The sequence below is a fragment of the Malus sylvestris genome, chromosome 15, assembly GCF_916048215.2.
Source record: "Malus sylvestris chromosome 15, drMalSylv7.2, whole genome shotgun sequence".
Taxonomy (NCBI): Eukaryota; Viridiplantae; Streptophyta; class Magnoliopsida; order Rosales; family Rosaceae; genus Malus; species Malus sylvestris.
Window position 1 is genome coordinate 5,516,738 of NC_062274.1, and position 136,255 is coordinate 5,652,992.

Genomic DNA, 136,255 nt, shown 5'->3' on the forward strand with positions numbered 1-136,255 from the left:
ATCCAATTCCCAGGAGCCATAAATTTTCTTAGAGAATAATAACAACATACTACAATCTAAAGCTCTATCAATTTTGTAATAAGGATCCCTCACAGGCAATTAACAAGATACAAAGAAATTCAAACAATTTTTTTCAATGCGTCACAAAGCACATTGTCTGGCACATAAACACACATGAACATCTGGTGTACTCTATTATGTCTGATTTTATTATTTTAAAATGTTATATTGATTATAAATAAATAAATAAAAACATGTTAAATATTTTTTTTTTTTGCAATTTTTTACACATGCTATCTCGGAGTATATACAAACATATTTGACAGTTGGATCATTGAAATTAGTTTGGTAGAATGCATATCCTATCCAATTGATAAATTTAACAAACACTTAAGAGTTAATGTTATACTTCCATTAAGTATAAAATAAGATTTATCCTCTAGTGTAAATATTTTAAATTGAAAATCAAATTCATTCATTGCATTCTTATAGGATCGAGAAGTGTAACTGCAAAAAATCATCAAAACCAAGACTAAATAACTATTAAATTGTGATTTTTCGTTTATAATCATCGAAAACTTTTGTTCCATTACCTAATATTTGAATGTTTGTTTTTTGCGATTTTTTACGTATGTGATCTTGGAGTGTGTACAAACAAGTTTGACAGTTGAATCGTTGAAAAACATTTCGTAGAATGCGTATCACATCAAAATGGTAGATTAAACCAACACTTAAGAGTTAATGTTATACTTCCCCATCAAGTATAAAATAAGATTTTGCGGTATCCACTAGTGTAAATATTTTAAATTGAAGATAGAATTTGTTCAATGCATTCTTATAGGGTCGAGGAGTGTAGCTGCAAAAAATCATCAAAATCAGAGCTAAAGTAACCGTTAAATTGTGATTTTTCGTTTATAACCGTTGAAAACTTTTGTTTTGTTACCTAATCTCTTAATGTTTGTTTTTTGTGATTTTTTACGTATGCGATCTCAAAGTGTGTACAAACAAGTTTGACGGTTGGATCGTTGAAAAACGCTTCGTAGAATGCGTATCGCATTAAAACGGTAGATTAAACAAACACTTAGAATTAACGTTGTACTTCCATCAAGTATAAAATAAGATTTTGTGGGATCCACTAGTGCAAATATTTTAAATTGAAGATCAAATTTATTCATTACATTCTTATAGGGTCGAGGAGTGTAGCTCTAAAAAATCATTAAAATCGAAGCTAAAATAACCGTTAAATTGTGAATTTTCGTTTATAACCGTCGAAAACTTTTGTTCTGTTACGTAATCTCTTAATGTTTTTTTTTACAATTTTTTACATATGTGATATTGTAGTATCTACAAACAAGTTTAACGGTTAGATCATGGAAACTAGTTTCGTAGAATGCATATCCTATCAAATTGATAGATTTAACAAACACTTAAGAGTTACTTCCCCATCAAGTATAAAATAAGATTTTATGGTATCCACTAGTGTAAATATTTTAAATTGAAGATTGAATTTGTTCAATGCATTCTTATAAGATCAAAATGAGGGAATGGATGGGATTGGTGGAGTGCACGAGATGGGCTAAAAGGGTAGGTAGGGATAGGTTTTCAGATTTTCTACTGTAAGGGAAATCAAAATCTATCCGAAGTAGATATTTCTACACTAGTAGAAATTCTCGTCCACGTCACTTGCCAATAAGGGCATAATAGTCAATACACATACTCGGGGAGAAATTACATAGGAAAATTAGGGACGGGTCGTCACAAAACAATTATTATTTTATTTTTTAAAATCGTAACAAAATTTTGGGGGGCATTTAAAAATTTCAGAGAGAATTTTGGGGGGATTTTCGCTGCCATTTTGTTTCTGTTGGTTATAACTGACAGTAATGAAAATTTTATATCGGTTTTTATTTTAATAAAATGTTTCTGTCAGTTTAACTGACAGTAATGAATATTTTCCAAAATATAACCCCTCCATCTCTTCCTTGCGCCGGTGCTTCTCCCTTCCCCATTTTCTCATCTCCTCATTTCTTTCTCATTCTCTTATCTCTTAATTTACTTCCAGTTCGAACACTTGCAACCAAAGTTCATAAACCCTAGCTTTAGCTATCTCGAATATGGCGAGGCGCTTCGATGAATCCAATTCTTACCGTTGTTGGACCAGAAGAAAGTAACACTCTCACTCTCGCGCTCTCTCTCTCTCTCTCTCTCTCTCTCCCCCTCTGTCTCTCTCTCTCTCTTTGTCTCTCATATGGGGAATTGTGGGTACGAAGTTAAACTTGCTAAAATTTGTTAGTAGTTAGTAGTTACCCGGCCGAGATGTGATTGAAAAACTTGAATAATTTTGTGTTGTTTGTTTCAGTAGGTTGGATGTTGTTGGTGGTGGTGCTATGAGCGAATGTCACAACATTATGGTGCTGATGCTGCTCGAGACACCTAAAATACAGGGCAGTAAGGGACAGCCCATCCCATGTTGGACTCGAACGACCCCATGATGAAGGGTAGAAATGGGTGAGGGTTAGGGCTGGATAGTTTGGTCAGGACCTGGATTTCCCAATGGGCATGGCGCTCGGCGTCTAGCTTGGAGCGGAGGGTGGACTTGTCAACGACTTTGAGAGCGAACGGGAGACAGGTGGAGGGGTTAGACGACGGGTCGTGGACTAAGAAAACGGTGCCCATTGCTATATTGCCTAAGACTTTAAGGGCCCTGAGGTTTTCGAGATCAAGCTTCGGCAAGGTTTCGGATGGTGAATGCTATGGAAAATGCAAAAAGTTATTTATATATATTTTTATTATTAATATATTTTCTGTCGGTTTTATCTGACAAGAATGCTTTTATTTATTCTTATTAATAAAGTATATGTCAGTTATATTTGACAGAGGTTCTTGCGGTTTTAGTATTTTCTGTCGGTTTTATCCGACATGAATTCTCTTATTTATTATAAATATATATCCTGTCGGTTATATCCGAGACAATTTCTGTTTGTTTTAAAGTATTTTCTGTCGGAAAATTCATTTCCTAATGCTGGCAAATCTGTCACTTATTATATCTGCCACTGCATCCATTTTCTGTTAGATTTTGCTTAAAATCCGACAATAATATACGTTTCTTGTCGGTTTTTGGACCGCCAGTTATAGATAATTTTGTAGTAGTGAAATATTTTATTATTGAAATAATTAATGATGTTATTAATATCCAATGACCTTGATCAAAAATTGAAAAAGAATAAGGTTTTAATCAATGAAGTAGCAAAAAGAAGGATGAGAACCTAATTTCTCCTTCTCCTTTTTTCCTTTTACGTACCATGAGTTCATGTAGTTTAACAATTAACAACGACTAATGTATAGAAATATTAAATTTGATGATTTCATTCATAAGGCTTTTATGTATGAATCTTAAAGTTTGAGCTTTAAGGATTAAGATTCATGAATTGGAAGTTAGAAAAGTTAATCAACATTTAATTAATTATTATACTTGTATAATCAAAATCATAATTGGGGTTATGTTGTACCATGTTCCCTCAAACTTATGGTTGTTAAACACGCGCTCATTTATTTTTATTAATAACGAAAACAATCTAAATATAATGAAAATAGAAAGAAAAAAAAAAACTGTGTAGTTTTGTCTACTTTAAGAAGACAAGTTTCACCCATATAGTAACATATAGCCCAATATATTTGGTGCGAGCCTGAAAAACTGAATTAGCAGTCGTACAAACTGTTTTTGGTTAAATTTTAGGTAGATGAGCCAACTTCAATAACATCAATACTATCCCCACTTGGCTAACTACTCAATCCGTCATGTGTGGGTTTTAATATAAAAGGCATCAGTGTTAGTTAGAGTGGAGTACTTATATTTAAAGGGCATGTTCTCAAGCCTTCTGGCCAATGTGGGATAGAGGAATTCTAACACTTCTCCGTACGTGAGACCCCATTTTATGGGTCACACGTGAAGTTCCACACATCGGCAACCACGTGGAACCAAGCCGGGGCTCACTCGTTCACGCGGGGCCTATGGGGACCCACCCATTCACGTGGATGTACGGGCTCGTCCCTTGGCTCTGATACCATCTTAAATTTCAGGTAGACGGGCCATGGGCCCACTCCAACAACATCGATACTGTCCCCACTTGCCCACCTGCTCAATCCATCAGGTGTGAGTTTTAATCCAAAAGGTCTCGGTGTAAGTTAGAGTTGGGTAATTCTATTTAAACTGATTTTCTTCTCTCCCTCTGTCTAATGTGGGACATTGGATTCCAACATAAAACACCAAACGTACCACTTTCCTATAAATTGCCGCTTAATTTGCATTGGAACTCCCGGAGGCCTGCAAGAGTTATATAAATTCAACACTTTCTATTTCTGGGGGACTTCCACACCTTTCTAAATTTCTATTTTTAGGGTTCTTATCCATTTTTGTATGAGACGTGCTATAAGTAGCAACCTCGCGACTCCATGGGGGTTCTCTTTTAGCATAAGATAAGATTGGGCACCTCTCATTCAAACCCTAATAAAAAATAAACAAAAATACAAGTTTAAAGATGGTAGTGATGACAAAGTTAAGAGCTGAAGAAGGTGCAAGAAACCAGAGGCATTCAATATATCGATCACTTTTATTTAATATTTATTTGTATGCTTTTAGAAAAGAAGTTAATATTTGACAATTCTTTCAGGCTACATAAATAACGTACTATCAACTTTTATGAATATTGTATGACCTAGATTAGTTTGAATTATAATTTTTATTATGATCTCATAAATCTATATATCTAATGTTTGTATCATTTAATGCTACATAGCAAGAAAATATAGCTCAAATAATTTTGCAATATAGTAAAGAGAAATGAAGGGTAGGTTGCTTCCCAATGGAGGATCTAATGAGAGAAGTGCCAATGTCTCCAGGTTCATGCATGCCTCAAACACTCCCCGAAAGAAAGCCATTTATTCCTTACATCCACAACATCCCAACCAAATCTAGTAGACTAATACAATATCTAGTAGAAATACAAAATAAGGGAAAGGTAGACATGATAATATATACTATTTTTTAATAAATAAGAATGGTCAAACAAAAACAATCAGAAGACCCATGTGAGACATATGGCTAAGGTCCCAACATCCTCATCCTCAAGGTCGTCGATCAATGGAGTAAGAGGTGTCCCTTGTCTTGTGAATATAAAGCACACACCCTTCCAAAACCGCACAAGTGCTTTGTATCTCTTTCATACATCGACTTCATGCATCAAATTAATGAAATCTTTCGTTCAATTTCTAAACTCTACAACCAAAAACATGAATATGGTTTTAATTTCATTCATACTAAGTGACTGATCATGTTGTGGCATTGATGTTGTCTAACTACTCCGAGCTTTGATTATTCAGGTCACGTTGCAGAATAAGTGACATGTATTATCAAATAAAACTGAAAACAACATTTATTGCAATTTTTCCTACTATTCAGATTTATAATACGATATTATGTATTAATAGAACAATATACAAGTAGATTCAAACCAAATACTTGTAATATTTTGAGTGCTAGATTGAATTTTGTTGTTAAATTTGTGTGGGGGTTAATAAATTTGTTATGGAGTCAATTTCAAAGACGGTAGGATACGCAAGATAAGGGCAAACCAAATGAATAATGGCTAGAGTCCAAAAAATGAGACTAAGACATGTTGGTTGGTCGGATTAGATTTGGCAAGGGTCCACTGGGAGAGTGACGGAGGGTGACACAATCTTAATCTCTTGGCCCAATATTCCTCCTCCGTCTGTCCTTTCTCAGAGGTGGGATGTATTTCAACAAAAAACTCCACATCGAGTTTAAGCAACTTTTATATAATTTTGTCCAAATCCTACTTCTAGAAGCATGGACAGACCCACCTCTCATTTTCTACTTTGCAATAATACAAAATCTTCGGAGTGGAATACAAACTTAGATGCATAGAACGCGTATGTTAGTTTTAGCCAAAGTGGCTATGTCATGTATCTTCAATTAGCACAACCTTAAGTGATTTAATTGTTGATTATAGAGTATTGAATCGTTCGGCAATTTAATTGTCGATTCTGAAGTATTGAACTGTAAAACAATTCAATGGTCGATTCTAAAGAATTAAGCGAAAGATTATACCTATGAGTTAGTCTCCATGTATGCACGAATAAATACTATTTAGACGCACAACACTAATTACATGCATTACTGTAACACTTTCTAACATACACGTATATTTCACCTAAAGTGGTCATGTCCAGTTTTGTTGGCAAGTGTACTAATTATGTTGTTTGGTTTGCGTAAATAGGATTATTGTCGTGGCCCGTGGGCTAAACCAAAATTAATAGAAACGTCGAAAAGCAGGTGAATGCTTCACAATGTAAATTGTTGAGGTAGACCTGTAACTAAATTGCTATAAAAATAAATGTCATGCTCAACTACTTTAAAATGTTTCTTTTTTTTCAAATTATTCTTTTCCAAGTCTTTTTGGGCGTTGCCAATTCAATGTTTGGGTGTATTTAGAAGCTGCCATCTTCTACTGCCTTTGCGTGCGGCCTGGTCAGGGATTGCAGACCCCGTGAAGGCCCAATGTTTACTTGTGGTCATAGGACTACCCGTTAATTTCAGCAACATTGAGAGGGAAATAAAAACTAATTTGCCACAATAAGCATATTTCGACATTCCGTTGCGCAAATGATCTGTTGTTATTATATCATTGATATATGATTAATATGTCGTCGTTACTGAAAAATAATTATTTCTGCTGACATGAAAATATATTCATAGTAGCTATTTTTTTTTTATAAATATTATCACAAAAATCCCAATGTTTTCAATACTCACATAAAGTGTTTTTTCCAGTTCATAAGTGCTTTTTTATAAAATTTTATGATAAGTATAGTCAGAAGCACTTTTGAGTATCTTTTAGCACTTTTTCATTCTATTCTAGCTTCAAATCTCAAACAAGCTCAAAATGCTGAAAAAAACCATGAAACATGCTTATCTGAAAAACAGAAACCATGCAATTGCCAAGGAAATCCAAATCTAAAGAATTAAGTACTGCCAGTTGAGTAGAGGGGGTCATGCCAGAGCAAATTTGAGGAAGATAAAACTCATGTTAGCAAAACTATCAGCAACCACATAACCTTCCCAATAAATGCGAGAGTAACAAAAAGTTAGTTCTCATATTTGAGCCAAACAAGTGAACCATTGTATATAAAGAGGCCAAGGAGGAACATAACCATCCAAATGGAAACAAGTAAGAACACTAGAATAATCACTTTTAAACCAAAGCGTGTGCCAATCCCGCACATAAGCAAACAAGACACTAATTAGTAATTATAATTGTTGATAACTCCGCATAAATAGAATTATGATGACCAATTCATTGACAAAAAACATAAAGAAAAAACTAGTTGGTATACGACGAAGCCAAGACCATCTCAAACCGAAGGGTCCAGAGGGCCAGATGGCCGAAAATAGCCTGAAAACCGTCTCCAACCGAGGGCTAGGCCAGAGGGCTTTGGAATTTGGGAGGGCCCTACGGAATCAAAGAGGGCTTGAGGGGTGGCTGCTGGCTATTTTGTTTTTAATGTTTTGTTATTTCTGTCGGTTTTAATCGATAGTAATACATTTATATTAAATAATAGCATGTATTTATGTCGGTTATAACCAACAGGATTTCTTAAGAAAAAATTTAAATGCAACTGGTAGTAGCCGTTGCATTTGATTTTTTTTTTTTACAGTTTTATTATTATTTTTTATTTACAAAATTTTTCATATAACTTCTATTTTTTCCTATAACTTCTATTTCACAAAATTTATTTCATATTTTTTTAAATTCCATTTTTTTCCTATAACTTCTATTTCACAAATTTGTTTCATATTTTTTTTAAATTCTATTTTTTTTCCTATAACTTCCTAAGCCATTATACAACATTAAATTAAATTAACCAACATTAAATAACATTAACCAACATAAAAATTATACAACATGAAACTTGAACAATAATAAATTATGTTTGGCCCTTTGGCTCTCGGTTGGAGACAGTTTTTTGTGACAGGGCTAAAACGAGTCATCTCGCCCTCTGGCCCTCGGTTGGAGACAGAGGCAAATATGACAATGTACTGTTCATTAAAATATTAATATCTTGAAGAATCTTGGAGGGCAGGAGGGCTAAAACAAGCCCTCTGGCCCTCCAAGTTTCTCCAAGATATTAATATTTTAATGAACAGTACATTGCCATATTTGCCTCCGTCTCCAACCGAGGGTCAGAGGGCTCGTTTTAGCCCTGTCACAAAAAACTGTCTCCAACCGAGGGCCAAAGGGCTAAACATAATTTATTATTTAAATTTTAAAACTACAACTTAAATTTAAAAACAACAATAACTTAAATTTAAAAACTACAACTTATATTTAAAAACTACAACTAAAATTTAAAGAAGGAAATATTGCAAATGAAAAATATTGAAGAAGGAAATATTGCAAATGAAGTGAAGAATTGAAAGAACTTCACCATATTTATAGAAGAAAAGAAATGTTTAAATTAAAAAAAGAAAAAGAAAACCCCAACGGCTAGCTGACTCAACTAGCTGTTATATTAAAAAAAAATTTCAAACTATTAGTGTCGGTTATAACCGACACTAATAGTAAATAAATTTTTTTTTTGCCTATGAATACCTATTACTGTCGGTTATAACCGACAACAATAGAAAAACTATAAAAAAAAAAAAATAGCCAGCCAGCAACCAGCCCTTTGGCCCTTTGAAATTCCATGGGGCCCTTCCAGATTCCCGAGCCCTCTGGCCCAGCCCTTGGTTGGAGATGGTTTTAAGGCTATTTTCGGCCATCTGGCTCTCTGGACCATTCGGTTCGAGATGGCCTAAGATCTTACCAACATGTACTGTGGATTATCTATCGGAGCCTAGATAACTCATAGCTTGTAAGAGTCATATGACCTTGTCAAAGAAATGATATTTGACCAGAAAAAAAAATAGATTTAAGAACAGCTGAGAATTACCTATATATCCTGATTAATATATTTAACTTAACATTGTTGCATCTTGCACGAAATTGGAAGATTAAACCGTCTTATATAGTGTGCTTAGAATGCACACTGTTTGTGTCTTCGCGAATCTTGCACGAAATTGGAAGATTAAAACGTCTTATACAGGTTGCTTAGAATGCCCACTGTTTGTCTTCGTGACTATATGATTCTTTTGATTTTTATTTTACACAGGGTCAATGGTTTAGTTTTTTTTTTATAAATGAGGGTCAATGGTTAAGTGCATTAAGTAAGATATATGCACGAAATTAGAAGATTAAAACGTCTTATATAGTGTGCTTAGAATTCCCACTGTTTGTGCCTTCGCGAATCTTGCACGAAATTTGGAAGATTAAAACGTCTTATACAGGCTGGTTTGGTATTGCTGTGCTTTGAAAAAAAACTGTTTCTGTTGTGCTGTGAAAATAAGCGGCGATGAAATAAAGCTGTAGAGTGTTTGGTAAACTTTTTTGTAAAAATGCTTTTGAAAAAAAAAAGCAGTATTATAGTGTTTGATAAACTTTTATGTAAAACAGATGTGAAAAAATGCGGTTTTTCAAAGCTGGGTTTTGCAGCTTCTTGTTTTTGGCTTTTTTTCATCCAAAACTGTGAAAAAAAACTGAAGCTGAATGCTTACCAAACACAAAAAAGCTCCCAGATTTTTTTTATACCAGTTTTTTTTCAGAAAGACTTTAGTACCAAACTAGGTCTTAGAATGCCCACTTTTGTCTTCGTGACTATATGATTCTTTTGATTTTTATTTTACACAATGTCAATGGTTTAGTCTTTTTTATTTTTATTTTTTTTTATAAATGAGGGTCAATGGTTAAGTACATTAAGTAAGATATATTGATAAACACATCAGTGTTGAAAGTTTGAAATTTCATCCATAAGTCAATTGGTAATATGACCATTAAACACATGTAAGGTCATTTCTTTTTCTGATGTGGGATTAACACTCTTATCACGCCCCTTCACATGTGACAAATTTTCAAACCTAGCACATGAACTACATAGATTGGGTGACGTGAAACACATGTGACCGATTGGCTTTACATGCACATAGTGGGACAGTTGTTCTGATACGTACCATGAAAAAAAATTGAGGTTCCACTATAAAAGTAATTAGCAATACATGGAGTAGTCCAATTACTAATAAGCACATGTAATGTCTCTTCTTTCTCTGATGTGGGATAACCACTCTCAATAGTTACGCTACTACGTTGGAATTAAAAATGAAGTAGGAGGGGTATGACTTAATCAGCAAAGAATATTCATGCTTCACTAGTTAAACCAATTAAATCTATTGACTTGCTCTTGATCGTTCTACCATGATAACTTATTTAAATATTAGTCACCAAAAAAATTTGCAATCCATGTCTTGTATTTCTTAGTCATTGGTCAGCTAATAACTTTTCTAATTACGTAATCACGGGTGCTTAATTTGAATGAAGAACTTGATATATGGTAAGGGCATAATCCCAGATTACTTCGTGCATTCAAAATCTATAGATTTTACTTCAAGTTTAAGGCACATGTGTGCGTCTCATGTGTTCAATCTTTTGTTGTTGTTACTTGTTATTTGGATATGGGAGGATTCAAGCTTTGAACATTTTTCAGATATTGGGAAGAGAAGTGTTACCAAACTAATTAATTATGAGCTAGTTGTTTTCAAATTGGTTCATAACATCAGAAGCTTGAGACTAAAATACCCATGAAACTTGAAATACACCTTGCAAATGTATGATAACTAACAAGAATTGAAAAAACTTAAACCATTACAAACCTTTGACCACATTAGTAATCCCGTGCATGACGATGATCAAGCTATATGAGAATTCTTTTTCCCGTTTCAATAACACACTATATATATATATCAATTATCCGAGTTGCCAAATCAGCCCAGCTAAGATGTTTTTTTTTAACCTTCTTTCCAATATAAAACATTAATTATATATCAAATCTAACAAAACCAAACTAGTTATGAAAATAACAACTAGCTAGCATCTTAAATATTCGTAATTTCCTATGGAGGGCACCGACACATTGTTGTATATGTAGTATATAGTTGTTGTGTATGTAGTATACAGGCATTACTGTATACAAACGTTATATGTATAAATATATAAACTCTTTCCTGCATTTGTATATATGGTTTGAATTGAGACATCGACATAACGCGGCTCATTTCCTCGCTTCCAAGCCAATTATTGTCATGGCTTCTAAGGAAAATGTCTGTCACAATTATGTTTTCCTCAAGCCAGAAGAAGCAAGCTTCATCGAGCTCATTCGCCTCCTGTTTTCCTCCGACGTAGAAAAAAGAAGCTTCATCAACTGCTCGGGAGACGAAGGACGTGAACGACGAAAATTTGAACGCCGATGGGTAATCTTCGTCTCTATTGTGGTGCAATGGATGTTCCTTTTCTTCAGAACGCCCATGGCTCGAACTGGGGGTACTGTGAACAAGTTGCTAAATCTTGTAGCAACCAATGGCGGATTGTTCGCGCTCTTCAAAATGTGGCTTACAGGTTTGGTCTGATATAATTTATTGTAATAGTATAAGAACATATTCTTTTGTTCTCTTTGATTCAACAATTTAAAATTTTGAAAATTCGTGACTGATTCATTTAGTTCAAGCATGTATGCATCCGTGATTAATTACTTTTGTTTGTACCATACTTGACCAATCCCGAAACTACCGAGCACCGGCCAACGCTATACTGTCAAGGACCCAGAAGAGTTCCCCTCCGACCAGGAGGCCAATCACTACTCGACACGTGTCAAGATTAGAAGCCAATCAGAGCGCAGCACGTGTCAACATCAAGAACCAATCATAACATGACACATGTCAATGTGACAAAGCTACAAGTTTTTCTATAAATAGGGGTCATTCCCCCACAATATTGCCTAATGCCATTTTGTGTTAAATCATTCACAAGAACTCACTAAATTGAGAGCTTGATCCTTTGTACTTGTGTAAGCCCTTCACTACTAATAAGAATTCCTCTACTCCGTGGACGTAGCCAATCTGGGTGAACCACGTACATCCTGTGTTTGCTTCTCTGTCTCTATTCATTTACGTACTTATCCTCACTAGTGACTGAAGCAACCAAGCAACCAAGCGAAGGTCACAAAACCTGACACTTTCTGTTGTACCAAAGTCTTCGCTGATTTTGTGCATCAACATTTGGCGCCGTCTGTGGGAAGCGACACTTATTCCTACTCTCTTCAGCTGTGTCAAGCTGGTTTCTATCATTCGTACACTTTCTTTTGACCAGGCATCCCTCTCCAACATGGGAAGCGAAGGAAGCCACAGCACACAGAATGACACCCCCCTTGCACATAGTGCGAAACAACGAAAGAAGGAAGGAAAACGAGTTCTTCTTCAAGCTAAAGTCGATGAGTTGGAAGCTCAGAACAACAAGATAGCAATAAGGAATGAGGTCCTCCAGGAGCAATATGAGAAGCTCTTCGAGACACTCCACGAAGCTAGGCAAGCTCAGACACGCGAGCTTGTTGCCCCCGTGGAAGTCAACCATCAACTGGGTGCCCTCCAACATGGAGGGTCACATGCATTCGACATAGATATCCCTGATAGGGAACAGATTACCCCTCGACTTGATAATCAACATGAGGCTTCTCTTAACCCAGTTGCTTCGACCCGAACCATGAGAAGTGGAGGGAGACACCTCTTTACTGAAGGGGCAGAAGGATCGAAAGCCGTCTTTCGCGATTGTCGGGATTTCCTGAAGCAACGTCGAGAGAATTCCATCCATATAAGCTCAAAGATTAATGACCCAAGGATTTCTGAGAGACTCGGTCCCCTGCCACGGCCCAAGCCGGCCACCAATTTGGGGAAGGGGCAACAAGTCCCAGAGAGACATGAGGGTACAGGGGACTCAGAGGTGTTCCGACAGACATACCCTGGAAGCCAGTACAGCGAGTCCAGGGAAAAATCACATGCCCTCGATCAAACCTTCCTAATTCCAAGAGGAGATGGAGATTTACGAAAGAAAGCTCCAGTGACACATAACTCCGCTCAGGACCCCCTTGTCCTACAACTTCTTGAGGAAGTAAACAAGTTGAAGGCTGAACGTCAGGCTGAAATACCTGACTGGAACCAACCCAGGCCTGGCCCTCTTACAAGGAGGATCCTCAACACCCCCCTTCAAGCAAAGACAAAGCAAAAGCTTGGCTTGCAACTTTATACTGGAAAAGAGGACCCGATTGAGCACCTTAACCTCTTTGAGTCCACCATGGCATACCGGATGCACACCGACGAAGAGCGATGTCTTCTCTTCCCCTCCACCCTCTCTGGTGGAGCTCTAAATTGGTATTGTCGTCTTACACCTGAGACGGTAGACTCATTTGAGGAATTGAGGAAACTATTTGTTTCCCAACACATTTTCCAAACCGATCGCTTGCACTCTGCAGATGACTTGTACACTATCCGCCAGAAGCCAGACGAGTCATTACGTATGTATGCTGGCCGCTTCAGCCATGAATACTCCCGGTGTGCCGAGGCAGATGACAAGACTGCCCTCAAAGCCTTCACGGCAGGCCTACGTGATTGTTTCTTTAAATACATGATCAATGCCAATACTTGGAAGACTTACTCTGAGGTGATGGCGCAGGCTTATAACCATGCCTCCGCCGAGGCAAAGACATATCAGGGGAAACCCCCTACAACCATCCTTTATCAACAAGTGGGAGGTGGAAGCCAGACTCACCTAAATGAGAAGACCTCGACTTCCCAAACAGCAGTGGCACCTCCCCATGCCTTGCATAATGCTTCACCGAATCAACAGACATATCAATTTCAAGGCAAGAGGAAGGATTTCCATCCTCACCACTCTCCTTTCAGTAAAAAGAGTAAGGGACACTATCCCGATAACCAAGGGTATCGCCACAATAACGCTCGCCCCCAGGCAGTCAATGCAGTGGGTCAAACCCGCGTCAAGATACCCCCTACCCCAAGGTATGAGACATACACGCCCTTGAATGCCACATGCGCGGCCATTTACCCCAGCATAGCTCACCTGATACCAAAACCAAAGCCGAGGCACCCAGATTACACGCCCCCGAATAACGCGGGCACGTTTTGTTGCTACCATGAGCATAACGGCCATGATAGCGAGAAATGTATCATCCTCCGTGATCGTATTGAAGCTTTGGCACGAGAAGGAAAAATTGATCAATTCCTTCTTCACCCTCAAAGGGATAACCGTAACCAACGCCAGGTGAATGTCATATATTCCATAAGCGGCGGCACACCCATATCTGAATCTTCCAATAGGGCCATGAAAAACAGTGAACGAAGTCTGAGGACTGGTCACCAAGTGTTTCACGTGGAAGACATCAGGGGAGGGAAGTATCAAAAACCTAACTGGGATCTGATATGTTTCTACCCTGAGGAAGAAAGAGGCATCATCTACCCTCATAACGACCCATTGATCGTGGAGGCTCACATAGCCAACTTTGATGTTCGACGAATCCTCGTAGACACAGGGGCTTCGGTCAATATCATGTTTGCCGAAGCTTTCAGGGCGCTCAGTGTAGCTGAACACTTACTCGATCGCTCGATTTCTCCTCTGATAAGCTTCTCCGGTGATATCGTGCAACCCTTAGGGAGCATACATTTACCCTTTACTATTGGTACAGGCCCTTACACGGCTACCATTACCACTAACTTCCTAGTGGTTGACTGCCCAACGGCATACAATGTCATCTTTGGGCGCACAGGCATCAATGATCTCAAGGCTATGGTATCCACGCATATGCTGTTGATGAAATTTCCAACCCCCCATGGCAACGGCTACATCAGAGGAGATCAGCTTAGTGCACGATCATGTTACAACACTTCAGTTAAGCAACAACACTTGCCCGGACCCAAGGAAACCCTGTCTGTACATGACCAAGTCACAAAGACCAGCCTAGATGAAGCGAACTTGGATCTTCCTGATAGCAACAATCAACCCGATGATCCTCGAGATGACTCTTTCACCCAGCAAGCCCAACCTGCTGAAGAGTTGGAGAAGGTACCTATCTCAAGAGATTATCCAGATCGCATGGTGAAGATTGGCACCACATTGTCACCACCCCTTCGGTTAGCATTGATATCTTTTTTGAAAGAGAACACTGAAGTCTTCGCCTGGTCATACGAGGACATGCCAGGCATCTCTCCCGATGTCATCTGTCATCGTTTGAGTATTGACCCCAAGATCAAGCCGGTGAGACAGAAGCGAAGATCTTATGACGCTGAACGATACGAGGCAATGAAAGCAGAAGTTGAAAAACTCAAAGGCATAGGCTTTGTCCGCGAAGTCAATTACCCGACATGGGTAGCAAATGTGGTCCTTGTTAAGAAAAATCCAACCAAAGAAAGTCTTTTGCTTCAAAAGGTCTTGTGGAGAATGTGTGTTGACTACACCGACCTAAACAAAGGGTGTCCGAAAGATAGCTTCCCTCTTCCTCTTATTGACAGACTTATAGACTCTACGGCCGGGTGTGAACTCCTGAGCTTCATGGATGCTTACTCAGGATACAACCAAATCCTCATGAACCCTTCGGATCAAGAACACACAGCCTTCACTACCGACAGAGGACTATACTGCTATAAAGTCATGCCTTTCGGCCTAAAGAATGCAGGAGCGACTTATCAGAGACTAGTCAACTCAATGTTCGCCGAGCAGATTGGGAAGAACATGGAAGTTTACGTTGATGATATGTTAGTCAAGAGCAAACATGCTGACCAACACATCACCAACCTATCTGAAACTTTCACTATTTTGAAGAGGTATCGAATGAGGTTAAACCCCAACAAATGTGCCTTCGGCGTAGGCTCTGGCAAATTCTTAGGTTTCATGATTAGCCAACGAGGCATTGAAGCTAATCCCGAGAAGATCAAAGCAATCCTCGACATGAAGGAACCGGTAACTTCAAAGGACATCCAGAGCCTTACTGGCAAGGTGGCAGCCTTAACCAGGTTCATTTCTAAGGCCACAGACAAATGTGCTCCCTTTTTTAAAGCACTTAAGGGAAGTAGGAAGTACATTACATGGACTGATGAATGTGCCGAGGCATTCAAAAACCTCAAGGAGTACATGAGTAAAGCCCCTCTACTCTCCAAGCCCGAGGTAGGAGACATTCTCATTATCTACCTATCGGTATCAGCTTCAGCCGTAAGTTCCGTTCTCATTCGAAAGGATGGGAATATTGAGCGACCTGTCTACTACGCTAGCAAAGCCCTACAAGATGCGGAGACACGATACTCCAACATTGAGAAATTAGCTCTAGCATTGGTCATGTCTGCTCGGAAACTTCGCCCTTATTTCCAAGCACACGCCATCATCGTGCTTACCAATCACCCTCTTCGACAGATACTCCAGAGTCCTGACACGTCTGGGCGAATGATCAAATGGGCGATAGCATTGGGTGAGTTTGACATCTCCTACCAACCAAAACCAGCCGAAAAAGGTCAAGCAGTAGCAGATTTCATTGCCGACTTCACATATCCGGTTGACATTGCTTCTACACCTGAAGCAGTGGCTTCATTACCCCCGGAAGCTCAGAAGGTAGAATCAACGACCTCAGCTTGGAGTCTGTATGTTGATGGCTCATCCAACCAACAGGGCTGTGGAGCGGGATTAGTCTTGACTACGCCCGACAAGGTAGCAATGGAGTATGCTCTTCGTTTCAAATTCAAGGCATCAAACAATGAGGCCGAGTATGAAGCCCTTCTGGCAGGATTACGTTTGGCCAAACACCTCGGGGTTAAACAAATTGATATTTTCAGTGACTCCCAATTAGTGGTCAACCAGGTTACCAACAACTTTGATGCTAAGGACAGCTCCATGGCAGCATATCTTGCGCAAACACAACTTTTGCTCAAGCACTTCCACTACCAGATCACCCAAGTTCCTCGAGCGGCAAACAGTCATGCAGACGCCCTGGCTCGCCTCGCCTCAGCTGTGGAAGACAAGATTGGAAGAAAAATTCATGTCGAACTGTTGGCAACACCAAGCACCATGGCCGCAGAAGTATGCAACTTACAACGGGGGGATAATTGGATCACCCCGATCTATAATTTCCTTGCTCATGGCACCCTCCCAAATGATAAAGTCCAGGCTAAGCAAATTCGATACAAGTCTACCCGCTACCTGATCATCAATGATCAACTCTATAAGCGAGGTTTTAGCCTGCCATACTTAAGGTGTCTTACGCATGCCGAGGCGGAAATCGTCATTCGGGAAATACATGAGGGAGTCTGTGGAGATCATGCTGGATCTCGGTCCCTAGCACACAAGACTTTTCGCCAAGGATATTACTGGCCAACACTCCACCAGGATGCCATCAAAGTATCCCGCTCATGTGACAAATGTCAACGATATGCGGCTATTCCTCATTCCCCTCCAGAGCCTCTTACTCCTATGATCAGCCCTTGGCCCTTCGCCCAGTGGGGACTTGATTTGATCGGCCCAATGCCGGCAGGGAAGGGCAAAGTCTGTTACGCAGTCGTTGCAGTGGACTACTTCACAAAGTGGGCCGAAGTAGAACCCTTGGCAACCATTACTGAGGCAAAGATAGAAGACTTCGTGTGGAAGAACATCCTTTGTAGATTCGGCATTCCCAATGCGATAGTCACTGACAATGGGCGACAGTTTGACAACAAGAAGTTCATGTTGTTATGCTCTAAGTTCAACATCAACTTATGCTTTGCCTCTCCAGCTCATCCCCAGTCTAATGGACAAGTTGAGGCCATCAACAAAATAATCAAGCGCACTTTGAAAACCAGCTTGGACAAAGCTAAAGGCTGTTGGCCAGAATTTGTACCCCAAGTTCTTTGGTCATATCGCACTTCATATCGGACTTCAACAGGAGAAACTCCATTCTCACTTGCCTTTGGCACAGAGGCGGTTGTCCCTGTTGAGCTCGAGCAAGCAACATTCCGAGTCCAGAACTACATTCAAAGTGAAAATGACAAACAACTCACCCTCAACTTGGATTTAGTCGAGGAACACAGAAACCAAGCTCACTTGAGGAATGTCGCCTACAAGCAGCGCATCTCCAACTATTATGACTCTAGGGTCAAGCCTCGTTCTTTCAAAATAGGAGACTGGGTCTTAAAGAAAAGATTACTCTGCGACAGAGTCCCGAGTGAAGGCACACTTAGTCCAAACTGGGATGGACCGTATGAAGTCATTGGCATCAGTCGCCCTGGCTCTTACACACTTAGAAGCTCCGATGGCAAGACCCTTGGCCATCCATGGAACGCTGATCACTTGAAGTACTACTACAAATAGACTCACGATGTACAAGTGTTGAGCTATAGCCGTTTGGCATCCTATGTAATGAAGGCCATTTGGCAATGAATTCAATAAAGAGGTAATTTAGCCAACTCAGCCCTCACTCTTTTACATTCATAGCAAGCGATGCCGGAACCCTTCTCAATCAGAAAGCAATCCGTCTTCCACAGTCACTACAAAACAAGCAAATGAAGACCGTGTCAAGCGCCAAAAAAAAAAAAAAAAAAAAAAAAAAAAAAAAAAAAAACAGCTTCATCCAAAAAGCTTCACCCGAAAAGCTTCACCTCCAAAGCTTCACCTAAAAAGCTTCACCCGAAAAGCTTCACCTCCAAAGCTTCACCCACAAAGCTTCACCTAAAAAGCTTCACCTAAAAAGCTTCACCTAAAAAGCTTCACCCGAAAAGCTTCACTTAAAAAAGCTTCACCTACAAAGCTTCACCTAAAAAATCTTCACCTAGAAAGCTCCCTCTACATACTTTCACCATCAAAGCTTCACCCACAAAGCTTCACCCACAAAGCTTCACCTAAAAAGCTTCACCCAAAAAGCTTCACCATCAAAGCTTCACCTAAAAAGCTTCACCCAAAAAGCTTCACTTAAAAAGCTTCACCCAAAAAGCTTCACCATCAAAGCTTCACCTAAAAAGCTTCACCCAACAAGCTTCACCCGAAAAGCTTCACCTCCAAAGCTTCACCCACAAAGCTTCAACACCAAAGCTTCACCTACAAAGCTTCAACACAAAACCTTGCTCCAAATAAACAAATTTTGTTCACAAAACCCAAGATGCCCTTGAACTTGTACAAAAACACTTGGGTAAACATAAACATTTTTTGTTTTACACCCACAAGGGCCCAAAATTTTCCTTCTTATTTATTCACTTATATATGTTCTCAAACATATTATAATAGATCCAACAACAAGCCAAAGTCCCAAATTTCATAATGGACAAAAGTACAAGCAATTCATCAATAATGAAGGTGCTACAAAAATTGGAATCTGCCCCAAAATAGAAATCCAACCCAAGAGACTTTTTCTCTCTCTCCCTCTTCCGCCTCCTTTCATCTATCAAATTTCTGCAACCTCTGCTCTTCTCCAATGGAGCTGAATTTTGGACACCGTATAGTTCTTGAGCATATGAACAACTTTCAAGAAGGAACCATTTCTGTTTGAGCGACGGAAATTAAAGTGTTGAAGCTCCAAACATGATAGTCGGCTTCTTGCAGATTTCGAAGCTGTTGTGATGTTTCGAAGATCTGGAAATATTTAACCGTTAGTTCATCCTGAATTTTTGATATGTTATGAAAGAGTCGATGAGGAACAACTTCAATGAAGAAAGCATACCGATCTGAACAAGAGAAAATGGAGTTTCGAAGCTCACAACAAATCTGACGGGTTGACAGACAAATAATAACCAGTCATTCATCATACCTGAATTTCTTGAGTTATACAGCTCCGAGGGATCTCAAATTTGGATATGTTGTAGTTCACAAGCTGAGGAACAACTTCAATGAAGAAAGCATACCGATCTGAACAAGAGAAAATGGAGTTTCGAAGCTCACAACAAATCTGACGGGTTGACAGAAAAATAATAACCAGTCATTCATCATACCTGAGTTTCTTGAGTTATACAGCTCCGAGGGATCTCAAATTTGGATATGTTGTAGTTCACAAGCTGAGGAACAACTTCAATGAAGAAAGCATGCTGATATGAGCAAGAGAAAATAGAGTTTCAAAGCTCACAACAAATCTGACGGGTTGACAGACAAATGATAAACAGTCACTCATCATACCTGGATTTCTGGAGTTGTACTGCTCCGATGGCTCTCCAATTTGGATATGTTGTAGTTAAGGAATTAACGAACAACTTTCATGAAGACAACTTTGTGATTCGACCTACAGATGATGGTGTTATGTTGAAAAACAATTCCGGTGTTATGTTGAAAAACAATTCCGGTTGTTAGGGGAAAGGAAAAACAATTCCACCAAAGAAACATCATTATGATGTTTCATCATTATGGTGTTTTCATCATTATGATGCTTTCATCATTGTGATGCTTCCATCATTGTGATGCTTCCATTATGATGTTAATGCACCAACGGTTACACCTTCTGCAATTCCACTTATTCGGGCCTAGCAACCTTCATAAACAAAATCTATGAAGAAAAAGTCCGGGGCTACCACTTAGAAAACAAAAGAATGAAGTTTTGGTACTTACGACATGGACTATTAGCAAGACACCTCATTCGTCAACTCCCTCGACTAGAGACTTGGGGGACTCCCACCATATGCTACTACGCCTTGGTACTCAAAAGTTCGTGACTACTCAGTGACTTGGATTTTTCAAGTCTCCAACCGAGAAGTTTTCCTCACTCGGGAAATTAAGGGAACACTACCTCAAACTACATGCTTCACTCACAAAGCTTCAACAATACAGGTTTCAACAAAAGCAAAAATTCAAAGAACTTTATGAAGAAGGCTTTGGTGTATTTAACACAATATGTTGAAATGAAGCAAAGCTTATTTATTAATATTTTCGATAAGCCACAAATATGTACATATACATGAGTCAAAATAAACAAACAAAAGGGAGCATTCACAAAGGTTGCTTAGGGGAAGTCTCAGCAGTCGGTAGAGCCCCAGAAAGAGAAAGCACCGGAGGGTGGTTATCCGGAGCCTCAGTACTTGACAAAACCCCAGAAGGAGGAGGCATTGGAGGTTCATCATTTGAAGCTTCATTACCAGGTACAGCCCCAGAGGACGAAGGCAATAAATGCCTTTGGAACAAACCCACAAACCGCTGATGATCAAGTAAAACCTTACCATCAGATTCCTTCATCTGGTCAAGCTTCCTCTTCATGTTTGTAGCATAGTCATGGGCGAGCCGGTGCAACTGCTTATTCTCATGCTTGAGCCCTCTAATCTCCTGTTTGAGACTCATCACTTCAGCAGCCAATGATTCAACTTGGCGGGTTCTAGCAAATAGGCGTTGGGCCATATTAGACACAGAACCTGCACACTGAACACTAAGAGCCAGAGAGTCCTTAACAGCCAACTCATCAGACCGTTTGGAAAGTAGTCTATTATCTTTGGGAGTGAGAAGGTTCCTGGCCACCACTGCAGCGGTCATATCATTCTTCATCACAGAATCCCCAACGGTAAGAGGACCAGTAGGGGATATGAAGGATGGGCGCCATATGTTGTCTGGAGAAGGCGTGGCTGTCTCTTCTCCAAGGTTCAAGTCAAAACGACGGTCGGAGGGTCCAGACATTTTCAAATGTGTTGAAGAAGGAAGAGGTCAGACAAATCAAGATCTTAGAAGTGCAAGAAATGAGCTTCTACTGGTAGAGATTCAAGTGTGCTGTGGAACTTAATGCCAGCCTCTATAAAAATCTGCACTCGACGGAGCTTCAGAAATCGAAGAGGCGTTTGCTTTCTCAAAAGCTGGGCTGCTCAGAGACCACGAGGGCCGATCTCAGAAATCGAAGAGGCGTTTGCTTTCTCAAAAGCTGGGCTGCTCAGAGACCACGAGGGCCGATCTCAGAAATCGAAGAAGCACCTGCTTTTTCAGCCTCGTCAGCACCTGTCACATGCACACTCAGCTTTGCGGAAATTACGGGCAATCTGTCGAAGATTTCTGGTGAAGTAGAAAGCACGTGAATCTTACTGTTCAATCACCGCTCTCCATATGCACCATCAACTCCTCGGGTACCACATATAACTTTGTCAAAGATCTCTGACAAAGTTTAGGCACGAGAATTTCGAAGTTCCAGCTACCCTACTATTACCCATAAGGGTAAAGGAACAGCACCACTGCTTGACAACTGGAAAGTCCCTATGTGTGTCGACCTCCGGGTTTTGCGGCAAGACAGGTTGGCAAGAACGTCCAACCTTTACTCACATTCGAGAAAAGACTCCCAACATAATTACTTTCTAAAAAACCGGAGTAGCACCGCTTTCCGAATCTCGAGAGTCAGATCCTCGACGGGATTGCTTGTTCGAAAACCGAAGAGGCACAACTCTCAGAACTTCGAGAGCCAGATTTCCTTAGATAAAGCTTGTCTGTAATCTTCACACGTAACATCAGCTTTCCAGATACCACATACCACTTTTTCAAAGTGCTCTGACAAAATTAAAACACGTGAAGCTGGTAGCTCCCACTACATTGCTGTGACCAAGAAGGGTAAAGGAATAGCATTACTACTTGTTATTGGGAAATCCCTATATACATTGACCTCCCTCCTCAACGGACAGGCAAACCTGCAAAAATGCTCAACCCTTTCTCACATTCGAAAAGGCACCCTCAACATAACCTCTCGAAATACTCAGCTTTATTTCCCCCCGATAATACCTCAGCAAATAAGCCACACCAAGAACAAGAGTATCTCATATCATCAGGGTCGAAAGCAAGAGTATCCCATATCATGCTTTCTCCCTGTCTTTGTCTTTGTCCTTGTCCACACCTGCAGGACAATGAGAAAGAGAGCAGTCAGTCGGAACCTGAAATCAAACCTCCAATTTGGAACTGACTGCCTGGAGCCTTTGCCTGGTTGCTTACTTAGCATTGCTCTCGAGTACTCATCCTCAACTGTTGTCAAGGTCACGAATTCCACCGGCAAATACCTCATGACAGTTGATCAGATATTGGCTCTTTACACTGAAGCTGCCAAGCGTGGATGAGTCACTATGAAGGAATGTTCTGAAGGACCATTTAAATGCAAAGGTTGCACACCACTTCTGCCATGCAAAAGATTGAAGCAGAAGGTTCAACGGTGAGCTGAAACAGATCACTACAGCACGACACCTTTCCATACCACATTCATTATTCCGTCAACAGCAAAAGTATCCCATATCATCAAGGTCGAACGTACTCTAGATTTGATGGACTTGTTTTGACCCTCAAATTTTTGATTCGGCCTTATACTCTGAAGGGCACCAGAAAACCCTCCAGCACAGTTCAAGAATAAGCCTGTGGAAAGTTACTTCTTCAAAAGCAAAAGTATCTCATATCATCTCTTATCCATTTGCTTCTCCTTATCCTGGCAGTTGAATGAGAGACAAGGAGAATGAGAACAATCAACCGGAAGCCGACGTCAAACCTCTGATCCTGGGTTGCTTACTTGGAAGTTTGACTGCTTACCTTGTCTGTCACCTCTTTCGGCAGATCTCCTAGCTCGGCGACTTGGGGGACTCCTACTATAGGGTTTGTATCACACTTGACTAAGCCCGAAACTACAACTAAGCTTCAAGTGAAATTGATACATTACCTTGTGCGTCAACATCAGCTAAGTACACCATTCCCGGATGGAGGAAAGGTACTTCCAGAGAAGGGCAGATGAAGATCAGACCACACTTCGGTACTTAGAAGTTTCGTGATTACTCAAGGGATTGGATCTTGCAAGTCCCCAACCGAGGAGTTTCCCTCACTCGGGAACTTAGGGGAGCACTGTTTGTACCATACTTGACCAATCCCGAAACTACCGAGCACCGGCCAACGCTATACTGTCAAGGACCCAGAAGAGTTCCCCTCCGACCAGGAGGCCAATCACTACTCGACACGTGTCAAGATTAGAAGCCAATCAGAGCGCAGCACGTGTCAACATCAAGAACCAATCATAACATGACACATGTCAATGTGACAAAGCTACAAGTTTTTCTATAAATAGGGGTCATTCCCCCACAATATTGCCTAATGCCATTTTGTGTTAAATCATTCACAAGAACTCACTAAATTGAGAGCTTGATCCTTTGTACTTGTGTAAGCCCTTCACTACTAATAAGAATTCCTCTACTCCGTGGACGTAGCCAATCTGGGTGAACCACGTACATCCTGTGTTTGCTTCTCTGTCTCTATTCATTTACGTACTTATCCTCACTAGTGACTGAAGCAACCAAGCAACCAAGCGAAGGTCACAAAACCTGACACTTTCTGTTGTTCCAAGACCTCCGGTTTTGTGCATCAACAACTTTAATTAAAGAAAAAGGAACGGAACTCATTAATACCCTTTTCATTTTTTCTCCAAGGGTTTTGATAGTGAACCTGAAATTATTTTTTTATTTGTCTTGGTGTGGATTTGCGTATCGAACTAAAGTTTCACTTGATTGACTCGAAAATTTCTATCTTTACTTTGGTGGGAATCAGATCAAATTATTGATATACAATCTAAATCTAACTCATTAGTGTATACATCATCCTTCAGGGCTTAGACAAACCTCAAAAACTCTGACCTGAACGAATTTTGATATTAAAACGAAGAGGAAAATATATAAAAAAAATTACATGTTTGGTAAAAAGAAATAAAAAGACATAAAAGAGAGGTTTTTCATATTATTACACAAAATAATTCATCTAATTTTTTTTTTTTTAAATTATCATTCTCTTGAGTTCATGCATGAACTTTTTTTTTTTTAACAGAAAAAACTAACTTTAACTAGTGGCAACCAATTATAGGAACATAATTATGTTGATACTTAGGTCATATTTTCTGTTTAAGTAATTGAATGAGTAAAAGGGCCGGTGGGCAGGAAAGGTGGCAGAGGCAGATTCGTTATCAATCAGATCAGTGCTGGGAAATCTTGATAGGCGAGTTGAATTGGACGACAACATCAAACCAGGCAATACAAGATACGAAGGAGCTCTGTCCATGATGGCGGCTAAAATGTCATACGAAAACCAAGTCCTCATTAAAACAATCGTCACGGGTCACTGGAAGGTAAGCATATTTTATTATCTTAAGCACCAAGGTTTTAAATTGTACTAGTGATTATGATGATCATGAATTAACTGACTTCTTTATCTTTTAATTCTTTTGAATGTGCAGATGAAATTCATAGAGTTTTACAACTTTTGGAATGGTATGGTATACCTAGGAATGTTGTTTTGAAATGACTTCCGCTTACTTTTTTTCTTCCCCTGCACACCTAATGTTATTAGCGACATTTGAATTGAATAAATCAAAGAAAATCATTTCGCATAAAAAATAAAGTAATAACAAAAGTATGATTTTGGTCTTTGTAATTTATACCATGGTTTAATTTTTGCAGTTTTAGACATATAATTCACACTTTTGTCACTCATCACCATCTGTTAATAACACTGACAAAATTAAGCAACTGTCTGTAATTTGCAACAACTAGTAACCACAAGGCTAAACTACAAGAAAATAAAATATAGGGATTAGAGTTGAACTTCGGTCAAACTACAGAAATGAAGCTTTTTAAAAAAATAAAAAAATAAATAAAATCTTGGATTCTTTTTTAATATCAAATAATTTTCAGGTTATCAGAGACGAGATTCAACGCAAGCCTTCCTGTTCCAAGACAAAACATCTGACCCCAACTTGATTGTGGTTGCATTTAGAGGCACCGACCCCTTTGATGCCGACGCATGGAGGACGGATTTCGACATCTCATGGTGCGAGTTTGCAGGACTCGGCAAGACCCACAGCGGCTTCATGAAAGCTCTTGGCATGCAACCAAACAGAAGCTGGCCCCTTGAACAAGAAACACAACAAGTCAACGCCGCTGAACAACATCCTCATCAGTTTGCTTACTACAAAATCAGACAAATTCTGATGGATTTAATGCAAGAAAACAAGAATGCCAAGTTCATACTGACAGGCCACAGCTTGGGCGGGGCATTGGCCGTGCTGTTTGCCGCGGTGCTTGCAATGCACGACTACGAGGAGAAATATGCATGGTTGATGGGGAGGTTGGAAGGGGTGTACACTTTTGGACAGCCAAGGGTGGGGGATGAGAACTTTGGGGGGTTTATGAGGGAGAAGCTGAAAAATTATGGTGTGAAGTATATGAGGTATGTTTATTCCAATGATATGGTTCCCAGGATACCTTATGATGATAAAACTCTCTTGTTTAAGCACTTTGGTCCAAGCCTATATTTCAGCAGCTGCTATAAGGGGAAGGTTAGTGTCTCTCTATCTCGATTGAACGTTTCTATTACAATAACCAGTAACATAATCAACAAACGACAGGTTCTGTTGTCGCAATAAGTGGTCACTTGAACATAACATGATTGATTAGGGTTTTGTTGTGAAACGATGAAAGTTATATACATATGTTGTGTACATTTATGCATAAATGCAGTATAGAAGAATTTCTTTCGAACTATGACTAACATTCATTGTTTGATTGGGAACCAGGTTTTGGAGGAGGAACCCAACAAGAACTACTTCAATGTGTTCTGGTTCATACCAAAGTGCTTAAATGCATTGTGGGAGCTGATTAGGAGCTTCATACTGCCGTTAATAAGGGGTGCGGAATACAAGGAAAGCTGGTTTATGAGGATGCTTAGGGTAGTTGGTTTAGTAATTCCTGGATTGGCAGCTCATGCTCCTCAAGATTATGTCAATATTACTCGATTGGGATCCCTTCCTTCACTTGCTCACGTCCAAGAACGTATTCCTCTAGTAAATAATTCTAAAGTCGATTAATGATACAGTTGTTTTGGGCCGATGTGGCCCAAAAGCTTTTGTTTGTGTTTGGTTTTCTGGGACATGATCAGGAAGATTCTGTTTATACCCATTTTAATTTGAAATAAAATTACACTTATACACTTATGAAAATTTATCAAGAATATAGTGCTTAAGTTGATATTTAAAAAAAATTAATAATAAGAACAGCAACTCCTTTTTGAGGCATTTTATCAAGTCGTTGGAGGGCATGTATAAAGGACAACTTCAACCTTCAAATGGGCAATACTGAAGTTATATATAGAGATTCACCAGAGTTTGAAAGCCCAACTGACCCCCCTTGCCCCTTAATGGATCGGCTAGTGCATGCGTGAGTATATTGAGTGTTGAGTAGAGTTTACGTATAACCAAGGGTATAAAAGACAGATCAAATGAGGCAGTTTAAGAGAGTGCTTAACTAAAGCAGGTTGTGTTAAAAAAAAAAAAAAAAAAAACTTAAAGCAGGTAATTTGGTCAAATCCTAATTAAGTAATTAATTAAATCAAATGCATTGCATTTGTTTGACCGAACTTACGTGCGTTGCTTTTGCCAAAATGTGTCGCTGGGTGTGGCTTCAGAATTAACAGACCTACCCCATTGCCCGCTTGAACTTCTCTTTATAAAATATCACACCATTTTTCGCTTTCAAACACCACCGAGACCCTCAGTATAAGAGTCAAGACCTCGAATATATACAATTATCCTTTTTAATGGTAATCTTTGGAGTTTTTGACTAACACAACATGGTTCAGGTGACCAAAAACCCTTGCTGGAAAACCTTATCCGTAGTAAAAAATGGGTACTACTAGTTATATCACAAGGAAAGTAATTTTCACACAGTTTTTCTTTAAATATACATTGAATTTATTTCTGGCATTTGAATTAAAGTGAATATTATTAAACAGAAATAAGCAATATTATGCATAATGAGAAGAAAGTTGTTAGGAAATCATTTCTTTTAATTCAGGAGGCTATTGCATAATGCAAATGTCTACCTGATTATGCTTTTTATTCATAGATTGTTATGGAGCTTGGTAGAGATGCAAAATTGTTAAGTAGAGGAGGGGTTGAGAGTGTACAAAAGGTACAGTGGCACATGACCCCACATTACTGAGGGTTCTAACATAGTATACAATCTGAAGTCTTTGATTTATATACACACAAGCATCATTAGTCACTGAATCACCAACAATTTGCTCACTAGTAGGGTTTTGGAGGAGGAACCCAACAAGACTACTTCAATGTGTTCTGGTTCATACCGAAGTGCCTAAATGCATTGTGGGAGCTGATGATTAGGAGCTTCATACTGCCGTTAAAGAGGGGGTTGCGGAATACAAGGAAAGCTGATTATGAGGATGCTTAGGGTAGTTGGTTTAGTAATTCCTGGATTGGCAGCTCATGCTTCTCAAGATTCTGTCAATATTACTCGATTGGGATCCCTTCCTTCACTTGCTCACGCCCAAAAACGTATTACTCTAGTAAATAATTCTAGAGTCGATTAATGGCACAGTTGTGTTGGGCCGGTGTGGCTCTAAAGCTTTTCTTTGTATTTGGTTTTATGAGACATGATTGGGGAGATTCTGTTTATACCCATTTTATACTCGTATGTAAATTTATCACAAAGAGCTTAGTATCTTCTTAAAACAGAATATATATATATATACACACACACACACACACACACACATATAATTTATTGAGCACCCAAATTATGGTTTTGTTTTAAAAATTTAAAAAGAGACCAGTTGGGGGTTCACCATTGCTGTTCATTTTTTTGGGGATCGGAAAGACTCACAAATGCATTTCAGCCTCTCTCTGGCCACCGTCGTGTGATTCACCTACACCAAGAATTAAACTCAAGATGTGCTTTGTGGAATACAGGCCTGAAGCTCGCCCCAACCATTGAGCCACCCCATGGTGATTCCCAAATTATGGTTTTGAAGCAACAAAAGAACAAACAAATGGAAAATGATTGATACTGCATTGAATTTGTATTAATAGGCAGAAATTTGATTGGAATAGATAAAACACTATTTTATTTCAAGGTATAGCAAAAAAAGAAATAAAAAAAAACTGTGACCATCTTGGAAGTTCTACCTTTACAGATCCCCAATACCTTGGATATATACAATTATTCCATGTCCAAGATGATGTTGAAGGTTTTAATCACTCGAGTTCTTGCTTCTCTTCTCATTCTCCAACTTGCTTATTCTGATAAAACGGAACTATTTAATCCTTTAATGGTATTACTTGCGGTTTTTTACTAACCCATAATTACAACATGTTGATGCACAAAATCGGAGGGGTCTTGGAACAACGTAAATCCGACTGTGAATCCGCAAGAAAGTAAAGAACACAAGATGTATCGTGGTTCACCTCAATGTTTGGGCTACGTCCACCCTGATGTTGATATTGTTTCACTCTGAATGGTGAATATACAAAAAGGCTAGAGGCAGTGTGCTCTCTAGCCTATTTTCTCTCTAGCCTATTTTCTGTAGCCTAAGCCCTGACCTCAACTTTCCTCCCCTAATGAGGAGAGTGATGAGTCCTTTTATAGAATAAGGGCTTCTCACTTGTTACATATTTTCCCCTTCATTTATTACATAATTACACTTGAGTCCCTCGAGTATTTATACGAGGTCTAAATACGGAGGCCCTAAGTATGGTACAGACAGTAGTCCTCCAAGTCTTCAATTAAGAGAATCTTTTGGTTGGAGACTTGAAATTCAATCCATGTGTGGGCCGAAGTAACTAGATGTCGTCTAGAACTGAATACTCGATATGAGGCGGTGCTCAATGTGAAATGATACTCAACTAGAAGTAGCACATGTTGCGAGGCTACTCGGCTTGTGACTTGTGTTGCCTTGGTTGGCTCGGCTTGTGGCGTTGAAGGTGAGAGAGTCCCTTTTATAGAATAAGGGCTCGCTCATCAATACATAAATGATGAGCTAGAGTTGATGCTCGCAGCGAGGCGGTTGCTCAGCATGCGGCGATGCTCTCTAATGATGGTGAGGGAGTCCTTTTTATAGAATAAGGGCTCGTTTCTCAATACATAAATGATGGGCTAGAGTTGATGCTCGCGGCGAGGCGATTGCTCAGCAGGCGGCGATGCTCTCTAATGATGGTGAGAGAGTCCATTTTATAGAATAAGGGCTCGCTCCTCAATACATAAGTGATGGGTTAAGAGTGATGCTCACGGTGAGGCGGTTGCTCAACAGGCAGTGATGCTCTCTAATGATGGTGAGGGAGTTCCTTTTATAGAATAAGGGCTCGTTCCTCAATACATAAGTGATGGGCTAAGAGTCTCTCTCTAATGAAGGTGAGTGAGTTCCTTTTATAAAATAAGGGTTGGCTCCTCAATACATAAGTGATGGGTGCTCTCTAATGAAAGTGAGAGAGTCATTTTTATAGAATAAATGTTCGCTCCTCAGTACATAAATAATGGGCTAAGTCCTCCAAGTATTTTTCATGAGGCTCTTGTGAAAGCCCAATATATGGTACATAGTGTAGTCCCCCAAGTCTTCAGTTAATAGAGTCTGTTGGCTAGAGACTTCAAATTGAATCCATGTATAGGCTGAAGTGGCGATTGTTCGGAGGCGGTATTTGTATACCCTGCACTGAAGCTTTGTAGGTGAAGCTTTGTAGGTGAAGCTTTGAAGCTGAAGCTTTTGTAAATGAAGCTTTTGAAGCTGAAGCTTTGTAAATGAAGCTTTCGAAGCTGATTGACATGAGTGATGCTCATGAATGTTTATGTTGATTGACATGAGTGATGCTCATGGATGTTGACATGAGTGATGCTCATGAATGTTGACATGAGTGATGCTCATGAATGTTGACATGAATGATGGTTATAAATGTTTATGTATGATTGTTATGAGTGATGCTCATGAATGTTTATGTATGATTGACATGAGTGATGCTCATGTATAATTTTGGAGTACTGGACGTACTTTTGATCACCTAGTTGGTGATAATAGCGGCAGGCTGCCGAATAATTTTGGAGTACTGGACGTACTTTTGATCACCTGGTTAGTGATAATAGCGGCAGGCTGCCGAATAATTTTTTTGTAGTACTGGACGTACTTTTGATCACCTGGTTGGTGATAATAGCGGTAGGTTGCCGAATGATTTTTGTAGTACTGGACGTACTTTTAATCACCTGGTTGGTGATAATAGAGGGCCTGACTCTTTTGGGCATATGGGCATTCGCCCCACATAACATTCTAGCCCATTATTTTGGGCTTGCCTTTTTTTTTTATTACCCTCTGATGGAGTTATACAGATGTCTCCGAAAGATAAGAAAAAATAAATCACATCATTCAAAAATAAATCTGACCTTCTGCTCAATGGGTCACGCCCATAATTCCCTTTTCTACATGTCATCACCACCGCAATTATGTTTGCTTTTTTTATCTTCTTTTGCTTTCTGCTTTTACTTTCTGTTTTTCTTTCTGCTTTCTGCTTTTGTTTCCCACTCCATTTCCAGACATCCTTTTGAAACTCTATCTTTGGGGATGGGAAGACAAAAAATGTTAACAACATTCTGGTCTACTCTCTTTATTCATTGCTTTTGCAGTGTCACCCATGTGCTCTCGCAGAGGAAAGCTTGTGGTGTAGGATATCGAGCCTGGACTTGCCAACGATTTGTCAGGCGCTGGCCATGACGATGCAGACGTCTGCGGATTTCTCTTAAACAGCTTTGGAATCTGCCTCCAGAAATGGAAATCGCCTCGCCATTGAGCCACATCCAATCTTGGTCAAAGGTGGGACTGACAGAGACAGTGGTGGTGGTGCAAAGGTGCGCAGGATTAAGAGTCAGGCTAATTCTGTCATTGACCGGCAAGATGAGTTTCTCGTCCCTCTTCCCCCAATACTTGATCACTGCGATGTTGGTGGGCGTCTGAGCCATCACCATCAGCACCCATTTCTGCGACTCGTCGGCCATTGAATGCTGCAAAAACCAAGATTTTCTGGGAAAGAGGTAGAGATTTTCCAGGAAAAAGAAGAACGAGAGAAGAGATCTAATTAACGAGGAGTGTGAATCTGAGAGCCTTGAGCTGGATGTCGGAGTCGGGTGACGTCAGCAGGGTCAGGAGGTCCGAATGGGTCTCACTGGTTGAAGAGGCAGAGGTGAAGACTAAGTTTAACTTCGGGCGAATCGGTATTAAGGTGGGTCTGTAGCTCGTGTGAGGCTTATTTTAGAGCTTCTAAGACCTTGAGGACTCGTGGGCCGTCTTCTTTTTTATGGAGCTTGACCTTCATGGCCATGGAGATCTACTGGGCACTTCAAGTTCAAACTCCACGGGCAAACCCAAGAACCCATTGAACCTATCGAAGGTGACATGCGCAACGTGCCGCACATTGGTTGGCCATCCAATCTCCATAGCGTAAAGCTCCATCCTGTCATGCACGGAATTAAAGATTTCCTGAAAAAGGTGACCAGTAACGCCAACAGACAAAGATGTTCCCTTCTGCGCTTGTCACGGTCTTTCGCCTTACAGTCGGTCACCGCAGACTCACAATCGTCGTCCTCTTTGCTGCGCGAGGGTGCGCCGGACAAAGAAGACGGGGATGCGCAGGACAAGGAAACGGATGAAGAATTAGAAGGAGGAAGAGGGGAAGAGGAGTTGGGTCTTGGGGAGGAACAAAAAATGGGAAGGGGAATGGAGAACCTTTGTCATGGCTGGCAACGAAAGTAACCCCTTTTCTTTTTCTTGATTAAAAAACAAAAGAAAGCATTTTCAAGATTGTTTCTTTGGTTTGGTCTTGCTCAAGGTTTTACAGAGGAGAGAGAGAGAGAAAGAAAAAGAAGGTTTTCTGGAAAATCCCAAGGAGTGAGATTTTGGGTTCTTGGGCTGTGCAGATTCACGGTGGAGGGATGAAAAAAATGAAAGAGAGCCGACACAGCTTGTCGTGTCGTTTCCCACAGACGACGCCAAATGTTGATGCACAAAATCGAAGGGGTCTTGGAACAACGTTAATCCGACCGTAAATCTGCAAGAAAGTAAAGAACACAAGATGTATCATGGTTCACCTCAATGTTTGGGCTACGTCCACCCTGATGTTGATATTGTTTCACTCTGAATGGTGAATATACAAGAAGGCTAGAGGTAATGTGCTATCTAGCCTATTTTCTCTCTAGCCCATTTTCTGTAGCCTAAGCCCTGACCTCAACTTTCCTCCCCTAATGAGGAGAGTGAGGAGTCATTTTATAGAATAAGGGCTCCTCACTTATTACATATTTTCCCCTTCATTTATTACATAATTATACTTGAGTATCCCGAGTATTTATACGAGGTCTAAATACGGAGGCCCTAAGTATGGTACAAACACAACACATCGTGTTTCAGGTGATCACAACCTTTGCTGAAAACCCTTATCCCCAGTCAAAAACAGGTATTACTAGTTATATCATGAGTAATATTCACACAATTTTTCTTTAAATGTGCATTCGGTTTATATATATGTAATGGGAGGTAATATGCAAAGTGTATGGACTAAGCTTGAATATAAAGTTATTTTTTGTTGCATGTGTTTTTGCAATGGCATTGATAAACACTTAAAAATATTTGCAAGAGAACAAGGTTGTCATAGTATAACAGCTCAAATAAAGTCATTTTCCACAGGGATTGAATGAATAATTTGTATTTAAACTAATTCTTAGCTAATTATTTAGAACAAAGTTTGGAAAATGTTGATTTTAGAATTTAATATAATAAAAACGAATTTAAATAAAAATAATTAAATATTTGACAAAGTAAAGAAAGCAAAGGAAAAACGTTTTGAAAACCAAATTGTAAAAGCGTAGGGTTCCGTCGTCCCCTTAGCAATCATATGCAATTTTACCAATTACTTATGAATTTCTACGTACATGCTTTGAAGGTTAGGTTTTCCTAATGCATATTTTCCTCGTGATGTTTAAGCGAAAACTTATATCTATCATGCAACCCGTTTGTGATGTTCAGATCAAATATAAACATGCAAGACTCATTAAATTTTGTGAAAACCCTTTGAAAAACCATGCAACCCTTAAGAGTGTGATGTTCGCCTTAAGTGAAGTTACAATTACTAATCACAAGAAGCACTCCTCAATTTTAGGGTGATGTTCCAACAGAAATTGCACCAAATTACTTGTCTAAAAATCCTAATGGTCGTGAATCACTAAGACAATTAGATAGTTTTAATCGCGGTGATTAATAATTCAAAGCAAACATGCATCCATTCATAAGCAAATTAATAAAATCACATATTCATGCTAAGGCTCAAGGCATCACCCTAGCAAAAGAACTAGTTACGAACAATCATAATAAAATATTACTAAGAACAAGAATATAAAACACCTAGAAAATAAACTTGAATTATCAAAGGCTTGTGCATGCGTTTCCTCCTCTCCTTATTTCTTCCTAACCCTAACGGCTAAAAAGTCTTATTTATACTACTACAAAATAAAACCCTCATAGAAAAAGGTTTTCTAAAAACTAGGAAATAAAATAATAAAATGATAACTAGGAATTACATTCTTATTATGACTAGGAAATCTGTCCAACATAGACATAGCCACGTTTCTGGACCTTCAGGGCTCCAAAATAGGCCCAAAATGTCTCAAATTAAAGATTACGACCTCCTCTTCAAGTTCCAAGAAGAGCCCAAATCCAAAATTCATCATCTTCTAGCAAAAAAATCGAAAATAAGCTTTGCAGCTCAATCCGCCAGCACTACACGCTTGATAGGATTGATAAAGATATATAATTTTTTTGTTTTGAACAAACGATATCATCTACATTAAATAGAGAGTGGGTTTAGCCTCACAATGAATTAGTAATAATGTGGTTCAAATTTGTCTTTGACGAGAATCGAATCTAAGACCTCTTATTTATAAATAAAAAGAAATATCATTAGACCGTAATACTAAGTGATGAGAAAGATATAAAATTGAGTTGGTTTGATCGAAGAGAAAGATAAAGGAGGAAAGTTAAGTGATATATATATATATATATGTGTGTGCGCGTATGAGTTTGATTGACTTATTTTAGTGAAACGGGGTCACAGGAGTTATTTGGAGGCCAAAGAAAGTTGAAATGTGACTAGAATGGTGTGGCAGTGGTCATCAATTACCAAGGAAAGAGATAGATAAATGAGTTGTTTTTATAAGAGGAATTTACTTTTTCATTCCGTTTCAATTTATTTTGTTTCTATTTAATTTTTGTTTTGGATTTGGGGATTTTTCTATCATGCTCTAGACCAGTGATCGGTGAAAAAATTAACCCAACGCCCAGTACTCACCATTATAGTCACATTTCAACTTTCTTTGATGTCCAAATAATTCCTTTCTAAACCCATTTCACTACAAGAAGTCAATCGAACTCATTTTTTATATGCATATATTACTTAACCGTCCTTATCTTTGTCTTCGATCAAACCAACTCAAGTATATATCTTTCTCAGTAGGACCCTAATATGCCATTGCAAAAACACATGCAAAAATCAGCTTTATATTCAAGCCTATTCCATACACTTTTCATACTACTAGAATCGTATCAGAGCATAGGAATTAGATACCCTTTCAAATTTCAAACATATATATCTAGCTCATGCAAATTCTCTCCAACACTTTTTTCTCAAGAGTATTTAATTCCTATGCTCTGATACCATTCTAGCAATATGCAAAGTGTATGGAATAGGCTTGAATATAAAGCTGGTTTTTGCATGTGTTTCTGCACAAGGATAAAGAGTGTTGTAACTCATCTAAAAGGACTTTCTATTGTCTAAAATGAGGAAAAGTACATGGAAATTAATGTAGCTATTGCCAAACCCATGGTCTCCAAATTATTAAGTAAATTATATGCATCCAATGTGCCGTAGCACTTTCCCATTTTCCATCGTTATAACGAGCCCAATGCATCACTCCTACAATCTGTCACTCGTCACTTACAGTAAGTAGCCCATGTTAAATCCAGAAAAGTTTGCTCTCTCTCTCGGCCAAACCCAAAAGTGAGGAAAAGTACATCGAGATGTAGGTGTTGTTGAACCCACGTAATTAGTTCACTCTCTCAGCTAAAACAACTTGTCTCTCTTAATTAGCTAAAAGCGACACGCCGAAACCTTTCTTCCCTAGATAATTACCCAGAGTGAGGAAAAGCAAGTCGTCTTTATTAATTAAGCCGGGTATGTGTGTAGGTTCTGCAAATGAACAACGAAGAAGAAGACTGTTCTATTTTATAAAATGACTTGACTAAAATAATGTCATTTTAAACTAACTTATTAAAAAAAAAATTAAAAGCAAGTCTTCTTTACAAAGCCATGTGAGGGAGCACTACACCATGGTAGATTGCAATCCATCACAAATATTGTCCGGTTAAGATTCAAAACATGGTAAAATATCTCAGTTTCTGCCATGAACAATTTATGTTATCCAATGTAATGTAACCATAAATTGTTTCTGCGATACATTGAGATTTAATATCATACGTTATAATCACCAAATTTACACATTTACTACAATATAATAATTACAAATAAACAAACTGAAAAAGAAATCAATATGATAATTGGGAAAAACTCATAGAAGACTCTTTGTTAATCAAAATTTTATGAAATTACAATAAGATCCTTCACACTTCACTTTAATTTAAGTAGATTACGATTATAAGTAAATATGCAAAACATAAAATATGAAAAAAAAAAGGGAAATTTTATTTAAACCCATACAACCTTTTTTTACACCCAACTTAAAATTTTGAAGGTTAATTGTCTATTTTATCCTATTGCATAATTACTATTAAGTACAAAATAAAATTAATAATAAAACTCAATTTATCAATAAACCCAAACAATATAATTAAACCCTACATTAACTTTAGCTTAGACTTACAGTTTGAGGCCACTGGGGTTTTTCCAGCAAAAATAGTATCTCTTCTATATGCTCTCGATTCTTCCACATGTTTTCGTCGACTGTAGCAGAGTCAATTGCCCTATTTCTTTGGGCAACTCTTTAACCTTGGAGTGTATCAGGCTAAGAATTTTCAAGTTTGTTAGTTGTCCAACAAGAGTTATATCAACCAACTCGCACTGATCTAAACACAATGTGTGGAGATGCATTAGGGATTGAAGAGATGGAGGTAGTGACTGAATACGGAATCTGGTTACATCCAACACTTTGAGTTCTTTCATTCCTTCAAAAAATTTGCTTGGAATTTCCTGGGAGTCGCCAACATTCTTATTCTCCAAGATCAACAATTTTAATTCTGGGCATTCCCAAGGTACTTCAGGAAGTATGGGCATTTTGCAAGATCTTAAGGAGATCATAGTGTACTTTTTAAATAAATCCTCAGCGGGCCATTCTTTCACCTCATCTCCATATCCTTTTGAAAAGGCCTTTTTATCATCAGATGCAATCCAGATAGCAACATCTCGAACAAGCTCGTGCATTCTAACAGTACGATCGTCATAACTATCCAGCAATAGGAAGAAGGAAGTTACAGTGGAATAACGGATTCAATCTTATATCTGTTGAAGAATCAATGACACAGCCGATAGCTTTTGAGTTAAAAATTTAATGGGTGTAAAAATAAATCCACATATTGAATTGGGTTTATGAGGGTATATTAGGTATTAAATTTGGGTTTAAAGAGATACTAATAGTTTAGTTAAAAATCAAATGGGTGAAAAAAGTAAATTGGGTGTATAAATAGGTTAGATGGGTTTAAATAAAATTTTCCAAAAAAAAATGTAAAATGAGGGAAACTGCACGTCTCTGCCACTATCATCAAATAATATGTTATTAATATAAAATAAGTACATTAATAATAATTACTCTATTATACTATATCTTATGATTTATCAAATTTAATTTAAATTTTTTATCTCTCTAACAATTATCCTATCATCAAATACATAACTACACGTGGAACTCACGTATTTTGCAATCCACACTAAAAAGCTGCTTCCATAGTTTTATAATATTTAATGTCTTTTCAAACTCAATTTGCAATTGGCCTGTGTTACCAACCCCGTACGTCTGTGTATACTATTATTTCAAAAACACGTGTTATCGTCTGGGTGGATTAATTAACGCCATTTGTCAAAATTTAATTAGATTAGGATGTAGACCTAACCTTAACCTAACCTTGTACTTTTTCCTTGTTTGTACTTGAAGTTAATCCGCAAGTTTCAGTTTGTGAAGGAGGATCCTCGCTTGGATTTTCTTTTCCGGACCTCGCTTTTCTTTCCTCCTAGTTGTCATACACATGGAAGAAAATATCGATAATATCGGCGAAATATCGCCGATATTATCGGTTTTTCAGGTAATGGATATTTAAATAGGTATCCAAATAGTTTTCGGAAAAATATCGCGATATTTTTTTAACCGTGCTACTCGGAGAAGAACGCCGGAGCTTCTACAGCTCCGGCCGACCACAAACAAGGGTTCTAGACCCCGATCTAGGTATCAAACAAAAGCACGAGACGAGAGGAGTGCGTTTATACCTTCCATTTGCCGTGAAACGACCCGTGGTGGTCGGAAAACCTCTCGACACCCACGGTCTCGCCGAAGATGGGTGCGCCTATTCCCGGGCTGATTCCGTGCTAAATCCTTGGTAAAAATGACAGAATAACCTCAATAATCACATCCAAGCAACAAACCAACACGGAAAGAGAGGTTCGAGGCTTACCTAACCATAACCCATGAAGAACTCGTCGGAGGTTCTTGGGGTTTCGTCGAGTTGCGCAGCGACGGGAGAGAGAGAAAGAGAGAGAGAGAGACGACGGCGTGTAGAAGGTGATGACGATGCCGTCGACGGAGTACCACGAAGGGTGTGCGTGGGTGCTCTCGGGTGTGGGTCAAAGGGTGAAAGAGAGAGGGTCTTCGAGAGAGGGAGAGTGAGTGCAAAGAAGAAAGAAGGAGAAAGAGGTCACGGGGTGGGGAGAGAGAGAGATACGTGAGGGTGCTAGGGTGCTGCCATGTGGTAGCTTGAGAGAATTTGGAAATCAAGATGAATAGTCCATATTTGGTTAAGATAGGGGACTAAAACGATAATTTCATAATTATTTGGGGAACCACGAAAATATATAAAAATTTGGGGTTGGGTTGTTACAATGTGTCTGTGCGTGTGTGTGTGTGTTATCCGAGAGAAGAAAAAAAAAATCCAAACCTGCTTTCAAAATATCCAGGCTATGTGTCAGTCTGTGTGTGTTATCTGAGAGAAAAAAAAATGCAATATATAAAGTGTAAAATATTGTACTAATTCATTATATATAATGATTGTGATGTCTTTAAACTTTTTTCATTAATTACTACATATTTTTTACACTCATAATGTTTGCCAGCTCGCTATATAATCAATTTAAATCAGTTAAATCCATCATGCAATGCATTTCCTTCCAATTTTTTGTGATAAACGAATAGATAATTGACTAAATAAACATCTTGCAAAGTTTCAATTAAAATTTCCAAGTTTTTCTTACAATTTCCGTGGTTTCCATGTAATTTTTATCGATATCGATATTTTACCGATATTTCCATCGATATTTCCGTGTTTTCGGACTACCGATATTTCCGATATTATCGATATTTTCTTCCATGGTCATACATTATCATTTCTTCTTATTTATGTAGTTACAGTTAAGTTACGTTAATATTTTATATCATTATTATTTTTTATTTTATTATCTCTATAAAAAATCAATATAAAATATTGATATGACTTAACCGTGATCGTACAAAATAAAAGGGGATAAGAGTGTATGGAAACTGGGAGGGCAGAGAAGCTAGGTCCTTTTCTACCCCATAATGTTGTAAAAAATTAATGAGATTAGGACCTAGACCTAACCTTGTATTTTGTGAGGATTCCGATAATTTTCAAATCACATTCGTTTATGTATATTATGCAGTCGGAAATTATTTTAAATTTTTTATTTAAAATTGAATATAAACAATAACTAACATAAACTAACTACACAATACACGATGAACGAATAACAAAAGTAGAATTATCTAAATGTTACATGAAATTGTAGCCACTTGAGTACATCAATGGGTGAGCTTCTTTTTATACGTCTTACAAAATACAAACTGAGAGAGAAGATTCTCGTCGGATTATTTTTATGAGTATTTTGAAAATGCTCAATTCACAACTCTTTATCGTACACAGAAATTATAAATTTTTTATTTAAAATTAGTTTTATGCTTTGTTAGATCTATGCATGCCGCCATTGCGATCTCTGATTGCAGCACAAAGGAGACACATACCCAGCACAAAAGGAGGGGCCAAGCGTTTCAAAAAAAAATAATAATAATAAAAAGGAGGGGCCAAGCAAGCTGCCACGGCGACCTCTGATTGGAGATCGGCTTCTCCAGTCAACATAGCCTTCCCAACTGGTGCTGAGCTACTGACAACTGTTCTTGCTCCAACCGGAACCATTACCAAAACTCATGAGGCATAGGAAAAAAGCAGGCATGAAAAGAACTAAAGCGAAGAGATGAAAGGAAAAAAGAGAGGAGAATATAAAGAAAGAGGAACCCACGATTTTCTCTCCTGTGCCTCTCTTTTTCTCTCACTTGAGGGTTCCATTTAATTTGGATCGGTTCCCTGATGCCAGAGGATTTTGATTAGGAATAAAGAGTGGTGAGTGGTGGGAAATTAAAGAGGTGAAAATTTCAAATTTTAAAGATATTTGAAATTTTGCAAAATTTTGGTGTTCCGCTTTCTTAATTTTTTTAATTATTTATAATTATACTATATATTTATGTAAGCGGTAGATAAAAAAAAAAAATTTAATGAAACATTTCCGGTACTGTTCATTTTTAATGAAAAATCATATTTTTACCTTTTTTGGTACTATTCACTACACCTTTATTTGTCATTTTTCATTAAAAGTAAAGTTTTTATTTAACTTTTCGTTAGTTTTCCTTAAAAAAAATGACATTGTTGATACTAAGTACTAGCCTTTCTGCATGTGCCTTGAAATTCCTCGAAACTGATGATATCATCCACGCGTCTCCTACCATCATCAATGAATAAGATCATCGTCCATCTTGGTTGTACCTTCTTCTCTCCAACAACATTAGAAGTTTTTAATTTCTTATGCAGTTATTTGAGTGTTATGCAGCAATTATATGGGTTGCAGCAATCAACTGAACCAAAACCTCTAAGTCTGCAACGTAGGTTCCTTCACGTTCGTGTTTTCTTTTTAGTTTATCTTTTATTTACTTTGCTTTCTGCTTTTGTTCTTTTATTTGGACATTTCTATCCTTTATCAATATTCCTAATAGTAAATCACGTGAGTTAAATTTTTTTGTTTTAGTGGCTTTATAGTCTAATTGTTTTTAGTGAAGTTTTGAGACACCAAACTTGACCTCTGACATTCTAATATTAGAGATATCTACAACGTGCAGCTATGCGTGTTGTCATTCACTATCATGTACAACAGGCTAAGATTTGTCCGTGATAAAAAATTCTCATTTTCAATTTCTTTTTTCTCTATCTACAACAAATCCTCACCAGACCATAACCAGCTACTCCACTTTTCTCATCTCTACCACCACTTAACCTCCTAAATTTCAAATTCAAGTAAGTTTTCTATGTTCATCTAAATTTATAATATAGGGTATTAAAATTGATGTGTATTGGATAAAAAAAAAATCATTATAGATTACAATTATTTCAAACCTATTATTATTGAGAAGAAATTCCCATCTTCACCACCACTTAATATCCTAATTTTCAACTTTAAGTAAATTCTTTATCTTAGTCAAAATTAATAATATAGGATATTAAAATTGATATGCATTGGATAAAATCATTACAGATTATAATTATTGCTAAGTTGTTATGATTATTGAGGCGAAATTTCTGAACTTTAATAATAATAAGTTGATCTTTTGTTTGACAAAGTATCGTCATTATTTATGTCCAACTTCATATTGATGTTAACAGATGAGACAAATGTAGCTCATGGGAGGTCACGACGTAATGCCCACAAAAATGACCATTTCAATAAGATAAGTAACGAATTGCTCATTCAATAGGCTAGTTTTAGTCCAAATGATTCTTTTGTAGTTTATGACAAAAACAGCTACTTTGTCTTATTTAATTGTATCCTAGAGATTTTACAGAGCAAAACCTATCAGCACTTGAAGATCAACTTAATACTAATCATTCTATGTGTCTTTTTTTGTTTTCTTAACAAAATCATTCTATGCGTTTAAGAAGTGATTTTTTTTTCTCAAATGCAAGGGATTAATGGTCTTGCTAAAAAAATAGTGGAAAAATGGTTGCATCGAGTTTTTCAATATGTGTATTTACTTATTGAATTAACTTTGGTTTTACCAGTTGCAATTGCTTAAGTGGAAAGAGTATTTTTGCCTTGAATCTTATTAAGTGTCTACTCTGTAACAAAATAATCAATGATTAAATGAAAGCTTAGTTTTTTACATTAAGAAAGACGTTTTGTCTTGTATTGACAAAGAAACTATCATGCCACGTTTTCAGAATTTGAAACCTTTTCATGGACAAATTTAGTCTTTGGAGTTTGTAATGTTGTTGGTTCAAAGATTATGAATGAAAAGTTAATAGTTTATCGATTAATTTTTCAATGTTATTTTCATCTAATCTTTTTTAGAGTTTTTATATTGGAATCACCCGATGTTAGAATCCTAGATTCGTCTGTGCAGAGAAAATAATAGACACACGAGAAACGGATAAAACACAAAAAACCCTTGCCGCTTAGAGAACAATATTCAATAATAATATTTCCAGAAGCCCTTCTTTAACAAGAAATTATGGAAAATAAAATAAGCAACCTAATTCATTTCAAATTAAGAAATAATCCCTTGATTTGCCATGCATCACCATGTATAAATATAGAGTCCCTTCCCTACTATCATGGACATAATCCAATTGCCAATTACTATCATGGCTTCCAAGGGACCTGTCTGTCTCAGTTATGTATTTCTCAAGCCCGAAGAAGCAACTTTCATCGAGCTCATTCGCCTCCTCTTTTCCTCTGACATAGAAAAGAGAAAATTCATCACCTCCTCGGCAGTAAAAAAACTTGACTTCAAACGGAGGTTGATAATCTTCCTCTCTGCGGTGATTCAATGCATCCTCCTTCTCTTAAGAAAACCCATGGCTTGGCTTGGGGGTGTTCTGGAGAAGTGGCTAAATCTTGTATCAAGCAACGGTGGATTGCTCTTGCTCATCCTAAACTGGCTAAAAGGTTTGTCTCATAAATGTCGTTTATAATATTTGCAAACTCCCGATTAATTCCTTTGTTGTACGGCCCTTCGCCTTCGGGTGATGACAGACAATTCAGGTCCTGCAGCAAATGGAACATTCTTTGATCTTTATTAAGCTAATTCTAGCTCGTTACCTCGTATGCTTCACGACGTAAGCTAACACCAACGTCTTTAACTCGAAATTTTAAACAAGGAAAATATACGTAACAAACTAATTAATGCGTTTGTAAAAGAAGACCGGATGAGCTAATATTTAAATATTTATCAGTTTATTGAACCAACCAATGCAGCCAAACTGGTGATCAGAACACCAAAATTAACCTAGTGGCAACACAATAATTACAGTAAATCATTATTCATTTTTTGGTCATTAATATAATTCTGCTGCTTAATTAGTTAAATGAGTAATTAAGGGGGCTGTGTGCAGGAAAGGTGGTGATACCAGAATCATCATCAACCAGATCCGTGCTTGGATTTCTTGACACACGAATTGAATTAGACGACAACATCAAACCTGACGACACAAGATATAACGGGTCGCTGTCCATGATGGCAGCCAAATTGTCGTACGAGAATGAAGAATTCATTGAAAAAGTTGTCAGTGAATACTGGAAGGTAAATTAATTAATTAGCACTATTATTAATTTGAAGTGTTAGCAACAACAACTACTAATCGTTTTGGAATGCGCAGATGAAACTCGTGGCGTTCCACAAATTTTGGAATGGTACGGAACTACTTGAAATGTTGTTTTATGATTTTATTTCTTATAATTTGAGCGATTCTAATTTCGGTTCTTGTGATTCAAATAATAGGTTTTATAGTGTTTCTACGGCTAGGATCCCTATATCTACTAAAATTTTAATTTCTGATGATGGAAAGAAATCAAGGGAAAATTTGAAATAGATCAATCATGCATAAGTCTTTTTCCGGACAACAAATACGAAAAGAACTGCCACTAAATTAATAGTTAAATAACTAGTGAACCTAGCTATGAGCGATGTTTAGACCATAGTAAGCTACAAACCTATAATTTGGAAAATTGAAGGATGAGGACCCTAAACTACATGGCTAAAATCGACAAAATACGAGAACAAAATCATATATAGTTTAGCATTTTTTATCTTATTCTTATTGCATCTCATAAAAAACTTCCCGCAGGTTACGAGAAACAAGAATCAACCCAAGCCTTCGTGTTCCAAGACACAACATCTGACCCCAACTTGGTTTGGGTCGCATTTAGAGGCACTGAACCATTCAGCGCCGACGATTGGAGGACAGATTTTGACATCTCATGGTGCGAGTTTGCCGGAATCGGCAAGACCCACGGAGGCTTTATGAAAGCTCTCGGCATGCAAACAGAGAAAAGCTGGCCCCTCGAACCCGAAACACAAGATCATGAGTTTGCTTACTACAAAATCAGACAAATTCTGATGGATTTATTGCAAGAAAACAAGAATGCCAAATTTATATTGACAGGTCACAGCTTAGGAGGGGCACTGGCGGTGCTGTTTGCATCGGTGCTGGCAATGCATGACTTCGAGGATAAATATGCCTGGTTGATGGAGAGGTTGGAGGGGGTGTACACTTTTGGACAGCCGAGGGTGGGGGATGAGAAATTTGCGGGCTATGTAACGAAGAAGATGAAAAATTATGGTGTGAGGTATATGAGGTATGTTTATTCCAGTGACTTGGTGCCTAGGGTACCATTTGATGATACAACTCTATTGTTTAAGCACGTTGCTCCATGCCTTTATTTCAACAGCTTCTATAAAGGGAAGGTTAGTCTCTCTCTCTCTCTCTCTCTCTCTCTCTCTCTCTCTCTCTCTCTCTCTCTCTCGTACTATTAGTAATTTAGTACACACAAAGCAAATACGCTGGTTAACAATACGTAGATTTCATATCATTATTTGTAGGACAAACTTGTATTAAAGAATATAAATTTTATGTGTTTAAATAACATTTACCTAACTTGTTAAGCGATCATAATGTGAATGTAAGTATCAAACGTTTTTCTTATAATACTAGTGACGTAATCATTGAAACTATGAGATTTTCTCTTCTCGCAATACTATATATAGGCACACGATATAAAATGTGAATGATCAAAGGTTGTTGAACGTTGTGTACATATCTATTGTATACTAAAGTTAGTAAACGAACACATGCATATATTAAAAAGTGCGTACGTACGTTTCTTTCAAGTTTCATGCTATGACGACTAACAATGGTTACACATTGTGATTGGAACCAGGAGTTGGAGGAGGCACCCAACAAGAACTACTTCAATTTGCTATTCTTCATACCGATGCGGTTAAATGCATCGTGGGAGCTGATTAGGAGTTTCATGCTCCCATTAATAAAGGGTTCAGAATACAAGGAAAGCTGCCTTATGATAATGGCTAGGGTTTTTGGTTTAATATTTCCTGGATTGGTAGCTCATGCTCCTCAAGATTATGTCAATGTTACTCGATTGGGATCGATCCCGTCCTACATGCCACTCTGAAAAGCTTACCTCCAGAAAATAAATCTAAAGTAGATTCAAGTTATGTCGATCTAGCTACTAATAATCCAACTGGACAAACGATACACTACTAAAAAAAAGTTGCTTTCGCAGCAAAACTTCTCCTGGCAAACATGGTGTTTACTGGGAAAGGTTGACAAACCAAATAAATTCGTTATGTTATATGCTATAGCCTATATACAACGTTATCTATTCTATGTATGATCTACGTTATGGAATAAATCATTCAAGAGTGATTTTATTTACCGATGACAGATATGAGTTTGAATTCATGGATCGTATGTTGGCCTAACAAAATCTTTCGATTTTCAAATTCTTCATACTCCAAACACAACATTGAATTGTATCGGAAACTTCAAATGCATGAAGTTGTAGATTTTTTCCCTTGAGTTACCAAGACCAATCTTTTTTTGCCTTCCCAAATCGAGAGTATGAAAATTTTAGCCGTGAACCAAACTGCAAAAGGATTAGTTTTCCTCTCCCCCTCCATCGATCGATCCATCTGTGAACCAAACTAGGGTTATATTTTAAGGAGATGAAACTTAAGATGCAAGGCACGTAATTTTCAGTCATACAAATTCAATGCTTTTTGCATTTACTTAATCAGGATTTGAGCACCCAAATTACCTGCTTTTAATAAGTTAAGCATGCTCGAGACGAATCACTTACTAGTAGCGGAGCTCTCTAAACACCACTATTAAGTAACCCTCATGAACTTCTCTATGAACTTCTCAGTTCTGCTCGGTTACCAAGATCAAGAATTTTTCCTTACCAGAGATTATGAAGAACACGAGTGTTCGAAAATTAATTACTCGTTCACTTGATCGCAAAGGAAGCTGATTGCTCTTTGTTTTGAGAAAACTATAGTGTAGAATATTGTTCCATTTGCACAACAAGGAGAAGCTTCATTGTTTGGAAACATAATCGAACATAATATACAATATGAAGCCTTTGATTTTCACACACAAGCATTATTAGTCCCTGAATCACCAAGGATCTTGCTCACTAGGTAGGGGGTACGGTCCTATTCATCTAATACTCAACTTCAGGTATTGGTGCCTCATGCCACTATAAAACTGTGTTGACGCTGATCCAGTGTCAAAATAGTAGCTGCGAACTGCTATACTCCATTCGTTTGTGTCCTGAGTTTACTTAGCCTGAAAGATATGGAAATTGCAAATTGGCATCAGAACGTAGTTTATGAATCACGGAAGGTTTCATGGCATTCGTTAAACGGATTTATTGAAACGATGCACATGCATGTAAACTAAATCGGAGAGGTTGTAGTTTTCAGTTAAACTGCATCACTTCAGTATCTAGTTTGTCATTTCTAAAAGTTTTTAAACTACAATGGTTCGTGTTATGTTAAAGCACAATCACCATTCATGATTCATCATAAGAAACAACGCAGATTGAGGAGCTAATATTTGGAAGAAAAAAAGGTATACAATTTCGCAGAGACCAATTACCTTGCTTTATAGCTTGAGCGGAGCAACACGTGGCTGGATTAGGCATCAGAAAGTATGGCATGTAAAACAACCACTGAAAGAACCCATATGACGAGTTATTCGGATTGATAAAGCTTTACGTGAGGTCCTTGCAACTTGTGCTTGGTCAACTGAGCTTCTCATGTCTTGAGCTTTCTTCTGAGCCGATCTCAACTTGTTCATGATTTTATCCATTGATGACGATCGCTTTTTTTCAAGCTTCATCTGAACCAGATTGAAGTAAGGGCCAATAGTTGCAGAGCATATATACAAAAATGCATGTCTAATATGTGTGTGCGTGAGAGAGAGAGAGAGAGAGAGAGAGAGAGAGAGAGAGAGAGAGAGAGAGAGAGAGAGAGAGGGAGAGATAGTTGCAGAGCATATATACAAAAATGCATGTCTAATATGTGTGCGCGTGAGAGAGAGAGAGAGAGAGAGAGAGAGAGAGAGAGATGAGAAACCTCCAGTTTCCGTATTGCTGCCTCAGCTTTTGCCCTCTGCAGGTTCTCCCAAGCAGTGATTTTTGCTTCCTCTCTATTAACTCTGAAGAATAGACATGTATCAGCACACATTTTAGAATATTAGCTCATATAACAATATTCATTTCCTTAGAAATAAATAATGCACAATGAACAAATTGGGTGGCAAACGTACTTTGAAATGCTCTTTGACGTGTCAGAGAGATCCCAAGCAGCAGATTGAACGTCTGCATCTTTCTTTTTCCAACCATCACCAATATGAGAACCCTTCCCAGGCCTCCGAGCTTTATGCTTCTTGGACCACCTTGTCATAGTGACCCGTTCATCTACCTGCACATCCCTGACTTCCGACTTTGAAGAAGCCGCACTCTGCACTTCCAAAATAGGCAGACCAGAGGAAGTGGAGGCAGAGTAAGAAGCCCGTGCCCTGGGAGATGAGTGAGCGCTATCTGGGCTCATCTGGGTTGCCATGTCCCTTCTTGAAACTGCCCGAGATACATTCGTAGCCGCATCCTTGACCCCATTAGGGCCATCAAACTTTTCATCTGGTGTAAATAAATCAATGTAAACAGACCATCCATGCATAAGTACACTAGTTCTAACAATTCTGAATCGATGCCATCCGTCGTTCAGAAAGTATATCTAAAAGCTTATCAATTAACACAATCCAAACATGGTAATTAAACCACCTTCATTAATTGCTCATTTATTCGACAATCTAGCGATTGTTATAAAATCACTCAGCCCAATTAAGAAACTGACGTCCAATTAGCAAATTAAACACTAACCTTGAGAGTCAGGCAATGAAGACTGCTGCTCCAGCACCTCAGAGCAACCATGAACGCTAACCGAACGAGCAATGCATGGCTCTGCTCGCGTCGTAAAGCTGCCATTTTCGGCACCGGACTGGAACCCCAACCCATCAGCTGATATAACAGCAGCCGAAAACGGAGAAGCAGCCATGAAATTACTCACATTGGTCCCATCAAACATTGGCATTGCCGGCGAGTACAATGAGTAATACGCAACCCCAGGAGGCCCGAGCGGACCACTCTTCGACTTGGGCCGCCTCTGGGTTTGCTGATAAGCTGGCCTCACCACGCCATCCCCCTGAACCGGACTCAAAATCCATCTCTCAGCATCTTCCCACTTAGACGGCAATGTCCTCCCGTTATTAAAGGGCAACATCGCAGCCGTCGTATTCTTCCGACCCACATTGGTATGCGACGGGACTCGCTCCGAGCTCCAACCCTTCTGAACTCCGAGACTCGCGTGCCGGTAACTCGGTGTGCCGGGACTGGGGAAGTTACCCGATTTCCGAGACGCCATTGAACCCTTCTTTATCGCGCCTAATCTCGGCGAGGACACAGAGGCATTGTTGTTCAAGTCCAACGAGGCGGGTCTCGGCCGGTCTAACTTCTTCGATAAAGCTTCAGATCTGGACCGCCGGTCCTGGCATTCTATACAAACAAACAAAAAACCCAAAAGCTTAAAGCTGAGAACTTTGATTGGTTAGGACCGGATTGGACTGGATTGGACATGACTGGACTAATTTGGACCGGGATTTTACCTTTGAGGGCGAGAGAGAAGGAGCTTCTGGCGGAATCGAGGACGAAATCCGAGTCGGAGTCCTCCTTTTGAACTGCGAGAGCTCGAAGCAGCCAAAAGCAACAGTGAGAGTTTGAAAATTGAAAAGGTGAGGGAAAAAAGCGACGTCGTTTCTGAGCTGTAAATACCTTTGGCTTTTTCTCCCTTTCCGGAGAGACGACGAGTGTGCTGAAAAGCGTGGATTCTGTTCGGATCCGGATCGCGATCTGGACCACTCGAGCTTTCCTCGTGGCGGCGATCGCGTGGGGCCGAGTTCTGCTGCATCCAAATCAACACATCAACAATTCGACCGTCAATTAATCAAGCATGCAATCGGAAAATGCAGATTCATTTCGGTACCGGAGAGATCTCGGAGGCGGTGGAGTCGTCGTGGTCGAAGGAGCAGAGGTCGACGCTGGCGGAGGCGGAGGAGAAGAGGCTGAAGTTCGACTCTAAGGCGAAGATTACGGAGTCAGGGCTCGGGTCGCGGACTCGGAAACCCGGTCTCTGATCCTGCATTTTTCAGAATACCAAATTTGCAGAGTTCGTTGAAGATCCCGCTGAGAGTAACGGAGGGAGTGTGAAATGGCGGGTATTATACGATTAAGTCACTCTCATTAAGCAAACCTAATCACGCTTAAGATTTTGTTTAACGAATCCAAAAGACAGCAGTGTTTAATTAAAGGGGATTAATTATAATTTTTGCTCCTTTTAATGCTGGGTCGTGATTAGCTTTGACTAAGATAAAATAACAGTGGTCTTTTTTCTTTACGAACAATAAGTTATTTAAATTGTTAAATTTTAAAACGAAGAATAATCGGTAGGATTAAACTTGTATTAGAGTGCATAAGTAATATTATTTTCTTTTACGGTAAAGCACTCTATGCAAATGACAAAAATGACAGTGGGGCCCATGTATCATGTGGCAGGAGCTGGGTCCCGATTTGGAGTTTGGACTTTTGGTGACAAGGATTTGAATTTTTGATGATAATATTGACAAATCAATGAGTTTTCGACGAATTTTTTTACAATGAATTATGATTTATAAGTTTTTGTCGCGTGTGATAATGTTCTATGATTTAAGAGTGGATCTTGCGCTATAAATTAACGCGACTAATTGATTTTATGTTAGATGTTCATATTTTTTCATAATATTAGAATTAGCAACATATCAGCATTGTAAGTTTCGTTAAAACATGTATTTAATATCATCTCAGTTAAGTTACTTTCCTACCCATGTTAAAAGTGTGAACATAATATTATTTAGCTTGCTTGACTCATCTTCACACACATGTTAATATGATAAGTCAATTTATTGGCCAGATTTTAAATAGATAGTGATATTTGCACATCCATTTTTACTTCTTATATATTTACTCTCAATTTTTTATTGTAAAATTAAATGAATTTAAAAAGATCAATAATAATAAATTAACGAAAATGCCTAAAATGTAAAAATTGGTGTGTGAATGATACTTTTTGTCCTCGACAGATATCGAAAGATCCTTCGTCTAAATTTTTAGATTGATATTTTTCAGATGCTAACGATATAGAATGAGTTTTTGATATTTAATTTTTTAGTCGTTAATTGTAATTTTTAGTCAAATCAATCACTAGTTGTTTGAAAGATAGATAAGTGATGACTTGCCATATTACATCACTCTCGTTCAAGGATGAAGCCACCTTGGGGGCGCGGGGGTTGAGGGCACAGTCTTGTTTTTTGAAAAATGTACATATTGCAAATAAAGTAAACGTGATGCATATTCAGCCATATATTTTATAAATACTCGATTGATAGATCGGATAGAAGATAAATGCATGAATGATAATGTGATTATTTTTATAGACAGAGAGATATTTGATGGTATTAGTAATGAAGTTGTCATGCAACGCTTTCAAAATATGCCAAGGGTTATTGTAATATGTTTTATGAAAAATCTTATGGAATACGTAAGTGTTTTGTCTGGTAAATTCTTGAGCTTTTTAATTTATAACTTTGTTTGTTTGAGGATGCTCCCATTTACACAGATCTATTGCTTCGTCCCTGTCGTTGATTCTCAACTTGAGTGCGCTCATGTTAAAGCATACATGTGCTACTAATCATCTTTTTGTTTTTCTTCTTTTGTTGGAAGGAACTACCAGTCATCTTTGGTGGTTTTTTTATGTAGAATCATCTTTTGGTGGTTAGAATATGGTGGGAGGGAAGTGTTTTAACTTAAAGGTAACTTTGAAATTGAAAAGTTAAAGAAAGGATCGAGAGTTTTTAAGGTAAAAATATAACTACTCAAAAGTAAATCGTAAATGTGTTTTGCATAAAATGCAATGAGAAATTCAGTCAAACAGAGAAAAAATCGGGAGAAATAAGATTTTGGATTGTAGAGGAGTTTACTCGGTAGCAATAGGTATGCTAATGCCACTATTCTAAACTTATAACGCCATGTTCTGTTTTTTAACTTTTTTACAGAATAATGTTTTATCGAAACATTTTGTACTAACGTATTCGGTGTAGATAAATGATTTTGTTCATGGAACCGGATCTCTTCCGGATCCCAATAATATGAGCTTAAAGATCCATGCCGTTGAAATTTGATCTAACAGTTACAAACAGGGGTCCCTTTAAAAGTTATAATAATTGTAACCATTAGATCAAATTTCAACGGCTCAGATTATTGGGATCCGGAGAGGTTACTGTTCCTTTGTTCATACACTAGATCCACGTTACTTGTGATAGTCCTATTCAAAATCTGACATGTGTTCGTATTTTGTATAATTGGAAATGAACTAGTATTACTTTTTAAATTTGAAGTTAAAATTGTGAAAATTGAAGAAACTGTAACAGAGAAGAAGAACAATATTTGGCTATTAAAAAAATGAGTAGGAATTCCTACTCAAAACTCTTAGTGTTTTAATCATAGAGTTTCGTGCTTATGATTAGAACCGTTCATACTATGAATCACACTGTAAAGATCATCTCTGCAAAAAAAATAAATTAAAACTAAGGTCGTTTAGTCAATCTATTGTAATAAATACATATACGGTTTGTAATGCTTTTACCAATATCATTCATTTGTTTTTAAACAGTTTGATGACTAAATAACCTTAGTTTTAATTGATATTTTGCAAAGACTGACTTTATAAGATGATTTATAATATGAACGATTCTGATTATAATCACAAAGTTTTATAAATTGAAAACGTACAATTTTGAGTAGGAGTTCCTACTCATCTTTAAGTAGCCAAGTATTATTCAGAGAAAAAATTCATATTTCAATTCCAAAAACCACCAGATCCCCTCCAACCTCAATTCCAGAAACCACCTATGCCACGAACTCAAGTAAATCCATGAGAAAATTGAGCCATAAAAGAGGGAAAGATTGGGAATATTAGTTTACAAAAAAAAAAAATTAGGAATATTTTGACTATCGATAAGTTCGTCGGGCCATCATTATGTCCGGCTCATGGCAATGGCAACAACATAAACGGCTAAACTCGTGCCGCTTAAACCGGTTTTATGCAGCTCAAATCGCATTATAATAAATTCCCTATATTCTCCACTACCACTAGTGTTTTAATTGGAAACTTTTAAATCTGACTCGAGAATTAAGTATTCTGATCTCTGTATTTAATTCACTCAAATTTAATTAGTTCTTGATTTGTTTACGAAGTAACGGAGATAACACTTTACATCAATAATAAAAAACAATTATACCTACTCACTCTAATGCTGGTTTGATCCTCACCGATACCCCTCGTTCTTACACTAACACTTATCTTTTGTCACCCAAAAAAAAAAAAAAATTATCAACCTTGATTTGTCAAGAATTGCTATACTTCCATTACATTGGTCAACACGACCGACCTAGAGTTTACAGGACGGCCACTATATACTGCCGGTAATCCCGGTTTTGTAACCGGGTCGTAAAAACAAAGTTTTCTTGCTGTAAAAGTAAATATTTCAATCAGAACCCAATTCATTGATACATGCCTATTGCTTACCACGACTTTTAATTGCACAAGACCAGCTTACAGGACTCTACAATATTACAAAGCTGAGACTTTGTCTTCAGAGCCAACACATGGTTTTGGGGAGGGTAAGATGTATGCAACCGCACCTGTTTCCGGACAAACTGTTTCTACTACTCGAAACCGCAACTGTTGAATCGTGTTTCACAAGTCATTACGTTACGTTAAGGTGCTGCTCAAAACCTCACCACCTGATGAATAGAGCTACATTATCTTCATCTACTGGCCATGTCACTGAAGTAAGCAGTTATCCCCTTCAACTTGCCATTTAAGAAGTTTTTCTCAACCTGAGATCAAATAATACCCCAACAGTCAGAGATAAAGAGTACAATACTCCGTTTGGTGATGCATAAAAACTGATGCAATGTACTTTCAGAAAAGAAGTTAACAATGTTCTAAACAGCAATACTGGTGGGATTCTAGGTCGATGATTCCCTCAAGGCAGTGCTATCCTTTGGTGGGAAGTGGGGAGGACAAGAAACTTGATGGCGTTATAGACTGAAAAGGGAAATGATAAACACACCCCTTCTCCCCTCCTACACACCCCTATTTAATTATGTCCGTTATCTCCATTTAATTTGTTTAATTAATCCAAAGGCCAGGAATAAAGAGGCACGTGTGAGAGGCTAAAATGAGTGCGAAAATCAGCTCCCCATTGAAAAAAACAAATATAAGAAAGTACCTCTAGTGACCATGGCCGAGACCCCGATAGAGCGATCTCTGCTAATTGGTTGATATCAACATTTCTCGGGAGAAACATGACAATCCTAGAAGCAACTTCCTTTGCGATGTTAAAGAGAAAATATCTGCACAATTAATCGACCGAGTTACATTGAGCCAGAGAGAATGAGATAAACTAATATGATTACCAACTCCAAAAGTTAAAGAAAAAACATAGGAAAAGAGGAGGAAAACACACCCATCATGTGGCTTAAGCATTGTCTTCATGTCGTATGTCTCTACTTTTGCATAACCAGGTCCTCCCCACGGGGGTGACAAAAAGACCGTGTCTGCCTGAAGTCAAGGAAAATTTGAGAACTGAAGAAATTTGGAAAAGCATGGGAAATAAACCATAGGTCCAAAGCACAAGGTTTAGTAAAGCATAACTGAAAGCATTTTGCAGTGCCAAACCATACAAACTACGAAATTGAAAACTGTGAACACATAGGAAGTCAGTTTTAGTACCTTCAGCTTTGGTGCCAAGCGGAAAAAGTCCCCCGTTATGAAATCTATCCTGTCATCAACCCCATAGATGGCAGCATTACGCTGTGCATAATCAATCTTCGTTGGATCAATATCAATTGCAATTACATGTTTGCTTCTGCAACATCGCATGTATAAGAAAATGATGAAATTAGGATTTCATCCCTAACTAGCCTATAACTTTGACTGAAACCTTATAAATCTGAAAATCTTGATTGAAGGACATTAAACGTTGTCCATATCACCATGCATTTGGAAATGAAATTGCATGTCATATTTCCAGCTTTTTTTAATAGTTTCTGTTTTCCTATTTTATCTTTGTTGTTTTAAAGGAAAAATAGTAAAAATTGTATGAGAGGTTACTCACATCTGTGCAAATTGGATGGAATTCCCACCAACTCCAGAAAAACAGTCAATGATGACATCACTACCACATCGTTCTGCATGATGCCTAGCTAGAAGCTCTGGAGTGACAGAGAACCATCCTTCCTCATCCATTTTTATACCATCATCGTATTTGGAGAATAATAAGTACCGTTGACACCAATATTTTCCCATATCAGCAGAAAACTCTTTGAACAACTCTTCAAATAGAAGCTCTGCTGTATGAGGATTGGTCATCAGAAAGGATGTAACTAGATAAAGAAATTAAAAATGCACTACTATCAGCAATAAAATTAAGCCTTTAACCTTTGTTCTCATTAGATAACTTTCTCTGAATTTTCTTTCTTCTCACTTTCTTCTTCCGTTTTTGTACAGCAGGGTCAAGCTGTATTTCCAACTGGTTTGTTGCCAAAACTTCATTTCCTGAATACATATTACTATCCTCAGACACTTCATCAGTGTATGTATGGGACAAGCTGCGAACAAAAAATTAGTAGACAAAAGCTCATATCAGTTTTAGAAAAACAAAGCTGAAACAGACCAATCAAGACCGTTATTCTGAATTTTACCTGCTTGTATTTAATATTTGAAATGCGTCAAAATCTTCGCAATCTTTGAGAGTTTCCTCACAAAAATTAGGTTCAATAGGCTCATTCTTGAGTTCAATAGTACTTTGTTCATCAATCTGTTCAGCAAGAATTGGTTGCAAACCACTGTTAGAAAGACAATAAATATACCTAGATATATGATCCTGGACATCTGATGAGAAGCATGATGCGTTCCCATCATTGCAGGTGTTATTGTTCTCGTCGATTTCATCTGAATGTACCGGACATCTGCTTACAGTGACAGTTGACAAAGTGGTTTCAGGCATAGAAGTGTCAACAGTGAGTTCAATCCCCCCGGAGATCTCATGATATGGCTGACCCTGTGAAACATCTTGAGTAATTGATTCTTGAAATGAATCAGTTTTACTCACACCACATAAATCTGTTGTCTTTGAATCAGTACTAACATCAATCTCCATTACTTCAGAAATCACATCATTTGGTTTACATATGGCGTCAATAGATGCTAAATATTCCATGCCCGGGGGTGGATACCATGTGGAAGTATGTGTTTTGATATTATAGAAGTAATTTCTCATGTAGTAAGAATCCCAATATACCATCCAGTCTCCGGAATCACCGTTGTCTTGGCAGTCAGTTCCATCAGGGTCAAGCACTTCTGAACACATGGAATATGAAATTGACTCAGAAACACCTCGCGGTTCAGGGATATAGTCCTCGCATGTTTTGGTAAGTTCTGCTTCGTGGGAAGCCACTAATGAACACTCTAAGTGGTCATGCTCCGTTAATATTTCACCTGATTCTGTCTCATCATTGCCAACAGCAGCATCTGCTGAGCAGCTTTCAGGGCAACGTCCAGCATCTAAATCAGTTGAGCTCACCGCAATTCTCATTATGTCATTGAGCAAATGGCAGCTGTGTAAAGGGTCACAACCCTGGGCATCATTACAAACGACGGCCAATATTCCATCACGATCTTGTTCTTGGACAGCATCACCAGTAATCTCAGTTGAATTTTCTGGATTATCACCTTCAACAGAAGGGCACTGAAATTCAACAGCACCCGCTGCAACATCAGAGGAAGATGATTCACTTTGGCCCATCATTGGCAAACAACACAAAGAACTGCTTGTGCTACCATTGAATATCATAGGAGAAACAGTCTCTCCCTCACTCACTTTGGAAGGCTCCATTGCTCCACGTACAACGTCCAGAGAACTGTCTGTTTGCTTCAGGCGCATTCCCTTTCTTCTACCTTCCGTCTTTCTGTTCCTCTTCTGCAAATTGGTATCAGCATCAAGTTATCAACACACCACAAAAATAAATAAATAAATAACTTTATGCTTCTGAATATGATGGTAAATGTGAATGTCAAAGAATGAAAGGAGCAGTATTCTATCTCCAACTGAAATGCCATCATTCTACATATACCGACGCACACGGAAATGTATAAGACGGATGTTAACTTACCTCCTTATTTGTGTTGAATGAGACTGGAAGCCCCAAGGCATTCATCTGGTCAGTAAGCTCCATATCCTCCGGCGAAGCCCCACATTCTTAAACCCCGAAATTCCCCACTAAAATCGTTAATACCACCAAATACAAATAACTTAACTATAGCTAAACACATAACAAATGAATAATGAAATCGAATTACCAACCATCGCCGCCGTCGCCTGCTGGTTTCTGAAATTACACGGCGAAATCCAAAGCATTCAGTATAAAGTCTCAAATTTTCGAAAGAAAAGTGCGATTGAGCTAAAAAATCAAAAGACTTACAGGCCGGCTCATGGAAAAGGACCTGTCCTTCGTCTCCTTTGAGCCGTCGTCGCTGTCCAAGCACACACAGAGAGTAAAGTCAGTGCCCTAATATTTGATAGGGGAGAGAGAGAGGGAGAGACGAACCAGAGAAAGACTTCGGTGAGCTTGAAGAGAGAGCCGAGAGCTCTCATGGCAGGACCTTGGTCTTCCAGTTCGGCCATAGTCACCATGGCCGCTCAACTGCTTCAAATTATTCGCCCACCTCGTTTTGTAGCACCGCCGAAATACGGCAAGCGACGCCGTTTCCGTCAGGACGGAAAAAGGTCAAAGCAATTAAGAAAATAAGGATTAATTACATACTTGCCTCCTAATCTTCTGAGATTGTTTCATTGTAGTCCAATAACGCTGTTCGTTACTTTTTGGTCTTGGAACTTTTGAGATTGTGTTTAATGAGAAAACTTTCGTCTTAAAAAATAGGGTAAATCTTAATTTACTACCTTCAAATTTCGTAGTTTTCAACATTTAGTATATGAAGTTTTTTTCATCTCAGAATCATACATAAAGTGTTAATTTTTGGATAGTCTCATACATTCGTTAGTCTGGTTGTTCAGTCTCCCGTTAACTAATGAATTGGCGCGATAATGATTGGGCGCAACGTGTCATTAAGGGGTCCACGTGGAAATTAAAAATTTTAAAAAAACCAAATTTTCAAATTTCAAAAAAACCAAAAGATTTAAAAAAATTTAAAAAGTTAAAAACCTGAACTCTTGGCAGATGAATCTCAATTTACCAAACCTAAATCTGAACCCTTCCCTATCGCCCAGACCCTTTCTTCCTCCTCCGTCCTTGTTGACTCACTTTCGCTAATTTTGTATCTCATCAAGCTTTCGAGAGTCCTTATTGCAATAGGAATGCCTTGACACTTGTCTGCAATTCTTCTTCCAATTGGCACCAACATCAGGTTTTCATCCTCCCTTCCTTTTCTGAATGCCATTTTCTTGAACGATGTCTAACACTCTTCCTCTCGTAAACGTTGTCACACATACGGTGAATCTACATCCATAACAGAGGTATCCTTGGTGCTACGAGTTGTTACCACGATCTTGCCTCCCTTGGCACCACCACTTAACAAATCATTTGACTGAAGCCAATTATTACGATTTTCATTCCATACATCGTCAAGAACAAGTAGGTAACGTTTCCCATCCAATTTCTTTTGAAGCAAAACCTGCAATTCCTCCAATTCCATAACCATTTTTTTTCTGCGGACCATTTCACAGATGAGAAAATTTTGATTCTTGTAAGTCATCTGCATTGACAGTACTCAAAATCTTCGAAGCAATTGACCGCACATCGAAGTTTCCATAAGCCCACACCTACATCTTAAGCTGAAAATAGCTCACTACCCTCTCGTCATTGTACAACATTTTTGCAAAAGTAGTTTTCCCTATCGCCTAAGCCACTTCTTCATCCCTCATGTTCTTCGTTGAGCATCATCTTTAACCCAGCACATCACAACAACACATCACACCAATGAAGCTCTCTGCCATTGGAATATCATACCAAATCCAATGACCATGCACTGCAAGAAGCAGAGTTGGGCTTGGGCATCATCTCTAGTCTACGTGATCTTTCTCAGCAAGGTCAGAGCCTTCTAGATTTCAAACACAGGGAGACCGATATAAGTTGGGTTGGGTATGGAAGGATTAGGGGATGGATGGGTCGGGTTGGGTATGGAGGAACTAGGGGAGGGATGGATCAGGTTGGGAGAACGACAAGTGCAAGTGGGGATAGGGACGGAGGAGGGAGACCGAGTCAGTGAGGACGAAAGAGGAATAAGGGGTTTAGGCGATGGGGAAGAGGAAAGGTTCAGACTTAGGTTTAGTAAATTGAGATTCATCTGCTGAGGTTCAGCTGCTAAAGGTTCAGATTTTTAACTTTTTAAATTTTTTTTAAATCTTTTGGTTCTTTTGAAATTTGAAATTTTTTTTTTTGAATTTTTAATTTCCACATGGACCCTTAATGACATGTGGCGCCCAGTCATTGTCCACATGGGCGCCACGTCATCAGTTAACGGGAGACTTAACAGTCAGACTAATGGATGTATGAAACTGTTCCAAAATTAACACTTTAGGTATGACTCTGGGACGAAAAAAACTTCATGTACTAAATGTTGAAAACCACAAAACTTGAGGATAATAAACTTAGATTTACCCCAAAAAATAGATAGAAAAGTTATTTGTAAAAGCAGCTTGGGATATTAGAGAAATTTAGGGCCAGATAAAAATATTTCGTAAAGTTAAAGGGGCACATTTGCAATAAACTCATAAATTAATTATAAAGCGATTCCTGTTTTTCCTAGGCTTTTCTTTCCCCTTTTAATAAACCATAACGAATACAATCACAGGAAAATCAACTTGAGAGGAAACATGGAAGACGACGAGATAGATGAGGCGATGCTGGTGGAGGAAGACCCATCTCCACCGCCGCCGAAAAAGCCGGGAAAATCCCGTACGAAATGCTTCAGGAAAGCAAGTCCTCAGTGGAGGACATAGTGACGAAGATGTTCACCATAAAAAAAAGAAGCCAAACCTAAATTGGAGCTCCATGAGCTCGTCACTCAGATGTTTCTCAACTTCGTCACCCTCCGCCAAGTTTTCAAATCTTTCTAGGGTTTCACATTTTTCAAAAATTAGGGCTTTAGGATTTTAGGGTTATATTGAATTTGTAGGTGAATCGTTCAATCTTGGTCGAGGAAGACCGGGTGAAAACAGAGACAAAGAGTGCGAAGGCACCGTCGATCAAAAAAATTTCAACATGATATTAGAGCCCACAATTTATATGCCCATGCAAGTCAAAGGCTTGTCACCAAGAAATGTGAGCTTGAAAACAAGCTTGGATTCTTAACATAGAGTCGGTCTCATCATTAGGCCATTTCCAATCGAAGGCTGATTAGATGGCTCGTTTTAACCCTCTGACCCTCTAAGAAATTAATATTTTAATGAACAGTACATGGCCATATTTGCTTCCATCTCCAACCGAATGCCAAATGGCTCGTTTCAGCCTTGTCACAAAAAACCATCTTTAATCGAAGGTCAAATGACCATAGGGTCAAACATAATTTATTATTTAAAAACTACAACTTAAATTCAAATCCAACAACTAAGTGACGTCAGCTAGTCATTGGTAGCTGACGTCATGCTAGCCGTTGGATTTGAATTATTTTTTTGCTATAAATGGGGTGGATATTGGGCTATAATTCACACAACTTTGAATTCAATCTATTTCAATTCAAGTTTGCAATGAATTCCAACTTTGGATCATTTTCGGATTCCAACTAGGGGTCCTCATCCAATTCCAAATTGGAAGAAAAATGGGTGCAGATGAGGAGTTTGATGAAGAAGCTGAAGTTAGGCGCAACAAACAAAATAGAGCAGTAACTATAATTGTGGCCATGGTGTGTCAGCCAACTGAAGAACAACCTCAATGGGGTGACTCTGTTGCTGATTGCTCTTACAAACCACGAAACAGAGCTGAAGACTGTGGGTTTCCGGGTATGATAGGGTCATTAGACTACATCCATTAGGATTGGAAGAATTGTCCCACCGGATGGCAATGAGGCTTTTGCAGAAGGTCGAGGAAGTCAACTGTTGTGTTAAAGGCGGTTACCATGTATGACACATGGATCTGACATGCTTTCTTTTGAGTCCCTGGATCCCAAAATGACATTACAGTTCTTAGGCATTCACCCATCTTCAATAGCCTGACGGAAGGTAAAACACCTTAACTTGACTACTACATCAACAGTCGTCAATACAATATGGGGTATTACTTGGCAGATGGCATCTACCGAAAATGGGCGACACTTGTCCAAGCAATTCCAAACCCTAGGAAGGACGCCAAAAGTTGTTTACCTTAAACCAAGAGGCAAACTGGAAATATGTTGAGAAAGCTTTCGGTATTCTACAAGCACGGTGGAAGATCATCAACGAACCGGCAAGAGGGTGGAGTAGAGAAAATTGGGACTCCATCATGATGTATTGCATCATATTAATCAATATGATAGTGGATGATGAACGAGATTGGTATATTGATGGAGAATCCAATGACGACCATAACGATCCAAATAGGTCAAGAATGGCTCATGCAAAAATATATGATAAGCCTAATTTGTTTTTCAATCCAAGAACTGGTAGTATCTCTATAAATGAGTACATGAAGCGTTATAGAATGATACGTTCCCGTGCCACAAACAAGTACCTACAACAGGATCTTGTTGCACATCTTTGGGCCAAAAATAGTATGGAGTAGGCATTTAAGTTTTATGTTGTTAAATGTTTTTTAAAATGTTGTTAAATGTTTTTTTTATGTTGTTTGATGTTTTTTAATATTATTTAATATTGTTTAATGTTCTTTCATGTTACATAATGTTATGTAATGTTTAATGGTTTAGAAGTTATAGGGAAAAAAAAGAATTTTTACAATTTTTAAAACAAATTTTGTAATAAAAAAACTGTAAAAAAATAAAAATAACAGCTAGCTAACGTTAGCTAGCCGTTATATTTGAAAATTTGGCATACCATTCATGTCGGATATAACTGACAGAAATAAGTACAATGTTGTCGGATATAACCGACAAGAATAATGAAAATTCTAGCTCGGCCCGAGGCTGGCTGGTTAAGTTGGGCTAGCCGATTGACCCTTTGGCTATTTTTTGTCCAATGAAGCCCACGAGCCATTTGACTTAACCCTCAGTTAGAGACAATTTTCGGATTATTTTTAGCCATCTAACCCTCTAGACCCAACTTTAATGCAAAATCTTTGGCCCTTCGTGTGTTAAGCCCTAGCACGGCTCCACTGCAAAAGCAGAGTGTTAAGCTGGGCCCTTCCTTCCCTTCATTTCGTAACCCTGGCTGCCACAGTTCTCAGTTCCACCCTTATCTCTCTTCCATTTCCTCTCTGCCAAAATCAATACCACATCCCAAGCGTCCATCATCAAACCCAGCTGCCATCGCCTCCTTCCATCCGTTTCTCGTATCTCCAAGAAAATTGTGCTCACTCAAACCCATTGGGCAAACCCGAGCCACAAATCCCTGCCTCTCTGCAATCCATGCCCAAGCTTTCTGTAGATCAAACACATTCTTTCATTTCTTCTGCCAGCTCTCAGACTCTATTAATCCTGCAGCCGCTCTGCCTTCAATCCTCAAAACCATTTTCAAAATCCATGTCTCTTGAAAGTCATTGGACATAGGTAGGTGTCAGAACAAGGCACAAAAAAGTCCTTATTTTGTGGACATCTTTGAGCATAAAACAGCATATTATGCCCTTAGACCAAGGGGCATGCACATAATCTAGTTGCTGCATTGTTGCTATTGCTCTATGGGCACATTTTTTGTGCCATTTGGCCTCATAGCACACAAATAACTTTGTATGTGCACGTAAGTCCGGAAATAAACAAACTTTAGCTAATACAACTTATATTATTACATTTACTGTATGTTTGATGAAACTCTCATAAAGTTTCTTACATTCAACAACTCTTTGTAAATTATTGACAACAGAAGCAAACTTAATTAATTAGCAGCTAGGGCTTAAGCGATAAGAAAGAGCATACGGTTTGCATGATAGTGAGTATGAGGAGGATAACAGCGGCAATTGTAGAAGCAGTTTTCCAAGGAGTGTCCAAATAATCGCGCTTGAGAGTCGCTGCCCACTTGTGCCAAGGGCTACTCGTGCGGTAGTCATTCAGTTGCTTACAGAGAGAGAAATAGGCGTGTGGCCAGCCCATCTTGCTGATGCGGTCGAATAAAGCCACCAGATCTCTGTTGCTGCCCAGCGTGTTAGATATAATTCCACTCTCGATGAGTATGTTCACGTCCTTTGAAGTCCTGATCATGCACCCCATGAAGAACATGTATTGGGAGACGTAATTTCCACCAGGAGGGAAATCGCTGTTTTCCTCAAACACCATCAGATTTAGGAGATGAGTTCCCGTCCGATAATCCAAGTACGGAATTTTCAGACTGCCTCTGTCGAATTTTATCTCGAGTCCACAGCTTGTCGGAATTAATTTCTCGAACCTAACCCCGGCCTCGTGCAATGCCGTCACACTCGGCGGGATTAATTCGACAGTAATATTAAGATCTCCATCTGATATTGGTGATGATATAATCTCCCTGGGAGAGTAAAACGACCATCGTACAAGGGCAGCCAAATGATCCTTCATATCTTTGTCCAAAAAAAGGTAACCGTCTGTTGTAGTTGCCGGAATACGATTACCAATATTATTATTGTCAACCAAATAAGCCTTGAAGAAGTCGTGTGCAAGCCGTTCAAGGTTCACTTCTTTTTCATCCGGTGGAGGGTGAGGGAGGACGAGTTTTCTGTATAGCTTGTCTAGAACGAACCAGGGAAGTTGATTTTCGATCAACAAGATGTCTCGACAAACGTCTACCAGTATCCTCGTCCGATGGAATATAGGATCAGCAACCTTGGTACTTCTGAATTTCGGAAAGCGAGACCGAAGCATCAGCTCCAACAGAAAAGCTCCATCTACCACCATCATTAATGCAAAATCGTCGTTACTTAGTTCGACGGACTCGGAATAATAAGTCCTGGCTTTTTCCACCCATTTGCCTGCCCATTTGCCCGCTAGTTCTTCGAGGACTTCTACGAACATGAATCCGGTCGGGGACGTGGACGTCGACATGTACCGTTCAGTAAAGGATAATGCATAATACAACTTTATGCTTGCAGACCTTAAGGATTTGTAATGATACGGTCCGATTGATACTACTCGAGGTCTGTAGGATTCCTCGTTGCCTCTGCAAAATCTCTCCGGGACTCTGTAAATTAAACGATGGTCTCTCTCTGGGAACATATGACTTCTGCCCAGGTCTTTATTAAAGTTTTTGTATAAGACGTCACGATAACTTGCACTCTAAAATCACATATATACAACAAACTTCATTAATATTAAGTCTTTATCAACAGAATTTTGATGTGTTTAATGAAATATAACAGAAATCTGATGTGTTAATTATGCGTGTGTAATGTGTATATACATGCATTGATTGAGTACGTACGTGTGAGACTCCTAGACCTAGATAAGATCATAGTAGGCCTACCTCATCTTGTGGTTCTGGCTGACTAGATGATGGCCTGCCCTCCAGCTCCGAAGATGTATCTGTATCCATGCTGCAGCCAGTTGGGCAATAAGTGGAGTATGTTAAGGCCTATATATACACACACAAAAACCGCAAGGATCCGTGTTCTTCAAATCAAGTATATATGCTTACTTCAAAGAAAAGTTTTCCTGCTGTATTCCTTTTATCATTTCACGGCAACCAGATCCCGCCTTCATGTATTGGAACCACTTCCACGAGTAACAGAAACAGTTGACCCCAACTCTCGCTCTAAAACTTCATTCGGCATCGACTCATTAGACTCAGGCCTCAATTAGCATACAACCTCTGTAAACACCAAGAAAAGTGGCTGCATTGCCCGAGTATCTTTGTTCATCCTTTAATTTAGTAGATCTATCGTTTAAATGTACTTTTCAACATATATTCAAGTTATTTCCAACTGTTTTCTAAGAGTCCAATTTGTGCTCGAATCCGGCTAACTTAACAAACCTGTTTACATTAAGAACAAACTGGAATTGAGAAGGGCTCTAGACTCCCCCCTTTTTAGACCTACAAGACTATGAACTAAAAGTCCTTATTAGGCAAGAAAAAGAACTTAATGCAGACTTAACCCATCTGCGACAATCTTTTGATAACAAAGGTTTAAGTAACTTGGGGCGCAAGTAATCGACTTCAATCATATCTATTCCACATATGTTATATTGAGATAACAGTAGCACGCCTAGCACTTCGTTACTCTTGATTGTGAGCCTCAAGGCCTACACCTAAAGCCTTACAAAGGCACCTTTCAAACTAGCTTCCCTGCCCTCCCACTTCTCATACACTCTCATCTCCTTCTATTTGTGCGGTCACGGTTAAGCCACGACAACATTTTATATTACTATTACCTTTTGTCTTATTATCTTTATAAAAAATCAATATAAAATGTTGACGTGGCTTAATCGTGACCGCACAAAATAGAAGGGGATAAGAGTGTATGAAAAGTGAGAGGGCAGAGAAGCCGGGTCCCTCTTCTTGTAGCACAACAAGCAGCAAGAATTCAACCAACAACACATCAAGTGCCAAGCCGTGCGAAGGGCTAGATCCATATTTGCCCTGAACACTTCTGTGCGTTTTTCCCATTCTCAAATAGGCCTCCTGTCACATAAACTAAACCACATCCACGTTAATGCTGGAGCAAAAAACAAGAAAAAAAAAAGAATTTGTCATATGAATTGAGATTTTAATTGATTTTTCATATTAAATTTTTGAAATCATCAATTGTCATTTCACTTTAACTCCATTAAGTTTTCCATCCAAAATAAGTCTTGTGTTCAGAGTTATTTCGAACATTTAAATATCTCATTCTCATTCTATTACGTTGCCTTCGGCCAAAGTTTTTTTAGGGGTTCTCAAAAAAAGAAAAGAAAAAAGAGGTTGATCTGGTATACCGTATACAAGTATTTGAGGATTTGTCATTCGAAAAAAAAGGAACAATCTATACTTGCTTAACTGTGTTTCGAAGTGAAGATGACTAAAAGAATATAGTCATTGTAGACCCTTCAATCTATGGTAAAGTTAGATGATATTCTTCATATTGAAAATGTCTAAAATAACCCTAAACACAAGTTATGTGCAACGCACGTGAATTATTTTGAATGAAAAACTTAACGAAGTTAGGGTAAGATGACAAATAATGATTTCAAAAAGTTAGCATGACAAATCGCTTAAAATTTTAATTCATATGACAAATTGAAAAAGAGTATATATTTATATGACAATTCAAATAAATTTCCAAAAGAAAATTATCAACCTTGATTTGTCAAGCATTGCTCATCATATTGGTCAACCGGACTACACAACAGGCCTAGAGTTAACCGGACGGTGACTATATACTGCCTGTAATCCCGGTTTTGTAACCACGTCGAAAATCAAAGTTTTCTTGCTGTAAAAGTTTTACATTTCAATCCGAACCCAACTCATTGATACATGCCTATTGCTTACCACACGACTTTCAATTGCATAAGACTAGTTTACAGTATTACAAAGCTGAAACTTTGTCTTGAGAGCCAACACAGGATTTTGGAGAGGGTAACATGTATGCAACCGCACCTGTTTCCGGACAAACTTTTTCTACTATTCGAAACTGCAACCATTTAATCGCTTTTCACAAGTCATTACCGTTACGTTAAGTGCTGCCAAAACGTCACCACCTAATGAATACAGCTACATTATCTCATCTCCTGGCCATGTCACTAAAGTAAGCAGTTATCCCCTTCAACTTGCCATTAACGAAGTTTTTCTCGACCTGAGAGCAAATAATACCCCAACAGTCAGAGATAAGAGTACAATACTATGCTTGGTGATGGATAAAAAATGATGCAACATTCTTAGAGAAAAGAAGTTTGTAAACTATAATAGTGGTGGGATTCTAGGTCGATTATTCCCTCAAGGCGGTGCTATTCTTTGGTGGGGGATTGGGGAAGACGAAACTTGAAGACGTTATAAACTGAGGAGGGAAATGATAAACACAGCCTTTCACCCTCCTCTTACGCATTCCTATTTAATTATGTCTGTTATTTCCATTTGATTTATTCAATATGATGGCCAGTAATCAAGAGGGATGCGTGAAAGGCGAAAATCAGCTCCCAATTGAAAAAAAAAAAAAAAAAATATATATATATATATAAGAAAGTACCTCTAGTGACCATGGCTGAGACCCAGATAGAGCGATCTCTGCTAATTGGTTGATATCAACATTTCTCGGGAGAAACATGACAATCCTAGAAGCAACTTCCTTTGCAATGTTAAAGAGAAAATATCTGCACGAATAAACGACCGAGTTACGTTCAGCCAGAAAGAATGAAACTGATATGATAACCAACTCCAAAAGTCAAAAGAAAAAAAAAAAGGAAAAGAGGAGGAAAACACACCCATCATGTGGCTTAAGCATTGTCTTCATGTCGTATGTCTTTACTTTTGCATAATCAGGTCCTCCCCACGGGGGTGACAAAAAGACCGTGTCTGCCTGAAGTAAAGGAAAAATTGAGAACTGAAGAAATTTGAAAAAGCATGGGAAATAAACCATACGTCCATAGCACAAGGTTTAGTAAAGCATAACTGAAAGCATTTTGTAGTCCCAAACCGTACAAACTACTCAATTAAAAACTGTGAACACATAGGAAGTCAGTTTTATTACCTTTAGCTTTGGTGCCAAGCGGAAAAAGTCCCCCGTTATGAAATCTATCCTGTCATCAACCCCATAGATGGCAGCATTATGCTGTGCGTAATCAATCTTCGTTGGATCAATATCAATTGCAATTACATGTTTGCTTCTGCATCATCACATGTATAAGAAAATGAGGAAATTAAATGTTGTCCATATCACCATGTATTTAGAAATGAAATGACATGTCATATTTTCAGATTTTTTAAATACTTTCTGTTTTCCCATTTTATCTTCGTTGTTGTTTTAAAGGAAAAATAGTAAAGATTGTAAGAGAGATTACTCACATCTGTGCAAATTGGATGGAATTCCCACCAACTCCAGTAAAACAATCAATGATGACATCACTACCACATCGTTCTGCATGATGCCTAGCTAGAAGCTCTGGAGTGACAGAGAACCATCCTTCCTCATCCATTTTTATACCATCATCGTATCTGGAGAATAATAGGTACCGTTGATACCAATATTTTCCCATATCAGCAGAAAACCCTTTGAACAACCCTTGAAATAGAAGCTCTGCTATATGAGGATTGGTCATCAGAAAGGATGTAACTGGATAAAGAAATTATAAATGCACTAATAGCTGCAATAAAATTAAGTCTTTAACCTTTGTTTTCATTAGATAACTTTCTCTGAATTTTCTTTCTTCTCACTTTCTTCTTCCGTTTATGTACAGCAGGGTCAAGCTGCATTTTCAAATCGTTTGTTGCCAAAACTTCATTTCCTGAATGCATATTACTATCCTCATATACTTCGTCAGTGTATGTATAGGACAAGCTGCAAACACAAAATTAGTAGACAAAAGCTCATATCAGTTTTAGAAAATCAAAGCTGAAACAGACCAATCAAGGCCGTTATTCTAGATTTTACCTGCTTGTATTTAATATTTGAAACGCGTCAAAATCTTCGCAATCTTTGAGAGTTTCCTCACAAAAATTAGGTTCATTAGGCTCATTATTGAGTTCAATAGTATTTTGTTCATCAATCTGTTCAGCAAGAATTGATTGCAAACCACTGTTGCAGACATCATCAGAAATCAACTGCTTGATTTTGTTTCTGATACTGTGGGCAACATGCAATGAAAACTGCTTGATTTTGTTTCTGATACTGTGGGCAACATGCAATGAAAGCAAAGTCTCAGGATAATCATAAAGTAATATCATACGCATAAATTAGATTCGTGAATCTCAACAGCAAAATGAAAAAAAATAGAAAGAAGATAAATATACCTAGCGATATGATCCTGGACATCTGAGAAGAAGCATGATGGGTTCCCATCGTTGCAGGTGTTATTGTTCTCATTGATTTCATCTGACTGTACCGGACATCTGCTTACAGTGACAGTTGACAAAGTGGTATCAGACATAGAAGTGTCAACAGAAAGTTCAATCCCCCCGGAGATCTCATGATTTGGCTGACACTGTGAAACACCATGAGTAATTGATTCTTGAAATGAATCAGTTTTACTCGCACCACAAAAATTTGTTGCCTTTGAATCAGTGCTAACATCAATCTCCATTACTTCAGAAATCACATCATTTGGCTTACATATGGCATCAATAGATGCTAAATATTCCATGCCTGGGGGTGGATACCATGTGGAAGTACGTGTATTGATATTATAGAAGTGATTTCTCATGCAATAAGAATCCCAATATACCATCCAGTCTCCGGAATCACCGTTGTCTTGGCAGTCAGTTGCATCAGGGTCAAGCACTTCTGAACACATGGAATATGAAATCGACTCAGAAACACATCGTGGTTCAGGGATATAGTTCTCGCATGTTTTGGTAAGTTCTGCTTCTTGGGAAGCCACTGATGAACACTCTAAGCGGTCATGCTCCATCAAATTTTCACCGGATTCTGTCTCATCATTGCCAACAGCAGCATCTGCTGAGCAGCTTTCAGGGCAACGTCCAGCATCTAAATCAGTTGAGCTCACTGCAATTCTCATTATGTCATTGAGCACATGGCCCCTGTGTAAAGGGTCACAACCCTGAGCATCATTACAAACGACGGCCAATATTCCATCACGATCTTGTTCTTCGACAGCATCACCAGTAATCTCAGTTGAATTTTCTGGATTATCTCCTTCAACAGAAGGGCACTGAAATTCAACGGCACCCGCTGCAACATCAGAGGAAGATGATTCACTTTGGCCCATCATTGGCATACAACACAAAGAACTGCTTGTGCTACCATCAAATATCGTAGGAGAAACAACATCTCCCTCACTCACTTTGGAAGGCTCCATTGCTCCACCTACAACGTCCAGAGAACTGTCTGTTTGCTTCAGGCGCATTCCCTCTCTTCTACCTTCCTTCGTTCTGTTCCTCTTCTGCAAATTGGTATCAGCATCAAGTTATCAACACACCACAAAAAAAAAAAAGTAACTTTATGCTTCTGAATGTGATGGTAAATGTGAATGTCAAAGAACGAAAGGAGCAGTAATCTATCTCCAACTGAAATGCCATCACTGATGTTAACTTACCTCATTAGCGTTGAATGAGACTGGAAGCCCCAGCGCATTCATCTGGTTAGTAAGCTCCATATCCTCCGGCAAAGTCCCACATTCTAAAACCCCGAAATTCGCCACTAAAATCGTTAATATCACGAAATACAAATAACTTAACTATAGATATAAACACATAACAAAAAAAATCATGAAATCGAATTACTAACCATCGCCGCCGTCGCCAGCTGGTTTCTGAAATTACACGGCGAAATCCAAAGCATTCAGTATTAAGTCTCAAATTTTCAAAAGAAAAGTACGATTGAGCGAAAAGAATCAAAAGACTCACAGGCCGGCCCATGGAAAAGGACCCGTCTTTCGTCTCCTTCGAGCCGTCGTCCCTGTCCAAGCAAACACAGAGAGTAAAGTCAGTGCCCTAATATTTGATAGGGGAGAGCGAGATGGAGAGACGAACTGGAGAAAGACTTCGGTGAGCTTGAAGATAGAGCCGAGAGCTCTCATGGCTGGACCTTGCTCTTCCAGTTCGGCCATAGTCACCATGGCCGCTCAACTGCTTCAAATTAATCGCCACCTCGATTTTTAGCAACGCCGAAATGTCAACAATGCAAAAGCTTAGGAACTAAGCAAACTAGGGAGAGAAAGAAGAGAAGGAAAGGTTGCGAAGATACCATAGGAACTAAGCAAACGAGAGAGAGAAAGAAGAGAGGGAAAGGTCGTTCGAACTGAATATTCTCTTTCTATTCAACTTGTATAAAATAATTACAACTATTGATATTTATACATTAGTCAGACACCTCTTTACTAATGCACTACCAATAACACATAGACACTTGTCATAATCCTATGCACTCATAATCTTATCAACTCTATCATCCCCTCGCAAGCTCATGCGACAAACTGCCAAGCATGAGGTTGGAGCAATTCCGAGTAAACCGACGTGAACACAAGCTTTTAGTAAACATGTCTGCATACTGATATGTAGAGGTAACAAATTGCAATCACAATGAAGAACTGGGACATTCGAACACTTCGCATGCAAATCGTGAAGAAGTTGTTGTATCCAGATAACCTCAGCAGTGGTTGTAGCCATTGCCCGATATTCAGCATCAATGGAAGACCTACTATGTGTGTGTTGTTTTTTAGAACTCCAAGAGATGGGACTATCACCCAGAAAAATGACAAACCCTATAGTTGAACGGCCATCATTGGGATCCTCTGCCCAATCAACATCTGTGTATGCTTTTAATTGAGAAGAACCTGATGTAAAACATAATCCCAAATGCATAGTACCTTGGAGATATCGCACAATACGTTTTGCAGCAGCAAAATGAGTTTCTAAGGGTGAATGCATAAATTGACACACTTGATTAACTAAGAAAAAAATTTCTGGTCTCGTAAATGTAAGATACTGTAAGGCCCCAACAATACTTTTGTAAGTGCTGGGATCAGAAACAAGGTCACTACCATGATTCAGAAGCTTTTGATTAGGATTACAAGGTGTAAGACAAGGTTTACAGTCAAACATGTGCATCTTTTGGAGCAATTCTTTAACATACTTGGCTTGGTGAACAATGAGACCTTGATCTTGATACTCAATTTGTAAACCAAGAAAAAAAAATGCAAGAGACTCAAGTCTTTCATTTCAAACTCTTTGGTTAATTGAGAAATAATACTTTGAACCTTCACATCATCACTGCCAGTTAGGATTATATCGTCAACATATAGTAGCAGTTCAATGACTAAAGAACCATCACACTAGACAAAAAGATAAGGATCTGCATATGAGGACTTGAACCTTAACTTCAGTAAAAAAACCTGAAAACCTTTCATTCCAAGCTCTGGGAACCTGTTTAAGACCATACAAAGATCACTCCAATTTGCACACATAATCTAAACAACTCGAATCCATAAACCTTTGAGGTTGAGACATATACATTTCTTCCTCAAGAAAATGATGCAAGAAAACATTCTTGACATCTAGTTGTTTAAGCTTCCAGTTATGAGATACACCTAAGGCCATAACCAATCTAAATGTGGTTGGTTTAACCACATGACTAAAAGTTTCATAGTAATCGAGACTAGCCTCTTATGAGTACCTCTTGGCTATAAGCCGAGCTTTGTACCTAGCCACTGAACTATCCGGAATTTTCTTAATCTTGTAAATCCATTTGCAACCAACAAGGTTTTTGTCAGGTGGTAAAGGAACAAGCTTCCAAGTTTGTTAGTGAACTAGAGCATCCATTTCTTCTTTCATGAGCCACTGAGTAAACTTGACTGCAGTAGAAAAAGATTGAGGTTCCATGAGTGCAGACTCCTTATATATTTAAACAGAGAACACCTTCTTTTTAACAATTCCAGACTTAGACCTGGTTTGCATTAGATGTGTTCTGTGAAGTAATACACACTGGTTGCAGATCATTAACTTTAGACACTATAGTATTTGGATGAACTTCGAAATATACAGTAGGTAAGATCTCTGAAGAAGAACCAACACTTGTGGATGAAGGAACAAGATCACTAGAATGATTGTGTGGAAAAGATGTAGATTGAGTAACATGCTGAGTTTGAGATGTAAAAGTAGTGGAATGTGGTGAACCAAGAAAAGGAAAAGTTTTTGGAACACTAGTGGTATGAATGAATGTATTAGGATGCACATGTAGAGAAACAGAATGACCAGACATATTTCTGGAAATGTAAGACAAGTCATCAAATAATGTATGAAATCGGGATTCATAAAAAACTACATGTCTATACACCAACAGCTTATGATTTTTGAGAGAAAAACGTATATATACCTTGTATTGTGCATCATACCCCAGAAAGATACATTCAGTAGTCTTCGGGTCAAGTTTATTGGTTATGTAGAGTTTTAGAGAAAGATAACACAAACAACCAAATGTTCTCAAGTGTGCAAAGCTAAGGTGGGGAATGATGTAACATTTCAAAGGGAGACTTCATATGTAGGACATGTGTATGCATCTTGTTTATTAAAAAAATAGTAGTAGCACATGCATGAAACCAGAACTTTGAAGGTAAAGAGGCTTTGTTGTAAAAGGGTGATAGCGGTTTCTACAACATGTCTATTTTTTCTCTCAGCCAACCCGTTTTGTTATGGGGTATAAAGACATGATTTTTTATGAACAATGCCTTTGGTAAGGAGAAATTGTTTAAACCGAGTACTAATATATTCCCCACCACCATCACTTTGCAGTATTTTCACATGAGCAGCAAAGGAATTTGAGACAAAAGCAAGAAAGTTGACAAAAACATCGAACACTGCAGCTTTATTATTTAATGGAAAAATCCAAGTATACCTTGTACATTCATCTATAAATAAGACATAGTACATGTAACCTTCTATAGACATACTAGGTGAGGTACCCCAAACATTAGTGTGAATCACTTCAAAAGAAGTACTAGACTTTGAAGCAATTATAGGAAAATGTAATTTTGTAAACTTGCCTTGCAAACAAGCTTTACATGTACAAGGAGGATAATTACAAGGAAAAGAGATATGAGATTTACTAAGTGATGCAGTAACTATTGACTGTGCAGGATGTCCTAACTTGCAATGCCACAATGCAGAAGTAACCTTTTGACCTACATATGCAACTGGAGAAGATAATGGGAAATAGACCTCGGTTGATTAAGTATGGGAAAAGGATAGACAACATTCTTACTCAGTCTTTGGAATAGCATTCTCCTGTATAAAGAGAGAAACATCATTAATTACACACTGACACTTATTATCTTTGCACAACTGATTAATGGGTAGCAAGTGTTGAGACAATTTTGGAACATGCAACACATAATTCAACTTAAACTCATGTGACTTAGTGGAAAGAGAAGAGGAACCAATGTGTTTGATAGCTAAACCTTAACCACTAGCACTGGTCATTGATCATTTGACGGATAAGCAGTTGTCATGTGTAAATTTGATAAGTCTGAAGTCATATGATTGGTTGCCCCAGAATCAAGCAGCCATAAATCTTGCTGAAGTACTGAGACAGTTTGTGCTTGTATAGTAAGAAGAGTATATGACTTATTCATATAAGATTGATGCATCTGAGACATGGCAAAATGTTGAAATTGTGAATTTTAATACCACTGAACCATGCCTTGCGTAGATCCAAATTGATTCCACACAGGAGCTTGACCATATTGTCCATGAGGCATGAGACCAGACATAGGTGTAGAAAAAACTGGAGAAGAATGTCCTGGAAATCCTAAAGAATTCTTGTTCCTGTCAAAGCACGTAGCAGCAACATGACCAATTTTGTGACATATTTTGACACCCGTGTTGAAAATAGTTCAATGCAGAATGGCCTTTGCGATCACAAATTTAACATATATAATTTGGATTATAAGGTTGAGATAATGACTTGTGTACCATTATGCTGAGAAGTATTGAATACATCATAAACCGGAGACTGAGAAAGACCTCATTGAGGATAAAACTGAGTATTAAACCCATTATGTTGGCCTCCAGAATTATTGCCACAAAACTTCTTCCCTTTTCCTTTGCCTTTGTAATTGCTACCCATAAAGTTGTTGTATGAACCAGAACCAAGTTGAGTGGCAAAAGCCATGAGGACATTAGTCATATATAATATAGGTAATTGGTGAAAACCTTGAGGCACCTGTTGAAAACCTGGGAGTGACATAGATGATAATGGCATAAACAACAATGAAGTATTAGGAGGACCAATAAAGCCTTGAGGCATTGGTGAAACATAATTTGTTCATGAGGAACCACCATGATCAAAACTAGATCCAGAAGCTTGAGTGAACATGGTAGACATTAAAGGAATTTGTTTAGTAGTTTCATCCAGAGTAGTTTCTTCTGCCTTTAATTGAGATCGCAATTCTTTGAGTGAAACAAGATTCTCCCTTCCACATATGACTGCTTTAATTGTATAATACTCACTTGGTAAGCCTCGCAAAGCAACAATTACAATATCCTCATCAGCAATAGTTACACCAGCAACAACTAATTGATCTTTGGACTCCTTAATCTTCTGAAGATATGGATCAACAGATTCAGGGTCTTTCTTAATATTCTGTAGATCAATCTTGAGTTGAACAATACTTGTTCGAGTAACACTAGAAAACTGTTATCTAAGATTCATCCACATTTCTTTGGAACTCTTACAGCCAATAATGCACGACAAAGCAGAAGGAGCAAATGTAGCAGAAATCAGAGTCATTAAAGCCTTGTCATGAATCTTCCATACTTTGTACACATCCGAGATAGGGTGATTGTTATCAACTGTTTCTTCTCAGAATCAGAGTGCTCAAACTTATCAAGACATGGAACATAACCATTCACAAAACCAACAATTCCATTTCCTTCCAATAACAAATCCATTTGAAAATTCCATGTTACATAGTTGGAGTAATCAAGTTTCACCGTGACAGTATTCCTAACACTCGGAGTTAATGACGAAATAGGAAACTGTGTAAAAGCTAATTGAACAGAAGTCACCATAGTGTGCAACAATTTGTATGTAATACTTCAACAACCTTAAGACAATTTTAATAAGCAAGAACAACACACAAACTCAATGGAATACACCACCACCAACAACAACAAGCCAGGAATTGTAGAAATCAACAATCTTGTGAATACGAAACAAGAAACCCTAAAATCCTAGGGTTACAGATTACCAGGAAATCGGAAAAATCCAGCAATTCAACACGCAGATCTAAAAGAATCGAAAGAATCAACAGAACCTGATGGACAACGACGACCAAGAATCCAACAAATCAACCGACTGAAAAACCGATCAACAAAGCACCGACGATGCAGTGCGATCACCTGATACCAAAACGCAAACGAAGAAGATGAAAACGGATGATCGGAGATGATACCGCACACCAACCACTACCGGAGAAAAGTAAAGGAAGCACAAAGGATCGTCAACCGGAGGTGTGAGCCACTTCCGGCGAAGATACCATGTCAACCATGTAAAAGCTTAAGAACTAAGCAAACTAGAGAGAGAAAGAAAATAGGGAAAAGTTGTTAGAACTGAATATTCTCTTTCAATTCAACTTGTATAAAATAATTACAACTATTGATATTTTGACAAAAAAAAATTACAACTACTGATATTTATACATTTGTGAGACACCTCTTTACTAATGCATTACCAATAACACAGGGCGTGTTTGGCATGCTGGATAACACATCGGATAGTACTATTTAATACTATCCGGTGTTTGGTGCCATTCCGTATTAAATTTGCACTGGATTATTTATGATGTCCGGCCTATTTTATACAACATATGCCGGATAACGTATACACTCCAAATCGTCGGTATTAATTAGTCATGTCGCTGAAAACAAAATCAAGCTGACTCTTTTTCCATCTCTCTTGCTAGTTTTAAATTGTGAAACGCAGTGCCATAAATGTTTTTCAATCTCCTTTTGAGGAAGTAAATGAACATGATAATCTTTGATGAAATGAGTTTTAATCCGGTATTGCGGCAAACGCCCAATTAAATAGTCAGTATTATCCGATAACAAATTATATTATCTGACTAAAATAGTCAGTACAGTCCAAACTGCCAAACGAGACCGACACTTGTTATAATCCTATGCACTCATAATCTCTATCACGAAATACCCGAGCGTCGCCGTTTCCGTCAGGAGGGAAAAAGGCCAAAGCAATTAAGAAAATAAGGGTTAATTAATTACATACTTGCCTCCTAATCTTCTGAGATTGTTTCATTGTAGTCCAACGACGCTGTTCGTTACTTTTTGGTCTTGGAACTTTTGGGATTGTGTTTACTGAGGAAACTTTCATATTAAAAAATAGATAGAAGGGTTAGTTGTTGTAGGAGCAACTTGGGATATTAGAGAAATTTAGGACCAGATAAAAATATTCCGTAAAGTTAAAGAGGCGCATTTGCAATAAACTCATAAATTAGTTATAAAGCAATTCCTGTTTTTACTAGGTTTTTCTTTCCCGTTTCAATAAACCATAACGAAGACAGTCACACAGGAAAATCAACTTGAGAGGAAACATGGAAGACGATGAGATAGAGGAGGGGATGCTGGTGGAGGAAGACGCCGCTCCGCCGCCGCCGAAGAAGCCGGGAAAATCCCCGTACGAAATGCTTCAGGAGAGCAAGTCCTCAGTGGAGGACATAGTGACGAAGATGCTCACCATCAAAAAAGAAGCCAAACCTAAATCGGAGCTCCGCGAGCTCGTAACTCAGATGTTCCTCAACTTCGTCACCCTCCGCCAGGTTCTCTAATCTTTCTAGGGTTTCACATTTTTCAAAAATTAGGGCTTTAGGGTTTTAGGGTTGTTGAATTTCGTGTTTTGTATGATTGAATATTGAATTTGCAGGCGAATCGTTCGATCTTGCTCGAGGAGGACCGCGTGAAGGCGGAGACGGAGAGTGCGAAGGCGCCGGTGGACTTGACGACGCTGCAGCTCCACAATCTGATGTACGAGAAGAGCCACTACGTGAAGGCCATTAAAGCTTGCAAGGACTTCAAGTCTAAGTACCCGGACATCGAGCTGGTCCCGGAAGAAGAGTTCTTTCGCGACGCCCCGGCCGATATCAAGGAGCCGACGCTGTCGAATGATGCAGGGCATGACATTATGCTCAAGAGGCTCAATTTTGAGCTCCACCAGCGCAAGGAGCTCTGCAAGCATCATGAGAAGCTTGAGATTCATAAGAAGGGTCTGTTGGAGATGATTGCCAATCGGAAGAAGTTCTTGTCCAGTCTTCCTTCGCACTTAAAGTCGCTAAAGAAGGCTTCTTTGCCGGTGCAGAACCAATTGGGGCTTCAGCATACCAAGAAGCTCAAGCAGCATCACGCTGCAGAGTTGCTTCCACCGCCTCTGTATGTAGTTTACTCGCAGTTCATGGCACAGAAGGAGGCATTTGATGAACAGATTGAGTTGGATATAGTGGGGAGTGTGAAGGACGCTCAAGCTTTTGCCCATAAGCAAGCAAATAAGGAGACTGGTAAGTACTGCTTGACTCTTACTGCCTAGAATCGTAGATTCGGATATAAATTTTGATGCTTTATGGTGGTTTGCAGTTGCCCGGTTGAAACTAATTGATTTTCGACTGATTTGGTTTTCGTTTTGGATTTGGTTTAGGCCCGCTTATCATTAATGTTGTGTAATGGAACAGGAGTTTCTACCAGTGTAGAGACTAGTAGGGATGATGATGCACTGGATGAGGAAGATGATGGGCAGAGAAGGAGAAAGCGGCCAAAGAGGGCTCCGGTCAAGCAAAACCTTGAACAGTCAGGACTGTATCAAGTTCATCCGCTGAAAATCATCCTTCATATTTATGATGATGAGGTTTCTGATCCCAAGTCGGCAAAACTTATCACCCTCAAGTTTGAGTTTTTGTTGAAGTTGAATGTTGTATGTGTTGGAATTGAAGGATCCAATGATGCAGCGGAAAATAGCACCTTATGCAACCTATTCCCAGATGACACTGGCCTTGAGCTTCCCCATCAGGTTATTTCTCCTCTGTTTGTTTTTTTTTGGTGGTCTTTGGTTATCTTTATGCCTCTTCTATTGATGTCTATTATATTAAGTATTCATAATCCTCGGTACTTTTTTTGTTTTTGTTGATACAGTCAGCCAAGCTCGTTATGGGTGATACTCTTGCATTTGATGAAAAGAGAACTTCCCGTCCATATAAGTGGGCCCAGCATTTGGCGGGAATTGATTTCTTGCCTGAGGTGGCACCTTTGCTTGCTGCCCCTGAAACTCCAAGTTGTGATACTGCTAAAAATGATGCTGTTATATCTGGTCTGTCACTTTACCGCCACCAGAACCGAATACAGACAGTTGTGCGAAGAATTCGCTCTCGGAGAAAAGCTCAGACGGCTCTTGTGTGAGTCACCAGTATATTTAGAGTCTTGAATCGTCAAGAACATTCTAGAAACTCTATAGGATAAGGATAAATGTGATCAAATCCTAATGCTAGCAATTGTGTTTTGTTTTACCTGGTTGCAACTGCTTTGGTATTTTTCCTGATATAAAGTATGAGTATATGTTATGCTTCTTTCTTTGGTGCTTGCTCCTTTCTTTGGATCTTAGCTCCGCTCTATCTGTCTACCACTTGTATGCCTATTAGAGAAATTTTATTTCTTTTGCAAATCCCTTAGTGTTTTGTTTGCGAGTGTGGTTAGGTATGCCTATGTTGAGAAGTTTGGCATTCTTTGATTGGCTTACAGGGAACAGATTGAATCACTTATGAAGCTTAAATGGCCGTCTGTGTCTTGTGAAAGTGTTCCATGGGCTTTGCATACCCCTTTGTGCAAATTGCATGGTTTTTCACCTGTTGGGCCTCCACCTAATGTGGCATCATCTTTGTCTGTCCTAGATAAGGAGCAGGGTCAGGAGCCTATGGATGTTGATTTGGTTGGACGATCTGGTTCTTCAAAGGAAGAGCTGGAGAGTATCAGAGAAGATGGGGAACTTCCATCTTTAGTTCCAGCTGCATCCATTGCCAATGATAGTAAACTTGCTCACCATAAAGGAGCTAGTCTTGACCACCCCAGACGGCCGTCCTTAGTTCCAAAAAGACCTCCAATCAGCAAGGCCAAATCGCTAAGTTATAAGAAACTTGATGAAGATTTAGATCTTCTTCTGGATACAGAGAGTGATCAGGACGAACCTGCACATGTGCTAGAGGAAGAAAATTTAGCGTCTGTTGAATGCCTTGGGGTGGCTGGAACGTCATGGGTGGATTTTGGGGTCAGAGAATATTGTCTTGTTTTAACCAGGAGAGTTGACAAGGATAAGGGGAATGTGAAGTTAGAAGCCAAGGTAGCTAGTAATTCATAGAGTCGTACTTGGTCATGCTTTTGCTTCAAATATAAACCTTTTCACATTGCTTATCATTCTATTCTGGCAGATTAAGATCAGCATGGAGTATCCATTAAGGCCTCCCTATTTTGCACTCAGTCTTGGCACTATATCTGGAGAAAACCATAAAGAGAGCGATGACTCTGAGTGCTTCAATGAACTTCGTGCAATGGAAGCAGAGGTAAGCAGTTGATAATATAGGAATTACTATCATGATTAAATCAGTAGGGGGTGGCTTTTGCTCTGCACTTTCACAAGCAAACTGTCTAGACTGCATTTATTATCTGATCACCTTACCCTTTTTTTTGTGGTGACTACATTATTCATTCCTCTGCGGAACTGGAATTCACAATTTCCTTTTCGTTCTTCTAGGTCAATCTGCACATGGTGAAGATGTTACCTCAAACTCAAAGTGAAGAAAATAATATCTTAGCTCATCAGGTTTGTTGTCTGTCAATGTTATTCGACTATTACATGGACGAAGCATCCCCATCTTCTGAAAAGAGACGGAGCACTTCTGTTGTTGATGTTGGTTTGTGCAAGCCCATCAGCGGTCAGATTGTTGCCAGATCATTTAGAGGAAGGGATCGCAGGAAGATGATATCCTGGAAGGACATGGAATGCACTTCAGGCTATCCTTACTAGACCTGTAGTTTTGGAATCTGAATGCGTCACTTAAACCATTTTGAGTCTGGAGTTTGTGAAGGGAGCATCAATGACCTTTGTGACCATTGGCACAGTATCTTAACGGAAATAGAGCGAGCAACATTCTGGTGGTATCGAGGTCAGCTGGTAACTTCTCGTTTGATGAGTCTTACGTTCGGTTTGCAGTAGAAGAAACACGCGGTAGTTGGGAGTAGGATTTGTGTTGATCTCAAGGGCCACAGCATATTTGTTTAAACTTGTAAAACGCTCATGATCACTGTACGAATGAGATTTATCGATTGAGGATTCGTTCATTAACGGTTTCCTTATTGTTTTAATTGTCTCACTTCTTTCGTGTACATAAATATTTGAAATATTAACATAGGAAAAAGGTAACAGAAACCAAGGATCCCACAAATGTTATGATGCTCAAATCTACAGCACACGCTAAACTCTCAAAAAATCTACACCACAAGACGAATGTCCCCTTGGAATATTTACAGCACCCCTTCTAATCACATTCCTCTTCCCTCCCGGCCCTTCACCACGGACCCGTCATCGTTCTTCTCAAGCATCGCTTCTTCCCGCGTTGAAGGTTTAAAATCTCCATGTCCTGCAAAGTGATCACATTCCAAACGATTCATCAAACTATAAAACGTCAATGTATCCAGAGTCGTAAAAGATTGTTAAGCAGCAATTTTAATGCAGTTTTGAGCCTTTTTCGGTGTGATGGCCTGTATATAAACATTCTTCAACCCCAAGTAATAATATTAGGGCAACTGGTTACACCAGATTGCAGAAATGTCTTAAATTTATTCAGATTAGGAACGGTGCAGCAACTGATATAGTCTTAATTTTGACAAAAAATAAAATAAAATTGTTCATGTACTGATTCGAAAAAGAAGTAAGAACAATCGAAGTACCTGATTCTTCTGCACTTCCGCCATTTGAGCCTGTTTTTTCTGCAGCTCTTGGTTCTCCTCCTTCAGTTTTGCAACTTCTGCTTCCAATTCCATTGTGTAAGCCTGGCAGAAGCACAAAGGCAATATATTAGAAACACGGAAAAATGATGAGATGCCATAAAATGCAATTATATAGTCTTCTTCTTTTCTTCCCATGCGGTTCAATCTTAAAGCAGAACTAACCTCGGCTAATCCTTACTAATTCAATGTTTTAACGATTCGACGCCATACACACGACTACTTAACGTTACTTTTCCTTAAAACAAGCGTTTCCATTACCTTGTAATAAACTGGATCCTTAAAACTTGTCATGACTGTAACTTCTCAAAATCTTTCATCTCTTTGACACGTCGAATCGCTATCAACATTTACCATTCTCCCGCATGAATCTTTCATGAAGTTTCGGGATACAAAAAATCATTAGATGATAAATGCAGAAAGGTAAATGTCTAGCAAAATTGATATAATTCGACAACAAGATGAAACTAGTTTAATTTTGATGTCACTCTCCAGAACTACTTTTAAATACTAAACACACAAAACTTAATTGCATCTGCATCCACAAGCATTAAACCTATTAAGATGTTAAACTAAAACCTGATCTTAGCCAAAGAGACGAGAAATGTATAACTGTTAGTGTTAAGAATCAGCCATGACTTTCGATTTAAGTTCAGGATCTCCAAATCGTATCAAAGATAGTGGCTTAACGCAGATCTATAAGCTTAAACTTTTAAGATGGCATCCACAATCTCTTTAGTTCAAATACTAACTCTTACAAACATACCATTTTCAAACACAATTAGTGAGCTAATAAAATTTCATACTTCCATTCAATGTTTGTTTATTTACATTTTACATTTCAGAGCTTGAACTTCTGTATTCTCGTAATTAATATCTCAAATTTACCATAAACTGAAACTACAATATATGTATGCATGACAAAGCAGCAAAGAATGGAAGAGATATTCACCTGCTTGCGAGCTCTGGACCTGGCAGCTGATTCTCTGTTCTTAATCATTCTCCTCTGCCTTCTCTCAACAACCTTCTCCACAGGCCCGCCGCCTTTCCTACCCCTAAAACCGCCATTAAACACATAAGGCACGGGTGACACGGATGACGTATCAGTACCATTACTCTTCCCAACCCCATCAGATGACAACTGGTTCGCAGGTGAAGGCGTCGCCACACGAATAGCTCCTGCAGCTCCTAATCCAACCATTCCCATCCCTGAACTCGGAGCCAAAGTGCCATTCATACCCTGATCACCGATTCCCATCATCCCACCCCTCATTCCAGGACTACCCAACTGAGTATTTGGCCCAATAGGCAACTGAGAAGTGTTGAAAGTCACAGGCTGCTGCTTGGGAAATATTTGGTGCTGCTGCTGCTGCTGTGGCATCTGTTGCTGTTGCTGATGCTGATTTGATCTAACCCCATTAGCATTCAATGGCAAATTTGAACCCTGATTCGGAACCAGATTATTATTGTTCTCGGGAACTCGATTCCCCATCACGCCAATCCCGCGATTCAGTTGCTGAAACTCGAATCCCAAACTACCAGAATTACCAAAACGAGACAAATCACCATAAAAACTAGCACCATTAGGCTTTGGAGCCATTTGTGCATCTTCTCTCACAACCCCAGCTCTTACCAAAAACTCCTCCAAAGTCATCTCCCCCAAAGTCTGCTGCCTCTGAGGCATATTAGACCCGCCGGCACCCGTTCCTTCTTTTGAAAGGTTCTTCCACACTTCATCCACAGTTTTCTGGCTTAGGGTCCGGGGCAGGGTCAGAGAGCCCTGCCTCTGCAGTGACCCACCACCGCCGTGGCCAAGCCCCTCTTGGCCACCAGCGGCTCCGCCAGCCGGCGCCATAATCTGAGTCTCTTCAGCAGTCCATATGCTCTTCAGAAGCTCATCCATGTTCATAGACCCAAAATCCTTCCCTGGGCCTCCAATGGTGTTCTGCAACTCCTCAAACGTCAGCGAATAGATCGACGACTGCCTCGCTAACGGCGGCTCGTTCCCAAATCCCTTGAAGTTCATGTTGGTCCCCATTTTTCTGTGAAACCTGATCCAACAAACAGAGAGCCAAAAAAAAAAAAAAAAATTCAGATTTTTACTTGTCTTTCCCTATGACTCAGAGCTTCCCTTCAGCTCACGGAACTCAACATTGTCAACTTTCACCCATAAAAAACCAGAGTTTGAAAAACACAGACCAAAATCTCAGCTACCCCTCATCAATTCACACTCCAAAGCTCAGATTTTTTTAATTAAATTACAAAAATCCTGAAAACCCCACCTAAAAAAAAGTCACAAAATCAAAGTTTTGTGAAAAATAAAAAATACCCAGATCAAAAAGCACAACACTTAAACACATATCAGCAAGAACTAAGAAGTAAGGACTGAAACTTTGAAGAACCATACTGTCCAAAAACACTAAAAATAATTATAAATTATAAATTAAGATGAACAACAAAAAGGAGGGGGAGAGAGAGAGAGAGAGGGAGAATCGGGGGTTTTTTTTTTTTTTTTTTTTTTTTTTTTAATAATTTACCTTTGTTACTACTTTGGGAATTTTTGGGAAAATGTTGGTGGCTCCTGGTGGCTGCGGCTCCTCCTGCTTGTTAGGGATCTGGTGGAAGCGCCAAGTGTCTGCTGCCCCTTTGCCCTTTCGCCTTTGCCTTTTAAGACACCCGGCACTGCGGAAGGTGCGGGATTATCATTATTTAATTTCTTAAATTATTAAAGTAATGGGCTGCGTGGACCAATCGGATGAGAGTGGGGAGGATTTGATGCGACTGCTGGCCAATGAGATTGCGCGATGTGGGGATATCTGGGCCGTCCACGTTTTCTTGAATGGAGGGTCGGATTTGGTGGTTTGAATTTTAATGGTGGTGGCGACGGGATAAGAATAAGAACTGGTGGATTGTAATACCCTCACAGAAAAAGCGTTTGGTCCACTAACGTTAGGTCCGGGGCAATTTCGTCCATAAAAAATGTTTTTTTATTTTTTTTTGTTTGGTGCATGTGAAGGCTGTGAGCCGACAACGGTCGGCCTTGAGGACAAAATTCTAGATATTTCTTTTTATGAACTGGGGGTAAAATTAGGGGTGCAATTCGAGTGGGTTGAGCGGGTTATGGTCAATCCAATCTGAATTAGACATTTTTAATTTGAGTTTGTGTTGAGTTCAGATTTATGCGAGTTTTTTTTTCAGATTTAGATTTGAATTGGGTTCGGATTTACTCGGGTTGGGTTTAAGTTTGTCCAACTTTAATAAGTTCAATCTTGTTACGTATTATTTTATACGGTAAATCTCAAGTTTTGAACCATATAATGTGAAAACCATTTAGAAATCAATTTTACACATCACAAATTGTAGAAAAATCAAATAGTGTGGGACGTATTTCTAAAGTTTCAGCCATGCAAATTGAAATTATATTATAGGATAATACAAAAGAAACGTAAAACATCACTATCATTTATTGTTCAAATGAAATTCAGACAATAAATTTAAGTATAGCGCATCCAAACTTGTACTTATAGCTTATACGAAATGAAGTGGACAAATAACATGCATGAGCAATTCGGGCTAAAATCGGATTGAGTTTTGGTTAACATGAGTGGCCAAATCACCAACCCAACTCAATCCAATAAATAAACGGATTAAAGTTAGGTTGAATTTGAGCAAGTTTTTACTTTATTCTAACTCGTCCGATTGAATTTGAAATCAAAATAGACATGGACCTATTCAAAATAGAGAACTTTAATAAAAATCACCCGGTACTGTTCACTTTAACGAAAAACCACATTTTTACATTAAAAAGTCAATTCTGATACTATTCATTTTACCATTTATTTTGTCCTTATCATTAAAACTCAAAGTTTTCAAACAATTTTCATTAGTTTTCTTTCAAAATAACTCAATCCAAATTACACCCTAAGTGAAACACCCCAAAAAAGAACCAACAAACACTCAACTAGTAAGACAAATCAAACGGGTCTTCGCAGCCGCTGCGATATGATCCATCACCAGCGACCCAATCCAAGCAGGCCGGTCCAAGATTTCAGATATTTTCTATCAGATAAAACCTGCAATTTAAGTTTAACTGGTTGTACGATAATACCCTTGTTATTGTTCGTAATTTTCGTTAATGGACCATGGGCTTCGACCAAATGGAGGAGCGGGATGCGAACGGCTCGCGGCGGGCCTTGTACTGTGGGGGAAACGCCGTCAGTCAAGCTAGTTGTGCACTATTATTTTTTGGTAAAACAGAAATAAGTAGATCAAATCAGAATAAATGAACGTAAATAACCAAGTATTGAACGAAAAATGAGGAACTAAGGACTCGTCTGAAAATATCTTTAAAATATATGAAAATATTTTTGATGAAATTAATTTTAAGTTCCAAAAATACTTTAAATGTTTTTTTTTTTTTTTTTTTAAGAAACACAAGATATGTAATTCCTGCATTAAGTACTTAAAGAACTTTTTCGGAATCTACTTGGATTTTACCAAGTATCGGTTTCAAAAATATTTTTACGAAAAGCGTTTTCGGTCATTTTAAAATCACTTTCAAATGAGCACTAAAACAAAAATGAGGGGAATAAATTTTATAAACTCTTTTTTTTCGCACATTAACATTTTTGTTAATTCTTCCAATGTTAATAATTTTTTTAATTTGTTAAAAGGCCAAAAAAAGAAGTTAATCGAAAGAAAATTAAGAATTTTTGAAGTAAGAAAAGTAGATCTAGATGTAGTTTAGTAGTTGGCTAGAGTATTGTGCTATTATTTGTACGCCAAGTCAACATTCTCAAGTAATTTAGTTTGTATTAGTATACTACAACAAGTATTTTGATCTCGGAGCATCCAGTTTTATTTGTATCAATGAAGATTCTTAGATTTTATTTTACGTCATTAACCATACTTTAATCAAAACTTAAATTTTACAGAATCGTGAATTAAGTACAAGAGTCTCGTAATTAGTGAGTCATGTTAATATGATGATTGATACTGAAAGTCAGCTAAAGTATGTCATGTAATTATATTTTGTAATGTGATTAGAAAAATAAATTTTCATATAGTTTAATTGATCGTTACATTGTAGCACACGCAATTATAGAAAGTTGTATGGCTGTAATTGGCTAGCCGAATCTTTATCCATTATAATTTGAGCAAATGAAGAAAGTTAGAAGGTCATGGAAGCTCTTGATTTTGACAATCTAGTCCCATTGTCTCACCCTATAAAATAATCAATGGACGGTGTGGGTTCTTTAGACCTTGATTGTGTAATCATACCACCTCACTCACTTTTTTTTTTTAATATTAGATAGTTTTGGTTGGTAAACTTAATGTTCTGGCCGTTGTGATGAATTTCTAAATGCAGAAATTAAGCTGGCTACATCGAATAAGTTTAACAAATTTTGTCTTACATTTCTAGTCCAGAAGGGATGAGACTCTATAAGAATTGTTTTTACTCGATTCTAATTTTATGTTATCATACATCAGTTTTTTTTACCTAAGAAAGTGTTGGTTACCAAGGTTCAAAATAAACTACTATTTCGAGTGCCCGGTGAGCTTTTGAATGTATGCAACCGGTTTATTAAATTGAACAATAGTTTGACATAATATGTCTTACAAGTCATATGTAGAGAGGCGAGACTTTATAAGATTGATTTCGACTCAATTCCGATCTTATCCAGTTCTGAACAGCTGCCTAAAGGAAATCCATCAAGAGGAATGGTCTTTTCAACTAAATGTCCAAAGAGCCATAAAAATGGAAATACTTCAGTGTATTTGTCATATATAGTGGACTTTTCAAGTGAAGACGTGGACGTTGGAAGTGAAGTTTTTGCTTAAGGACTAAGGCCATTTATGTAAAGGACAATTAGTACTTTGCTATCTCCACATCCAAGGCATGCACTTTGATTCTTTTAGGGTAAGAAAGGAAGGCAAGAAAGGGAGGCAGATGAATTGACGATGGAAAAGAGAGGCACATGGTGCTGGCACTATGCAAATTCACACAAAAATTCAATCGATAAACATCATATGTTGCTGCTGGCAGTCTAAGATTGGAAGCAAAGACAATGGACAAAAGTTGTCAAGCATGTGCCCCTCCTCCTAAAATATTGCCTTAACAGAACACTTTGTTGCAATGCTTTGTTTTCTAGTTTTCCTCTTTTTGGTTAGTCTTTATCCTTTGCGAAAGATTAGTTTTAAAACATGATGAACTTAGTGCATGTGAATTCTCGAAACACAACTCAACAAGTTATGATTAAGATAAATGATTTCTGGCACGACGCAGAAATTACTTATGATGATAATGTAGAAATCACTCCTAATGATAATATATATGTTATTATAAAAACAAAACTAGAACAATGGTAACAGCCCTGCCTACCATTTAGGTTAACGAAACAAGTGTTACAGATGACATACTGATTCATTACTTCATTTTACTTATAAGCTTTTTCTGTTAATATAGAAAATTAAACTCTAAGCTTTTTCTGTTAATATAGAAAATTAAACTCATCTATCAAATAATTATAAACGCGTTTTCAAACGGTATGACTATGAATTACATAGCAGACTAGTTGTCATTCATCTGTCATATATGCGTCTATCGCAGTCAAAAGACTCAAAAGGAATTCTCCAGGTGCTACTTATTTGAATTAACATCCTCTAATTGGTAGTAGTAGTTGTACTTTAAATTTAGCTACTTTTTAGGAGTGGTTGGAGTCTTTGCTTAAAAAAGGTATGGTTTTTAATAGCTAGTTATCTCTGTTCATGGTATGGTGCCACGTTCCCTACAAAAAACCACCAATTCTGGAGGATAAAAAACACCAGAAAACGAAACATTCTAGAGAAGTATTGGTAATGCTTTCGCAGATGTGAGTGCATAACTGCACAATGCATACGTGTTGTTCAATCGGATGCCTGCGCAGCACTTGTGGTTATTACTATAGTGACTGGTAAGAGCACAACAGTTCTTCAAAGTTGAAAACCTCATCCCATTCAATTATTTCTTGGCCGAAAATGGCATCGAATTTAGTTGTGGGAACACAAAACAGCAGTTGGTTTTTTTGGTGTGATAAGATTCAGAATTTGATTGATGCGCCACAACTCGAAAGGAATAGAGAGAAGATGACATTTGCATTTGGGAATGCTACGTAATGCTTATCTTACGATTGTATAATGAATCAATGATCGCAATGAAGAGGTTTCTGGTTTACCCTCTAAGTATATCTAATATGTTTGGATGTTAAGAGGAAAAATTATACGGTAGTGCAATAGCACCGTTGGCGTTGAGTGGTGTTCCACTAGAACTTTGCCATTTAAACAACTTAATACATGTCAACAATAACTTAAACTCTGACGTTAATTAATACAAAAAACGTTACCGGATTCAATTTTGAGCCAAAGATATCAATTTGCCTAGACCATAAGGCTTTGATTGGATTATCGTTTAGTTATCTAAGGTTATCAAATAAAAAAACGTATTGTTGGATGATTAAACATAATGAATAAGAAAATATATTGTTGTGTGTAACATTGCAAGATATGAATCGACTGCTTGAAGATAGAACAATAAAGTTCAAATAAGTAGATTGTAAACATTCATATTTGCTCGGAGAAAATCAATCTTGTAATTGTTTTTGTATTTTCTCATGTCGTAACAAGAGAGACGCAATCCAATCGGATATAGCCAAAGTTGACACATTTAGCTACAACCGAGAGGTGATGTGATAGCTGTTGTTATAGCACTCGTCCACGCGACGTCTCGTTTGCTTGGCACTTGGCAGATATCAGTTGGGGATCACCCCGGCAGTGACACGAAACTGAAAGTGTAGGTTAAAGATTGAATGCCTTTTGGGTGCTCTCTAACTAATCGCATAATGCTTGATATCATTGTCGCTGAATTTGGAGCAGTCGATAACGATAATGATACGGGACAGCTGTTGGTTATTGACGGCGATACGACCAATCTGTTTTCTTCTGCTAAAAAATCTCGTTAAAATGCCGTTATATATGCTTTTCATTCACATTTCTTTTCCTTTTTCTTGTAAAAGAAAAAAAAATAATAATAATAATCTCAATGTTTCCAATTTCGAGCAAGATTAATTTTAATACTGCCTCCCATTTATTGTCTTCTGTGTAAAAAGCGACAGCATTTCAGAGTACGGGTGGGCACAATCCGGTTCACTTCACCTTTAAAATCGAGAATCAAAGTGAATAATATAATTGACTTAATTCAGTATTAGTTTGGTCTGATCGGTTCTATTCGATTCAGAAAAGAGAGGAGGGGAAGAGAATGGGGAGAGAGAGAGAGAGAGACGTGGGAACTGGGAAGGACGTGGTGAAAGCAAAGTGGGAAGAGAGTGAAGAGAGGGGAAAATGGACCTAAGTGCAACGGAACTATGATTTGTGTGACAAAACCAGGGCCAAAACTGACTCCATTTTTTCAGCTCGATTCAACCTATTTCATCATGTGAGTCACTCCCATTGCAACTCCAAATCACTCTGGAAACTATGAAACATAGTTTGAAGTTACGAAATGTGTTAGGATGGTCGGGCATGTGCATGAGTGACTCTCCATCATTGATGCAAGTGTTAGTTCTGTTGCATCACAACATCAATGACTAGAAGCCACTCACGTGCATAAACGACTGTCCTAGGCAACTCCTCTTTAAGTTACTAACCGGAAGAACATAATCATAACCACAAGCTTTTTAAGATTTCTTGGTCCATTTTAACCAAGATTATTTCATAGCCTACGCACACCGTAGGAATTCGCACAGAAACAAGAGACTAAAAAGAGTTGGGACTGGATGATTTTATGAATAATTTTGTAAATTCAAATTACTGGAGTGAATAATAGCAAGAATTTACCATATCTACTAATACTTTCCAACATCTTGCTCTTAATAATTTAAAATTGACATATAACAAGCAATATTTCCTTGACATACAAGTTATACAAAGTTGGATGATTCGACAAATCTAGCTTCATAAACTGCGTCCGCGCTTTCGAAAATGTCTGAGAACGAATCTAACTTATGCTTAAGAAAGATAATTTCGAATTATTTCATAACTGAATGGGAGTGCGTCTTCAGTGTGAATCCTCATTTGATTGGAATACATGAAAACACATACAAACCAAGCGAACTTAACAGGAGATAACATTGAAATAAATACAAACAGAGACTTGTAATCAACACTGCATGAGCATGACATTAATGGGGAAAAAGCAATTGCAAACTGGAAGCCGGTCTACTGCTGCGGCTTGTAGTATGACGCAACGGAATACGTTGTTTGTATCAATGTCAAAAGTGTAACAATGAAGACAGCATTAGTAAAATTCATCAATTCAAAGGGATTTCTGAAATAAATTCGAAACGCAGCACGCACGTAAGCATGCCACCTGTCCCAGCGTGTCCCACAAAATGTATTCAGATTCTCGTAGATTCTTCGGTAAGTAAAATTGTAAACGATGATACCATTGGAAAGATTATTCAAGAGCCAGGCCATGTCATCGCCAAAATTTTCTATAACTCCCCTCTTGACAAGAAGCTCTACATCTTCCTTGGACTTAATGAGGTGATCCAACAACACAGCATAAGAGGCATATTTACTCACACCGGTTGTTGTTTCACACTGTTCATAAGCGACGAGATTTCTAAACAGCGATTCTCCGTTCTTACAAACCCTTATTGGTGGAATTCGCAACACTCCGTCTTCGAAGGTTTTGTTGAGCATGCCATCATATTTTCGACCCGTAGTAAGAATGATTCCTGATCCTGCAAGCTCCGTCGCAGAGGGAATCTTGAACAGACTTAAGGGCATATGTGCATCATCTGATTGATACCATCCGATCAAAGAGTTTCTTATGAAGTCGAGTAAATGTTTGCTTCCCGATGCTCGATAGGTCCGTGAAAGCATCCCCAAGCTATACACCTCAAAATATCGTAGAGTAATCTCAGGAAGTGAAATATGGTTATTGTTACCTGCACTGGTTTCCAGCGTGAGATCAAATAAACGGTCAAGAACTCTCCAAGGAAGCTGGTTTTCAAGAAGAAGCAAGTCATTTATAAGTGGCGTGTGTATCCATGACTTGTGGAACACAGGATCTTCCTCCTTTGTTGGCACCTCTCCTGAAGACTTCCTGAAGAGTTCGATAATGAAGCATCCATCAACCACCAGCATTTCTACAAAATCATCACTGCTCATATCAATTTGTTCTTCATAGCTATCCCGACAATCTTGTTCTATATCTCTAATAGCTTCGACAAAGTGCTCTAAACCAGTTTTTCGAGTCTGATCTCGCTGAAGCAGGCAATGCAAATACCACAATTTAATTCCTTCCATGGTTTGCAATTTCGATCCATGGTGCAATGGTCCAATTGAGATCAAACGTGGAACATAAACTCTTTCGTTATCATTACGCAGCACATTAGGGACTCTAAATATGGAATGATGACTGCGTAACGGGGACTGCTGCTGAAGTTTTCCTTGAATCGAGGACGCTAAATTTTTATTTCTCACATTATTTGCTTCCATTTCATGCGCGTTCGCGTCGATTAATTGAAAATCTGCTTTAAACAAGGAGAAAACAGAAATATAACTGCTACTACTGCCTGCAACTCTAATATGCTTCATGTAAGACTTCTTCCCTCAAATTTACAGTGACTTTTCAAGTTCTTGAGTGCTATAGCTTAACATATTTCTGATTCACCGATACACACACGCACACACACACACACACACACAACAGACCTACTATTTAACTGGTAATTGACAGAATAAGAGACAAGAACATGTTTGAGACATAATTATATAAGTTTTTGTAGAAGAAACTTACAAAGATGATCGGTTTTGATGTAATTAATTCTCCTCGGCCTGCAGGTTCTTGCTCGGATATATGTTCTGAAAATATCTCAGTATTTTATACAAAATGAGATTTTTATATATTAGTATATAAAAAGACTTGGAATTGGGCAAGTAAAGGGGCATGTGATTCTTGACTTGGAAATAGCCAAGACGTGATTCTTGCAAAAACCTATTTGGTGATTCGTTTCTTCATTTGCTTGGTTTCCTTCAAACTTTTAATGTCTTTTATGTCTCTCAAGTGTCGGATATTAAAGTAGTAATCCATATGTCAAATACAAGTGGAGGAAATTTTACCAGTTGAACACGTTTGGAATCCCAAAAGACCCACTGCATCAAGGGATGGAACCCAATATTGTATGTGGAGTGAATGGACTCCCAACCAACCGTTGGTACAAGTGTTTGCCCCCTCAGCATCAAGCATCAATGGCTGGAAGCCACTCGCCCCACAGGCGCGAGAATGTTCTGTACTTGAAGGATTCATGGTTCTAAGATTGACATAACTTTTCATTTTGGTTAAAATCAAGGGGTGTGATATCCACACACTCCTTTTTACTTTTCCCACATCTTTTTGGTTTTCAACCGTCATATCAGATGAGTTGAAGAAGATCAACGAACAGAAATTAACAAGAGGTGTATGAAAAGTAAAAAAATGTGTGTGGATATCACACCCAAAATCAATAGAACTTGAGTTTGTACACCGTCAATCATTTTGATACTTTCATGAAAAATATGTTACATAAGAATAAAATAACAAAAATACTCTCAAAATTTGTCAAACTCATTTTAGCTCAACCATTTATCGAATTGAAGAGTATTTTTGTCCTTACTTAACAAAGATTCACATAAGGACCAAAACGATTGACCGTAAAAAAACTCAGGAACCATTTTATCAATTTCAAATTTCCGGATTATAGTGAGGAGTTATCAATATCAGAGACTATTTTGGCTAAAATGCCGAAAGAATAATAGCTAGCCAATACAATTTTATTCACCACAGCATTTACTCCCGCATTTTTACTGAAGTCGCATCATGTACCTTGAAAGAATCTACCATATCTATTACTACTACTTTCCAACATCTTACTATGTAACAATTTAAAATTGACATATAACAAGCAATGCGGAACGAACAAAAAATTTTCTTTGACATACAGTTATACAAAGTCAGACGATTCGACAAATCTAGCTTCATAAACCGCGTCTGCGCTTTCGGAAATGTCTGAGAATGAAGCTGTCTGCGTATAAAGGATAATTCTTCCTTATCAGCCCCTTTATGCATTTCCAATATGAAAAGTCGACTAGTGTTCCGTCCTTTTGAACAATGAACAAACATCTTGAGCTTTCAAAATCCGGGTGATAACCAACCTGCCAACCCAAAACGAGAAAAACGCATCATTTAACAAGCATATTTACTTTTAATACAAATATAGCATGCTTGAGAAAAAACCCCAAATCACTCATCTTTGATAAAGTGTTGGATGCAGAAAAAGTTTTTAGTATTTGGTTTTAAATTGCAAAAGCAACTATCTGAAGCCAAGTTCCATCATTTTGGAAGCATGTACGCTTCTACATGCACTGCGATCCTTTCGGGATACTAGGGGTGGATTAGCATTTCTTTGGTCAGTTCATTATATTCCTTCTAAACACCGTATATTAACAAGTAAGAATTGTTACTTATCGTTCACCGGTAAAAGCCATATCAGAAACAATACAGATAACTAGATATCTAAGGGGAACTAGAAAGATTGAGCTCCAACCCCCTTCCACAAAGGAGTGTAAAACACTCCCACATTGGAGTGCGGGTGTTTGGAGGGGAAGCGATACTAAAATATGACGAAGGAAGAAGATCACAGTTGTGGCTGCCATCCCCAAGTTCTCCTAGCTCAGTTTGGAGGATAAAAGATTGATGATGCTTTATGAGTCAGACTTGAATCAAAATTAAATTTAAAAAGTAGTCAAAACCCGAAAGCAATCAAGTCTGATCAATGCCAAAACAGAAATGACAATCAGCTAGCAGAAGCTATCCAGCAACAGGCATATCCAAACAGATACTATCATGTTTCTCTAGATGCTCAGTTGCCAAAATCCTCTCACTCAAAAAAGCACTTCTATAGTAAACGAAAGTTATAGAGATCGTACAAAAAAAAGGGCAATCGGGTAATCGATCCACAGAATTGTAAAGCAGCTTAATTCAAAAGCTCCAAAACACTAAAACACTAAAATGGGCAATCAAGATTCAAGACCAACATCCAATAACCAAATTTGGCACCAAAACACTAAACCCCAGAATTGCAAACCAGCTTAATTCAAAAGCAGCTTAATCTGCGACAATTGAACAAAGAAACAGAATTTACCGTGATATAATCGATCCCAGAACCGATCTTCTTCTTAGCATCAGGATGAAACGGAAGCAGCCTTTGGAGAACAGTCTTCTGATGTTCAGGACTCAATCTATCTCCACTCTCATACTTCCCCGAATGAAGAATCATCCTCACAAACCCTACCAGCGGAACCGTGTCCTCCAAAATCTTATCCTCCCAATCGACCCACTTCCCGTCTTCTCCCTCATCTTCCCCCGAATTCCCATCCATGTCCTTCCCAGACGACACCACCGGCTTCCGGAGCAGTTCCGGGTCGGGCCCCGGCGTCTCGGGCCTCCCAATTCTGCTTCCCCCGTCGGCTCCGGTCTTCAGGGCGCAGAGGCGGGGGTGGGGCGACTTCGCTTTGAGGAAAGGGAAGGATAGAGTTAGGGGGCAGGGGTGGAGGATGAGGGAGTTTATGTGGTGGTGGAGGAGCGGCGGTGATCTGGAGAGAGATGCCATGGCTGCGCGCCCTGAGGTACTAGTTGCTAGTCGCTGTGACTAAAAGGTGCTTTTCTGGTAATCACTTTTTCTCATAGTTGTTCTTCAAAGTTGAAGGCTTGCAGACCCATCATCAGTTACAGTCAGCGTCTGTAGAGCTTAGCAGATAAACAAGGAAATGCCTGCGAGGTTCTCCACTCTCCACCTCCGCTTCTGGTTTTTGGGCCAAAAGCCCAAGCCCAATATAAAAATAACTTTTTGAGCTTGGATTTTGCTTCGGTAAGGTGCTTGTGCTGGCGCCTGTTGAGTTCTGACCGTTGATGTATTGTCCACCTAAACCAATAGGTCAGAATACAACCTAGATGATATGCAATTGTTAATACGTTACCATGCATATATCTACTCATCTTGTATTTCTATTTCTCTTACACTATGTTTGGATAAGGGAAATAAATTTTGAATTTGAATAAAAGTTAAAATTTGTAAATTAACATGCACCAATTCTCTTGTTTGGATTCATAAACATAGAAATTTAGAATTTCGACGTGAAAAAAAACTTGGAATTTGGGACCTCTAATTCCCAAGTTTAAATTCTATGTAAATAGGTGTCATTTCCCAATTTCTATGATTGAGAGCTTAAATATAACAAATTCTGTATTTAATTCCATTATTTGTTTAGGTTAACCAAACAAGAAAATTCACAAATTTTATAATATAAAATCCCGTCAATTCAATTTCCGTCATTTAAAAATTCCTTAGTAATCTTGAATTTTTTTATCCAAACATAGTGTTAAGGTAATCGCGTTGACTAAAACGAATGTGCTCTTTTTATGGGAGTTCAAATCATCCTATGCTCACTTTATATTTGTTTAGATTAAAGATATTACTCGTATCGAGATTAAAAAGTAAAGCAGGAAGGCCTAGAGTTGAAATTTGGAGACCTCAAACATGTGTGGAGCTCTTTGCATTATATATATAAGTAGCATATTGAGCAGTATCTTTCAGTCTATGCAAAGCAACAATTTCAGCTGTCCAATACCACCGGTTTTCGATTCTGCTGCCACCGACCAGCCCAGTCTTCAGCCCACAAAGACGAGCACGGTTCGTAGTACAGGGAATGAGAGCGAGGGAGGAGAGAGACCATTGCACTGCCGTAGCTACTAAGCTACTGCTGTAATTAAAGCATGATTTTTAACTTCTCAGCTCTAGCACCATAGCTAGATTAAGTTAAATTTTAAGGACTTTTGCGTGGTCAGTTGTCAATTTCTTTCGTAGCATGGACCTTGGTGGTATGAATTTCTCAGAATCTGCATATATACATATACATTATATATGTATATATGTATTATTCTGGGAGGTTAGCAAGTAGCAGTCTGGTACAAACGCAGCCCGAATTCTTCAAATGAAATTCGTGTGATGAAAATGTAGGGTAGTTAAGGCACCTATACTCACGGATTTTTAGTTCAAAGACCAAAGCTCTAATCAAGATAAAGTCCAACGACCTACGCTGTAGTTTCTTAGTTGAGGACTTGAAACAAGTGGGGAATTCTTTGCATTATATAATACATATTATTCCCAGTTCTCCAGTATTATTCCTTGTTTCTTGCTATGACTTTAGGGTATGTGCCACCTACTTGCGGAGGCTATTACTCTATTGGTTGAGTGCTGACTTCCATAAAATACTACACCCAGAAAACCAAGATGTTATGTAAACAAATACGGTCAAATAAAAATTTCAGAAAAATTCCAAATTTGAATTTTTCCTGATTCCACGCTGTGCCTAAGTCAAGTCATCAAGCTCTCAATAAAATTCATGATTCTGTATATTCTCGGAGGCCAAACCATCTGTATTAAGTGTAATCTAAGAAAATTAAGGAGACCAAAGCTTGTGTGCTCAATTTAGATTGGAAGACCTCAAACAGTCAAACATATGCGGAGCTCTTTGGATTATGTATAAGTGCCATATTGGGCAGTATCTATCAGTCTATGCAAATCAACAATTTCAGCTGTCCAAGACCACCGGTTTTCGATTCTACTGCCACCATCCGGCCCAGTCTTCAGCCCACGAAGATGGGCGCGGTTCGTAGTAAAGGGAAGGAGAGCGAGGGAGAGAGGCCATTGCATTCCTTAGCTACTAAGCTACTGCTGTAATTAAAGTACGATTTTTAACTTCTAAGCTCTAGCACCACAGGTAAATTAAGTTAAATTTTAATAACTATTGCCTGGTAAGTTGTCAATACAATTTATTTGACTTCGATATCAAACCAATTTTTACCTGAGAATTAATATTTCCTCTCCCATTTAACAACTCATCATGTCGCTATCATATACAACATCAAGTTTATCTTCAAATCTGTTTCCGAGAATCTACATATATTCTTCCGAGTCAAATGCAATTTGTATGATGTAAATGTAGGTAGTTAAGACACTTATTCTCATAGATTTTTAGTTCAAGGATCAAAGCTTCGATCGGGTCAAAGTCTGAAGAAAGTTGAGGTTACACCATAAACCAATTGGCAGTATGAGGAGTAGCCCAACCTCTTGTAAGCCCTTGCATGGTTTGGTCTCTCAATGACGTGAGACTTTGTCTTCACATTCTCACAAGGTCCAAGACGTATGGTGTACTTTTTTAGTTGAGGACTTGAAACAAGTGGGGAATTCTTTGCATTGTATAATACATGTTATTCTCATTTCTCCAGTAATATTCTTTGTATCTTGCTATGACTTTAGGGTATGTGCCTCCTACTTGGGGAGGCTTATTGGTCCCATGGATCTGTTGAGTGTTGACTTTCACAAAATATTGCACCCAGAAAACCATAAAAACAAGTTAGGAGAAAATCGTCGTTGAAATGTTATGTAAAACAAATACGGTAAAATATAAATTTCAGAAAAATCCCCCAACTTTGAATTTTTCATGATTCCTCCTGTGCCTAAAGTCAAGTCATCAAGCTCTAAATACCATGAATGCTGTATATTTCGGAAGGACTAACAACGAAAAGCAAGAATGCTTCGTGGTCTTTCCTTCTTTCTGGTATTGCTATCGTTTGTGAGTTCAGCCAAGGCTAATGGAAGAGAGGAAAAATGTCAAGTAACTCAACAGATAACTGCAAGAATCGGTTGTGTCATCGATCTCAGCTCTCGCGTGGGTAAAGAACAAAAAATAGCCATGGAAATGGCTGTCCAAGATCTTTTTAAGTCGACCTGCGCTAAAGTGGACTTGCACCTGAAAGATTCTCAAGGGAACTCAGCTCGAGCAACAGCTGCAGGTAAATTTATATTTGCAGTACCAATTTGTAACCTTATATTTGAATGCCGATATCAGGGGTTTGTTTTTGTTTTGCAGCAATCAATCTCCTCAGCAGCAAACAGGTTGTGGCCATTGTCGGAGAACTGACCGTGCAGGAAGCAGCTCTTATAACTGAGATTGATAATATCACCGAGAGTATTGTTCCCATCATATCCCTTACTTCCACTGCAACGATCCCGCGATCAGCGTCACTTCAAAGGCCAATTTTCATCCAAATAGCTAACGATATCGTCTTTCACATGCAATGCGTTGCAGCCTTAGTTGGTCATTTCCAATGGCGAAAGGTGACTGCTGTTTACGAGCGCAACAATGAATTTTCTTCCACTTCAGGGATCATAGCTCTCCTCTCTCATTCACTTGGCTTGGTCAACTCAGAGATTGAACACCACCGAGATTTCCCATCCTTGTCTTCTCTCTCTAACCCGGATGCCTTCGTTGAAGAAGAGCTAAAGAAGTTGAGAAGCAAGAACAATAGGGTCTTCATAGTCATGCAATTCTCTTTGCAGTCAGCTGTCGTTTTCTTCGAAAAAGTGAAGCAGATGGGCATGATGGACAAAGGCTATGCGTGGATTGTCACAGATGAGATTGCAAGCCTTCTCGATTCTGTTAACACTTCTGTCAAGTATAATATGCAAGGTGTTATTGGTATTAAAACCAATTTTTTCGAGACAACTGCGTCATTCAGACAGTTCAAAACCAGATTTCGCAGGATATACGGACTACAGTACCCTGACGAAGAAGAAACTTCTAGTCCTAGTATCTTCGCTCTCCGAGCTTATGATGCAACTGGGGCCATTACTCGAGCAGTGACAACATTGCAACAGGGAAATGCTACCTCAGAAGAATTGTCTCAAAAAATTTTGTCTACTGCTTCCCTAGGTCTCAGTGGCATGCTAGAATTCAAGAACCATATGCTAGCACAACCACCGACGTTTCAAATCATTAACGTGGTTGGGAGAAGCTACAGAGAAATGGCATTTTGGTCGCCAAGATACGGTTTCTCAAAGAGCTTGATGGAAAAGGGGATGGATAATGGTTTTTCTGAAGTTTTGGGTTCAACCTATTGGCCTGGTGGCTTACAAACAACCCCAAATTGGTGGACTCCGGTCAATGTGGATCGACCCTTAAAGATAGGGGTTCCTGCCAGGGGTGCATTCAAGCAGTTTGTGGACGTAAAACATGATCCTGGCACGAATGAAACACGCATCTCGGGATTTTCAATCGATGTGTTTAAAGCAGCTGTCGAATATCTTCCTTATCAGTTGCCTTACGAGCTAGTTCCCTTCAATGGCTCGTATGATGAAATGGTGAAACTGGTCTACAATAAGGTAGAGATTCTTTTCTTCTGGCTTTTCGTATTGACACTGTTTTCCTAGGGCTCTATTCTACAGACACTGATGACCATTTTAATCTATTTAAAGCAGAGCCTTGATGCAGCTGTTGGTGATTTCGAAGTCATATCTGATCGGTATCATTATGTTGAATTCACACAGCCATACATAAGCTCGGGGCTTGAGATGGTTGTTCCAGTGAAGCCAGATAAGCTGAAGGAAAAATGGATGTTCATGCGTGCCTTCACCACGGAAATGTGGTTCATGTTGTTTGTTACACACCTTGCTTTATGCTTCGTTGTCTGGTTAATTGAAAATGAACATGGAGACAACCCCGAAATAAAGGGAATTGGGGCAATGCTTTGGTTCTCTGTCACCATCCTCTTCTTTGCAAACAGTAAGTACTCTCATAAAAAACGAAAACAACCATACTGCTTTGTTGCAGTCCCTCCATCGCGTACAGCCTAACATGTTTTTGTATATATGCAGGAGAACAAGTTCATAACAATTGGGCTCGGTTGGTTCTGGCTCCATGGTTAGTTGTGATTCTAGCTGTAACGGCCACTTTCACTGCAAGCCTCACCTCCATGATGACTCTCTCTCAAGTCCACCCGTCCATGCTTGATATTGGCACACTTCATAAACTGAATGCAACCGTTGGTTGTAATGGCAACTCATTTATTGTTAGATATTTGACCGATGTTTTAGATTTTAGACCCGAAAACATCAAAAGTATTGCCTCCATAGGTGACTACCCAAATGCCTTTGAGAAGCAAGATATTGCTGCGGCTTTCTTTGTTGTGCCTCATGCTAAAGTCTTCCTCGCAAAATACTGCAAGGGCTACGTGACAACAGGGCCTGTTTACAAGCCTAGCGGTTTTGGATTTGTGTGTTTCTCCCCTCCCTTCTTTAAACATTGTGTAGTCGTGTTTAATTTGTTTCTGCATAGCTTACATGTACCATACTTACGGATCATGCTGTGCACATAAAATCCTTTTGAAAGGATAGTAATGCTAGAGGTAACTGAGTGAGTCATGTTTTTCTCGTTGTCTGCTGCAGGTTTTTCCAAAGGGTTCTCCTCTGGCTATTGACATCTCGGAGGCAATGCTAGAGGCAACTGAGAATGGACAAATCGAAAAATTGGAAAAGCAAATGCTGGCCGGGCTGTCCTCTCCCAACTGTACTTCTTCAAACAACTTGAATGGTGGTCCAGTAGGAATAGGTCCTGGTCCTTTCTCTGGCCTATTTCAAATTTCTGGTCTTGCTTGTTCATTGGCATATTTGGTTATAGTTGCACGTATAGTGCGTAAGCATCTGTGGGACTTGAGCTACACGCGACTACAAGCAATGTTAACCGACACAAAAATGTGGAGACACTTAGCCTAGAGCTATCGGAATTCTAAGCATCATTGTTCCAGAAACACATACCTGAATTTAGCTGATTAACAAAATTGTAAGCTCAGTCAGTGGCACAAGACTTGTTGCCGGTGAATGTGAATTTACCTGTTTCTGCATTCTTTCCTTTCAATGATTTTCATATCCGGCCAAAGTCAGTTCCGTTGTTTGGTTTCAGTTTATTTCAGGCAGGATTGTTTGTAAACCCTGCAACTGCTAGCTGCTAAATAAGAGCACCGGGCGACCTTAATGAATCCAGCCACTTGAATTTTGAGGTCTGCCAGCCTCCTTCCGAAAGCGTGCTCGCGAAACTTGGTTACATCCTCGGTCTTTTTTGATATTTCGCTCGCACTTTGGACGCGGCTGTGTGTTTTCAGTAATCCAATCTATATTATCAATGCATTCTATATTTTCCAACTCATCTTTGTTCTTCAACATCATCCACTTTGCCACAATATCGCAGTTCATGGGACTGAGACCTTCCTCGTTATAATTTGAACAAAATCTGTAAGAGCAGAGGCAAGAAACATCACAAGTTCCGTAGCCACCAATAAAGTCTACAGCACAGTTGCAACCGGGAGCAGGGCACCACTTTCTCTTCCCGTTACTATCTTCCACATAAGACCTCAGAAGGTACCGCGAATACTTAGCCTTATCGGCATCACCATTGCCTTTGGTTACCGACACTGAGAGGACCAAATCTTCGCCAACAGCAGCGCCACAGCGCAGATGAGGACATTTTAGAGACAAACATCCAACACCATCTTTGCCAATCGATTCGCTTACATAAGCTGCCCAACATGCCATGTTATGCCACTCAAATTTTAGTTAATTTTAACGTACAATAGTGGGCAAATGTAGGTTAAGTTTGTTGACCAATTAATAAGTATGTTGTCTTTGCGTTTAAACTTCTTTCAACATAAATTTGAGTCGTGTTTATCGCATTATTATTGATTTGTTTTGTCATTAACTATAAAGAAAATATACGGTGGAATGTAATTAGAGAACAACTTATAAAATACAAGTTCACTGTTTATCATCGTAACATCCTATACTAACAATACAACCTCATACACAAAAAAACTCGTCATTGTATTACTAATGTAAAGCGAGCATGAAAGTTTTGTACCTGTGCTAAGCAAGTCATTTTTACATAGTTGGCCCACCACCATCACATCATTCCAAGTACAAAATGGTTTTCCTCTCCAAGTCCAGCCAAAACCCGATCAAAACCCGTACGGTCCAGCAATATTCAGATTCAGCCTTTGCTTGTCAAATATGCAATGTATAGATCTTCGCCGACACACCCAGTCGTTTGTACACTCGCCTTTTCCTCTCGGAGGCAGATTGTTCTGCCCTCCTGTTATTATCCTTTCTTATTTTGTTCAATCACGATTAAATCACGTCAATATTTTATATTAATTTTTTTATAAAAATAATAAGACAAAAAATAATAAGAATATAAATTACTGATATGATTCAACCGTGTGATCGTATAAATAAAAAAAGATGAAAATAATATCCAAACAGAAGGACAGACAAACTGCTACTCTCCTCTCTCTCTCTCTCCTCTTTTTCTCTCTCTAAAAAGTCAGAAACGAAATTAATAAAATAAAAATTAAAAATCCTGCCTCTAAGATTCCAGTTCATGCGAGGAAGACGGTGGCGTCGATTGCACTCCATTCCCATTAAATCCATCGAAAACCAGAATATTAATTAAGTAATTAATTAATTTATCCAGCTAAGCATATATAAATAGTGAATATTATTTATAAATTTTGTACTCTCACCGTCTCACGCATATGCCAGTGCAGACTCCCTAGTATCCCTTCTGAACTCTTACTCTGTCATTTTCGCAAGCACTTGGTGCGCTAGATCTCTCCTCGAATTCCTGCCACCGGAAGCTTCTCTTCTCCGCCGCTGAAATGTTGAGCTTTTGAACCGTTTTGATCGGGTTCGAGCTTGATTTGATAGGGTTCGTCGGTGGAGATGGACGGCGGCGATGGGACGATGAGGCTCGGTGCTCTTAACTTGAAGCCGGATCGGGTTGGCGGCTTCGAGTCGGGTTCCGACGTGTCGGTTTCGTCGCCGGTCACGCGGCAGAAGGCGGTGGCGGCAAAGCAGTTTATTGAGAATCACTACAAGAACTACCTTCAAGGTCTGCAGGATCGCAAAGAGAGGTACTTCGCGCATTTTTTTAGCTTTTAATTCGTCAAAAGTTTCAAAATTTGTATTGATTGTGATTCCAATTAGAAATCTCGAACTTTCGTCTTCGATTTTCGTGTACGCAGTTCTGCTAATGCTGCATTTGTGTGTTTAAGCTCGATTTGAAATGCTTAATTTTTCCCTTTTGTTTCAATCAATCTTTTCCATATTAATGATAGTTTTGGTTTTTCTTTTGCTATTTATGTTTTCTGTTTGGCATTTTTTAAAACTCGAGCAACTGGAAGAACTAATTCTCATGCGATTACTCGATTTAGCTGTGAACTTTAGTTTACTTATTGTTCGCATTTATGGATCGGTATGAGTAAGTGCTGAACATGAAGGAATTGAAAATGTGTTGTTACTGAGATTAGACATTTTTTTGTTATAGACGTCGAGCGCTTCAAAGGAAAGTACAAGAAGATCAGATACCGAGTGAGGAACAAGAGGAGATGATGAGGAATTTGGAACGCCGAGAAACAGAATATATGAGGATGCAAAGACGTAAGATTGGCATTGATGATTTTGAGCAATTAACTGTGATTGGCAAAGGTGCATTTGGTGAGGTATGTAAAAAAGTCGAATTATAATATTTCACAGAACTATTTCGGTTTTCCCTTATTGTATTAGCTTTGTGGGTACTTACATAGCTTTGATAACATTGGGTATATGCTGAAGAAAATATTATTGGTCATATGTTTTGACCTACCTATAAAGAATGAAATATACTGCGTGTCGTTAAAATATAGTACCATTCTTTTGTGTTTAACAATTGCAGGTAAGGTTATGTCGTGCTAAAGGTACAGGAGAGATTTATGCCATGAAGAAACTGAAGAAATCAGAGATGCTTAGTCGCGGACAGGTGACTGTTTAAAATTTAAAGAACTGTATCTCTAAAATCTTATTCCTTGCGGTATAGGAGAAGACTATCTTTGCTGCTGTACCCATTAGCTCCTTGCATACTAAGCAGTTCCATAAGGGTGCGTTTGGTACGCGGGACGGGACGGGACGGAACGGGACGAGGCGTTCCGTCCCGCGTTTGGTGCGCCAAAAATGGGTGGAACGGGCTGTTCCACGGGACAGATTTTGGGTGTTTTTGCGTTCCACCTCCCCCCCTGGAACGGGTTTGTTCCACCTATGTGGAACACAATGTTTTACCATTTTAAGACAAATATACCCCATGTCTTTTTCAAAAATTACACCTTCGTTCCGTCCCGTCCCGTCCCGTCTGCGTACCAAACGCACCCTAAAGTATTGGTTTTAATAAGAAAACTGAGTACCCTAAGAATTGATCTATATTTATTTTAATACAATCATGTTACGCTAACATGATACTTGTCTTGATATTGTATGATATTACCATATCATTGTGCGTCATGATATATTGTCTTTTTGCATTTAGGTTGAGCATGTGCGTTCTGAGAGGAACTTGCTTGCGGAGGTTGATAGTCGGTGCATTGTAAAACTTCATTATTCGTTTCAAGATTCTGATTTCTTGTACCTTATCATGGAGTACTTACCTGGTGGTGATATTATGACATTACTGATGAGAGAAGATACTCTTTCTGAAGATGTTGCTCGTTTCTACATGGCAGAGAGTATTCTGGCTATTCACTCAATCCATCAACACAACTACATTCATAGGTGTGACAACTGTGTACCGTTTCAAATTTTAGTCAATAGCAACAAATTTTTTCTCCTTTCCACTGGGTTTTTGGTTCTATAGTATTTTAGTTCAATATGAAGGTGATTTGGATGTGGACACATTTTGGTTCTCTAGCTGGTTCTTACCGTTAATATACAGACACAAAAGGAACACATAAAAACACACGAAACCCCATGTTATTTTAAAAAGTGTACTTGTTTCGGAGTAAAAACAGGTAAACTTACATCTACATGACCTTGTTCTTCATATAGGGACATAAAACCAGATAACCTGATACTGGATAAAAATGGCCATTTGAAGCTTTCAGATTTTGGCTTGTGTAAACCTCTGGATGATAAGCATTCGACATTGTTGCTGGAAAATGATGATTTGACCTCCCAGGAATCCATATCTGAAACTGAAGGACAATCTGGTTGTGATAAGGTTCCTTGGCTGATGCCAAAAGAACAGTTACAACAATGGAAACGAAATCGCCGTGCCTTGGTAATTTAATCCCATTTTCTTTTCAATTCTTCTTGAATAACTCATCCAAAATATTAAATTAAGTATGCTGACATATCAACCAGTGATGCACTTTTTTACCCAGATTATTTGAAATTTATAACTTATTCACTTCCTAGTTATTGAGTGATTAATTTGTAATTGTTCTGAGTTACTAAAAACATCCATCTTGTTTAGGCTTATTCAACCGTTGGAACTCTTGACTATATGGCACCTGAGGTGTTGCTCAAAAAAGGATATGGAATAGAGTGTGATTGGTGGTCCCTAGGGGCAATCATGTATGAGATGCTTGTAGGCTATCCTCCCTTCTACTCTGATGACCCAAGGATCACATGCCGCAAGGTAATATCATGATTGTATTTCTTAGATATTTGGAACAATCCTATATAATTGCAGAGTTAGACAACATTACTGTTTTCTGTAGATAATCAATTGGAGGACATACCTGAAATTCCCAGACGAACCCAAAATCTCAGAAGAAGCAAAGGATCTGATCTGTCACTTGTTATGTGATGTTGAGTCAAGGCTTGGGACTCATGGAGCAGAAGAAATTAAGGTAAGTTACCAGGTTTCAAAGAACTAATGATGTTCTGTATGAGTATCACATGAAATTTGAAGGAACTACTGTTTTTGAAATAGCTGCTATAATGTAGAAATTAAACCTGAAAGTAATCACCTGGTGGGGTGTGCTGAAATAGTTATGGTACTATACATAAGTATAGAAAGGCAATGGATTGTTCTTAAATTATTTTACTCATGAATTTTAATGTTGTAATATATTCTTGTTTGATATTTGTTCACTTATAAAGCTAATGTTTCTCAGGCCCATCCATGGTTCAGATCTATTCAGTGGGACAGGCTGTATGAAGGCGAAGCTGCATATAAACCCAGAGTCATTGGAGACTTGGACACTCAGAATTTTGAGAAGTTTCCTGAAGTGAGTTCACTGATATTGATTTGGAATCTTAACCTTTAGTGGGACAAAATTTAAACTTTTTTAGGATGAACGGATGAAGATATAGATATGCCTGATATTCTTTGCACATTTGCATTTCCTTAATAGGCCTGGCACTATCTTTTGGGTCCATGTCTTTAAGCATATTTTTGTTGAATCAAAACCAAATATTGTTGATAGTAGTTGCCACCCTATTGTTAACTTCCATCCCTCTTTTTGGCCCCATTATAGGTAGAGGGACCGCCATCTACAATGCCAACAGTGGGACCTTGGCGGAAGGTAAACTTCATATTCCCTATTCATACTCTATTTTTGGAACCAAGATGCTGAAATCTCTGTTATGCTCTTTCAATTTTGTTTTCCCTTTAAGCAAAGCATTTTCTTCACATGTCCAATAGCATCCCCCGTTACCCCTGCCAGCACGCTACAAAGCATTTTGTGAAAGGGAATTGTTTTAGTTCCCTATGCTAATCAGTGCTGTATCAGTGAAGCCTTACCTGATTTAGCTTGTTTGGCATTGCAGATGTTAACATCAAAAGATACCAATTTCATTGGATACACCTTTAAGAAATCCGATGTCCTTAAATCGCTTGAAAGTTCAGGTCTGCTTCTGACATGAGAAAATGAATCATATTTTATGGAGATGTCACATTATTCTCTGTACCTCTTTCAAAATTTATGCCTAGTCTTATAATTGGGCCATACATTGTAGGTACAGATATGAGATCAAATGGATCTTCAAAGTCCCCTTCTCTGATTTCCTTGTTAGGTACGGTTTTCTTGCAGTTACATCTTTTATCTCAACTCTCAGTGTATAGGCATAGAGTTATAGCATCATTATGTATAGACAGTTTCATCTGTTATCCAATAATTCAAGACTCCGGCATCCGAAAATTATAATTTTTAAGTTCCTGGAACACAACCGCTGGCTTAATTGTAAGCTTCGTGCAATTGCAGGTAGAATTGACCTGCAAGACACTGTGATACCGGAGGGCGATCCAAAGCAGGAAATCTAAATTTTGTACTGCACCGCGTGTACTTATTTTTCTTCATGCACGTAATCTGCAACAGAAGGCGTCGTTACTATTCAAGATTAGATTCGGCAACGTGCTTACACGAAGACATGAATAACAAGGTCAGCTCAAAGTTGATATGATCTTGGGTGCTATTTCTTTTATGACACCACCCCAAATACGCCTTTGATGTGTAACTGTTGTAAAATCCATCATTCTTAAGCTAAAACATTTATTCCCGCTCCCCCTATTTTTCGGAGATCTGTTGTTTTAACATATAGAGATCCCCCTTTGGTACAAACTATCATTGTACATTAACAGGTTAATTCAGTTTTGTCTATCAGAATGGATACATGTTTGAAATTTGTATCACATTAGCAAGTTGTACGGATGCTGTGGCAAATTGAATTTGATACCAACGATGCATTATTTTGATCGGTGCGATGTTCTAACTGAGGGAGGAGGATTTGAACTTAGAATGTAAGGTGGGCAGGCACATTGTTCTGTTCAATTGGCCTTTGCTCACATTACGCCTCCATTTGTTGTTGACAAAGTGGATAAGAGGACAAAAAATGAACTTATTTTGGGGTAATGAGGATCCTCTCCGGATCCTCAAATTGTGTTCGTTCATCGTACATGGTGCGGTCATAAATCATTTAAAATATTTTTATTTAAAATTAAATATGAATAATACTTAACGAAAACTGACCGCATAATGTACGATAAACGAACATGATTTGATTATCCTTAGATCCTCATACAGAGGATCCGGAGAGGATCCTCATTCATTTTGGGGGGCTTCACCTGTCCATTTGTTGTAGCAAAGAAAATCACTTATTCATTTGTACACTCATTATTTTTGTGACAAGTGGCACCGCCAAACTTTGATGAATGCATATCTGTTGGCTTGCAATTATCAATGGTAGCTACATGCTCTTGGTGCCTTTCCCTTCTTTCTTTCTATGTTAGCTACTCATTTAATTAACTATGTAGTAACATAATATTTAGCCAAAACAATGTTTATAACTTTATGTGGTTAAGAACAATTAGATGATTACACGATTTTTGATAGATTCATTTTTCTAAAGATATTTTACAAGATATGATCAATTTTTATAAAGACGTTTTACATGGTAGATGGTTCCTAACTTCCTATTTTAAAGTTACATTGCATAATGTGAAAAAACGAGAAAAAATAAAAGAAATGCGTGCAAAGGTAATGTGGCTAGCTTTCTCAACCAATACAAAGGATCTTGTAGATCTGAGTTTAACCAAGTTGACTATTGCAGTGTGCTACACCATTTACATTCAAGTTTGAATCTCCTCCTTATAGATTAGATGAATTTAGTATAATAATCTTATCCTTTGTCAAAAAAGAATATTGAAGTGGTGAGTTCAAATTTTCTGCACTCAATTTGTGTATGTGGCTTCTCTGTTGTCTCTATCATTGATTGACACGAGTTATAAACTTAGCCCTCCTTATTTTTATTATTATAAACTTAACACGTGTCATTAATAATAATAATCAACGTCACAAATAAGCCACACGCAAAATGCGTGCATAGATTTGATCTCTGAATGGCTTTTTAGCTAAAATGGTCCATGAGATTTACATAACTCCTCACTTTAATCCTTGAAATTTGAAATCAATAGAATTGGTTATTGGGTTTGTCTATCATCAATTATTTTGGCCATTCCTTGAAAAATTTCCATTAAATAAGAATATAATGACCAAAATACCCTTAATTTTTGTCAAATCATTTTGGCCCATTGTTTATTAAGTTGAGGGTATATTTGTCATTTTGATCCTTATTTAACATAATTTTGCACGGAATGACCAAAATGTTTGATGGTGAACAATCTCAGGAACCACTTCTATTGATTTCAAATCTCAAGAATCAAATTTATGTATTATGTAAATCTCAGAAATCATTTTGGCTAAAAAACCTATCTCAATTGGTTTTACAACCACCTATTTTCTTGTTGATGAGATGAAGTTGCTTTTAGTTGTAATGATGCCATCCATGAATTCTCATCGAGTAAGTACTAGGAAGCAGAGCTGTAAATATGTTCAATGTACCTCATCTAATAAGTGGTCCGATTCTGACTTGCCCAATTATCCCCTTGCAATTTTCTATGATCCAGATACCAACTCATTTTTGGGGCCCTACTCACAGATATTTTTTATCCCGGATCTACACTTTTTATTTTTGTCTATTTTGAACTCATATTTTAAAAGGAATTTTAACGAAAAACGTATGGTACTGTTTATTTTAATGAAAAATCATATTTTTACACTAAAAAGTTAATTCTGGTACTATTTATTTTACCCTTTATTTTATCATTATTGTTAAAACTCAAAGTTTTCAGACTCTTTTCATTAGTTTTTCTTATTTTAAATTGTAATAAATAATACAATCAAATTATAATTGAAATAAAATCTTTAGAATAAATCAATGTTTTAACCAATAAAAAAATTAATAAAAATTATTTGAAGATATTATTTAATGAAAAATCATATTTTTACACTAAAAAGTCAATCATGGTACTATTTATTTTACCCTTTATTTTATCATTATTCTTAAAACTCAAAGTTTTCAAACTCTTTTCATTAGTTTTTCTTTTTTTTAAATTGTAATAACTAATACAATCAAATTATAATTGAAATAAAATCTTTAGAATAAATCAATGTTTTAACCAATAAAAAATTCATAAAAATTATTTGAAGATGTTGTCAAGTTTGAACGAGGATCCCAGAGATTCTAAAATTGTATCCGTTTATCGTCTATCCTGCAGTCAGATTTTGTCAGGTACTGTTCATGTTTAATTTTAAATAAAAAAAATTAAATAATTTATGACCACACGATGTATCATGAACGGATACGATTTGAAAATCTCCAGGATCCTCACAAAGAGAATTCGAAGAGGATTCTCATTCGTCAAGTTTGACAATAATTCTATTGCTACAAATTTATGTCATGTCAAGAATTGACATTTTTATTAAAAAAAAGGTAAATTACATAGTAGCCCCTCAGGTTTGAGCTCTATTGCAATCTCATACAACATCTTTAAAACATTTCACTTTCATACCTCAAGTACTATTTTATTTCAATTTCATACAACCGTTAGATTTTCCATCCATGGATCTGTTAAATGCTGACGTGGCTGCCACATATATGACACGTGGCTGCCAAATGTCTGCCACGTGGCAAATAAAATAATTTTTAATTTTTTTTTAAAAAACCTGAAATTGGAAGAAAAAAAAAAAAAAAAGGTCTGAGCCCAGAAGAAGAAGAAAGAGAAAGAGAAGAAGAAGAAGAAAAAAAAAAAAAAAAAAAAAAAAAGGGGTCCGAACCCAGAAGAAAGAGGAAGAAGAAGAAAGAGGAGGAGGAGGAGGAAGAAGAAGAAAAAAAAAAAAAAAAAAAAAAAAGAGGGACCGAACCCAGAAAAAGGAGGAAGAAGAAGAAGAAGAAAAAAAAAAAAAAAGGTCCGAACCCAGAAGAATAAGAAGAAGAAAGAGAAGAAGAAAGAGAAAGAGGAGGAGGAGGGAGAAGAAGAAGAGAAGAAGAAAAAGAAGAAAAAAAAAAAAGAAAAAAAAAAGGAGGTCCGAACCAGAAGAAAGAGAAGAAGAAGAAGAAGAAGAAAGAGAAAAAAAAAAAAAAAAAAAAGAAAGGGACCGAACCAGAAGAAGAAGGAGGAAGAAGAAGAAGAGAAGAAGAAAGAGGAGGAGGAGGGAGAAGAAGAAGAAGAAGAAGAAGAAAAATAAAATAAAATAAAAAAGGAGGTCCGAACCCAGAAGAAGAAGAAAGAGAAAGAGAAGAAGAAGAAGAAAGAGAGAGAAGAAGAAGAAAGAGAAAAAAAAAAAAAAAAAAAAAAGTGGAAGATATGTTTTTTTTTTTTAAATTAAAAAATTATTTTATTTGCCACGTGGCAGACATTTGGCAGCCACGTGTCATATATGTGGCAGCCACGTCAGCATTTAACAGATCCATGGATGGAAAATCTAACGGTTGTATGAAATTGAAATAAAATAGTACTTGAGGTATGAAAGTGAAATGTTTTAAAGATGTTGTATGAGATTGCAATTGAGCTCAAACATGAGGGGCTACTATGTAATTTACCCTTAAAAAAACGTTATTGTTGATGTGGATTTTTTTATATTTCTTTTAAAACTACTCCAAAATATCCCTAAAGAAGGGCCTAGAAAAAAAGAATCAAATTGCAAACTTTGTATTATTTAGTGAGGCAGAACTTTCATAAAAGTGACGGCATTTCTTTATCCCAACACGTCGTTTTCTATATTTTAAATTTCAGTGATTCCATTGGACCTCACCAAATTCAGATATTTATGTTTATGGAAGGTAATCAACAATGTTACCCCCACATTCATCTCACCGTTCATTTCAAACTTTCAACTTGGTTTTTAATCTGTTAATATTTTCGTATAATGTATTAATTTGCTGTCAACCGTCAAAAGAAATAAATTAATAAAGAGTTACTTTTGGATGTTAAAGTGAAGATAGCTAACAGATGTAAGACCGTATTCAATGGAAAATGTCAAATTATTAGAGTTAAATTAAAATTGATGGTTGATGTGTCATCTGAATTTTTATGTCAAATTTTGTGTGTTGTCTAAATGAGTTGTTACATATTAATTTTCTATTAATGTAGAGCTTTAAATGGTTTTATTTGTTAAAAAAAATTGTTGAAACAATATTGGTTGCAATGTTAGTGGAATAACAGACACACCATTAAGCTAATCAAAAATAAATTTGACGGTGATGACAAATTTGACTCCTAAATACAAAAGCTTTAAATTCAGTAAGCAAATAACACTTTAGTTTGAAGAATATTTTATGTCAAATTTGCACAATCATATCTTCACCTAGGATTTAATATCTCTTTTAGAGATGCTCTATTAATTTGAAAATGACGGATAAATTGGCACTTTTTTACCCATTAAGAATGCTCGTAACCAAACTAAATGATGACGGAAAAATAGAACATTAATTAAAACGATGAAAAAATAAAATTTTTATTATTAGACCGATCAAAATTAGATATTTACAGTGTTACATCAATAAGATATTAAAGATATAGAAATGAGATAACGATAATATAGTGAAGACTAATTATTTCGAGATTTGAAAATAATATTTTCCCTTTGAAAAAATGAGAGAAGGCTATGCGTTTGATTGGTCGATAATACGATTAGATTAATATTCGAGAAATAATACGCAAAATATCTTTGACCTCAGAAGCTCAAAACGAAGAAACCAAACAAATATCAAGACGAAAAAGATAGGACCACCGACCGGACCCGAAAGGGAAAGAGCGCGCGCCAAGAGGCGTGTGGGTTGACAGTAAAAAGTGGGGATGCCACGTAATCCAGAAAGATCGAAAACCAAATCGACAAAAGATATTTTGGAGGCCTCCAATAAATATCTGGGCTGCCCCCATCGAACCCGGGAGTGACGTGGCGACGCCATGGCCCCATGACACGTGTAAAAGGCATGACAACTGTACGGTTTCGTTCCCATCACCGCCTCCAAAAGGACCAAAACCCCCATCGCATTTTAATTCCTCCAACTCTTTCCTCTTTCGTCTCCTTCTCGAATCATCTGAAAATTTTCGGAACTCCAAAAAAAAAATTAAAAATTAAAAATTCTTAGATTCTGAGAGGTGGGTGTTCTTGGTAGTTATGGATAATTTCAGTGGGGGAGAGTTGAAGGTTTCTATGCAGACCGGTGAGCGGCTGGGCGGGGTTGCTGCGGCGGCGGAGGACCCTCCTTCCGACGGCTTGGTACATCCCCTTTTTTTTTTTTTTTTTTTTGCTGAAAAATCATTACTTGGATCTTTTTCGGTGTTTCCCATTTCTTAGTTTTGAGAATTACAAATTTTTGCAGGAATAATAAAACCCAGTTAAACTTAAATTTGTTTTAGAAAGTCTTCATCTTTGAGCTGGGATCTAACGGAAATTGCACCCAGATGGGGTTGACTTATTTTATAGATTTTTGTAAATAATTAGAATATAAGATCCTTGGTATATTATTATTTTTTTTTTCCCAATCCTTCTTAGGTTCTTATATTAATTGGAAATCTGATATATGTCATGCTACTGCTCATCTGGGTAAATATGAATTGAATGTCAAATTTTCCTTTATGATATTTATGCAAGTAATATATTGTCAGTGTATGAAATTGTTTGTGTTAGTTTGAATGTGTTCTGAAGATTTTGTGATGATTGTGTGCAACTGGTATTAGGGTATGGCGGCTCGGACTGAAACTATGTCTACAGAATGGACGGATGAGAAACACAGCATGTACCTCAAATCCATGGAAGCATCATTTGTTAACCAGTTGTATAATTCCATGGATTCGCGTGGTCAGAACTCGCAGAAGGGGAATTCATCGCATCCGAAATTGTCAAGGCAAAAGCAACCCCAGTTTAATTCTCGTGCCCCTTCCGGCCGGGTCTGAACTCAATCTATTACTTTAAATGGATTATGGATTTTCGTGTTGTATTGTATGATTACGGTTAATTCATTGGGAGTTATTTGTTTACTGCAGTTTAAGGTACTAAGAGGCGGTTGCTGGCAGAAAATCAATTTTGTAAGAGCTGAGGCTGAAGCAAGGGCAGATGAAGATCTTCTGGCGAATCCGTGGTTCCTGCACTTTAGATCTGCCGGCAAGCCCAAAGATTTTGAATCTCCCATTGTCCAAGAACTGGATGCATCACTATGTGAAGAAGTCGATTCATGTAGGAAGAAGGAAATGACGGGTGCACCAGCTACATGCTCGAAGCAGTTTCATGCATCTCACTCTCAGTTGCGCCATCAGGATATGGTTGGAAGCAACACAGGTGCTCTCAGCTACACTTTGGTGTGTTTGCTGGAAGATTTTTGCCTAACTGTGTCTCGCATTGATTTTCTGCTCTGGTGGTATTGATTTTATGTCTTTTTCTGTGCATGTCTTGCGTTCCATGCTATGCATTTACTCGATGATCCTTACACAGAAGAAACAAATAGTTCCACCTACCATAGTTTTTGACCGAATGGAGATTCAAAACCTTAAATTGATTAGTGAAATATGGTGCCTCATTCATTCAGTCTTGAATTTTTATCTTTTAAGATTTGAACTCAGTTATAGTCATTGTGAAGTAGTTGCGATTTAGATGGCCCGAACATAGAAATGTAGAATAATGGAAATATGGTTGGACATCTTTCATGCATTTTGCAGACAAGATTCAGTTTCAGCGTCGCAAAGTAACGATAAATGTTAGTCCATTAAGGCCGAATGGATCATAATTTGTACTCTCTCTGTACAATTGTCTGAAACTAGAGTTCTATCTATATCTTATACATCCCAAAAAGTATTGACCCATATTTTATTTATTCTTGCAGAGGTCTCGGATCAGAATTTTGTCGATGAAGATATTAAAGAAAAAGCAGTTGGTTCATGTGATGGTAAGAGGATGAAAACTCTTATACTTAATACCTCAAGTAACGATCAGGTAATGTCTTCAATGCATTATGCTACTACCATACGATCATATCATGTGGGGATGGAGTCCTAAAATTGTTGTTCTCTTTCTGCAACTTTAGGTTGTTCCACTCCGCAAGCCTGCCGGTACCTGACGATGTAACTAAGAATAGTATACTATTGCTACAGCTAGAGGAAAGGAGACCGTGTAAGAGAAAATGGATGCATTGGACGATTATTCTGTAACCTACGAAATTATGGATGGATATTGGAGACTGCAGATGGTCGCTAGACACCGAGTTTAAAGTGCTGTTGCCTGCACGCATACTTTAGTGTGTATGTCAATGGGAGAGGTGGAGAGGTAGATAAAATTCAATCAAGGCATTTGTTCATATGTTTTGAACATGAGTACAAGTGACATCGGAACAGCAGGAGTAGGAATCGGGTGCCAGAATGTGCTGTTATTATGCCTGTATAGATTTGGTTCGTCTCATTAGTCATTGTTCTTGGTACCATTGCCGATTACCTAGTACTGTATTGATTGAATGTTGTATCTCATTTTTTTTCGGGCAAGGCGGAAACCGGCAGTTCAGACAGGTTATTGTCTACTGCGGCCGGGCCTTGTGCGCTGCAATGACTGTTGAACCAAGCCTGAAATAAAGTAAAAGCAACCCTTTAGGAAGTATTTGTTAAATTTTCTGTGGCTAACTATTTGTTGTAAGTTGTGAGTGTCAAAGAACATGTGCTCACTGTTTCTTGATATACAGTTAACTTGGTCAATCCGAGTTAATGGTTGAGAAAATTATGGAGCCTTATCTGGTTAGGTTTAGGAATCCTAATTTAGTGTAATTAATCATGAAAACCTTAATTAGTTGACAAAAAATTCGTTACCATCTAAGACTCTAATGAAACCCTAATTGATTTGGAATATCTCTTTAATCAGTTAATAGGCCGGATTAAAGGGATGAGCGTGTGTGTGTGTGTATATATATATATATATATATATATATATATATATTAGGAGGTTCCTGCACTCACAGTATTATCCTATTCTAGTGCAAAACCCTATTTCTGTGCACAAGGACTCTCGGCTGCTGGAGTGTAGAAGTTCCTCCTTGAAAGCCTAGCAGTCATGGCTTCTTCTTCCTCCGCTTTGGAAGATAAGTTTATTTCCCTTTAATTGTTTGATTGGTTTATTGTAGTTATATTTATTATATCTGTGATCCTAGTAACTTGTTGATTTTCATATTACATCTTACATGTGGTATCAGAGCAACTCAACTTGTCTAGGATTCAGAAGTTCCACGATCATATGGTTCGTTTTGAATATATTGAAATTATTTCTGCATGTACTGTACTTTGTTCCTTGTCTGCAGATACAAATCTGTTAGGGAATTTGCAAAGCTTGGGGTTTGGATTATAGGTATCTGTTTGAACTTTGAACAAATTTTGACAAACTGAAGGCATAATTAGTTTGTGTTTTAGTTAAATGTCTTATACTTATTGATCCTGAGGCTTCCGCTTATTTTTAGAGTATTTTTATAATTACTTTTCTGACTTCATGACTCTCATGTAATTATCAAAATGGTTTTGTTTTGCTTTCATGGGAAGACGTGAAAATGAGTTTTCTTAGCCATGTCGTGATATTAAGAAGAAAATCAGATTGCTTTGTTTATAGCTATACTTATTTGATGAAAGCTATATATATATATATATATATATATAATTTTGCATTGAATTTTGATCTTCGTCTGGTTAATTTGATAATTTCTTCTTAATTTGTTGTGACCTTAATTAATATGTGAGTATATTATCAATTTCTGGAGTTTGGAGGCTTGTCACAATTTGCATCTAAATAGTTTGATTTAATTATTTTAATATGATTAATATCAAGATTGACTTGGATGGCATTGTTGTAGCTGCTGGGCAATGTTTAGGGTTCCTTGTTTTGGAATCCTATTTACAATAATAATTACTATGGCTTCTCATGGTGTTTCAAATTTTTATCTCACACACTGGTCATCGGCAAGCCGTTCTTTAGTGACTACTCACGTTGTCAATGGTCAAGTTTAAAATTTTGGTCATTTTCCGAGTCTTTCGGCGAGAATCACTTGCCATTAGGAAACATGGGTATGATTTAATTGAATTATGCTTTTGAATAAATTACATGATATCGATTATATTCAAACTCTTATATATAAATCCTTCTACGGATTAATATGGAATTTTGTTATGAGTTCGTGAGGTTTGTCTTCTTGTTTTCCCTCTTTTCTGTGTATACATGGAACCTCTCAAATAATCCTATCGTTATGTGTTTCTGGGATTTTCATGCTTCCGCTCACTCTTATTCTATTATTTTTCATGAATCTATTACCCTTGTATTAAAGAGAAGAATTGAAGTGGTAGTGTTGAGATTTTTTGCCTATAGTAACTTATATTTTAACTACATCGGCTTATTGATTGCATGATTAAATATTGTAGTTCGGTCCATAATTTTTGGAATAATGAATTAAAAGGACTAGTGTGGCTTTTGCATTGAACTTTGATATGGTTACCAAATTTGGATATTTTGCTGATGTAGACTTTAAGCGAAGTTGTCTTTATAACTAAATCCTTTTCTTTTATGGTGAAAAGGGATGCCTTGTTTGTAGTAATCACCAAAAGAATGAATATTTGTTACCTATTTGCATTTTGTGTCGCAAATATATAGTGAATGGTCATTCTTTAGCCAAATTCTCATCAATGCATATGTATCTCATTTTATTGTGATCTGATTAGAAGATTTTGTAAATTTCATTCACCGTTCCAGAACAATAATTTGATAAATTTTCCTATCTCCAATTTTGATGAAATTATGTCATGTTATGTTATATAATGAATTCTATACATGCAAAAATTTTCATGTCTTTTGGACAAGAAATGGATTTATGGTAAATTTTTAAGTGTGTTTGTAATATTATTTTGATATATTTATGTAATTGATAAATTCATGAAATTTTAGTATGATATACATTGAGATATTTATTTTAAATCTGGAAATTTTGACGAGCATTGGTTTGCAAATGAATTATTGGTGTTTTTTTTTTATGTCGGGACTGTCCTGCAGAATTTACGCAGCTTCTGCAGCACATTCCATTTCGATTTTATTTTTAGCCCACTTATAAGATTGAAAAAATTATGGAACTTTTGGTGACAATAAATGTATATGTCTACTTCATTTCTGGAAACTCTCATGCATATTGGAGACAAATTGAATTTCTGGTGATTTATTTAGTCCCCGGTATGTACTGTAGAATTTTGCCGTTTCTGCAGCACATCCAATTTCTAATTTTCTTTTAGTACACTTGTAATGTCTCAAAAATTATGAAATTTTGGGAATTAACAGCTTTGTATGTTTACTTTATGTCTGAAAATTTTCATGCATATCGGATGAACAATGAATATTTGGTGATTTTGTAATCTCAGGTCTGTACTGAACCTTTTTCTGCAGCACCTCCATTTTCGAATTCAGTTTTGGCTCGCTTATAAAATTTTAATAATCATGAAATTTTGCGAAATAGTAGCCTCATACTTGAAAATTTTCATGACAACCTAGCAAGAATTGAGTTTTCAGTGAATATACAAATAATTTAGTATTGCTGAATTTTGGGACTTCAAACAACTGGTTGTGTTATGGGATATTGTTTCACTGATTTGTGCACATCTATTTGCACCAATTTTTAGACAAGTTTATTGTTTCAATATGTCCTTATTTTATGCAAATTCTCAATACTAATGACTTTTATTAGGCAACACTGATTAAGTTTTGATTTAAAGATGTATTGGTTTATTTTGCTCAAACCAATGTTCTATTTGGTCATCAATTTTGATGTGATGATCATCGCCTTTTGAGACCAAAATTGGAAAGTGGCATCAGTTTACTAATTGATCATTTTGGTCTTTATCGAATAACTGAATAACCATGTTTTCTCTTTCGAGAACTCTATTGTTCAATGTCAACAACGACATACTTTTGTGTCTAGTTGAATCTTTTGAGAATCATTGAATATCCAACAAAACGGTTATTTAATATTGTTCTAAAGGATTATTTTGAAAAATCAAAATTCTAATTTATATGGTGAATACTTTTGTCCCAATGGGAATTTCAAGAAATCACTTACCAATTATAAATTAGTATTATAGCAAATCATAAAGTACTTCTAACATATTTTCATCTGGCCAAAACTGTTGAAGCTATATGTATTTTGTGTATTTTATGTTTTCGCTAGCTATGCATGTATTTTCTTTGCATGATTAGTTTCTGCCCAAAGGTGTAACAATCATGCAATTTGTATTTGGTTTGATCCTCCACAACTTGACTACTTTCATGATTAATCTTGCGGAATCGAGAATGAGTAGGTAAATTTGCCAATCTTTTGCCTTAATTTTCTCTGAGTTCTAAATTGGATTAAAATTATTGTTGAAAAATTGATGTTATTGAGATATCTAAGTGTTTGTTTTAATCAACTTTGTTTTAGAATTAAAATATAAATTTTGAGTTTGGATCCTCTTATTAGGTTACATTTTAATTTATGACCTAATCTTTAACACATATGTGAGTCTTCTCTCATACACTAAAATAAAATAAAATTTGTAGTCATTGCTAAGTTTTTGTTTATGAAACCTTTTTTTTTTTAATTCTAACCTACTTAAAAAAAACTATGTATTTGATCTTTATTAATTCAAATAGCCTATATTTTGTTATATGAAAATCATTTTCTCTAGTGTTTAAACTTGCAATTTTGAGTGTTTGCCCAAGTGGGAGAAATAATGTATTATGGGCTTCACACTCATCAATTTTGCATGCTTTTAATGGTCATAGTTTTGGTAGATAAAATATACATTATCATACTTGTTTATATTTTATTTGTTATATATGCAACTAATCTTGCAAGAAACTCAATAATGGTTAATGAGTATATTCTGCTCAAAAGTGTTTTGCTTATTAATTCTTGTTTGTTGGTAACTTGTGATTTATATGTTATTGATGGATAATTAATCTACTCAAAAGTGTTTTCTTATTTAGTCCAACTATAAATCAGTGAACGGTTAAACACGAAATTGACAAGATTGTATAACTTCATCTGCTCAAAAGTGTTGAAACTATATACGTTTGCCCTTGTATTTTATTATGTTTTAGCTGTGAAAACCTAATATAATCAAATTTTGTCCAAAGATGATTATGGAATTATATGTTTTTGTTGGAATCAGAAAACGTTATGTTAAAGTTTTCTGTTTCTGTCAAATTTTAGATGAATAAAACTGACCATATGATTTTGTATATCTTTTTAGCCACTCACTTCCTCGCAATATCTGACATAGAGATATAGTCAGAAAAATTAGTAGTTGATGTTGAATTTTCTATACTTTTAAAACTTGATTAATGTTTGATCAGTGTGAGCTTTTAAGAGATGTGTGCATTTATGAGATTTTTTACTCTTTTAATCAGTGGGAGTTTAAGATTGCTTTTGTATTATTGATTGAAGTGTTAGTGGAAAATTGGTTTAGTAGTAAAATTTTATTCATAAATCTTGATAAGAGAATAATTTTGTAAGAGTATATTGTACTTGCATCTTCTCTTATTTTTATGTTTTAATTGATAGAAAATATGAGCCATGCTTGCATAAGGCTTAGGTCAGGAGTTGATCTTTTGCTTATCAACCTGAATTTAACGAATGATGTCAAGCAACATTGTGCTCGTAATTTGATATTCGTGGTAATAGAGTAAACATGTAGAAGCAATTACATGTTATTTTCTATAATCCAATATTTATACTACTAGTGACAAGTTGTTAAAGGTATAGTTGCAAATTTTGTGGGACTCGGTGATCACCTACCACTTAGACAAATAAGGATCATGTTCTTGGACACTCAAGTGGGAGAATGTAAGTTGTGAGTGTCAAAGAACATGTGCTCACTATTTCTTGACATACAGGTAACTTGGTCAATCCGAGTTAATAGTTGAGAAAATTATGGAGCCTTATTTGGTTAGGTTTAGGAGTCCTTATTTAGTGCAATTAATCATGAAAACCTTAATTAGTTGACAAAGAATTCGTTACCATCTAGGACTCTAATGAAGTCCTAATTGATTTGGAATATCCCTTTAATAAGTTAATAGGCCGGATTAAAGGGATGAGAGTGTGTGTGTATATATATATATATATATATATATTAAGAGGTCCCTACACTCACAGTATTATCCTATTCTAGTGCAAAACCCTATTTATGTGCACAAGGACTCTCGGCTACTAGAGTGTAGAAGTTCCTCCTTGAAACCCTAGCGTCATGGATTCTTCTTCCTCCGCTTTGGAAGATAAGTTTATTTCCCCTTAATTGTTTGATTGGTTTATTATAGTTATATTTGTTATATCTGTGATCCTAGTAACTTATTGATTTTCATATTACATTTTACGTTCCTTGAAAGTCTGGGATTGCGATGAAAACAAGGTAGACGCCATCTTTTGAATTGTTAATCGCTAGTAATACAAATTGGTGACATCACGTGATAAATATCTAATAGAGAGTGGTTCCATTGAGATAATATATGGGGTGCAAGAGAGTTTTTCTCTGCTAGCGGTCGACTGACTCTACCTCTCTGTTAAGAGAGTTTTTCTCCGCTAGCGGTCCACCAACTCTACCTCCTTGTAAGCCGTCTGTCGATATCGATAAAGTTGATGATTCCAACTACTTCGGGTTCCACAGGTGATAGTTAGGGTTTCTGGTTTCGAACATTATATGGGTAGTGTAATTTAAATTGAGGTGAGACATTCAATTGTGAACTCAAAATTGCGAAAAGTAGGACTTAAAGTTTAAACGTGGTAAGAAATTGGTGATGTCTGTGACTCTGTTGTACTTGTTTTTGAAAGACTTGGTGGAGGCTTGATGGAGGCTGCGTTTTTGGTAGGAATTAGGAAGTTCATGCGTAAGCTGCCCATGTTTTGTATTGAGAGTGGAGTAGGAATGATTACCTACTTTTTGGAGTCACAAAATATGACAAACGATAAACATGCAAGTTCTTTAATCCTGCTATTAATATTGTGTTTACATATTAATTGAATTCATTGTTAAGTTCAAACATAAACTCTATTGTGAAATGTAAAATATATTTTAAATGTTTTTTTTAAGAGGCTAACTGATAGTTTCATTATGATAGTCCATCATTTTAGGATTCAAAAAAAACTTAAAAACCATTTCAATCTCTATCGTCCGATTCACAACTATCAGAAACCGAACACAAAACGTGTCGTACTTGATAGTGCTGGGCTGTGACATTATATCAGTCTCCTTCGACCCCTTCCGTAATTAAAATAGACTAAAATATGGACACGTCAACCTAAAATCCGTAAAGGCATACGGATCGTTCTTATTTTTGGTCCACTGTCAAGTCTAATCCCTTGGCTTCTGAGACTATCGTATACCTCTCACGTAAATTCCTCAGCTTTTACGTCTCAAACTTGGATTTGGATGGTCTGCCCTTCCATTTCGGTGCATTTCCCGTATCCTTCTGTTTTGTGTGATCACGGTTAAGCCATGTCAATATTTTATATTATTTTTTTATAAAAATAATAAAAAAAAAAATAGTAATATAAAATATTGACGTGGCTTAACCGTGACCACACAAACAGGAGGGCACGAGAAGGGCACCGTAATGAGAGGGTAGACGATCCAAGTCCCTCAAACTTTCCAAACATTTGTTACCAAAAAAAGAAAACTTTCCAAACATTTGGGGCTTTCAATCTCCCTGTCAATTCGATCGCGTTCCATCGCAATTAGGGTTTCCCGATCGCAGAACCTCACAATGCCGCCGTTCTGGTCCAGTACGACCTCGAAGGCGGTGGGGTCCTTGCTCTCTCGCAGAATCGGTCCCAGGCATCTGGTCCGGTCCAGCCGGAAATTGGACCCGATTCGATGCTTTAGTAGCATTGTGGGCATAGAAACCCCGTCATCATCGGTCCACAAATGGACCACCGATTCCCAGCTGGATTTCAATTACAGGTCACGGAGGCAATTTCTCGGCTGCGGCGACGGCGAAGAAGGCGGTGTGTTATCCAAAGTTTATGAGGAGAGGCGCGTAATGGGGTAATTTTTCTTCAATTTCATAATTTTCTGATTTTCTGATCATCCCCTATGTTAGCTGCTTTTATACGATTTTACTTGTATTTAGAATTTCTGTTTAGTTCAATGGCAATGGAGCTCTTGATATGTATTCTGGCATTATGCTATTTGACATTGTATAAATTAATGACCCAATTGATTACCAGCCATGCAAGATTTCGTCTTGAATGCCGAATTTCATTTTTGTATCGTTTTGATGTATCCCTCATTTGATTGCTATGTGAGATAGACATGGGCTGATGCATTTTTGGAATCTAGGTATTCTCCGGAGCAGTTATACAATGTGGTTGCTGCGGTAGACTTGTATCATGGTTTCGTTCCCTGGTGTCAGCGGTCTGACATAATTAAAGCCTATCCGGATGGATCATTTGATGCTGAGCTCGAGATTGGGTTTAAATTTCTTGTTGAAAGTTACACCTCCCATGTCGAATTAGAGAGACCAAAGCGTATAAAGGTAATCATTTTTCTTCAAGCTTGCCATGATTCTTTCTGTATGTTTCTATTACCATCCATTTGTTAACTTTTCTGCTCGCTGATAGTTGATCAATAATATTGTAGTAGTTCCCTGGTGATATACTCTGATTTTCTTAACTCTGTTAACAAAATACCTGAGACTTATATGTGAGCTACCAGAGAATACCTGAACACTGTTTTGTTTTTAGCTGCCTTTGCGTCACAGACATTAGGTTTCACTGAGGTTTCCGAGGGTTTTTTTGGATTATGTTGAAGTAGTTTCACTTGCGTTTTAGAACATTGGGAGATGATGTTAGTTTATACTATAATTCATCAAAAAGTTATTTTGTAACTTGTTACTCTATCCTCAAAAACAAAAACAAAATATTTGTGTTATGTTGCTATACACTTTGGAGCTTGGAGACATTGTGGGTTTTTGTAGTAGTGAGTGTGAGAGAAACTGACCAATGTACCTGCTGAAATCACACACTTGGAGTTTTGAAGTTGATGGTGTGCTTAGGATTGGCATGGCATGTACCAGATTTTGCATGCTTATTGGGATACAAAATTTTGATTGAATTCTTCCTAAAATTATGTTTGTGCGTTTGGCTTAAACATGACAAGCAAGAGCAACAATAGATCACTGTTGATGGATGAAAAGAAAAACCTCAGCACTGTCAGTCTGTCACTTTTGTAAGTCGTTGGATGGCTAATTTAGTTTTTCACTAATATCTTGGTATCGTTTGTTGATGTGATTTTTCAAACTACTATTTTAAGTGGTTCTTACTGAATATACCCTGAATTTGTTTCTTTGCTTTGTTAGTTTTGCTTTGGTTTTATTTTTGAAAGTTCGGTTTTTAACAGTCTCTATTTCTGTTTTAATTCCAGTCAACTGTATCAAATAGTTCCCTTTTCGATCATCTCATAAACATCTGGGAATTCAATCCGGGGCCAGTTCCAGGATCTTGCAGCCTTTATTTCTTGGTGGATTTTAAATTCCAGTCGCCACTTTACCGACAGGTAAGGTTCTTTATTCAGTATTAGACTTTCTTCCGTGGCAGTTATTCAGTAACCACATAAACTATCCTGAATTCTTCATTGTCTAAAGTTTGAAGATGGGAATTTAAATCATGATGAACTCGATTAATATTTGTGATGTGGCAATGATTCTTGTCCCAGGTGGCATCGGTATTCTTCAAAGAGGTGGTCTCTAAGCTTGTTGGTTCATTTAATGAGCGATGTCGTTTGATATATGGACCAGGAGTTCGAGTACTTGAAAACTCATATGGACAAAGGGCATGAGGTTTGACATTTTTCCCCATTAAACAAAGCGTTTATGAGCTTCTGTGTAATGCAGTCCGCAATATGATTGAATTCAGTATGATAGTCCCCCATGCCCAGAGGCTCATTATTTTTTTATCATAGTCAGTGCTTAAGCCACCGGGAGGCAGAGGGTTTCTTCTGTTATAACACAATTTATGCTTAATAGATTTTTTATGTCTTCCGTACATGTGCTCACTAGAATGAAGTTTAACACCACAGCAGCATCTCTAGACCGGTTTTCAGTTCAGTAGGACTGCAATTGCAATCTTAAATCGGTTCCGATGTATCGACGTTATTGTTTCCTTGGCTAATGATAAAAACACGATCAAGTTTCTGTCATGTACCTCTCTGATGATGACTTCAATCTGTAGTTCGGTTTTGTTTGCAACCCTCTATATATGAATGAGCAGCTACTGCATTCCTGATCCCTGTGATTTTGGTTAGGCATTGGTGTATTTTTGAAATGCGTCCCTAATATTTGTTTGGGTAACTTACGTTTTGCACTCCTAAGTTTAGCTGGAATCGCAACCTCATACATCTTTAAAACATTTTAATCTCATATACAAACTTGAGATTGACGTGGCTGCCAACTTGTGGCATATGACTAAACAACTAATATTTTTTATAGTCAAATATATTTTATTAGTTGTTTGGTCAGCTGGCATAAATTGGCAGTCACGTCAACACAAATGTGGAATCCACGGTTATCACATCATCACATGACGGCTAACTTAACAGATTTTATAACAGATGTATGAAATTACAACTAAAATATAAGTTTATGTATGAGATTGAAATATTTTAAAGATTTTGTATAAATATTGCAATTGTTCTCAAATCTTAGAGCGCAAAACGAAACCCTATTAGTTATCCTTTTTGACGGGAAAGTCGCCAGAAACTTTCTTTGTATTGATCCATGCTTGCTTGGCAAAATCTTGAGATTTTGTATTGAAATTGTGTGGCTAAAAACCCAACACGGATCCAAAAATTATTGAACCAAAATACTGCTGAGGAAAGGATGGAAGTCCAAACAGTAATGGAGCATGGCAGACCGAACAGATGAAGATAAACTGAGATAACAATCAAAAGGGGTTGTTGGCCGCAAAGGAGAAAACGAAAGGTAGAAAAGGGGATGGTCCGATGGTTGTTAAACGGGGAAATGGGTTCTATGTCATGAATGACGCTCATGATAGTGAACTGTAAGCTTGATAAACATTTTTCACTCGCTTTTTTCTGCAAATTAAACTCTTGAGACCAGTAGTTGCGCATCACCAACATTAAGAATGGAAACGGTTCGGTTCAGATAGGTCACCTCCTAAACCATGCATAACCATCAAATTTCAAACATAGGTTTGTGATTGAAAAGCAGGTCAATGATTACATGTTCTTAATAACCAGTCTGTTTGGTTTTTTTAAGTGTCAAAACTGAGAACCAAACTGAATCAAACCATAATCGATTCTGTTAGGTTTTTTAATATTATGGTTGTTTTACCAACAAAGTCAATTATGATTTGAACCGGTTTCGTTCTTGGTTGGGTTTTTTTCACCGGTTCAAGTGCCCCCAACCAACCTCATCAGCTGCAAAACTATTTATTGTACCATTACCGAATTACCCATCATAGCAAGCTGGTTACATGTCAAAAAGTGGTATCAATCAGTAATGGTACGATTGCTGTACTGAACCAAATAATTTTTTTTTGACATATTTATTTATTTGTCCTTTAAATTTGTATGAAGTTGCCAATTTGGTAGAGTATTCATGTTCAAAACGAAAACCAATACTAAATGACATGCCGTTTCTGTCCATACCAAACTCAGTCCAAAATAGCCGCACTTTTGTACATGCCTACTGCAGTCTGCAGACTCTGCACTCGTTCAATCAAATTATCAAAACGAATATTGAAATATAAGCTTAACTGCAAGCAAAATAATTTTCTTGATTTTTGAAATGAATTAAAATAAATTAATTAATGAAAAAAAAACCCTAATGATACGATATACGAGGTAATTTTTTTTTTCAGCTGGACATAAAACCATCTCTAAAGAAGATGTTAGATTTTAAATGGATGCAATCAAATTTGAAAGTATGAAAAAGTTCCAATCGATGTACCAATCCTAGTGAATTGACATATGAATTTTTTACTGCCAAATTTCACATGAAAAAAATGTTGTCAACTATTTTTTAATTATTTTATTATATACATTAGTTATAAATCTTGAAAATTAATTTTAATTGATTTCTTTTTAAAAATAGATTAATGGGTTAAGGAAGAAAAAACTGACGTTAACACGTCGTTAGTTATCAAATTAACATTTGATATCTTTTAAAATCATGCTAGAGAGACTAAATTATTTAAACAAAATTTGCGTACCAATAATGTGATTTCACATAATTAGATTATTAATTAAATATCAACTAATATGTTTATTTTTCATTGTTGACATATTATTTAATTTATAAATTTTATTAAATAAAGTTTAATCAGCTTAGCATTATTTTATTTTTTGACATCTCTCTTAGAAATATCCAAGAAATCTGAATATTCTGACCGACATTGAGCACACTTTAGATACAGTGACCACTGTCCTGACCCACAAAGGGCTAAGAAAATCATGGAAGACATTTGGTGGTGTATGAGCCCACTTTGACTGAGTAAACGTTACACAAATTGTGTAAACTTTTGATCCATCAATTTCTTATGAGAATAATTAGTAAAGAGTTGTCACGCTCTAGCAGCCCATTTGAGGGCACTGTAGATTCTTATATACCTCAAAAATTAACCAATAATTCATGCACTTTTGGAGATTCGCCAGCTGGAATTGTGACACGGCAAGTTAAAACTTTGATTTCGATCCCACTAGGATCATCTTGTAATGCAACTATCTTTGTTCATCAGCCAAAAGTGATGATGATGTTCATCGTCCTAAAGTAGTGGTAATGTTTATCATTCTAAAGTGATGATCAACTTCTTCACCCTATTGATTACCATTGCATGGGTATGATTTACTCTATTTGTTATACAAATCTTTAAACTTAAAATAATCTAACGATAATTTTGGTGAGCATGACAAACAAAAATACACTCTCTTGTAATTTTGAAGGATGATGGCCAACGAAATTCATGGTCTACACAAAGCTCACCGCGTATATTATCCAAACAACTAATAAGATGTTATTGCGTCATTATTTACTTTTCACTTAGGCCTTCAATGGCAAACTAGCATATCGATAACTATGTATTTAAACAACTAATGAGATGTTATTGCGTCATTATTTACTTTTCACTTAGGCCTTCAATGGCAAGCTAGCATATCGATAACTATGTATTTGGAGTATCAAGGGTATTAATTATAGATGACAAGTTTGTAGTCAATAGTTTGTCAATTGAGTTTGCAAAATATGTTACGTAATTAGGCAGCCTATCTTAATATTCTTTAAATAATTAGAAATGGGAACTGGAAACATTGATCATGTTGAAACCATGACTCGTAAAGAACATAGTTGGCTATATATAATATCTTGCTTTAGTAGGCTTAACCACGCGTCTTGTCTGATCATACAATCAGACATTAATAAATTTATCATTTATTTTTTACGTACATAAATTTTCATTATCAATAGTAATGACTTATAGATATTTGTCAACATTAAATAGTCGACATGTTACGTAATCAAGTACCCTGGTCCAAAGTCCTCTCAATGATTGGAGATTGGAACCACAAATATTTCATTAAAATGACCCCAAATTATTTGGATTACATGGAAGTAAGAACACAGCTGGCTTACCTATATGGGAATATGTCTTTTATCTTCTCGACCGCCGACTGATTGATGGTGCTCAATAGATGATTATCCACCGTGTGTTTACAGAATTAAAGAATCCAATGGCCTAACTTTCTTTTTTATCCTTTTTTTCTTTTTTCTTCAATTCCTTATCGATTTCAATAATTTTGAAATGAAGGAGATGCAGAAACTCCATTCTTGCCAGAAAGGTGTTATGGAGATGGGAAACATTTGGGTTTGGATATAATCATTGTTTCCTTCCTTCAATTAGTCTAATCACGTAATTTAAAGTTTAAACATCATTAGTACCTCAGTACCTCTGAAACATGTTAGCAGCTGGCACATCATTACAACGAGATTAGACATGCTTACGGATAGAAGAGAAATTCTAACGAAACTCTTTTAAAAGTGAAACTTCTTATAGACTCTCCGTTACCTTATGTTTTTAGATAATGTTGGTACATGATCGACGTTAAACTACGAGATGACAAGAATCTATAAAAAGTTCCACTTGAAGAGAGTCTCGTTAACATTTCTCATGGATACAATACTTCCTCCTTCCCAGGGGGAAGAAAGTGCTCATACCTCGATAATATGTGAGATATTTACATCGATACAAACTTCGTAATTGGAACTATGCAGTATCCTTATCATCATAAAAAATTTCAACTCTACACAAATTTATTCAATTTGAATATTGTTTAGTTATTCATATATAGAAAAAAAAATTGACAATTTCATTATTAGAAAACTACTTATTTTCATAATTATCGGTTTATTCTATATACATAAGTGACTAAATAATTTCCAAATCGAAAGACACTCGTAGGGATTGAAGAATTTATTACTCTAAATGACACTAAAGATAGACAGCTAAAAGTTATAAATGGTTCATGCAGTTGTGTACAACTAGAATGCTTGACCAATCTTGAAGTTAGTCGGATAAGGCGACCGTCTAGAGAGCCCAATCTTGGGGGATCCCAAACTTCTTCTTTTTTTCTATCTATGTTGTAATATAACAAAAATTAAGTGGGAGGTCGTAGTACTACAACTTGGTGCTACTTAATAATACGGTCTAGTAGTATTTCTTTTCACTGATAAGTGAGAGGTACACGGTTCGATTTTCGCCAAATGCGAATTTGAACCACATTATTACTAGCCTATTGTAAGGCTAGCTCACTTCTTCATCTCATTAGTGTAGATAATATCGTTTGTTAAAAAAATAATAATAAAAGTAAGCCAAGGTTAGCAAATGAGTTGCTAGTGTGGTGGAAATAGAAATAGAGCGTGCAATGTTTCGTAGTGTTTTGTAGAGTGTGTTGCTTTCCTTTTTCTCTTTTTTATTTTTTATTTTTGTTTTGGCCTTTCCAGCTTCCGATAACCATTAGATGTTTCTCGATAAACCCTAGTCGCTTTCTCTCTTCGTTTCACAAAAAATTATCCTGGAGAAAAATTGTCCATGTTTCAAAATTTCCATCATTGCAAAAAAAAAAAAAAAAAAAAGGTCGGTTTGATTCTTTATCGTTTGCCTCTGTGTTTGATATTAATTTTTTTAATGATATTTGATATAGAAATAGATTTTTTTCAGGTATTTAGCGAATTTTTTTTATACATATCAATATACAATGAGTCGAGGATTAGAGAATTCTAGGGCATCACTTCAAACGCTCGCCTAGGGCTCCTAAATTTTCAGGGCCGGGCCTGGTCGAACGCAATCCTAAATCCAATATTTGTTTAATTGGGGCCAATTATGTATAAGAATGAACTTCATATTGTAATAAGTTGCAATTTTTCTTGGTCTTATCTTAAGGAGAAACACCTCTACATAATGATAATTGTCATTGAGTACAAAAACATACAATATTACAAATAAAAGTCTAAGATGAGCTAAAAAGTTATCTAAAGTTGTTTGGGACAATGCTTTTAGTTTTTAGAATTGAGATCACGTCTTTGAGCTTGTGGATACATATGTGCAAGAAATAACATACTTAGCCCCCGATAGAATCCTATTTAGAAAATACATCATCCATTAAGGATAAATAAGTCAATAAATAATATTTTTTTAACAACACCTGTAATAAGTAATAATCTCCCTAAACTTATTAAATTTGTTTGTTCCGAACCGTATGACTTCATAGAAGCTTACTGTATATAAAAAACATTTTCTCTGACTAGTTTAGCTACACCAAATTAACTCATTTCAATATGTTTAAAACAACATACTAAATTTATAACTTTGGGTCAAAAAATAATTTTGGTAAGTTCACATTTCTTGTAATAAAGTCATTGAATCCCGTTGAAACTTAACATCATGTTGTAATATTGTTAAATATGAAGGTTTTGGACCCAAAAGTCAATAACGTAGTTGGTAATTTCACGATGCCCACTAATAATATCTTATGTCTATATGGTAAGAAGACATCCAAGCCGTAAATCAAAGTTAGTATGATATCATTATAATTTTTAAGGTTGTAGAGAAATAACTAAACCTTAATTAATTTAAAGGTATCTATTGAACAAGATAATTCACTAAATTTAATCAACGGTCTAAATTACTTTTTTAATTTTATTAAAACAAAGGTACTAATATCACATTTTTCTGTAAAGAGTAGTGTAGAAGTTTAAATAATAATACCGGCCCAAATTTAGATACGTTATATGGTTTATGGCGGAAGCAGAAGCTCTTAGGATGGCTGTAATGGCTGCGGTGGAAAGGGGTTTTACTTCTGTTCATGTGGAAATTGATCCAAGGTCCTTGTGGATATGTTTCATGGAAAGCTGCAACCTGAGGCAACCATGGAAGCTATTTTGTGGGATATTAATCTTATTAAGCAACAATTATGTTCTATTGAGTTTATTTACACTCCTCGTGCCTGTAATGAGGCTGCGCATCTTGTGGCATCTTATGTCAGCCGTGTGGGGGGGTGTGTATTCTTGGGATGAGTTTGAGCCTGAGTAGTTGTTCAACACTCTAGCGTCTGATGTAAACATATCAATTCATATTTATTAGGAGTAATTAGGTTTTCATCCTTATTTTTACTACTCTATTGATTAAAACCTTATTACTTTTCAATTTTTGATCAAGGTCCTTTGTATTAATAATATCATTAATTATTTCAATAATAAAATATTTTTTATTTCTAAATATATTCATTTAATATTAAAAATGTTACAATTAGTATATTTATATTTATGGCTAAATTTTTTATCATATATTTTTATTTTTAGTTTGTACCCATTTTTAATTTGCAACCCTTTTTTAATTTGTACCAATTTTCCTTTTAGTTTTAATTTGTACCCATATATTAATTTCTTTTTGTGCCCATATTTTTTAAAGTTTTATTTGTATTGTACCCATATTTTTTTATTTATTTGTACCCATTTTTATTTTTGCTAAATGTACCTATTTTGAAGAATGTACCCATGTTTTGATACAATAATTTTTTGGTTATTTTTTATGAATGTACCCATGTTTACACACACACACACACACAATAGTATATTTATATTTTAATATTTTAAATCCCACAAATTATGGTTTTTTATTTAAAATCTCATTACTATAAACAACTATAAATTTTAATTTTTAATTTAAAAAATATAGTAACGTACATAGAAATAAATTATCAATTAATTTCAGGGACTTGGATCAAAAATTGAAAACCAACAAGGTTTCAGTCAAAGACTGTTCATAACTAGGGACCGCATCCAAAGTCTCCTTAATAATATCTACTCTTTGACAAAAAAAAAATTAGATACGTTATATGAATATTATAACCTGCAGAACAATTGCACCTGTAAGAGTTATATCATCTGTCATAACTCAAAACCCTACTACACAATAGCGAGTATGGCATTTTTTTTCCTATGGCAGCTTTGCTGCCAACTTCATGAACTGGATGGGGTGCCTTGGAACAATTTTCATTCTCTTTGGTTCAATGTTTAATTTTGCAAAATATATAATGATAAGCATTTAGCTATTAACTCGTGCTTGTTTTTTCGTGTGAAACAAAAGACCGATTAAGCGTGTGGCGAGAGTCTAATATTATATAATATACCTAGCCTATATATATAGCTAGCTATGTAGGTCTAGGTGAGATATCATATGGCCTTAATTCATATCTTTAGCCATTTATCTGTCAAGGAAGCTGCATTTTATGTGTGAATCTTTGTGGCGGCTATCAAACGACACAGTACACTCGTTCATCACTCTCTCTCCAGGCATGCATTGCATATATAATATATTACACCTTGCAAACCAAGAAGTGACCGGTTGACAGAGAAATATATATTATGATGACGATACGAGCGATCTCAAATCTTCATATCTTTATTTGATCTGTTTTCTGGCGCTTTGCATGCATTGCATGTAGAGCAAATCTATAGTCGATATCTATATAGCCCCAACTTTTTCTCATCATACATCATAATATATAATGCCTCTGATGAATTTCAGATCTAATATCTCCTAGTATAATTTTCTACTGGATTTACCTGGACTCGACTAGATCTCGCACAATCTATATCATGACCAGCCTCATGATTATGCTTCTGTGTCCAAGCCGGGATGTTACGCTCAATGTTTATGCATGAAACTTGAAATATCTACAATTCTTTTTATATACTAAGTTTAGTATTTAGTGTTGTGGGTATGAATACATCGCAAAAAGATAAGGAACACAAAGGTGAGCTATTTCTCATGTTGTCAACTGATTTTATAGTTGAACGTCAACTTTTTCCTTATCATTTAGAATTTAAGGTTTACGCTAGTTAGTGGTGTACATTGGTGTACATATACCTACATGTGTTTTTGTGTGCATATAAATACCTACGTTGGTGTGTTGTTTGTCCGGCCGGCCGTGTGTTGCATATGTGTGCAGACCCCTTCTTCTAGCACCATCTAAAACGTGGTAGTATAAGCTAGGTAGTGGATGAGTGTAACAAACACAATCTTCGCTCCCCACTAAAAACCAATCTTATTAGCAACCATGAAGATAATTTTCTAAAATGTTGATTCCTAGCTGCACGTGTATGTGGTAATGGGGGCAGTAGTTACATGTATGTGGTAATGGGGGCACTAGTTACTAGCTAGCTAGTCCATCAACCTAACATGTGCTCAACATTTCCTTTCTTATCGATAATATTCTTAACTTGTATGATATAGTATAAGATGTTTATATTGTCCGAATGCCTAAATTTGATTCATTGATAAACTTGAATCTTTTTGTCAGACCGTCTAATGATATAAAATGTTGATATTGTTATAATGGAATATGAGTCATTGATAGGTTTGATTATTTCTTTTTCCATTGGCTATATTCGTTTGTCAAATTGTGTGATAATATGAAACGCTTATGTTATCATAATGTGAATATGAGTCACTTATAAACTCGAACTCTTTTTCAAATATGTTTTATTCATCGTTTAACAACATTAGAATTAAGAAGACAATGTAGCATTATCCAAACATTCCCTCTAATATAAATTTGGATTTTAAATTTTCAGCCAGAGAACTCACTAATACATCAAATCATGACTAACCTTACAAGTAGTTATAAGCACCCATCCAAGTTGATTAGATTGCCACCACCACCATTTCACCACCAAACTTGTTAGAATAGTCACAATAAGTTTATTGTCTTTCTAATTTCTTCAATGCATAAACATAAGTAGTACTGCTACCACAGTACCACTGCATGCCTAATTAAGCATTAATGCCCTTGAAGCTTTAACTTAATCGTACATTTGTGGTGTTATGCATGGTGGGATTCATCGTACATTGGGATATGCAAGCATGTATATATAAACAGACACCTGTCCCAATAATACAGACCATTATAAATACAATATATATACTATATATACGTATATATTTACTAGGATTTCTGGGTCCCAAACAACCAATCAGCATCAAACACCTCCCCAACTCTGAAAAAAGTAAGAGATATAGAAGATGACACGTGTGGAGGTGGTACACTTTGTGCCTTTCAGTACACATGACATTCGTAATTTCGTACCATGCATGATTGCCACGTTGACGGGCTTGCCAAACATGCCCTAAAAAACCAAACAAGAGTTATTGTTGTGGGGGGAGGAGTTGGAGCAAGCAAATGTTCGTAGCTTTGTGTTTCAATTGTTGAGCATGTGAAGTTTGAAAGCGATGGAGACCAACTGAGAGAGAGAGAGAGAGAGAGAGAGAGAGAGAGAGAGACCATTACCAACACAAGATATATTGTATGTGTACGCATACACCAGTCACTCGTTCGTTTTGATTTGGACATTGTTTCCGTGCATTCAGGTGCGTATATTCGACTTCTGTCCGGAGAAGTCGACAATACTAATAAATTGTACGTGTTCAGATAAATACATAATCAAGCTATACCTTCAGCCCTAAGAGCTGTAAAACACGTGGTCAGCGTTTGTACATACAAGAGGTGGTCACACGTATAGTTGCCAAAACGTGGGAAATACATTTTGTATTAAGGCACTCCTCATATAGTCCTCATAGTTTTTACATGTCTAGTTAGTGCAATGTAAAATAGATGGTAAAAGATCCCGTCTTGTTTCTGGTTGAGTTCTGCTGTTGGTGTTGCCTCTTTCCATTGTATCGGAAAATAGATGGCAGTGTTGCGCAAATACCGCATAAACTATTTAAGGTTTATAAAAATATCTGAAAATTTAACTTTCCCCCTCCAAACTCATTTTTTCTAGCCTATAGCCCATCATATAATATTTATCCGAATAAAACCCAATGATTAGGATCCAACTAAGCAACTTACCAAATTAAGTTTGTGTGTCTGTTTTTATAATTTTTGGATCCCTAATATACCCCCATCTAAGCAAGTATGGAAAGTTCTTGTAATTTTGTTTTAATTGATCACGTGCATTGAATTTGGTGAGGTCTTGTAGCCATGAAATATGGTTCTAGATGGAGGAATTAATTTGGAAATTTTTTTAGTTTTGACAATAAATTTCAATTTGAATATACCTAATTTAGTGTTTATTTTCAACAATATCTATTGCTTAATTTTATGAAAATAATTCACCTACTATGAAAATTAATTTTATGAAAACAATATCTATTGTTTAATTTTATACCTACAGTATAATTACAAGAAAATAGTTTACCTACTATGAAAATTAATTTTTTCAAAACAATATCTATTGTTTAATTTTATGAAAATAATTTACCTATTGTATAATTACTGAAAATTAATGTGCCTACTTTTTAAATTTGTAACAAAATTAATTTACCTACTTCTTTTTATGGTATTAGTATACATAAATGTAGAATATATGTCCGTATATATTTGATCTAATTAGGTTTTGGATTGGAGGAGTTCACACAAAATTAAAAATATATTAAACAAATTAAATGTCTAAAAGAAACGTATAAGAGATTTGGTGGCATGATTTTGTAAATAAACACAAATTCATGGACATCTTTTATCCAACATGACATCATATTTAAAATTTGGGTTTTATTTAGAAGTTATAATATATGTGGGTTTTTGTCTAGAGTTTAAGAATTGCAAGGATTTAAATCTAAATAACCCTAAAAATATCACTAAAGTTTTTAAGCAATTTACTGTGTGGATTGTACTTTTTAGCGTGAATGTACGATCACCTCTGTTAGTTTTCATAGCATTACGTGTCACGCACTTGGGCG

At 37.4% G+C, this 136,255-nt stretch overlaps 12 protein-coding genes across 34 annotated transcripts; 7 read left to right on the plus strand and 5 right to left on the minus strand.

Annotated features, from left to right (window-relative positions):
• Nucleotides 1-11,131: 11,131 nt before the first annotated feature.
• Nucleotides 11,132-26,916, plus strand: LOC126602106 (triacylglycerol lipase OBL1-like). Of its 2 annotated transcripts, none has more exons than XM_050268929.1 (5): nt 11,132-11,561; nt 24,860-25,047; nt 25,156-25,189; nt 25,613-26,256; nt 26,494-26,916. In XM_050268929.1, the coding sequence occupies exons 1-5, from the start codon at nt 11,147-11,149 to the stop codon at nt 26,782-26,784; spliced, it is 1,572 nt and encodes a 523-aa protein (XP_050124886.1). In that variant the 5' UTR covers nt 11,132-11,146; the 3' UTR covers nt 26,785-26,916. The 2 variants fall into 2 exon arrangements, with proteins under 2 accessions (XP_050124886.1, XP_050124887.1); XM_050268930.1 differs by having other exon boundaries at nt 11,377-11,561; nt 24,865-25,047.
• A 15,752-nt stretch (nt 26,917-42,668) lies between these two features.
• On the plus strand, nt 42,669-45,812 carry LOC126601153 (triacylglycerol lipase OBL1-like). Its single transcript, XM_050267823.1, has 5 exons — nt 42,669-43,017; nt 43,464-43,651; nt 43,728-43,761; nt 44,196-44,815; nt 45,289-45,812. The coding sequence occupies exons 1-5, from the start codon at nt 42,684-42,686 to the stop codon at nt 45,538-45,540; spliced, it is 1,428 nt and encodes a 475-aa protein (XP_050123780.1). The 5' UTR covers nt 42,669-42,683; the 3' UTR covers nt 45,541-45,812.
• A 566-nt stretch (nt 45,813-46,378) lies between these two features.
• On the minus strand, nt 46,379-49,771 carry LOC126605974 (uncharacterized). Of its 2 annotated transcripts, none has more exons than XM_050273434.1 (8): nt 49,472-49,771; nt 49,261-49,387; nt 49,095-49,166; nt 48,313-48,984; nt 47,700-48,069; nt 47,507-47,588; nt 47,028-47,270; nt 46,379-46,715 (listed from the first exon to the last, which is right to left on the minus strand). In XM_050273434.1, exons 1-7 carry the CDS (start codon nt 49,628-49,630, stop codon nt 47,073-47,075), a joined length of 1,680 nt encoding a protein of 559 aa, XP_050129391.1. In that variant the 5' UTR covers nt 49,631-49,771; the 3' UTR covers nt 46,379-46,715; nt 47,028-47,072. The 2 variants fall into 2 exon arrangements, with proteins under 2 accessions (XP_050129391.1, XP_050129389.1); XM_050273432.1 differs by having other exon boundaries at nt 49,261-49,390.
• A 3,151-nt stretch (nt 49,772-52,922) lies between these two features.
• On the minus strand, nt 52,923-70,603 carry LOC126603904 (uncharacterized). 13 transcript variants are annotated; one of them, XM_050270927.1, is made up of 12 exons: nt 70,332-70,603; nt 70,206-70,257; nt 70,087-70,111; nt 69,896-69,978; nt 69,644-69,742; nt 55,291-56,336; nt 55,028-55,197; nt 54,705-54,936; nt 54,320-54,455; nt 54,054-54,148; nt 53,817-53,940; nt 52,923-53,421 (listed from the first exon to the last, which is right to left on the minus strand). In XM_050270927.1, the coding sequence occupies exons 1-12, from the start codon at nt 70,415-70,417 to the stop codon at nt 53,350-53,352; spliced, it is 2,220 nt and encodes a 739-aa protein (XP_050126884.1). In that variant the 5' UTR covers nt 70,418-70,603; the 3' UTR covers nt 52,923-53,349. The 13 variants fall into 13 exon arrangements, with proteins under 13 accessions (XP_050126884.1, XP_050126883.1, XP_050126882.1 ...); XM_050270926.1 differs by lacking the exons at nt 69,644-69,742; nt 69,896-69,978; nt 70,087-70,111; nt 70,206-70,257; nt 70,332-70,603 and adding exons at nt 56,469-56,567; nt 56,761-56,846; nt 56,952-56,976; nt 57,070-57,121; nt 57,196-57,428; XM_050270925.1 differs by lacking the exons at nt 69,644-69,742; nt 69,896-69,978 and adding an exon at nt 56,761-56,846 and having other exon boundaries at nt 55,291-56,567; nt 70,332-70,602.
• A 6,209-nt stretch (nt 70,604-76,812) lies between these two features.
• On the plus strand, nt 76,813-80,708 carry LOC126603008 (THO complex subunit 5B-like). 2 transcript variants are annotated; one of them, XM_050269784.1, is made up of 7 exons: nt 76,813-77,128; nt 77,233-77,860; nt 78,032-78,366; nt 78,489-78,748; nt 79,092-79,686; nt 79,775-79,906; nt 80,098-80,708. In XM_050269784.1, the coding sequence occupies exons 1-7, from the start codon at nt 76,904-76,906 to the stop codon at nt 80,368-80,370; spliced, it is 2,448 nt and encodes an 815-aa protein (XP_050125741.1). In that variant the 5' UTR covers nt 76,813-76,903; the 3' UTR covers nt 80,371-80,708. The 2 variants fall into 2 exon arrangements, with proteins under 2 accessions (XP_050125741.1, XP_050125742.1); XM_050269785.1 differs by lacking the exons at nt 79,775-79,906; nt 80,098-80,708 and having other exon boundaries at nt 76,817-77,128; nt 79,241-79,425.
• Nucleotides 80,649-84,054, minus strand: LOC126603010 (bZIP transcription factor 46-like). Of its 2 annotated transcripts, none has more exons than XM_050269786.1 (4): nt 83,888-84,053; nt 82,303-83,401; nt 81,294-81,395; nt 80,649-80,983 (listed from the first exon to the last, which is right to left on the minus strand). In XM_050269786.1, exons 2-4 carry the CDS (start codon nt 83,386-83,388, stop codon nt 80,912-80,914), a joined length of 1,260 nt encoding a protein of 419 aa, XP_050125743.1. In that variant the 5' UTR covers nt 83,389-83,401; nt 83,888-84,053; the 3' UTR covers nt 80,649-80,911. The 2 variants fall into 2 exon arrangements, 1 of the variants encoding a protein (XP_050125743.1); XR_007616177.1 differs by lacking the exon at nt 80,649-80,983 and adding an exon at nt 81,612-81,721 and having other exon boundaries at nt 81,369-81,395; nt 83,888-84,054.
• Nucleotides 84,055-90,287: 6,233 nt separating this feature from the next.
• LOC126605297 (protein DCL, chloroplastic-like) lies at nt 90,288-95,191 on the minus strand. Of its 2 annotated transcripts, XM_050272665.1 has the most exons (3): nt 94,574-95,191; nt 93,374-93,584; nt 90,288-90,303 (listed from the first exon to the last, which is right to left on the minus strand). In XM_050272665.1, exons 1-2 carry the CDS (start codon nt 95,039-95,041, stop codon nt 93,408-93,410), a joined length of 645 nt encoding a protein of 214 aa, XP_050128622.1. In that variant the 5' UTR covers nt 95,042-95,191; the 3' UTR covers nt 90,288-90,303; nt 93,374-93,407. The 2 variants fall into 2 exon arrangements, with proteins under 2 accessions (XP_050128622.1, XP_050128621.1); XM_050272664.1 differs by lacking the exon at nt 90,288-90,303 and having other exon boundaries at nt 93,190-93,584; nt 94,574-95,190.
• LOC126605295 (UPF0481 protein At3g47200-like) lies at nt 90,387-92,335 on the minus strand. 2 transcript variants are annotated; one of them, XM_050272663.1, is made up of 2 exons: nt 92,191-92,335; nt 90,387-91,921 (listed from the first exon to the last, which is right to left on the minus strand). In XM_050272663.1, exon 2 carries the CDS (start codon nt 91,887-91,889, stop codon nt 90,603-90,605), a length of 1,287 nt encoding a protein of 428 aa, XP_050128620.1. In that variant the 5' UTR covers nt 91,890-91,921; nt 92,191-92,335; the 3' UTR covers nt 90,387-90,602. The 2 variants fall into 2 exon arrangements, with proteins under 2 accessions (XP_050128620.1, XP_050128619.1); XM_050272662.1 differs by lacking the exon at nt 92,191-92,335 and having other exon boundaries at nt 90,387-92,134.
• Nucleotides 95,192-98,018: 2,827 nt separating the features above from the next.
• On the plus strand, nt 98,019-101,172 carry LOC126604658 (glutamate receptor 2.9-like). 2 transcript variants are annotated; one of them, XM_050271942.1, is made up of 5 exons: nt 98,019-98,286; nt 98,364-99,655; nt 99,749-100,055; nt 100,148-100,545; nt 100,718-101,172. In XM_050271942.1, exons 1-5 carry the CDS (start codon nt 98,025-98,027, stop codon nt 101,042-101,044), a joined length of 2,586 nt encoding a protein of 861 aa, XP_050127899.1. In that variant the 5' UTR covers nt 98,019-98,024; the 3' UTR covers nt 101,045-101,172. The 2 variants fall into 2 exon arrangements, with proteins under 2 accessions (XP_050127899.1, XP_050127900.1); XM_050271943.1 differs by having other exon boundaries at nt 99,752-100,055.
• Nucleotides 101,173-102,716: 1,544 nt separating this feature from the next.
• On the plus strand, nt 102,717-107,825 carry LOC126604693 (uncharacterized). Its single transcript, XM_050271981.1, has 12 exons — nt 102,717-103,233; nt 103,647-103,821; nt 104,034-104,117; nt 104,658-104,899; nt 105,173-105,404; nt 105,600-105,764; nt 105,847-105,978; nt 106,246-106,359; nt 106,609-106,656; nt 106,901-106,979; nt 107,090-107,146; nt 107,335-107,825. Exons 1-12 carry the CDS (start codon nt 103,043-103,045, stop codon nt 107,391-107,393), a joined length of 1,578 nt encoding a protein of 525 aa, XP_050127938.1. The 5' UTR covers nt 102,717-103,042; the 3' UTR covers nt 107,394-107,825.
• A 5,137-nt stretch (nt 107,826-112,962) lies between these two features.
• LOC126601120 (cold-regulated protein 27-like) lies at nt 112,963-115,557 on the plus strand. Of its 4 annotated transcripts, none has more exons than XM_050267785.1 (5): nt 112,963-113,193; nt 113,655-113,864; nt 113,961-114,272; nt 114,794-114,856; nt 114,995-115,557. In XM_050267785.1, the coding sequence occupies exons 1-5, from the start codon at nt 113,092-113,094 to the stop codon at nt 115,025-115,027; spliced, it is 720 nt and encodes a 239-aa protein (XP_050123742.1). In that variant the 5' UTR covers nt 112,963-113,091; the 3' UTR covers nt 115,028-115,557. The 4 variants fall into 4 exon arrangements, with proteins under 4 accessions (XP_050123742.1, XP_050123744.1, XP_050123743.1 ...); XM_050267787.1 differs by having other exon boundaries at nt 112,964-113,193; nt 114,794-114,903; XM_050267786.1 differs by having other exon boundaries at nt 112,964-113,193; nt 113,961-114,252.
• Nucleotides 115,558-122,567: 7,010 nt separating this feature from the next.
• On the plus strand, nt 122,568-125,227 carry LOC126605906 (uncharacterized). The gene is made up of 4 exons (XM_050273357.1): nt 122,568-122,990; nt 123,285-123,480; nt 124,368-124,499; nt 124,659-125,227. The coding sequence occupies exons 1-4, from the start codon at nt 122,710-122,712 to the stop codon at nt 124,779-124,781; spliced, it is 732 nt and encodes a 243-aa protein (XP_050129314.1). The 5' UTR covers nt 122,568-122,709; the 3' UTR covers nt 124,782-125,227.
• Nucleotides 125,228-136,255: the final 11,028 nt, after the last annotated feature.

Excerpts from the sequence above, each read along its gene's own strand:
- LOC126601153 (XM_050267823.1), top strand. The coding sequence starts at position 42,684 with ATGGACATAATCCAATTGCCAATTACTATCATGGCTTCCAAGGGACCT. Across the intron at positions 43,652-43,727 it reads TTGTCAGTGAATACTGGAAG|ATGAAACTCGTGGCGTTCCA; the intron begins GTAAATTAATTA and ends TGGAATGCGCAG. Across the intron at positions 43,762-44,195 it reads GTTCCACAAATTTTGGAATG|GTTACGAGAAACAAGAATCA; the intron begins GTACGGAACTAC and ends AACTTCCCGCAG.
- LOC126604693 (XM_050271981.1), top strand. The coding sequence starts at position 103,043 with ATGGACGGCGGCGATGGGACGATGAGGCTCGGTGCTCTTAACTTGAAG. Across the intron at positions 104,900-105,172 it reads CAACACAACTACATTCATAG|GGACATAAAACCAGATAACC; the intron begins GTGTGACAACTG and ends TTCTTCATATAG. Across the intron at positions 106,657-106,900 it reads CAGTGGGACCTTGGCGGAAG|ATGTTAACATCAAAAGATAC; the intron begins GTAAACTTCATA and ends TTGGCATTGCAG.
- LOC126605974 (XM_050273432.1), bottom strand. The coding sequence starts at position 49,630 with ATGCAGGATCAGAGACCGGGTTTCCGAGTCCGCGACCCGAGCCCTGAC. Across the intron at positions 49,391-49,471 it reads CCGCCTCCGAGATCTCTCCG|CAGAACTCGGCCCCACGCGA; the intron begins GTACCGAAATGA and ends ATTTGGATGCAG. Across the intron at positions 47,589-47,699 it reads ACGTCAAAGAGCATTTCAAA|AGTTAATAGAGAGGAAGCAA; the intron begins GTACGTTTGCCA and ends TCTATTCTTCAG.
- LOC126605295 (XM_050272662.1), bottom strand. The coding sequence starts at position 91,988 with ATGAAGCATATTAGAGTTGCAGGCAGTAGTAGCAGTTATATTTCTGTT.
- LOC126604658 (XM_050271942.1), top strand. The coding sequence starts at position 98,025 with ATGCTTCGTGGTCTTTCCTTCTTTCTGGTATTGCTATCGTTTGTGAGT. Across the intron at positions 100,056-100,147 it reads CATCCTCTTCTTTGCAAACA|GAGAACAAGTTCATAACAAT; the intron begins GTAAGTACTCTC and ends GTATATATGCAG. Across the intron at positions 100,546-100,717 it reads AGCCTAGCGGTTTTGGATTT|GTTTTTCCAAAGGGTTCTCC; the intron begins GTGTGTTTCTCC and ends TGTCTGCTGCAG.
- LOC126605906 (XM_050273357.1), top strand. The coding sequence starts at position 122,710 with ATGCCGCCGTTCTGGTCCAGTACGACCTCGAAGGCGGTGGGGTCCTTG. Across the intron at positions 122,991-123,284 it reads GAGGAGAGGCGCGTAATGGG|GTATTCTCCGGAGCAGTTAT; the intron begins GTAATTTTTCTT and ends TTTGGAATCTAG. Across the intron at positions 123,481-124,367 it reads AGAGACCAAAGCGTATAAAG|TCAACTGTATCAAATAGTTC; the intron begins GTAATCATTTTT and ends TTTTAATTCCAG.
- LOC126602106 (XM_050268929.1), top strand. The coding sequence starts at position 11,147 with ATGTATAAATATATAAACTCTTTCCTGCATTTGTATATATGGTTTGAA. Across the intron at positions 11,562-24,859 it reads CTTCAAAATGTGGCTTACAG|GAAAGGTGGCAGAGGCAGAT; the intron begins GTTTGGTCTGAT and ends GCCGGTGGGCAG. Across the intron at positions 25,048-25,155 it reads TCGTCACGGGTCACTGGAAG|ATGAAATTCATAGAGTTTTA; the intron begins GTAAGCATATTT and ends TTGAATGTGCAG.
- LOC126603010 (XM_050269786.1), bottom strand. The coding sequence starts at position 83,388 with ATGGGGACCAACATGAACTTCAAGGGATTTGGGAACGAGCCGCCGTTA. Across the intron at positions 81,396-82,302 it reads GGTCCAGAGCTCGCAAGCAG|GCTTACACAATGGAATTGGA; the intron begins GTGAATATCTCT and ends TGCTTCTGCCAG. Across the intron at positions 80,984-81,293 it reads CGGAAGTGCAGAAGAATCAG|GACATGGAGATTTTAAACCT; the intron begins GTACTTCGATTG and ends ATCACTTTGCAG.
- LOC126603904 (XM_050270925.1), bottom strand. The coding sequence starts at position 70,417 with ATGGTGACTATGGCCGAACTGGAAGAGCAAGGTCCAGCCATGAGAGCT. Across the intron at positions 54,456-54,704 it reads TCCATCCAATTTGCACAGAT|AAGCAAACATGTAATTGCAA; the intron begins GTGAGTAACCTC and ends GCGATGTTGCAG. Across the intron at positions 53,422-53,816 it reads CTCGGCCATGGTCACTAGAG|GTTGAGAAAAACTTCTTAAA; the intron begins GTACTTTCTTAT and ends ATTTGATCTCAG.
- LOC126601120 (XM_050267784.1), top strand. The coding sequence starts at position 113,092 with ATGGATAATTTCAGTGGGGGAGAGTTGAAGGTTTCTATGCAGACCGGT. Across the intron at positions 113,194-113,654 it reads ACCCTCCTTCCGACGGCTTG|GGTATGGCGGCTCGGACTGA; the intron begins GTACATCCCCTT and ends AACTGGTATTAG. Across the intron at positions 113,865-113,960 it reads CTCGTGCCCCTTCCGGCCGG|TTTAAGGTACTAAGAGGCGG; the intron begins GTCTGAACTCAA and ends TGTTTACTGCAG.
- LOC126605297 (XM_050272665.1), bottom strand. The coding sequence starts at position 95,041 with ATGGCATCTCTCTCCAGATCACCGCCGCTCCTCCACCACCACATAAAC. Across the intron at positions 93,585-94,573 it reads CTGGGATCGATTATATCACG|GTTGGTTATCACCCGGATTT; the intron begins GTAAATTCTGTT and ends TTGGGTTGGCAG.
- LOC126603008 (XM_050269784.1), top strand. The coding sequence starts at position 76,904 with ATGGAAGACGATGAGATAGAGGAGGGGATGCTGGTGGAGGAAGACGCC. Across the intron at positions 77,861-78,031 it reads GCAAGCAAATAAGGAGACTG|GAGTTTCTACCAGTGTAGAG; the intron begins GTAAGTACTGCT and ends GTAATGGAACAG. Across the intron at positions 78,749-79,091 it reads AAAGCTCAGACGGCTCTTGT|GGAACAGATTGAATCACTTA; the intron begins GTGAGTCACCAG and ends ATTGGCTTACAG.